Source organism: Pongo abelii, chromosome 7, assembly GCF_028885655.2.
Source record: "Pongo abelii isolate AG06213 chromosome 7, NHGRI_mPonAbe1-v2.0_pri, whole genome shotgun sequence".
Taxonomy (NCBI): domain Eukaryota; kingdom Metazoa; phylum Chordata; class Mammalia; order Primates; family Hominidae; genus Pongo; species Pongo abelii.
In genome coordinates, this window is record NC_071992.2 from 89,094,567 (window position 1) to 89,236,238 (window position 141,672).

Below are 141,672 nucleotides of genomic sequence, written 5' to 3' on the forward strand. Positions count from 1 at the left end.
TGGATCCCGCACCAGGGCTGCAGATGGAGCTGCCTGCCAGTCCCGTGCCGTGTGCTGGCACCTTGTGAAATTAGTGTTTTCACAAATATACCAGAAAGAAATATTTGAAGTCATGTTAAAGACAATTTGATTAATTACTTTTATTTCCAAGGTTAGGCTTGCAACTTTAAATTTTGTTTTGTGACGTGATGGCTATCTGAGCCAGTTACTGGCTATGTGAGAAAGCTACTCTAATTCCTTTGGTTGTGCATCTTCTTCCAACCCAGCCTGGCCACTCACCTTTATTCAGAAGGTGTGGACAAAAAATATTTTACTGACTATTGCAAAACACTGAAAGAAAAGTATCTCCCACCACTGAGGCTATTCAAAAGAACATTTATTATAAGCTCTAAAGGCAGATCCAGAAACATTTTGAGCAACAATAGCCTTATTAAATGAAGGATGATGTTCATTTACATAGAAATATTATACATATATATTTCTTAAAGTATTTATGTTATAGGCACAGCTCATGCATTAATTCCTGGCCTCAGTTTGCCATTTTAATATTCTGTATATTGTGTATTTGAATACTTTAACAAAGATGACTTTCACTTCTTGGAGTGGTTCTCTAAAATCTAAGCACCATGTTTGTTCTAATTAACCTGAACTACAATCTGGATCTAGAATCTCACTGCAAGTTAGCTTGTGACCTTAAGCTCTCATGGTTTTGTCTTGGACCCTTGTTTTTTAAAAGAAACCTCCACACTGAAAATCAAAAGGGAACATAATGGGATACAAATGGTGGCTTTAAGAAACTAAAGAAAGCTGAATTTTCACAAATTGTTGAATGAAATTATGGAAAGACAAAAATTGCTCTTGATGGTCTGAAGAAAATGCACTTTCCAATTCAAAATTATACTTCATGGAAGCACATTCTTGCCGTTTTCTACAGCAGAAATTACACTACACTGATTTAAAAGACATTTGATAAATCGACATCAAAATGCCTATAGTTAAAATCCTACTGATGTATTAAAAAAAACAAAAACAAAAACAAAAAACTAACAGTGGATCGGAGCCAGTTAGTATGTATAGGCAGGATTAACCACAAGCTTTACTTCATGTAAAAAGGAGGCTCTGATGAGATCTTAGATAATTCTGATTAAAAAGTCACCAAATTTGAATTCTTATCCTCACCTGTCATCTTATGCATGCTTTTCTAAATAACGAAGCAACTAAACATATCTCAAGTCTTAGCATATAAAATATATGTAGGTCAAATGTAACAAAGTATTTTTTATATTAAAATAACTGCAAGCATCTAATACTATAAAGAGGGTGATATGGTTTGGCTGTGTCCCCACCCAAATCTCATCTTGAATTCCCATGTGTTGCGGGAGGAACCCGGTGGGGAGGTAACTGAATCATAGGGGGCAGGTCTTTCCCATGTTGTTCTCATGAGTAAATAAGTCTCATGAGAGCTGATGATTTTAGAAAAGGGGAGTTTCTCTGCACAAGATCTCTTCTCTGGTCTGCTGGCATGTGAGATGTGCCTTTCACCTTCCACCATGATTGTGAGGCCTCCCCAGCCGCATGGTTTTTTTTTTTTTTTTTTGGTAAATTGCACAGTGTCGGGTATGTCTTTATCAGCAGCACGAAAATGGACTAATACAGTAAATTGGTACCAGGAGAGTGGGGTGCTGCTGAAAAGGTACCCGAAAATGTGGAAGTGACTTTGAACTGGGTAACAGGCAGAGGCTGGAACAGTTTGGAGGGCTCAGAAGAAGACAGAAAAATGTGGTAAAGTTTGGAACTTCCTAGAGACTTGTTGAATGGCGTTGCCCAAAATGCTGATAGCAATATGGACAATAAAGTCCAGCTGAGGTGGTCTCAGATGGAGATGAGGAACTTGTTGGGAACTAGAGTAAAGGAGACTCTTGACATGTTTTAGCAAAGAGACTGGTAGCATTTTGCCCCTGCACTAGAGATTTGTGGAACTTTGAACTTGAGAGAGATGATTTAGGGTATTTAGTGGAAGAAATTTCTAAGCAGCAAAGCATTCAAGAGGTGACTTGGGTGCTGTTAAAGGCAGTTTTTATTTATTTATTTTTTTTAAGGCATTCAGTTTTATAAGGGAGGCAGAGCATAAAAGTTTGGAAAATTTGCAGCCTGAAAATGCAATAGAAAAGAAAATTCCATTTTCTGAGGAGAAATCTAAGCCTGCGGCAGAAATTTGCAGTAACAAGTAACAAGGAGCGGATGTTAATCCCCGACAATGGGAAAAATGTCGTCTCCAGGGCATGTCAGAGGTCTTCATGGCAGCCCCTCTCATCACAGGCCTGGAGGCCTAGGAGGAAAAAGTGGTTTCAGGGTGGGCACAGTGGCTCATGCCAGTAATCTCAGCACTTTGGGAGGCCAAGGTGGGCGGATCACTTGAGGTCAGGAGTTCGAAACCAGCCTGGCCAACATAGCAAAATCCCATCTCTACAAAAAATACAAAAATTAGCTAGCTGTGTCAGCACAGCATATGCCCGTCATCCTAGCTACTCAGGAGGCTGAGGCAGGAGAATCGCTTGAATCTGGGAGGCAGAGGTTGCAGTGAGTCGAGATCGTGCCACTGCACTCCAGCCTCGGCAACAGAGTGACTCTGTCACAAAAAACTGGTTTTGGGGACTGGGCTCAGGGTCCCCATGCTGTGTGAAGCCTAGGCACTTGGTGCCATGCATCCTAGCCACTCCAGCCATGGCTGAAAGGGGCCAACATAGAGTTTGGGCCATGGCTTCAGAGGGTGCAAGCCTCAATCCTTGGCAGCTTTCACATGGTGTTGAGCCTGTGAGTGCACAGATGTCAAGAATTGAGGTTTGGGAACCTCTGCCTAGATTTCAGAAGATATATTGAAATGCCTGGATGTCCAGGCAGAAGTTTGCTGCAGGTCAGGGCTCTCATGGGGACCCTCTGATAGGGCAGTGTGGAAGAAAAATGTGAAGTCAGAGTCAGGCATGGGGGCTCCCTCCTGTAATCCCAGCACTTTGGGAGGCCGAGAAGGATCACCTGAGGTCAGGAGTTTGAGACCAGCCTGGCCAACGTGGTGAAACCCCATCTCTACTAAAAATACAAAAACATTAGCCGGGCATGGTGGCACATGCCTGTAATCCCAGCTACTTGGGAGGCTGAGGCAGAATTGCTTGAACCCGGGAGGTGGAGGCTGCAGTGAGCTGAGATTGCACCATTGCACTCCAACCTGGAGAGTGAAACTCTGTCTCAAAAAAAAAAGAAAAATGTGGGGTCAGAGCCCCCATACGGAGTCCCTACTGGGGCACTCCTAGAGTAGCTGTGAGAAGGCCATCCTCCAGACCCCAGAATGGTAGATCCACTGACAGCTTGCAGCATGTGCCTGAAAAAGTTGCAGACACTCAACACCAGCCCATGAAAGCAGCCAGAAGGGAGGCTGTACCCTGCAAAGCCACAGGTGTGGAGCTGCCCACGCGAACTCACCTCTTGCATCAACATGATGTGGATGTGAGACATGGAGTCAAAGATCATTTTGGAACTTTGGCTACCCCACTGGATTTCTGACTTGCATGGGGCCTGTAGCCCCTTTGTTTTGGCCAATTTCTCCCATTTGGAATGGTTGTATTTACCCAATGCCCATTCCCCCATTGTATCTAGGAAGTAACTAACTTGCTCTTGATTTTACAGGCTCATAGGTGGAAGGGACTTGCCTTGTCTCAGATGAGACTTTGGACTGTGGACTTCTGAATGCTGAAAAATGAGTTAAGACATAGGGGGACTGTTGGGAAGGCATGATTCTTTTTCGTTGTTTTTTTTTGAGACAGCGTCTTCTCTGTCGACCAGGCTGGAGTGCAGTGGTACAATCTCAGTTCACTGCAACCTCTGCCTCCTGGGTTCAAGCAATTCTCCTGTCTTAGCCTCCCTAGTGGCTGGGATCACAGGTGTCTGCCACCACGTCTGGCTAATTTGGTATTTTTAGTAAAAACGGGGTTTTGCCGTGTTGGCCAGGTTGGTCTCAAACTCCTGACCTCAAGTGATCCTCCCAGCTTAGCCGCCCAAAGCGCTGGGATTACAGGCGTGAGCCACCACACCTGGCCCATGAGTGGTATTGAAATGTGAGGACACGAGTTTGGGAGGGGCCAGGAGTGGAATGATATGGTTTGGCTGTGTCCCCATCCAAATCTTGAATTCCCACGTTGTGGGAGGGACTCAGCGGGAGGTAATTGAATCATAAGGGGCAGGTCTTTCCTGTGCTGTCCTTGTGATAGTGAGTAAGTCTCAGATCTGATGGTTTTAAAAATGGGGAGTTTCTCTGTACAAGCTCTCTTCTCTTTGTGCCTTTCACCTTCCACCATGATTGTGAGGCCTCCCCAGCCACGTGGAACTGTAAGTCGATTAAACCTTTCTTTTGTAAATTGCCTGGTCTCGTGTATGCCTTTATGAGCAGAAAATGGACTAATACAGAGAGGAAAAAATATAATTCTGATGTACCTGTGTCTGTCCTATACGAGAGTACCATCACACAAAAATACAAGATTTATAGAATAATTTGATGATTAAGACCATGAGATTTATCTCAAAGCAACTTTAAAATTTCCCCAGCTGGGTGCAGTTGTGTGTACCTTTAGTTCCAGCTATGGGAGGCTGAGGCAGGATGACTGCTTGAGGCCATGAGTGGAAGGCTGCAGTGTGCTATGATTGTGCCTATGAACAGCCACTGCACTTCAGCCTGGGCAACATAGTGGAGACCATGTCTGTTAAAAAAAAAAAAAAATTACCAATCAAAAAAACCTGAGGGTGAAGGAACCAAACTACAGAATAAGGAGGATGTAAACTGAATACTCCACAGGGCATTAAAAATTCATCTTCTGTTTTCAGCTAGAGATCCACAAAGGAGATAAATCATGTATGTGCCTAATTCAGGATAACTTACCACATTAGTACATGAATGCAAAATAAGTTGGAGGTTCACCTGGCATTAAATATATTGGTATGAAATCGCAGCACATAAATTTTCCTTTATATCAGCAGTTACTGACAACCAGAGCTAAAACAGGATTTTCTCTCTATATAGCAGGCAATAAAAACAACTACAAGAATTCTAAATTCATCTAGCTGACATATTTAGTAATGACTGTAATATTTCGTGCCTAATCCAGAGGCAGCAAAAAGCCCCATTTTCTCTCTAGTTCATAATTCTAATCTGACCATCTGCAATGTTATACAATTTTAGGCTTAAGCAACATCCACAAACACAATCTTGTTCATTAATTTTCTAAAAGTTGGTAAACATTACCTTACAGATAGATGTGCAACCTCCTAATTCTATAGATGTAAAATGGACGCCCAGGGGCTTGTTCAAGGTCACATGGCTATCAACACAAGATCCCCAACTTTCTCACTCTCAGGTTGGTACGCTAACATACCACAATATTTCTAGGCTAATAAATATTTGTTTAAATACACCATTGCTGGGCGTGGTGGCTGGCTCATGCCTGTAATCTTAGCACTTTGGGAGGCCAAGGCGGGCGGATCGCAAAGTCAGGAGATCGAGAAGACCATCCTGGCCAACACGGTGAAACTCCATCCTGTTAAAAATACAAAAAAATTAGCTGGGCGTGGTGGCACGTGCCTGTAGTCCCAGCTATTCGGGAGGCTGAGGCAGGAGAATCACTTGAACCTGGGAGGCGGAGGTTGCAGTGAGCCGAGATCACACCACTACACTCCAGCCTGGCGGCAGAGCAAGACTCCATCTCAAAAATAAATAAATTAATTAATACACCATTAGGTTTAATACTTAAGAGTTAAGCCTAATAGGAATATAAAACCTTACGACAAATATGACTGGTCTGGAAATAAACCAGTTTTATATATTGCAAATAAAACACAATACACAAAAGATTAATGGCATCTCTGACTACCAGACATTAAGTGTTTTATCAATATAATCTATGTAAACACTCTTCACTTTTAAACAGCAATTTAAAAAAGAATTAATTTTTTTGAGATGGAGTCTCGCTGTCTCCCAGGCTGGAGTGCAATGGCGTGATCTTGGCTAACTGCAACCTCCACCTCTTGGGTTCAAGTGATTCTCCTGCTTCAGCCTCCCGAGTAGCTGGGATTAGACATGCACCACCATGCCTGGCTAATTTTTATATTTTTAGTAGAGACAAGGTTTCACTATGTTGGCCAGGCTGGTCTTGAACTCCTGACCACAAGTGATCTGCTCACCTCAGCCTCTCAAAGAGCTGGATTACGGGCGTGAGGCACTGCGCCCGGTCAAGAATATTTTTTTCAGAGGCATGATCTTGCTGTGTCACCCTGCTGGAGTGCTGCAGTGTGATCTCAGTTAACTGCAACCTCCACCTCTGTGGCTCAAGTGATCCTCCTGCCTCAGACTCCTGAGTAGCTGGAACTACAGGCACATGCCACTGCACCCAGTTAATTTTTGTATTTTTAGTACAGATGGGGTTTCACTATGTTCCCCAGGCTGGTCTTGAACTCCTGGCCTCAAGTGACCCTCCCACCTCAGCTTCCCAAAGTGCTGGGAAAACAGGCATGAGCCACTGCGCCTGGCCATTAAACAATAATTTTATATTATTTCTTAGACTATGTGCACTATTTTCAAATAATATTGATAAGCTTAGCAAAATTATACTAAGATGACAGCTCTATGCATAGTAAGATGTCTCTAAATGTATTTCTCTGTTAGCAGGAGCTGAATTTGCCACCTAAGAGAAATTCTTTTTCACAGTATCAACAAGTATCTCCCCACTTTCTAAGCAGAGAGATTAGCTGGGCATGGTGACTCACACTTGTAATCCCAGCACTTTGGGAGGCTGAGACGGGAGGACTGCTTGAACCCAGGAGTTTGAGATAAACCTGGGCAACAAAGTGAGACTCTAACTACAAAAGATTAAAAAGAAAAAAAATTAGCCAGGCGTGGTAGTGCATGCCTGTAGTTCTAGCTACTTGGGAGGCTGGGAGGATCACTTGAGCCCAGGAGGCCAAGGCTGCAGTGAGCAGTGATCACACTGCACTCCAGTGTGGGCAACAGAGCAAGACTCTAAAAAACAAAATGAAAAAAATTAAACAAGGAAGATTATCTTGATAATAACTGCATAAAAGATAAGCAATTTAAAAAGCATAACCTAGTGTAAAAATGAAATAACTGAATACAAAGAATTTTGTGGTAATGTTTTTTATGCAGAAAAAATAATATAGAATCTGCACATAATTTGAAAAGTAAATTACCAAGTGTCAGAAAACTGTTAAGATTTCAGTGTTACGTCTTAAATTTAACCAAGTAAAAATTTCCGATATTCAAACACATGGCAGAGATGTCGTGAGGCAAAGTTTAACGAATCCTCAGAAAATTAAGGCTTAAAAAAAAAAATGGCTAAAATAAATATAGAAAAAAACAGAAAATTAAGGCAAAAGTAAATTAAGGCTAAAAAAAATCAAACACCAAGTGTTCATCACACCTTTCAGTCACCTCAGCCTTTATTAACATGCAAGTACCATGTGCTTCAAGATAAACAGGATTGCCTAGTCTTTGATTCAGTTTTAATGTCTTAAACTTAAGGTTACTTCTGATTCCAATACATAAAATGACCTATAAAAACTGGTCAAAGTTAAACTTTATTTCTATTTTTCTTTGTTTGAGACTGAGTTTTGTTCTTGTTGCCCACGCTGGAGTGCAGTGGCACGATCTTGGCTCATTGCAACCTCTGCCTCCCAGGTTCAAGCAATTCTCCTGCCTCAGCCTCCCAAGTAGCTGGGATCACAGGCGCATGCCACCACAGCCGGCTAATTTTTCTATTTTTAGTAGAGATGGGGTTTCACCATGTTGGCCAGGCTGCTCTCGAACTCCTAACCTCAAGTGATCCACCCGCCTCAGCCTCCCAAAGTGCTCGGATTATAGGCATGAGCCACCATGTCTGACCTTGACTTTTGAAATCACCATTCAGGTTTACACTTGGCATTATTTGTCACCAAGTGGCAGAATATAATTCTTGTACTTGATAAATAATCTTCTATACTAAAATATGTACCATTATAGCTTAAGAAGTTACTAAGGCGGCTCTGGGCGCGCTGCCTAGAAGTTAGCCCTGCTCTGCAAGGAGCAGCTTAAAAAAAAGTTACTAAAAATATATAATTTATATTTAACTTCTTTCAATAAGCTGGAATGTATAAGGTTTAGGTATAAGAAGAAAAATTACTTTTGTGTATGGTTTTTGCAGTTTCCAGAAAAGCTGGTCCATATTAGGCCAGTCTTTTTTTTTTTTTGGAGACAGTCTGGCTCTGTCACCCAGGCTGGAGTGCAGTGGTGCTATCTCAGCTCACTGCCACCTCCACCTCCCAGGTTCAAGTGATTCTCATGCCTCAGCCTCACAAGTAGCTGGGATTACAGGTGTGTGCCACCATGGCCTAGCTAATTTTTGCATTTTTGGTAGAGACGGGGTTTTGCCATGTTGGCCAGGCTGGTCTCAAACTCCTGGCCTCAAGTGATCTACCCGCCTCGTCCTCCGAACGTGCTGGGATTACAGGCATGAGCCACCGGGCTCAGCCATATTAAGCCAGTCTCGAATAATCTGAAGACTTAAGTTTACAGACCCTATAATGACAACTTTGTTCCACCTCTGAGATAAAGACAATACTAAACCCATCTCCAGTGCTTGTTTTCCCATGCATAAAGAATGATGCTGTCAAAATTTTTTGAAAATTTTTTTGGCTGCTTAATAGAAAAGCTGAATGAGCTTGATTTCAGTAGAAGACCCACTGATTATGGGTATATTTATTGGGACATATTTTAATAGAAGATAATTCATGTAGGATATCTTCAATGCATTGTAAAATTTTCACTATATCTCTTCACATGTTATTCCATAACATTCTAATTGGATGGAGAAAGACTGGAATAGTTCAGAAAGGTGTAGCTTTTAAGATCTGAATAAAGTTAATAGTGAGTCTTTTAAAACACATTTAAACAACTGGAAGTATAATCACAACAAGGGACTATGAAGGAAGAATAAATATTGCAAACGACGCTTTATAGTCAATGCAAATACAGTACTTTGAATTACCCAAAATGTATAATGCACAAGAACTCTAAGTCATGTAGTTTACTTGTTGACCATCTGGCTACAGTTAAGTTTCTTCTGCAAAAGCTGTACCTAGTAACCTTCCAAAATTGTTTTTAAATAAAGTTCTTAAATTGTAGCAATAAACAAAAGGACAAAGTACACTTAAAGAATACGGCAGTTTATCAAAAGACATAAGAAATTTCAACTCATACTTGGAGTTATAAAAATCAATGTTTTGGCTAAGTTATAAACATGTTTATAATGCAATTATTTGCATAACTCTAGTAATGCTAATGGCGGCTATAAGATTAGGTTTCTAAAAAACCACTAAAAACATAAAAATACTTAGCCTCATTATTTCCCTGTAGAACGTATTCATTTACGCCTAAATTTCAGTATTTACTATATCATCATTGCTGATTTTAAGTCACATTCAAAGGATAAGGCAAAACCACCTACGAATTGGCATATTTGTTTATTTCTCAGTTTGTGAAAATGTCCTTAATTTGTTGATGTAGCAAACAAATTTCAACTTTGATTGCTATGCAAAAAAACAGAAGATAATCTGCTTTGCAATGAACTTTATATAGTTCAACTGCATACAGGCAACATGCTATATATGAAAAAGTTACTAACTGAACTACAGGTATTAAATACTGAAAAGAGTTAACAGTTTATTATAATTTATTTTATTTAACAATCTAGGAAGTTCGCAGCCATCAGCAGTTCCAGTGCAATTTCAGGTGCAATTGGGAATTCAGGAATCTCGGTGGAGCTGTTAGTGTAGCGAACCTTGTACGTAAAATACATGCATACTTTCGATAGCACATGTGAAGGTATCTCTCTAAAATTGACCTCATTGGTTTCGTTCTCAGCAAACTGACCTGTAAAACAAAAGAATTATGTATGTTATTGGCTGAAATGTGTCCTCCAAATTCATATGTTGAAGTCTTAACCCCTTGTACCACAGAATGTGGCTGTATTTAGAGATAAGTTCTTTAAAGAGGTAATTAAAAGAGGTCATTAGGGTGGCAATCCAATATGATTGGTGTCTTTTTTTTGTTTGTTTGAGACGGAGTCGCGCTGTCACCCAGGCTGAAGTGCAATGGCGGGATCTCGGCTCACTGCAACCTCCACCTCCCAGGTTCAAGCGATTTTCCTGCCTCAGCCTCCTGAGTAGCTGGGATTACAGGTGTGCAGCACCACAACCAGCTAATTTTTGTATTTTTAGTAGAGACGGGGTTTCACCATGTTGGTCAGGCTGGTCTCAAACTCCTGACCTTGTGATCCACCCACCTCAGCCTCCCAAAGTGCTGGGACTACAGGCATGAGCCACCGTGCCCGGCCATGATTGGTATTCTCGTAAGAGATCCGGACAGAGATGGGCACACAGGGAAAACTGTGTGAAGACAGGAAGAAGATGGCCATGTACAAGACAAGAAGAGAGCCTCAGAAGAGACCAACTCTACTTTCAACCTCTACACTCCAGAATTGTGAGAAAATAAAGTTCTGTTGTTCAAGCCATCCAGGGGTGGCACTTTGTTATGGCAGCCCTAGAAAACTAATCATCATTAAAATAACCTCAATTAGCACCAAATGAATTATGGAATTCTGATTTTTTTAGTATTAACATAAATTTTTTTTCTTTTTTTGACATAGAGTCTTGATCTGTTGCCCAGGCTGGAGTGCAGTGGCATGGTTGCGGCTCACTGTAACCCCTGCCTCCTGGGCTCAAGTGATCCTCCTACCTCAGCCTCCTCGAGTAGCTGGGACCACAGGTGAGTGCCACCATGTCTGGATAATTCTTGTATTTTTTGTAGAGACAGAGTTTTGCCATGTTGCCCAGGCTGGTCTTGAACTACTGGACTCAAGTGATCCCCCTGCCTCAGAATCCCAAAGTGCTAAGATTACACGCTTGGCCACTTGCACCTGGCCAACATTAAAAAAACCTTTACTGAAATAGTACTTGAGGGCTGGGTGGGGTGGCTCACGCCTGTAATCCCAGCACTTTGGGAGGCCAAGGTGGGCGATCATTTGAGGTCAAGAGTTTGAGACCAGCCTGACCAACATAGTGAAACCCCGTTTCTACTGAAAATACAAAATTAACCGGGCATGGTGGCGAGTGCCAGTAATCCCAGGTACTCAGGAGGCTGAGGCAGGAGAATTTCTTGAACCCAGGAGGCAGAGGTTGCAGTGAGCCAAGATTGTGCCATTGCACTCCAGCCTGGGCGACAAGAAGAAAACTCCGTCTCAAAAAAAAAAAAAAAAAAGATAGTACTTGAGATTCATCAAGACTGAATTTTAAAATTCTAATTCTCTCCCTGTGGGTTGGAAACTTAAGTAGCTTTTCCTAAGAATCTTTGTGGTATGATTGGCGAGCAGGATGAAAAAGTAAAATCATTTTTAAAAAAGATCAATCCAGGTAATCAAGTCTTTATGGATCATCAGGATCCCTGTGTTGTACTGAACTGCAATGTAAAAATAAAGTCAGGGCAAATAACAGGTTTTCTGATTTGGCTTTTCTGAGAATTAGTGAGTATATAAAATCACTTGAATCCAGGAGGTGGAAGTTGCAGTGAGCTGAGATCATACCACTGCACTCCAGCCTGGGTGACAGAGCAAGACTCCGTCTTAAAAGATAAAACAAAACAAACAAACAAAAAACCTATTTAAACTATTTAACTGTTTACCTAAAACAATAAGAAAAATACTACTTAAAAGAAATGGGCTGAGCATGGTGGCTCGTGCCTGTAATCACAGCACTTTGGGAGACCTACTTGTAGTCTCAGCTACTGGGGAGGCTCAGGTGGGAGGACTGCTTGAGCCCGGGAGTTCAAGGGTGCAGTGCACCATGATGGCGCCACTGTACTCCAGCCTGGGCAACAGACAGAGACCCTGTCACAAACAAGCAAGCAAGCAAGCAAGAAAGCAAAAGCAACATTTCAGGAAAGGAATTCCATTGTTTCCTCCTTTAGTTTTTTTAAAAATATGATCATGTTAACGAGATCTCTTCACAAGACATTTTCCTCTGTTTAACAGCATTTCATAAAGTTTTTCAGTCATTCTTCAAAATTTCTGTAGCTACACAAAGGTTGTATAATTTAGCCTTTACACATAGGGATAAAATATTTTCTTAGCAGTCTAGTACTAGCACTGTGTGCTGAATATAAAAGGCATTTCACATCTACAAATATACTTTGAGAATACAGCATTTTAAAATACTACAATACATACAAAATGGCTTTTATATATCTGTTGGTTGGGGGTATACTGTAGCAGGGAGAAAGGAGTACTGCAGGACTCAGCAAATAATTCACAACAATGAGGTAAATTTTGGTTTGCCAATAACTAGAACTCCTTTTCTTAAATACATGCCTGAAATATTGCCTATAGGCACTTATTAAGACTTTGATACTAGACAAACATCAGTGATTTTTCTAAAAGGTGAGATTTACATAACATAAAATTAACCATTTTAAAGTGTACAATTCAGTGGCATTTAGTATATTTACAATGTTATGCAACTATCCCTTCTATTTAGTTCCAAAACATTTTCATCATCCCAAATTAAAACCCGGTAATCCATTAAGCAGTTATTCCTTATCTTCCCCATCCCCCCAGCCTCTGGCAAACACCAATCTGCCTTCTGTCTCTATGGATTTACCTATTCTGGATATTTCATATAAATGGAATCATACAAATATGACATTTTGTGTCTGAGTTCTTTTACTTAGCATGCTGTCAAGGTGCATACGCACTGTAGCATGTTATCAGTACTTCACTCCTTTTCATGCAAATAGTAGTTTGAGGCTGAATGTTTTCTGATCTTTCCAAGATAAAAATCTTGTGTTTAAATTAAAGATCAAATTTATAAAAAAGCAAAAGCTCTTTGTTTCTAGCCTGCTGTTATAAAATAAAATTAATTTTTAATTAAAATTCTGTTGGCATTTGTGATTTTTTTTCCCCTTAAAGTACTTCCTTGCATTGTCCTGTGGAAAAGCCCAAAAGCAATTCATCAGGTTCATCAGAGCCATGCTGTGTGTGTGTATGAGGAGTGGGGGGTACAATTCAACCATGGAGCAATGAGTATCTTTAGCACCCAGATTGGGGCCCCTAAATACCATTTTCTACTAAAAACAGGGACTTTTGGAGAAACAGCTGTTTTCGGGATCGGGGAACAATGTTCATGACACGCCTAAGAAATCTTATTACAGAAAGTAGTATAACTATTCAAGACTAACGGAGCCATGTCAAAAGGACACAGAAGCTAACACAATGTGGCTCTTTCTGACATAAAAATGAAGCAAATGGAACAATCTGAGCACCAGTAAGAACGACTGCAACAGACTGAAAAACATGAAATATAAGTCATGAGTTCATGATGACATGCACTCAAAAACAAAAACAAAACACTCTTTACTACTGGATGATGCTGAAGAACCAATTCATGACTCTGAAAAATTATATTTAAAAGGAAAAAAATCAAGTCTTTATCGTCTTTCCCATATAGACTATATTTCAATGTAATCAAATAATATCTTATAGGAAAATTTTAGCTAATAAATGCAAAAAATTTTATAGAATTGGAAAGTCACTGTTTTGTAATCTCAAAGTAAATCTCAACAATAATCACAATGAATGCTAAATCATAGTGGGGAATTTTTAATGGATGAATCAGCCTGACAACCTGGAACCCACTGATCAAGCTTGACACTGCTAAAAGACGTGATACAACAGGAATACAAGAGTGCTACCTACAAAGTATCCTTTGCTTAGAAAAATGTATCGGAGTCTAATCGTCTCTGGAATTTTAACTATGAGTTTACAGAATAAAACTCAAATGTAATTCAATATGAAATATGGACAGCATACAAATGACCTTGCTTCTCTGTAAAATTAATGGCCTGCCTGGAAATAAAAGAAAAGGTGCAGGGGAACTATTGCAGATTTTGCAAGTGAAATGGCACAACATCAGGCATGTGCTTGAAATACTCCAAAAAAGTAGGGATAATGACACAACTTAAGATTGGCAAAATGGGCTGGGCATGGCGGCTCATGCCTGTAATCCCAACACTTTGGGAGGCCGAGGCAGGTGGATTGCTTGAGGTCGGGAGTTCAAGAACAGCCTGACCAACACGGTGAAACCCCGTCTCTACTAAAAATACTAAAATTAGCTGGGCGTGGTGGCGGCATGCCTGTAATACCAGCTACTCAGGATGCTGAGGGAGGAGAATCATTTGAACCCGGGAGGCAGAGGTTGCTGTGAACTGGGGTTGCGCCACTGCACTCCCGCCTGGGAGATAGAGCGAAAGACTGGCAAAATGTTAATAACTATTGAAGCTGGATGATGGGCACGTGGAGGTGTATTACACAGTTCTCTTTACTTCTGAGTAGGTTTTAAAATCTCCATAGTAAAAACATAGAAAAAGAACTGTGGCCACACACAGTGGCTCACACCTGTAACCCCAGCACTTTGGGAGGCCAAGTTGGGAGGACTGCTTGAGCCCAGGAGTTCAAGACCAACCTGGGCAACATCGCTACAGAAAATACAATTTAAAAAAAGGTGCATGCCTGTGGTTCCAGCTACTCAGGAGGTTGAGGTGGGAGGATTGCTTGAGCCTAGGAAGGCTTGTGCCACTACACTCCAGCCTGGGCAACAGAGCAAGACCCTATCTCAAAAACAAACAAACAAAACACCCCACAACAACAACAACAAAACAACAGACAAAACCAGAAAGAGCTGCAAGGGATCCCAAATAGCCCAAACAATCTTGAAGCAGAAAAACAAAGTTGGAGGCCTCATACTTTCTGATTTTGAAACTTACTACAAAGCTACAGTAATCAAAACAGTGTGGTACTGGCATAAGGACAGACATATACATCAATGGAATAGAATTGAGAGCCCAGAAATACACAAATCTACAGTAAACTGACTTTCAACAAGGGTGCTATGGGGAAACGGTCTCTTCAATAAATGGTAGTGGGATAGCCACATGCAAAAGAATGAAGCTGATCTCTTACCTCACAGCATAAACAAAAATTAACTTAAGACCAAAGACCTAAATTTAAGAGCCAAACCCATAAAACGCCTATAAGAAAACACAAGGGAAAACATAGGGTTAGATTTGACAACAGATTCTTATATATGACACAAAAACCAAAGGAAAAATAAATCACACTTCAAAATTGAAACTTTAGGAGGCCAAGGTGAGTGGATCACTTGAGGCTAGGATTTCGAGATCAGCCTGGCCAACACGGTGAAACTCCGTCTCCACTAAAAACACAAAAATTAGCCAGGTGTGGTGGTGGGCACCTGTAATCCCAGCTATTCAGGAGGCTGAGACAGGAGAATTGGTTGAACCCGGGAGGTGGAGGGTGCAGTGAGACGAGATTGCACCACTGCACTCCAGCCTGGGCGACACAGCAAGACTCTGTCTCAAAATAAATAAATATGTTAATTAAAAATAAATAAATAAAAATAAAAATGTGCTTCAAATGACACCATAAAAAAAAAAAAAAAAAAGACCGGCCAGGCGCGGTGGCTCATGCTTGTAATCCCAGCACTTTGGGAGGCTAAGATGGGCGGATCATGAGGTCAGGAGATCAGGACCTTCCCAGCTAAGACAGTGAAACCCCATCTCTACTAAAAATACAAAAAAATTAGCTGGGCGTGGTGGCAGGTGCCTGTGGTCCCAGCTACTCGGGAGGCTGAGGCAGGAGAATGGCATGAAACCGGGAGGTGGAGCTTGCAGTGAGCCGAGGTTGCACCACTGCACTCCAGCCTGGGCAACAGGAGTCTCAAAAAAAAAAAAAAAAAAAAAAAAATCTATGGAATGGGAGAAAATATTAGCAAATCATGTATCTGATAAGGGTCTACTACTGAGAATTAATAAGGAACTCTCACAATTCAACAACAAAAATACAAACCACCCAATTCAAAAATGGGCAAAAGACTTGAATAGACATTTCTCCAAAGGAGATACAAAAATGTCTAGGAAGTGTATTAAATAATGTTCAACATCATTAGTCATTAAGGAAATGCAAATCAAAACCACCAGATAGGCTGGGTGTGTTGGCTCACATCTGTAATCCTAGCACTTTGTGAGGCCAAGGTGGGCTGATCACTTGAAGCCAGGAGTTCAAGACCAGCCTGGCCAACATAGTGAGATACCATTTCTACCAAATATACAAAAAATTAGCTTGGCATGGTGGTGTGCACCTATAACCCCAGGTACTCAGGAGGCTGAGGCATGAGAATCGTTTGAACCTGGGAGGTGGAGGTTGCGGTGAGTGGAGATTGTGCCACTGCATTCTAGCCTGGGTAACAGAGTGAGGCTATCTCAAAAAACCACCACCACCACCAAACAAACAAACAAAAACCCACCAGATAACCATGTCACACCCATTAAGATAGCAGTAATAAAAAAAAGACCGTGGCCAGGCACAGTGGCTCACGCCTCTAATCCCAGCACTTTGGGAGGCTGAGGCGGGCGGATCACCTGAGGCCGGGAATTCGAGAACAGCCTGACCAACATGGAGAAACCCCGTCTCTACTAAAATACAAAATTAGCTGGGCGGCGTGGGGGCGCATGCCTGTAATCCCAGCTGCAGGAGAATCGCCTGAACCTGGGAGGTGGAGGTTGCAGTGAGCCAAGATTGCACCATTGCACTCCAGCCTGGGCAACGAGAGTGAAACTCTGTCTCAAAAAAAAAAAAAAAAAATACAATAACAAATATTGGCCAAGATGTATACAAACTGGAACCCTAGGACATCGTTGGTAGAAATGTAAAACAATTCAGCCACTGTGGAACAGTTCTGTGGCTCCTCCAAAAGTTAAAGAGAATTGTCATATGATCAAGCAACTGCACTTCTAAGAAGACACCCAAAAGAACTGAAAGCAGGTATTCTAACAATTGTTTGTACACAAATGTTAACAGAACTATTCATGGTAGCCAAAATGTGTCAACAACCCAAATATTTATCAACTGATGAATAAACAAATTGTGGTGTACTCACATCTGGCTGAATGAAATATTATTCAGCCATAAAAAAGAATGAAGTGCTGTACATGCAGCACATAAATGAACCTTGAAAACATGAGAAATAACAAAAGCCAGATACAAAAGGCCATATACTGTATGATTTAATTTATACAAAATGTCCAGAATAGGTAAATTAGAAAGCAGACTGGTGGTGGTTAGACACTGAGGGTAGAGAATGGGAAGGGATAGTGACAGCTAATGACTATGGAGCTTGCTTTTGGAGTAATAAAATGTTTTGGAACTAGATAGAGGTGATGGCTGCAAAATACTGTGAATGTAGTAAACGCCACTAAATTGTACACTTTAAAACAGCTGCTTTTACACTATGTGAATTTTACTTCAAGAAAAAAATTTTAAGAATAGAGATTTGCGCTGGGTGTGGTGGCTCACGCCTATAATCCCAGCACTTTGGGAGGCTGAGGCATGTGGATCACGAGGTCAGATCGAGACCATCCTGGCTAACATGGTGAAACCCCGTCTCTACTAAAAGTACAAAAGATTAGCCTGGCGTGGTGGTGGGCGCCTGTAGTCCCAGCTAGTCGGCAGGCTGAGGCACGAGAATCACTTGAACCCGGGAGGTGAAGGTTGCAGTGAGCCAAGATCGTGCCACTGCACTCCAGCCTGGGTGGCAGACCAAGACTCTGTCTCAAAAAAAAAAAAAAAAAAAAAAAAAAAAAAAAAAGAATAGAGACTTAGAAGGTAGCAACTTGTTTTATCTAGCTAGGAACACAAATCACCAGTCTGTAGTTAAAAGGCTGACTATGGGCTGGGCACAGTGGCTCACACCTATAATCCCTGCACTTTGGGAGGCTGAGGCGGGTGCACTGCCTGAGGTCAGGAGATCAAGACCAGTCCGACCAATATGGTGAAAACCCTGTCTCTACTAAAAATACAAAAAATTAGCCAGGCATGGTGGTGGTAGGCGCCTGTAATCCCAGCTACTCGGGAGGCTGAGACAGAAGAATCTCTTGAACCTGGGAGGCGGAGGTTGCAGCGAGCCGAGATGGCACCATTGCACTCCAGCCTGGGTGACAGAGTGAGACTCCATCTCAAAAAAAAAAAAAAAAGGCTGACTATGGAACCTAATGTAGGGAAATCAATTCAGTCTTGTTGAAACTTATAGGATAAATAACTGAAAACAGAAAATGGCAGAAATCAATTTTTTTCCCAATGCAACATAATCATGCAAAAGGCCAGGCATGCAAAAGGCTCATGCCTGTAATCCCCGCACTTTGCGAGGCTGAGGCAGGCGGATCACCTGAGGTCAGGAGTTCAAGACCAGCCTGGCCAGCATGGTGAAACCCCATCTCTACTAAAAATACAAAAGTTAAAGCCGGGCGTGGTGGCTCACTTTTGTAATCTCAGCACTTTGGGAGGCTGAGGCGGGTGGATCACTTGAGGTCAGGAGTTCGAGACCAGCCTGGCCAACATGGTGAAACCCCGTCTCTACTAAAAATACAAAAATTAGCCAGGCATGGTGGCGGGTGCTTGTAATCCCAGATACTCAGGAGGCTGAGGCAGGAGAATCGCATGAACTCGGGATGTGGAGGTTGCAGTGAGCCAAGATTGTGCCATTGCACTCCAGCCTGGGCAACAGAGCAAGACTCTGTCTCCAAAAAAACAAAAAAGTTAGCCAGGGGTGGTAGTACACACCTGTAATTCCAGCTAGTCTGAGGCAGGAGAATTGCCTGAACCCAGGAGGCGGAGGTTGCAGTGAGCTGAGACCGCACCATTGCACTCCAGCCTGGGCAACAGAATGAGACTCTGTCTCTCTCAAACAAAAGAACAAAACATAATCATACAACAATGTTAGAAGACTTATTCTCTCTTTAAATGCTGAATCATTAATTCAACTTAAAAACATCCATCAAACATTAAAAGTGAATATATGAAGAAAAAGACAGAACTGTGCTTACCTGGGCCACTCAACATGGCTTTTATCGTGCCTGATGTTAATGCATGTTCTCTTTTTACAATAAATTCATGGCCATCAGATGATATCAATTTGACATACATGGCATCAGGGCCTTCACAGCCACCATAGGTTTTCTCCTCTCCATCTAAAGTAAAGTAAGTAGTGAAACAATTTTTGAATCACACAATGTACTAACTAAACAGGTTTGGCTGAGTGCAGTGGCTCACGCCTGTAATCCCAGCACTTTGGCAGGCCTATCACCTGAGGTCAGGAGTTCAAGACCAGCCTGGTCAAAAAAGCCCGTCTCTACTAAAAATACAAAAATTAGCTGCGTGTGGTGGCGCACACATGTAATCTCAGCTACTCGGGAGGCTGAGGCAGGAGAATCACTTGAACCTCGGAGGTGGAAGTTGCAGTGAGCCAAGATCACGCCACTGTAGTCCAGCCGGGGCGACAGAGCAAAGCTCCATCTCAAAAAAATAAAAAAAATAAACAGGTTTATTAACAAGGTTAATATTTGAAGAATTCACACCAGAAACATTTCCGGAAGGTATTATAATAGTCACCAAGACATTAACAGTTTTTAACTCCTTGTTTTATACTTCTCTATCAACACCTTCCAATATCAGAATAAACTGTAGATTTAAGAATGCTACTTCAGTGAAAATTCACTAGTATTTTTCAAGGAGGTATTAACAGTTGTTTTGTAACCAAAGCAGCCCATTCAAATTTGAAGACTAAGACAAAATATTTAAATAGTATGACTTTAATTCTATCACCTGAAATATTCATTTTTAGAAATGAGATGTATAGCAGATTTATAAATCAGTGTTTATATGCCATGAGAGCATGATTTCCTTTGACAAGCCCTAAGTTCTAAAAGTTAAGACTTCTTTTACTCAGCATTTCACACGTGATAGTTAAAAATAATGATCAAGTATGTATTTAGGCTGAGTGTGGTGGCTCACACCTGTAATCCCAGCACTTTAGGAGGCCAAGGCAGGTGGATCACGAGGTCAGGAGATCGAGACCATCCCAGCTAACACGGTGAAACCATGTCTCTACTAAAAGTACAAAAAAAATTAGCTGGGTGTGGTGGCGGGCGCCTGTAGTCCCAGCTACTTAGGAAGCTGAGGCAGGAGAATGGCGTGAACACAGGAGGCAGAGCTTGCAGTGAGCCGAGATTGCGCCACTGCACTCCAGCCCGGGCAACAGAGCAAGACCCTACCTCAAAAAAAAAAAAAAAAAAGTATGCATTTAAACAATACTCAGTTTAAATGCATGCATTAAAAGTAATTAATATGGACAAAATATTGGTCTTTAAAAAAAACCCAAAGCTGACATGAGGAGACAGAGTGCACAGATGTTACTCTGCTACCGCATTGCTGCTGTACCGGCTTCAGCCACAGTAGCCAGATATATATAGAGTAAAAGTTACGTATGCAAGTAAAAATCTCCTTAATTTTTACAATTTTGTACTGTAACAGAATTTTAATTTTTATAATTATTAACATGTGAAATAAAATAGCTTAAGGTTTGTTCTAAAAACTTAGGAAGCCCTAGAAACAAGGATGAAGCTGAAGTACTGTTCAGCCACAAATATCCATTTGTTAAACAATTAATTCAGAAATCTCTAAAATTAAAATTAATATCAAAATCGCTCATGTGCTCCCACTGCCAAAAATGTTTAATTTGAATCAAATCACAAGAAAACAACCAGACAAATTAAAATTGAGGAATAGTCTTTGAAGTAGAAAACTATTTAAAGGAGACTAAAGAGACAAGTTAATGCATTATGATCATTTAAAATTTTTATCCATCCATCCACCCACCCACCCACCTATTTATTTATTTATTTTTATTTTTTGAGATGGAGTCTCACTCTTGTTGTGGAGTACAGTGGCACAATCTCGGCTCACTGCAACTTCCACCTCCCAGGTTCAAGAGGTTCTCCTGCCTCAGCCTCCCGAGCAGCTGGGATTACAGGCGCCCACCACCACGCCTGGCTAATTTTTGTATTTAGTAGAGACGGGGTTTCACCATGTTGGCCAGGATGTCTCGAACTCCTGACCTCAAGTGATCCACCTGCCTTGGCCTCCCAAAGTGCTGGGATTACAGGCATGAGCCGCTGCACCCGGACTACTTACTTATTTATGGTTTTTTTTTTTTTTTTTTTTTTAGAGACAGGGCCTTGCTCTGTTACCCAGGCTGGAGTGCAGTGGCGCAATCATGGCTCACAGTAACCTGCAACTCCTGGGTTCAAGAGATCCTTTTGCCTCAGCCTCCAAAGTAGCTGGGAAATAAGTGTGCACCACCATGCCTGGCTTTGGTCTTTGTTTTTTAAAAAAGGGCTTCTGTTCCATGTAAAACTTGTAATAAATATTCATCTATGTTATGTCATCTTATGTTATGTAATAAATGTTCATCTATGTTATATCGATTTAATTCTCAGACCCAGCCAGGACCCTAAGAGGACTGAGATGGAGTTTTGCCAACTCTACAATATGAACACACACACATACACACACACGAAAGCAAATTTGGTAAAACATTAACAATCTGGTGAAAGCTATGTTAGTATCTTTTTTTGTCTAATTTTTCATAAAAAGCGGGAGGACCCATAAAGATGTAGGTAGCTTCTAAATTACAGACTATTCAAGCATATAGATTTTTAGCAGTTTTTGCCATCCTCAAAAAAGAAAAATAAAAATGGTTATTATTTCAATTTATGCTTCTAATATTTTTGGCAACAGAAACCATTTTATGTTTGTTGGGAGAGTTTCAAATTTCTTAAGGTAAAATTACTCACTAAAAATCACAAAGTGGGGTTAGCATGATATTATTACTGATCTGCCTGTCGGGAATATACAGTCATGCATTGCTTAACGATGGAGATACCTTCCAAGACAAGAAATGCATCATTAGGCAATCTTGTCATGATGCAAACATCCTAAGAGTGTACTTACTAAATCTAGAGTGTACTTACACCTAGGCTATATGGTGTAGCCTACTGCTCCTAGGCTACAAACCTGTACGGTATGTTACTGTATGAATACTATAAGCAACTGTAACATGATGGTAAGTATTTGTGTATCTAAACATAGAAAAGGTACAGTAGAAATATAGCATAAAAGAGTTAAAAAGGTATACCTGTATAGGGCACTCACCATGAATGGAGTCTGCAGGACTGGAAATTGCTCTGTGTGAGTTGCTGAGTGGTGAGTGAATGTGAAGGCCTAACGCATTACTATACTACTACAGACTTCATAAATATTGTACACTTAGGCTACAGTAAATTTACCTGTTGCCCAGGCTGGAGCGCAGTCGTGCAATCATAGCTTATTTCTGCCTCGAACTCCTGGGCTCATTCAAGCAACTCTCGGGTCTCAGCCTCCCAGGCAGCTGGACTATAAGCATAAGCCACTGCACCCAGCACTATTTTTCTTTATATCCTTATTCTATATGCTTTTTTCTATTTTAAAAAATTGTAATTTTTGTTCTTTTTAAATTTTTTTTGTTAAAAACTAAGATACAATCACACATTAGCCTAGGCCTACACAAGGACAAGGTCATCAAGATGTCACCGTAGGCCACAAGAATTTTTCAGCTCTATTATAATCTTTATGAAACCATGTCACACATGTGGTCCAACACTGACCGAAAGAAACATCATTATGCAGGGCATGACTGTGTAGTAAACATAAGCTGTTGATGTGGACAACTAATTTCAGTCTACTGAAATTTTACTTGTGTTCACTGAATTTTAAAGATCTTTGAAACAAAGTCCAGTTTCTACTAGTTAAAACACAAAATTAATTATCTTTAGCTTACCCATTTTGTTCTTATGAAATTCTACTTTGCTTCCCCAGGAACTTTAGTAGTTTCCTGAAAATATAACAATATCATATTAAGATTAATGTTGCAAGAGACAAGTTTTCACTCACTGTTATTTAACATGTCCTTGGTGTTAGAAGTTTAAAAACTCTCCCTCCTGGTTACATTACGAGCTCACCATTCCTACAACAAAAACACTGTACTTTTATAAAATCAATTGAAGAATACCAAAATGCTTTGTGAGCTTGATCAGTTGGCACTTTTGAATCGGAGAAAGATTACTTAAAATAGAAACATAACATATAATCATTATAAATTGATTGGGGGGGGTTGTTGAAGAGGTGGTAAAGTGTGACATGTTAAAAGTAACAGATGTGTAAAAATGTTCATTACATTAAAATACATACACGGAACATAATTATCAAGAAAAAACTGCCATACTGAGGTGTTTTAACGCAGATGTCCTTTATTCTTTTTCTGGATAAAGGCCTCTGTTGAAAATCCAAACAAAACTATGGGTCCTGTTGTATAATAAAGAATTTGGCTGGTTTTTGATCCTCGTTTTGAGAGGTGGCCTCTAAATCCTTGGAATTTCCCTAGTGATACAAGTCTCTGCTATTCTTCATGGGTCCTGGTAGTTTATGTTAACCAGGTAACTCATAGTGGGCCTTTGGATAGTTTAAACTAACAAAAGGACTCAGGACAAAAAGCTTTGAGGTGTCTTTTTTGATATCAACATGACCTCCAGTTGGAGGGGTGCTGAAGACTGAGCTCAGCCTTGTTGCTTATGACTCATCAATCACGTCTACAGAATGAAACCCCAAGAAAATCCCTGGACACCAAAGCTCAAGTGAGCTTTTGAGGTTAGCAATGCTCTGTACACCTTGCTATGGTACACATGCTGGAAGGATGATGCATACTGACTTAAAACAGTGAGGACACAGCAAGTTCTGGATCTTGTATTTAGTACACAGTGGTAGACAATAAGCAAATATTTGCGTGAATGAATGGCATGATATAACCAAGGACATGAAGTAACTTCCATGAGAATAAAAAAAGACAGGGCTGGGTGCAGTGGCTCACACCTATAATCCCAGCACTTTGGGTGGCCGAGGCAGGAGCACTGCCTGAACCCAGGAGATTGAGACCAGCCTGGACAACACAGTGAGATCCTATCTCTAAAATAAATAAACAAATAAGAAAAAAGAGAAGTCTTGCTCTTTACTTAGGTAAGTACACATACATATTTTTATGCTTCCATCTCTTCCATATACAGGCTAAGTTTTGAAATTTAACAATAAAGTGGTTAAAAATGTACAATTTTTTGAGAAATTATAAATTTGACAAAATAAGATGATTGCTAAAGGAAACGGTTTCACTTTCTCAGTAATTGTATTTTAGTAACATACTACAGCATTTATTCAGAGGAGCTCATTTATACTGATACTCTTTTTTATGTCATTAGCAGGAAAAAAGCATTTCCTAACTATCGTGCTCTAAGAAATTCCTGACAAATTTAGTTCTGGCCTCAAGAGAAGGGTCAAGAAAATGAACCATAACACTTCAACGCAGAAAAGGAACTTGCAGGTAACCTCTCTAATGCCTCAGGTTTGAATAATGTCATCCATGTAGAGAGGATAAATAATTTGTTTCAGGTAGTAGAGCAGGAGCAGAAATCAAATCTTAGTCTAGAACACTTGCTAAACATGCAGACAGATATTCAAAGTACCATCACTCTCTCTCTCTTTTTTTTTTTTTTTGAGAGGGAGTCTCGCTCTGTTGCCCAGGCTGGAGTGCAGAAGCACGATCTCAGCTCACAGCAACCTCTGCCTCCCAGGTTCAAATGACTTGCCTCAGCCTCCCCAGTAGCTGGGATTACAGGCATCTGTCACTGTGCCTGGCTAATTTTTGTATTTTAGTAGAGACCAGGTTTCGCCATGTTGGCCAGGCTGGTCTCGAACTCCTGACCTCAGGTGATCCACTTGCCCCAGCCTCCCAAAGTACCATTTCTAATTTGAGATAAAGCAGAGAAAACAGTCAGCAGTAACAATTAAATCTGATGAACATTTTGCAGGCCTAATAAGTGGTAAACACTGTACTAAATGCCTTACATACATTATCTTGTTTATTTATTTTTTGAGACAGAGTCTCACTCTTTGGCCCAGGCTGGAGTGCAGTGGTGTGATCCTGGCTCACTGCAACCCCTGCCTTCCAGGTTCAAACGATTCTTGTGCCTCAGCCTCTCAAGTAGCTGGGACTACAGGTGCATGGGACCATGTCCGGCTAATTTTTGTATTTTCAGTAGAGACAGGGTTTCACCATGTTGGCCAGGCTGGTCTTGAGCTCCTGACCTCAAGTGATCCACCCAACTCAGCCTCCCAAAGTGCTGGGAGTACAGGTGTGAGCCACTGTGCCTGGCCTATCTTATTTAAAAACAACTCTTCCACAAGGGAATTATTCTGATTTTAGAGATGAGAAACACTGGAAGAGCCCGCTACTTGCTGAAGGCTTCTACAGCCTAAGTGGCAGCGTTAGGATTTAAACCTAGGTAGGTCTGACTTCACAGCCCACATTCCACTCCTTCCATTATTGCCTACTACCACAGTAAAAAATTCTGGCTCCAGTTAAACTCAATTGCCACAATTCCCAACAGCTACTGATGTAAATCCTCAAATAGTTCTCTAAAATTTAAAAATAGTACTGTCATTTTATGATACTACGCAATTTAAAAATTCATGAAGCCATTATTATTTTCTTTTCATTATACTGCTTTGTAAATACTCTTTTAAAAAACAAAAAAAGAAAAAATGCTAGAAAGCTTGAAGTACAAGAATTTCAAGGGCCAACTCTTCTATCTGTAAAATCTCTAGAATAAAACATTTAGGATGTTTATTTAACTAGCAGTAGCTAAGCAACAATGCAAACTCACATCTTAGAAGCCCTTTGGGTAGCAACTGTTTCTCTATAGAGTTCATGTAGCAAATCAATTCCATCATTTTATATAACAGAGATTAAGGAGAGGAAGAAGAGACCCACCCTTTCTCCCAACATTGAAAGGGAAAATCAACATTAAGAGTTAAAATTCCTAATTCTTAGGTAGAAGTTAGAAATATTTAAAATATGATTAAGTTTGGACCGAATCCATAAGTTATCTAAAGAAATCTAAGTTTGAGGAGACAAAAATTTCAGCTTGAACATCTATTCCATGACAGAGCTGAATTCTGAAAATATGAATTGGGCAGGTAAAAGCCAGTCGTAGGGGAACCGTTGGATTGAGAATAGTTCTAGGCAGAAGAAAGAGCATGAACAATGGCCTGAGACGTCATTATGCTTTTAGGGTGTTACATATAAACATTAATCTCTTAAAGTTTTTTTGTGTATGTTTGTGTTTAATAACAAATACTTAAAAATCTAGGTGAGCCTAGGGCCTACACTGAAATTAAGTGTTGAATCTAGTATCAGTGAATATTTATAAGATATTTGAATAGCCTATCTTTGATTTGAAATATTACCTTTATCATATTCTATATTGCTACATGAATTTCTAGACTATATTCTGTACAGGAATAGTTGGGTAAGTCTCCATTTTGTTCTCACATGTTTCTTGTTAGGTCTACTTTTAGGTACTTTTAAGTTTCCATTATGAATGGTGTCTGTTTTACTATGATATTTTCTGAAAGGCTATTGCTGGTGTTGTTAAAAGCTTTAAAATGTCCTAAGCTGATTTTGCATCCCATTATTTTTTTTGCAGAACTCATATTAGTTTTAATAGTTTTTCAGTTGATTTACTTGAATTACCTAAGTAGATAACAGACACTGCTGCAAAATCTGTTCTTTACATCTTTTTGTCTTTTTACATCGGCTATTTACTTGGATAAAATAAGGTTAGAACAGATCACTCACAAAAATACACTACAGATTAAAGAGCCAAATGTAAAAAATCCATGAACTCTGGAAAAATAGCAGAAAAAAGAATACAACTAGCTTAGACAGGTATAAAAATGCTTGATGGGGCTGGGTGTGATGGCTCACGCCTGTAATCCCAGCACTTTGGGAGGCCGAAGGGGGTGGATCACCTGAGGTCAGGAGTTCGAGACCAGCTTGACCAACATGGTGAAACCCTGTCTCCACGAAAAACACAATAATTAGTCGGGTGTAGTCGTGGGTGCCTGTAATCCCAGCTACTCGGGAGGCTGAGGCAGGAGAATGGCTTGAATCCAGGAGGCAGAGGTTGCAGTGAGCCGAGATTGCGCCACTGCACTCCAGCCTGGGCGACAAGAGCGAAATTCCGTCTCCAAAAAAAAAAAAAAAAAAGAAGTATTACATATGGTAGTGTGGATTGCAACAGGTAATCACAGTATGTTAAGTGGTCCCTGGATAGTGAATGATGGTTCTCAGTTATTTATATTTTGGTGGGCTACAGTTGTTTCATGTCAACTTATAAATGGCCAAAAAAAAAAAAAAAAAAAAAGATAAGCACAGATTTCCTGAATCCTTATATGGAAAAGTGAGTCAAAGTGTATGGCGAGAAAGGACAGTCTCTTCAACAAAGGAAGCTGGAACAATATCCATATGGATAAGAAGCTCACTGTTAAACCATACACAAAAATCAATTTCAGATGGCTCACAGAATTCAACTTAAAATGCAAAATAAGGCTACTAGAAGAAAACAAATTATTTTCATACCCTCACTGTAGGCAAAGACTTCTCAGCGGCCAGGTGCAGTGGCTCACACCTGCAATCGCAGCACTTTGGGAGGGAGATCACTTGAGGTTAGGAATTTGTGACCAGCCAGGCACTCCAGCCTGGGCCACAGAGCAAGACTCTGTCTCAAAAAACAAAACAAAACAAAACAAAAATCTCAGAAAAGATGCAAAAAGCACAAATTGTAAATGAAAAACTTGATAAACTGGATTTCTCCAAAACAAAACTTCTGTTTATCAAATACCATAGCTGGGCACTGTGGCTCACACGTATAATCTCAGCACTTTGGGAGGCCAAGGCAAGCCAACTGTTTGAACCCAAGAGTCTGAGACCAGCCTGGGCAACATGGTGGTGAAACCCCGTTTCTATAAAAAATAGAAAAATTAGCGGGGCATGGTGGTGCATACCTGTAGTCCCAGGTATTTGGGAGGCTGAGATGGGAGAATCACCTGAGCCCGAGGAGGTTAAGGCTGCAGCAGGCCATGATGGTTCCACTGCATTCCAGCCTGAGCAAGAGTAAGACATTGTCTCAAAAACAAACCAAAAAAAAAAAAAAAAAAAAAAAAAAGAAAAACCCTCAAAAACCAAAAAGAAAAATGAAAAAAATGAAGTCAAGCCACGAACTGGAAAAAAATATTCACAACGCATATCTGACAATGGATTTGCATCTAGAGTAAATTTAAAAATTCCTGTGTGTCAATAAAAAAAAAAATCCAATTAAAGTTGGGCAGAAGAATTGAATGAACACATTAAAAAGTGCTCAACATTATTACTTACCAGTGAAACTCAAAACTGCAACGAAATACTACTACTATACAGCCACCAGTATAGCTAAAATTAAAAAGACTGTGAACATTAAAGGCTGGAGAGGATGTGGTGCAAATGAACTCTCATACACTGCTGATGGGGAGTCCATCATAATAGGAGAATGGATAAATAAGCTGTGGTACATTCATACAGAGCAGTACTATTCACAAAAAGGGATGATCTACTGATACAACATGGAAGAATATAAAAATACTACACTAAGTGGACAAGCCAAACAAAAAAGTATACACTGTATTATCTGATTTATATAAAATTATAGAACAGGCAAAACAAACCAATGGTGATAGCTCAGCAGGTGATTAGAGAGGAACATTCTGGAGTGATAAAAATGTCTTGCTATACGTTTGTCAAAACTAAATGGTACAATTAGCATTTCACCATATGTAGGTTATATTAAAGCTAGAATTTTTAAAAAATGATAGCATTTCTGAAGTTTATTTTACCTTAACTCCAAAGATATCAGCACTCTAGGATGGTTTTCTGCCTAATTAAGCTTTTGAAAGTGCCATCGGTAATAAAATTAACCCAAATTTTCTAGCTATGCAAATGCTAACAGAGGAGGAATAAGAGTTGGTCGTCCCAAAGAAAGGTAATATGAGACTACAAATCTGTAACAGAAGATCTGTTAAGTGAACAGTTATAAAAGGAAAGTAGCTTTTGATCTGGGTCTCAATGGGTAGAGGTATTTTTACCAGGCAAAACTGGAAAGGAGGGAGATCCAGGCAAAGTGAACAGTATGATCTGAGTCAGACAGCTTAGGGCACACAATGTAACTCAGTGTTGTTGGAAATCAGTTTACAAATTCATTCATTCAATAAATATTTACCAAGGGTTAGGATGCTAGATGCTCACCTAGGCACTGGGGACAGAGATGAACATAACAAAGATTCCAACCTAATGGGAAGAATGGTAGGGACAGAAAACCAAAACAAAATAATACATATGGCATGGTGAAGAACTAACATTAACAGAGATCTGAAGAAAGCAAGGGAATGAGTCACAGATATCTGAAAGAAGAGCTTTTTATGGAGGGAGAATGGCAAGGAGAACAGTCTGGCCAGAGGAGTGAGTCAAGAAGAGTGTAGGAAGATAGGAAAAGAGGTGAGAGTTTGGGGAGTTGGACTTTATCAAAGAGGGGAACAGTGATACATAAGGAGCACACATTGAGATACTGACCAAGCCATGGGTCTTTTTTTTTTTTTTTTGAGACAAGTTCTTGCTCTGTCACGCAGGTTGAAGTACAGTGGTGCAATCCTGGCTCAGTGCAGCCTCAACCTCCTGAGCTCAAAGGATTCTCCCACCTTCCTCCTGAGTAGCCTGCTACCAAGCCCGGCTAAAATTTTTTTTTTTTTTTTTTTTTTTTTTAGTAGAGGTCTCCCTGTGTTGCCCAAGCTGGTCTCCAACTTGAGCTCGAGTAAACCTCCTGCCTTGACCTCCCAAAGTGCTGCGATTACAGGTGTGAGCCACCACACATAGCCCAAGACATGGGTCTTGAATGCCTAATATAATAGTAAACAACACTACAGAAGAATGTATTCCTTCTTTGCTACATTACCCTGTTTCATCACTCCTATCTATCCTTTTGCTGCTTTCTATCATTTCCGAAGACTTGATTTCAGCCCTCCATATAATGTAGTGCTTAAAATCAGTCAATTCCTAGCTATGTCACTGTGGAAGAACTAACCTAATCTTTCCTTGCCTAGTTTCTTCAACGGTAAAATGAGGATAATACAGCATCTACCTCACAGAGCTGTTCTGAAGAATAAATGGCTTTACATATAAAAGCACTCAGAATACTGCCTAGCACACATTAAAACATTGGCCATTATGCTATTTTTGAACCAGAGGTTCATTTCTATATGTATCAAGGGCCTACCATGTGCCAGGCACTACTCTACATGCTTGGGAGGAATCTGTGGACAAAATAAATCCAACAACCTCTCCTCCACCCGTATCCTGGAATTTACATTTTTAGTGTGGGAGTTCACACATTAAAGGGCCAGAAAGTAAGTATTTTTTGCTTAGCAGGCCGTAAGGTCTCTGTTACAACTACTCCAACTCTGCCACTGGAGTGCAAAAGCAGCCACAGACAAGATGTAAATGATTGAGTGTGGCTATGATCCAACAAAACTTTATTTATGGGCAAAAAAGAGTACATTTTATAAAATTTGCTTTTTTTTTTTTTTTTTTTTTTTTGAGACAGAGTTTCGCTCTTGTTGCCCAGGCTGGAGTGCAGTGGTGCAACCCTGGCTCACTGCAACCTCCACTTTCTGGGTTCAAGTGATTCTCCTGCCTCAGCCTCCCGAGTAGCTGGGATTACAGGCATGCATCATCATACCTAGCCAATTTTTTGTATTTTTAGTGGAGACAGGGTTTCACCATTTGGTCAGGCTGGTCTGAAACTCCTGACCTCAGGTAATCCGCCCACCTTGGCCTCCCAAAGTGCTGGGATTACAGGCGTGAGCCACTGCATCTGGCCTATAATTTTCATGTTATAAAATATACATTTACTTTGAATTTTTGTCCAACTATTAAAAAATTTAAAGACCATTCTTAGCTTGCGGGTAGTATAAAAGCAGGTAGTGGGCCAGATGTGGCCTGTGGTTCTAACTTGTTGACTCTGTTCTAGCAGGTTCTTAATCTGCAGTCCCCCACTCCTCGAGGTTCACAGATAAGCAGTAGAATCCCAAACCCTTGAATCTGTAAGCACAATTTTGTGCCTATGTGCAGTTCAGAGTAAGAGGCATGAGAAGGTCCACAGCTTTTATCTCTTATCATAAATTAAGAACTAGCCCGGTTGAATGAAAATCAATGGCTACCTTATATAAACCCGAGCCCATCTCCACATCTGAATTTCTACTGTTAGACATTTCTATCTTGAGACTCGGATAAATTAAGTGATAGGACTTCTGTTTCTTCATCTTCCAAATGAGAGAATTGGACTCAATTATGTCCAAAAGTCCATTCTGGATCTACTATTTCATGACTAAATCCATCTGAAATTCCTCCTTCCCAGACAACCACCTATAACTCAGCTTCCCATGTTTATTACCCAGAGTCGCCCTCCCACAACACAGAACTTAAGGGCTCCAGAGCGCTGCATGTTGAGTCTGTCTGCCTCACCCCTGCAAATGACCTAATTATTCTCTCAAATAATATCTCCAAACTCCCTTGTTTCAGTTTTAAAATTATGAGCAGATATTCCCAACATACAATGTGTATTAATCATAGATTCTACATATTATAATTAACAGAACCTTTCGAAAGATAGGCTAAAAATAAACTGAAACCAATCACTTCAGCTGCCTTGTCTCTCCATCTTCAGCATTACTGTATTTATATATTTTGCCCACCCTGCTATTACAAATATTGAATAAAAACTGTCCTTCCTACTAAAGGTCAACCTTTCCACTTAAGCAATGATTGATATTCCCTCACTTAACTAAAGACTCTGCTATGGCCATTATCCCATCCACACACCAATCTACCATCTACTTCTTAGCCTATTCTGATCAGCCCTTTGGCCCACCAGTCCATTTCAGGGGTTCTTATCAAATTTCAACTACTTCACTTGGTCACACTGTCAATTTTTAATCCTCATTTAGCAGTGTTTTATACAATTGCCTACTCCCTCCATCTTGAAACATTTCTTCCTTAGTACTCCAGATGTCACACACTCCTGGCTTTTCTGCTTCCATTACTGTATGCTCCTCTTCTGACTGCAGTGGGCTCCCAGTCATCTGCCTTCTTCTCCATTTAACATTCTCTATTTGATGTCCTCCAGACCACAGGTTATCATCTATAAAATATAACTCCCAGATCATCTCCCTAGTTTTTCTCCCGAGTGCCAGTCGTGAATGTCCAACTTTTCTACTGCACATATTCTCAGGTGTCTACTAGTTATCGAACTCAGTAAGTCCCATATAGAACTTCTGATTTATCAATCTCAGAAGCTGATGCTCCCTTCCTAGTCTTCCCCATTTCAGTACATGCACTGCTGTTTACCCAGATTCTTGGAAAAGTGATTGGTTATTCAAAAAACATTTTTTTTGTTCGTTTTGTTCCTGGGAAGAAAGCAAAACCCATTTGGCTCCAGCTTCAAATTACATTCCAAATCAGACTACTACTCACTTTCAACTCTACACTTCTAGTTCAAGCTACCATGTCTCAACTGGACATTTGATTTACTTCCCTACTTACCACTCTGATCTTGTCTCCCACCACTCTTCCTTCACTATGCTCCAGTTACACTCTGGCCTTTTTGGTATTCCTCGAAATCGGTCAAGTTCACTCTTCCCTCAAGGTCTTTGCATTTGTAATTGCTGTTGTCCGAAAAGCTTTTAAATCCTCATCATTTAGGTCTCCAGGTAAAACATCAACTCCTCAGAGAGGTCTTCCTTCCCTGATGATCCTACCAAAATTAGACACCCCCCATCCCAGTCACTCTAACCCTTAACCTTGCTGTATTTTTTTTCACATTTATCACTTCCTGAAACTACGCTTGCTTACTTACACATATCCTTTCTTTCCTCAAGTTCCTTGACAGCAGGCCTACAATAGTGCCTGGCACTTAGTAGATGCTCAATAAATATTTCTTGAGTGAATGTACTATTATTTTCCTAATCGCTGAGGCTTGAAATTCAGGCATTACTGGATGGGCTTTTTCTGCTCTTACTTAATAACAGAATAATAAAGAATTTAGGATAGCAGTTTAGCTGAAATGCATTAACACATAAATATGACCATAGCTGGCCAGATTTGGTGGCTCATGCCTGTAATTCCAGCACTTTGGGAGGCCAAGGCAGGAAGACTACTTGGGCCCCCAAAACAAAAAATTAGCTAGGTGTCGTGGTGGGCACCTATAGTCCCAACTACTAGGGAGGCTGAGGCAGGTGGATGGTTTGAGCCCAGGAGGTTGAGGCTAGAGTGAGCTGTGATAGTGCTACTGCACTCCAGCCTGGGAGTGCAGAACAGAGTGAGACTGTGACTCAAAAATAAATATGAGCATAATAGCAAAGATTTCCCTGATTATTCTCCAGTACTAAAAAATCTACCAAAAAAACCAAGATAAACATTTTAGAATATTTAAAGAATTAAATATGACTTTAGAACTTGATGTATAGGACTGACTGTAACTTCTGGCTGTAAACTAGTGCCTATTATATTACAGAATTACCATCTGGCAATGCATACACGTGTATTTTTTGAATGGTAGTTATCAAATTTCATATTTAAGAAAAAGAGAAACGGTCACTTAATATTAAACAGGGACCCCAAATCATCATTGGCAAGAAACAATAAATATCCATTATAGTACGTACCACAGCTGTTTCCTTGCCATTGTATCTCCAGAATGAATAAATCCACATGTAAACTGCTACGTTTCAACAACATGATTATAATGTAAATGAGATCAGACATATGTCATTTTAGGTCACTGAATAGAAAAGGAAACAACTTTCGGGGATCAAAAAGCAAATACGGAGCCGAGCGCGGTGGCTCACGCCTGTAATCCTAGCTCTTTGGGAGGCGGAGGCGGGCGGATCACCTGAGGTCAGGAGTCCAGCCTGAGCAACATGGTGAAACCCCGTCTCTACTAAAAAAAAAAACAAAACAACAACAAAAAAAACAACAAAAACCAAAATTAGCCGGGAGTGGTGGTGCGAACCTGTAATCCCAGCTGCTCCAGAGGCTGAGGCAGGAGAATGGCTTGAACCCCGGATGCGGAGGTTGCAGTGAGCCGAGATCAAGTCACTGCACTCCAGCCTCAGGACAGAGCGAGACTCCGTCTCAAAAAAAAAAAAAAAGAAAGAAAGAAAAAGAAAAAAAAGCAAATATGGCAGTTAAAAAGTGAGAAAGTGAGGTTTTCAGACACTAAAGAATTTCAAGGCCAGGCGCAGTGGCTCACGCCTGTAATCCCAGCACTTTGGGAGGCCGACAGGCGGCGGATCACTTGAGGTCAGGAGTTCCAGACCAGCCTGGCCAACATGTCGAAACCCCGTCTCTACTAATAATAGATTAGTCAGGCGTGGTGGCATGCGCCTTGGTCCCAGCTACTTGGGAGGCTGAGGCAGGAGAATCACTTGAACCTGGGAGGCAGAGGTTGCAGCAAGCTGAAAACGAACCACTGCACTCTAGCCTGGACAACAAGAGCAGGTCTGTCTCCCCCGGTCCCCTAAAAAACAATTTCGGTTTTCTACACTAAAAGCAACGTGGAGTAGAAATGCTCACTCTAAATGGCACAAACTCCACAGTTTTATGTTACTAAACAGATCTCAGTTCCTTAAGAGAAACTCAATGGGCACAGTATTTCACACTAGATACCTCCTTTCAGACAAGACTGGACGGGCAGTAGATGCACGAAACCCCCAACTCATGAAGTCGAGCACAGATCACCCAACGAGTTACCCAGAAGGTAAACTTCTCGGGTACTGCATCTAGAAGAAGCGAGAGACCTCTCCTTGGGCTAGGGACTGACTTCAAGAAAATAACTAATCTGAGCGGACACGAGGAACAAGCAGAAAGGAAAAGCGACAGGGCTACCATGCTCCTAACTCCACCCTCCCGCGCTCAGCCCGGAGAAGGCCCAGTCTCGCTGGCTGCTGCCCCTCCTTCCACCTCTTTCCAAACCCACCGAGCGGCGCCAGGAAAGGTCCCGCCGCCCTCTTCTCCCCTCCCCCAAACTAGGGGCTGGGGAGGCCCAGGGAGGTTAACAGCTTCCGTTCCTTCCCCGCCCAGAAGGGAAGGGGTGGGAAGTGGGATTGCGAGCTCGTCCCGTCTCGGCCTCCCTCGCCCTCCACCCTTACCCGGAGCTCCGTTTCCGCCCCAGCCCGAGACTCACTCGTCGGTCCCGCAGCCACCGCAGCCGGGTCCCCGCGTACTGCCACAGCCCCTATCCCAGGGCCGCCCCCCCGCCCCCAGCTGCCTGCTCCCGTGGGTTCCGGGGCGGTCGAAAGAATTACTTCCGCTGGGTCAGAGCCGCTTTCTGCGACGCGCGGGAGATCCAGACCTGGTGAGGCGAGGACGCAGAGTGTGTCGCTCACTTCCGTCTGGAGGTAGTGCGTAGCGCCCTACTCTTTTCCCCTATAGTAGACCAGCCTATGAACGCAACCGGCAAATTTCGACCAATCCGAGTCTAGCTCTTCTGGATTCCCAGCATGCAGCGCAGACCCTGATCCAATTGCTGTAAAGACGCATCCTTAGAGGCTCTCGGGAGTCCGAGAGAGCACTGCATTCTGGGATTTGTAGTTTCTCTGGTGGATACTGTCGGCGTTGGGACCGAGGCAGCCCTGCATCCTGGGACTTGTAGTTTCTCGCACTGCGTGTTAAGATTTTGGTGGTTTTAGAGATTGTCCGTGCCTCTCATTTAGGGGTACGCCTGGAGGTGGGAGACTGCTGAGGAAAGATTGAAACGTGGGAGGGCGGTTTCTTTGCTAACGAGATCGTGCTCTTTATGAAGCAGCATCTGTCCCTGGTGAAAAGTTGCTGTGCATGCTGAAGAGCCAGCACAGCAACGACTAGCGCAATAGGCTGGCCTCATTTCCTCTCTTCCCGGTAGAATTCAATGTTAACTGAAAACTAACCACGCCCCCCACTCCACCCCCGAGGGTCCTGCCTCTGCCTCTGGGTTAGCTCAGCTATCCTGGATCCCGAGCTCACGCACAGAAAATCCAGGCGCCTGCCAACACCGTTACTCAGTTTTTGGGACCTTCTTTCTCATTCCACGCCCCGCTTCCCACCCCCCGCGTTTCCTATGGTAAGATATACAGGCACCTTTCCAGGAAGGCTGAAACAGCTAAATAAAGTTCACCTTCTACTGTTTTCCAGGAGTGTGGCATGAAGAGAATGTATGTACGACCAAGACAACATTACAAGTTGCTCAACGAGGCACTTTGTGTGCTCAAAAAATAGATAACAGGCTATCTAGAGTTTGTTGAACTAACTGAGGACTTACCAGAAAGGCTTTTTTTTTTTTTTTTAATTTAGTTGATTTGGTAGATAAAAGACATTGGTTTTTTATAATTAATTGCAATAATCAAGGAGATTGTCTTGGATAAATTTTTCAAAGCCTTTACAGAAATCAGAACAAAGATTTTTTGGCTGTAATGGTAGCTCGAAGTAGAGTTTGGTGGGGAGGACAGGCATGGAGGTGCAGATGAGGAGGCTGTAGGCCCCTTTTCTTTTATCTTCTCTTTTCTTTCCTTCTTTTTTATTGAGAGGGTGTCTCGCTCTGTCTCCCAGGCTGGAGTGCAGTGGCGCAATCTCGGCTCACTGCAGCCTCCACCTCCCAGGCCCAAGCAATTCTCGTGCCTCAGCCCCCTGAGTAGCTGGGATTACGGGTGTGCTCCACCACGCCGGGCGATTTTTTTCTGTGTTTTTAGTGAAGACGGGGTTTCACCATGTTGGCCAGGCTGGTCTCAAACTCCTGACCACAAGTGATCCGCCCACCTTGGCCTCCCAAAGTGCTGGGATTACAGCCGTGAGCCACTGCGAGCGGCCTAAAAACATCCTTAAAATCATTCTAAAATCCCATTAGTTTATATTTAACAAATGTCTCCAACTTACTGGAACTGGAAAATCCATGTAACATAAATAACAATTCTATGTAAACCTGTGGTACAGAGTTTTCAGAATATAATCGCATTTTATCTATTTAGAAATTTTGAGAAATAGATCAAACAAATGTTTTTATTTTCATTTACTTACAGTATTTGTAGGGGGAACAGCTTTACAGAAGATAAAAAATTTGAGTTCTCTCAATATAGTTAAGAAAAACATTTTTATATGAAGATTTTAAATATATCAGCAAAATAGTAGAGTGAATATTGATTGTGAGTGAATTACCCTAAACAGAAGAGTTTTTAAAATGTAAATAGGCCAGGTGTGGTAGCTCAGGTTCATCTGACACTTTGGGAGGCCCCGATGGGAGGATCCCTTGATTCCAGGAGCTCAAGACCAGCCTGAGCAACAAAAGGAGACCCTGTATCCACTAAAAATACAAAAATTAGCTGGGCGTGGTGATGTGGCCTGTAGTCCCAGTTACCTGGGAGGCTGAAGTGAGAGGAACACTTGAGCCTGGGAGGTCAAGGCTGCAGTGAGCTATGATGGTGCCACTCACTCCAGCCTGGGCGACAGAGCAAGACCCTGTCTCAAAAACAAAATAAAAGATGGGCACAGTGGCTCACCCTTGTAATTCCAGCACTTTGGGAGGCTGAGGTGGGCGGATAGCTTGAGCCTCAGGAGTTTGAGACCAACCTGGGCTATATGGTGAAACTCCATCTCTACTATTAAAACAAATATTAAAATAAAAAAACAAAATGTAAGTAGAAGCTAACTTTTTATAAAATAAAGTTATCTTTATATAGGTATTATCATTATCTCCTTCTGAATACTCCCCCCAATAGACAGTATTTGGAGTTGCCAACATGATCATATTGTTCTATTGATTTATTTTTATTTTTATTTTTATTTTTGAGACAGGGTCTAGCTGTGTCACCCAGTGCAGTGGTGCAATCAGGGCTCACTGCAGCCTCAACCTCTTGGGCTCAAGTGATCCTTCCACCTCAGCCTCCCAAGTAGCTGGGACTACAGGCAGGTGCCACCATGCCCAGCTAATTTAAAAATTTTTTGTAGAGACAGGGTCTCACTTTGTTGCCCAGGCTGGTCTCAAACTCCTGGAATCAAGGGATCCTCTCACCTGGGCCTCCATGTAGTATTGGAATTGCAGGCATGAGCTCCCGCCCCTGGCCACACATTATTTTAGACTATGAATTTGTTCCTCTCCGGTGCAAATAACATGTCAAATCAAAAACATGTATAGTTCTGCAGTGGTAAACAAAAATGTGTCTCTATTACTAAGATGCTCATCCTTCAAGACTGAGCTAAATGTGAAGCCAGTCTGAAGACATTCTGAGGCAAAATTAATCATGTTCTTGTTTGTACTTCTGTGGCATTTGTTTGTTCTTTTTTTTGAGACATGCTGTCACTTTGTGGTCCAGGCTGGAGTGCAGTAGTGTGGTCTTGGCTCACTGAAGCCTCGACTTTGGGTTCAAGCAGTCCTACCATATCCGCCTCCTGGGTAGGTGGGACCACAGACACACACTTACCATGTGTGGCTTATTTTTGTTTTAGGTTGGTTTTTTTTTTTTTTTGTAGAGATGGGGTCTCCCTGTATTGCTCAGGCTGGTCTCAAACTCCTGGCCTCAAGAGATCTTCCTGCCTAAACCTCCCAAAGCGCTGGGATTTCAGGTGCAAGCCACCACGGCTGGCCACATTTTGTATATTGCGGTGTCTCAATTATATTACATTGTATTCTAGCCAATTTTCAGGTGATTTCCTCCACTGTTTAAGCACTGTGGATTCCCAGTTTAATCTAGTATTTTGTATCCTCTGCTCCTAGCTCAGTCCTGGCAATAGACTCAGTACCTCTTTAACAAGTAATGAATCAATGTGTATATGGATGTGAATGATTTCCGAAGACAAATCTGATAACACCTATCAATATTACATGAACAAATTCCATTTATTTTCCTCCAACCCGATGATTCAATTAAGTTATCATTCATTTTTGTTCAAATCGTATATTCTTCCTTCTGTGCCAACAGGCTAGAATCATTTTCCGCAAAGGAAACAGTTTTTAGTGATGTCGTCCACGAGAAAAAAAAAGATTTAACCCTGGCTTCTGGGCTTTGTCATTCTCGTACAGCCCTCTGCCCCTCCACACTGTTATAAAGAAGGTAAAATTCTAGGAAGGAGGAGCCGCTCAGCCAAGGACAGAGCGGCGGCCTCTCAGCTCAGCTGGCTGATAACGCGCGCGGCCGGGAAGGCGGCAGGCGGGCGGCAGATTCTGCGCACGCGCGGGCAGCCGAGCTGCCCGTCAGGCGTCCCGAGCTGGGCATGCGCCACTTGTGCCGTAGTCGGGTGGGAAGCCGTGTCTCGCAGTCGTGAGCTCCTGCAGCTGGGGCGCCCGCAGCCGCTCGTCACCCGCGGGATGCTGTTTCTGGCGTTGGGCCGCCCGTGGGCGGTCGAACCTTCCCTCTGCGGAAGGAGGACTGCATTGTGTGCGGCCGCCGCGCTCCGAGGTCCCCGGGCCTCTGTCTCCCGAGCGTCCTCCTGCAGCGGGCCTTCGGGGCCGGTAGCCGCGTGGAGTACGGGGCCCTGGGGAGCCGCGCGCATTCTCCGGCGTCCGGGTCGAGCGCAGGTAGGGTGTCCGAGGTCTGGTGTCCCGAGTGAGGCGGGGAGGGCGGGCGTCGCCTCGGGCCTGGGGAGCCCCAGCAGCTCTTCGCGACCTCTCCCAGGTGTCCGTGGCTGGAGCGCGGGAGGAGCCCCCTCTGCGGGGCTTGCAAAAGTAGCAGGCCGAGGGCCCCGGGGTCCTCAGCCTCCGCGAGTCCAGGAGAACGGCTGGAAACTGCTTACTTTTATGGTGGTTCCAAATCCAGAGGGTTTGTGGTGACAACTATATGCAGTTCCTTTTCTGCCCTTGAGTAGAAGCTTAGAAGTGTTAATTTGCAAAAAATTGGATGCAGCACCTGGAAATAGAACCGAAAGAGCCAGGTTAACCTGACTTTGAGCTTGTTCTACTTTTATGAGGTGGCTGTACTTTTAAGAATTACTTTGGTTCCTAGGAAAAGGGGGATGCAGTTGTTAATTCTTTTATTTTGATCTGAATAAATTGTCTTCTAATTCTGCTCTGTAAAATATCAGGATTGGCAAACCTGGTTAAAATTTGGAAGAAATGCTTAAAATGGAAATTGGAATCTAATTACATTTCAGCATTGAGGAATTAGGCGTGCCTTTTACATTTTGAAGTGTATACACTGTGAAACTCATTTTCAGATGTTTGGGGAACTCTTCTGTTCCCTTGAAATTTGATGTAGGATTTCAAGTAAATTTTATTTCTTCTTTTTTGGAGGTGAAGTCTCGCTCAGTCACCCTGGCTGGAGTGCAGTGACATGATCTTGGCTCACTGCAACCTCCGCCTTCCGGGTTCAAGTGATTCACCTGCCTCAGCCTCCCCAGTAGTTGGGATTACAGGCGCGCTCCACCACACCCTGGCTGATTTTTTTGTATTTTTAGTAGAGACGGGGTTTCACCGTGTTGGCCAGGCTGGTCTTAAACCCCTGACCTCAAATGATCCTCCTGCCTCGGCCTGTCAAAGGGTTGGGATTACAGGCGTGAGCCGCTGTGCCCAGCCAAATTTTATTTCTTGTCAAGAAATAAGAGGACCAGGGGATACACGGTATTTACAAGGTCTTTAGAGAAAGAATTGATCTCTTTAATACTATCATATAAATATTTTAGAAGTATTTGTAAAAGGCCTGGACTTTAAATATAATCTGAGTTTGCGGAGTATTTTACTTAAATTATTTTAGTAAAATTAAATTTTATTTCTTAGAGATGGGGTCTTGCCATGTTGCCCAGGCTGGCCTTAAACTCCTGGGCTCAAGTGATCCACCTCAGCCTCCCCAGTAGCTGGGGCTATAGACATGTTCCATTACACCAGCTAAATGTGTTTATTTTTTGAAAAGGTGTTGCATTTAAATAGAATGGAAATGATGTCCTCATTAACAGTGGAGTAGAAGAAACTGTTACTATTTTTACTTGTTCAAGGTCACACTAGACCTAGAAACCTGAGAGCTGGGATGCAAAGCTAACAAACTCCAACTCTGCAGTTTTCTACTTGTGACTAGAATTAAGGCAAGCCATTCTATCAGCCAATTGATTTCTTTAACTCTGTACATTATTTGGGAGAATTCCTTATGTCACCTCATGTGACAAGTTCTCTTCATTACAATTTTATTTTATTTTTTTGAGATGGAGTCGCGCTCTGTTGCTCAGGTTGGAGTACAGTGGTGTGATCTCGGACCACTGCAACCTCCGCCTCCCAGGTTCAAGCGATTCTCCTGCCTCAGCCTCCAGAGTAGCTGGATTACAGGCGCCAGACACCATGCCTGGCTAATTGTTTGCATTTTTAGTAGAGACGGGGTTTCACCATGTTGGCCAGACTGGTTTTGAACTCCTGACCTCAAGTGATCCGCCCACCTTGGCCTCCCAAAGTGCTGGGATTACAGGCATGAGCCACTGCACCTGCATTACAGTTTTAAAAATAAACTTAAGCTGGGCATGGTGGCTCATGCCTGTAATCCCAGCACTTTGGGAGGCCAAGGTGGCAGATCACTTGAGGTCAGGAGTTCAAGACCAGTATGGCTAACATGGTGAAACCCTGTCTCTACTAAAAATACAGAAATTAGCCGGGTGTGGTGGTGGGCGCCTGTAATCCCAGCTACTCAGGAGACTGAGGCAGGAGAATTGCTTGAACCCGGGAAGCAGAGGTTGCAGTGGTGAGCTGAGATCGCACCACTGCCCTCCAGTCTGGGAGACAAAGCAAGACTCTGTCTCAAAAAAAAAAACTTAAAAAAATTTAAGAAGGTTGGTCGACCATAATGATCCCTGTTTCAATAGATCCCTGTTTATTGGGAAGGATATGTTCGATGCTTACATACGCCATCTGGCAAATCAGAAGATGGAAGGCTAATTTATACTGGCAATATGGCCCGAGCAGTGTTTGGTAAGTAATTGGAGGTGGGGGTACTTACTTTGTTTTTTTCTCTTTTAATTGTAAAAATATCCTTACCATATCTTACTTGTTGTTATGGCATCCCTTAATTACAAGACATGAGGAAAATTAGATTTTCATTTTTTTTCTTGAGGTGTGTTGATAAGATGTAGAGACCTTTGCATTTTTAGATTTTTATTTGAGACAGAGTCTCACTCTGTTGTCCAGGCTGGAGTGCAGTGGCATGATCTTGGTTCACCATACTCTTCGCCTCCCATGTTCAAGCGATTCTCCTGGCTCAGCCTCCTGAGTAGCTGGGATTACAGGTATGCACCACCACACTTGGCGAATTTTTGTATTTTTAGTAGAGACAGGGTTTCACCGTGTTGGTCAGGCTGGTCTTGAACTCCTCACTTCAAGTAACCCACCCACCTCGGCCTCCCAAAGTATTGGGATTACAGGCGTGAGCCACCACGCCCGGCCTCTATTACGTTTTAATATTTGGAAGGGGTAACTTCCTCTCATTGCTTTATTTATTTTTTTATTTTTTGCTGCTTTTGTTTTTTCAAATAAACTTTATAATCAACTTGTTTAGGATCTCATCTTTATTTTCCAAACAGATGGTATTTTTTATTAGGATCATATTAAAATTATAAATTAAAGGTAAGGTAAATTTATATTTTAAGTCATTTTTTATTGTGGTTAGATAAACATAAAATTTTTCACTTTAATCATTTTGAAGTATACAGTTTAGAAGCCATTTTTCAAAAATAATTTTTATTTTTTAGAGACAGGGTCTCTGTCATCTAGGCTGGAGTGCAGTGGTGTGGTCATATTTCACTGCAGCCTCAAACTTGTGGGCTCGAGTGATCCTCCCACCTCAGCCTCCCAAATAGCTAGGACTACAGACATGTGCCACTACACCTGGCTGATTTTTTTTTTTTAAGCTAGTCAAATTTAGCAGTGGGGACATTGTATACCAACTTTAGTGATGCCAGTGTTAAGTTCTGATAACTCATTACCATCAGACCAACCTTGGCTAATTTAAAAAAATTTTTTTGTAGAGACAGGTCTTCCTATGGTGCCTAGGCTGGTCTCAAACTGGTCTCAAGCAGTCCTTCTGCCTACACCTTCCAAAGTACTGAGATTACAGGCATGAGCCACTGCACTCCACTAGAAGTCATTTATTTTTAATCTTTCTAAGGTAATAGGTAAAAGTGGTATCTTAGTGTTTTTTTTGTATTTTTTATTATTTATTTATTGAGATGGAGTTTCGCTCTTGTTGCCCAGGCTGGAGTGCAGTGACACAATCTGGGCTCACTGCAACCTCCACCTCCCAGGTTCAAGCAATTCTCCTGCCTCAGCACCCCCAGTAGCTGGGATTATAGGTGCATGCCACCAAGCCTGGCTAATTTTTGTATTTTTAGTAGAGACAGGATTTCGCCATGTTGGCCAGGCTGCTTATCTCATTGTTTTAACTTGAATGTCTTTCCTTACTAAAGAAGTTGAATACCTTTTCCATATGTTTCTCTTTTTGAGATGGAGTCTCACTTTGTCTCCCCAGCTGGAGTGCAGTGTGCAGTCTTGGCTCACTGCAGCCTCTACTTCCTGGGTTCAAGGATTCTCCTGCCTCAGCCTCCTGAATAGCTGGAACTACAGGCACGTGCCACCATGCCCAGCTGATTTTTGTATTGTTAGTAGAGATGGAGTTTCACTATGTTCGCCAGGCTGGTCTCGAACTCCTAACCTCAAATGACCCACCCGCCTCAGCCTCCCAAAGTGCTGGGATTACAGGCATGAGCCAATGCGCCTGGCCGTCCTATATGTTTTTTAACCACTGGTTTTATTTCTCTGGTGATTTGCTGTTTTAATCCTGGGCACTTAGCCTGATAGAATTTCCCATGTTTGAATATTTTATGTTAGATATACTGGAGTGCTTGTTAATAGAGAGTTTTGTTTGATAATCTGCTATCTGAATCAACTTTTATAGTACAGTATTAGTAAGGATCTTTAAGTAATATTAACTACTTTATTGTGGAACTGAGGTAGGGCCACTTAAACCCTAAAGCAGATTCCCTGCCTGGAGAGGGAGTGCATTCTAATGGTCAGTGGCAGGGACATTGAGATCAAAATATGTAAAGTCCTTAAAACAGAGCTTGGAATATAATAAGCACTGTATTTATGGTTTGATTTTGTTGTCTTGAGCTGATACAGTAAGAAGAAAAATGGAAGAATTAGTGGGATAGATTGATTCTTTTATAAAATTTAAAAGTATTGATCCTCTCTCTTTTTTTCCCATTTAGGTGTGAAATGTTTCTCTTATTCTACGAGTCTGATTGGCCTTACATTTCTGCCATACTTTTTTACACAAAATAATGCTATTTTTGAAAGTATGCCTCTGCCTGTTCAAATCATATTTTATGGCATCATGGGAAGCTTTACGGTGATCACCCCAGTGCTGCTTCACTTCATTACAAAAGGCTATGTCATTCGATTGTACCATGAGGCCACAACAGACACTTATAAAGCCATTACCTACAATGCTATGCTTGCAGAAACGAGTACAGTGTTTCACCAGAATGATGTGAAGATTCCAGATGCTAAACATGTGTTTACCACATTTTATGCTAAAACAAAATCACTGTTAGTTAATCCAGTGCTCTTTCCAAACCGCGAAGACTATATCCATCTAATGGGTTATGACAAAGAAGAATTTATTTTGTATATGGAAGAAGCCAGTGAAGAGAAACGGCATAAAGATGAGAAATGAGCCTATTTTTTAGTGTTCGTGCTTAAATGTGATTTACGTTTTAATGTATAATAATAAAATTGCCTTTTGCATTCTGTTAGTGACTGATTGTTAAAAATAATTTGAAATTATCAAAGCTTTTAATTTCCAGAGAATGATGTTTGTTTATGATAAAACAAGCTATGTTTGAAAACCAAAATGTAGTATCTGCCATTTGTGTTTTAGAAAAAGGTATGTGAATAAATATGTTCATGCTAGTATAAGAGTTCTGTGTTACTGTGGTTGACTCTGAACTGGGGATCTGATGTGAGTAGCAAATGGGAGAGTTGCTTTATTCTTTGTGTATGGATTTTTCTAAGTGTATAAATATTTTCTGCCATTAAAAGACATTTTCTCTTTGAGGAAGACACAGTCATAGGTGGTGCGGAGCTGTGGTCCACCTGCTCCTGCTCCTGACTCACTGCTGTTTGCTCTTGCCTAAGGAACAAGTCTGTCAGGAAGCTGGCTGGGAAGGCTTGCAGCAGCCATGGCTTTTAAAGATACCAGAAAAACACCCGTGGAGTCAGAGGTGGCAATTCACCGAATTCATATCACTCTAACGAGCTGCAACGTAAAATCCCTGGATAAGGTGTGTGCTGACTTGATCTGAGGAGCAAAGGAAAGAATCAGTGAAAGGACCAGTTTGAATGCCTACCAAGACTTTGAGAATCACTACAAGAAAAACTTATGGTGAAGGTTCTAAGACATGGGATCGTTTCCAGATGAGAATCCACAAGCGACTCATTGACTTGCACAGTCCTCAGATAGTTAAGCAGATTACTTCCATCAGTATTGAGCCAGGAGTTGAGATGGAAGTTGCCATTGCAAATGCTTAAGTCGACTGTTTTCATAAATTGATTACCAGTTGTTAAAAAATTTTTTAAAAACCCCAAAATTTCAAGAAATTCACAAATTATGGGAGCAGTTTTAAGTCTTCTTTGGTTCAGAACACAGGTTTTTGCCTAACCCCTGGCATGATTGCCCGTAAGAACATTCATGTACAGTTGAACTGGTGGTTAGCTATAAGGGAAATGGTAAGTAGTGTTGTCTTCAGTAGTCTTAATTTGTTTCTCCAACTGTGCACTCCTCCCTTGGTGGCACCCTATGGGTGTAGGAAAACCACTGTTATTAAACAGGTGAAAAATACCTTGTGTAAAATTGCTGTCTCTATGCTAGCTTTGTCAAGAATATCCATTGTAAGATTTTTACCTCTATTGTAAAATGGAGATTGACTCTTGCCAAGGATTTTTAGCCAGGAACAAGATGCCTCAAACCACACTATTTAGATCAGTCGATATTTACTAAGTGCCCAGTACTGTGCTAGTTACTAAGATCACAGTTAAGAACGAAACACCCCGTCTGTCTTTATGGAGCTACCTAACATTGTCTATGGCCACCATGATAGTAAATTTAAACTTTATGGTGTACATGTGTATGAGGGAGGTTGATGGGGAAGCAGCAGGAATATCTGTTCAAAGAGATCATTCAACTCCCAGGCTGCTCAAAACTTATTCATAGGAGATAAGACAGAAAAGCTGTTTCTGAGACCTAGAGCCTGCCCTCTGCTTGGATTGTCCAGCTCACCAGACTGAGAATTCCCACCACCATTCCTCTGTGCCATCTTCTGCTCGAGGTGGGTTTTTGCCTGCTTGCTCCTCTGTCCTTTGTCCCCTAGATGTATCCTAGCAGTGAATGAGAGATGTCTTTCTTTTTTTTTTCATAGCAACCTAGTAGATAAGGGAAGCTTGTGCAGCCTGCAGCCCAGGACAGCTTTGAATGTGGCCCAACACAAATTCGTAAACTTACATTTTATTTTTGAGATTTTTTTTTTTTTTAAGCTCATCACTATCATTAGTATATTTTATGTGTGGCCCAAGACAGTTCTTCCAACGTGGCCCAGGGAAGCCAAAAGATTGGACACCCCTAAGATAAGAGATATCTTTCTGTAAAAAGTTACTCCATGATCAAATGTTTATTATGGATACATTAGAAAGTAGAAGGAAGAAAGAGGCTGGGTGTGGTGGCTCTTGCCTGTAATCCCAGCTACTTGGGGGGCTGAGGTGGGAGACTTGCTTGAACCTGGGAGATCAAGACTGCAGTGAGCTGGGATCACACCACTGCACTCCATCCAGGGTGACAGAGCAAAACTCCATCTCAAAAACAAAAAAGGAGAAAATCACTCCTAGTTTCCCCTAGAAAAAATAGCATTGTTTACATTTTAAAGATCTCTTCCAATATTACCTGTCTTCATAACTTGTTTTAAGTGCAATATATTTCTTTATGTTATAAATAAAGTTTCAGTGCTGCAAAAGAAATAGCACTCAAATATAAAATTTTATTTTTTTCTTCTCAGCAAGGCAGTTTACTTCTACAGAAGAGTGCACCCTCACAGATGGAGCAATGGTGAGTGCACACTTGGACAAGGGAGGAAAAGGGGGTCTTATTCCTGATGCACGTGGCCCCTGCTGCTCTGTTGTTCTCCCATTGGCTAGGGTTAGACCGCACAGGCTAAACTAATTCCGACTGGCTAATTTAAAGAGAGTGATAGGGTGAGTGGTTTGGCGGGAAAAATGGTTGTGGAGAATGAGCAGGTAATTGGAATGAGTCAGGGTGGAGCAGGTAATCAGAAAAGGTTGCTTTACGAGGAAGTTAAGTTTAAAAGTAGAAGGCAAAGAATTGAACATACATACTGATTCTTTGAAGAGAAATTTAGAACTCATATCTAACATTTACATGTTCTATATCCATGTGATCATTTTATCACTGTGCTCTCGGTCCTGCAGCTGTGAAGAGGATGCCCTGCAGACTCACTGCCCACTGGCGCCCTCCCCTGCATCCCTGTGACCCCCGAGGCAAAGATGGCCTCAGGAGTGCAAGTAGCTGATGAAGTATGTCGCATTTTTTATGACATGAAAGTTCGTAATTGCTCTACACCAGAAGAAATCAAGAAAAGAAAGAAGGCTGTCATTTTTTGTCTCAGTGCAGACAAAAAGTGCATCGTTGTAGAAGAAGGCAAAGAGATCTTGGTTGGAGATGTTGGTGTAACCATAACTGGTCCTTCCAAGCATTTTGTGGGAATGCTTCCTGAAAAAGATTATCGCTATGCTTTGTACGATGCAAGCTTTGAAACAAAAGAATCCAGAACAGAAGAGTTGGGTTTTTTTTTTGTAGGCATGAGAACTAGCACCTCTGAAAAGTAAAATGATCTGTGCAACATCCAAGGATGCAATTAAAAAGAAATTTCAAGGCATTTTATCACTGTGTAGTGGAGTGAAAAACTTGTTTTTATTGGTTGATATCAGAATAATTCTTCAGAAGACAACTTGGTAGTCTAGGGGAAAAATATGCTTACACTAAGTGGGAAAGGTGACATCTCAAGGGCATGATCTGGAGTGAGAAACTAGGACAGAGAAAGGATCAGCATGCATAGGATAATAGGATGATTCATCACTGAAATAATCAGCGGAACCAACTCAGGCCAAGGTTAGGAGGAGAAACATAGGCACCTCCCTCATGCCACTTTGCTACTCTACCCCAGGCAGAGTAATCTCAGGAAGACTGGGAAGGTAATGAATCTCTCACTGTCTAGCGAAGGTGAATCACTTATTTGCATCACAAAAGTCACCAATTTGCGTGTGAAAAGGCAGGGTGATCCTAGCTGACATCTGGGTTACATCAGGTAATAACCCCGTTAACAATAAAATATTGCAATCCTTTTCTCTAATGTAGATTTCACTGTACTGAAAGGCTTTTGGAAGCAAAAGTAACAAGATGGCCATTAGATATGAATGACAGTCTTAGCTTGAATGTATTTGTAAAAATTTTATTCTGATTCTTTTAGAACACCTTGAACTTGCTTTTATTTTTATTGAGAATTTCAAACACAAAAGAGTACAGTGAACCTGCCTGACTCTATCATCCAGATTCAACAATGACCAATTTATAGTCACTATTGTTTCATCTAGACCCTAATCATTTGCCCTCTACTTTTTGGGGAAAGCAAATTCCAGTCATAATAATATTTCTTTCTTAAATATTTACTTTTGTAACTCTACAAGATGAGGACTTCTTTAAAAAATGTAGCCACAATACAATGATCAGATCTACAAAAACAAAACAACCCCACAGCCCTAATGTCATCAATCTATCAGTCTGTTTAAATTTCCAATTGCTTCATAATTTTTCCCACATTTGGTTTGATTTAGGATTCAAATAATCAGAACAGAATGAAGAGTTGGTTAAAAAAAATATATATATATACATGTATATATATATCTCCAAATAAGTTTCATACCTTACACACACCAATTGTTTAAATGGTTTTCAAGGCTATTCTAAAAGACATTTAGAAGACATTTAGATGTTGAGTCCACCCCCTAGACTCAAGCAATCCTCCCACCTCAAGCCTCGAGGGTATTTGGGACTACAGGCGTGTGCCACCATACCTGGCTAATCTTTGTATTTTTTTGTAGAGACAGGGTTTTACCATGTTGCCCAGGCTGATCTTGAACTCCTGGTTTCAAGTGATCCACTCGTCTCGGCCTCCTAAAGTATTGGGATTACAGATGTGAGCCACTGCATCTGGCCAGGCCTTTCCATTTTCATTTTTTTTTTCCCTTGCAAATTATCTGTTGAAGAAATAGTTGTTTGTCACTTAGATCTTCTCATGGTCTAGATTTTCTACTTGTATCCCTGAGCTGTATTTTAACATGTTTCTCTGTCTTCTATACTTCCTATAAATAGGTAAGTAGATCTTAAAACTTCATCAGAGTGAGGTTTGATTATTTTGGACAAAACTACTTTTATAGATGATCACATTTGTTATCTTGCTGCATAATGAATTACCCCTGAAACTTATAGGCTTAAAGCCACAATAAACATCTCTAACACTGCACAGTGTCTGTAGGTCTGGAAATGAGGAGTGGCCTAGCTGAGTGGTTTTGGCTTTAGCTCTCTCAGGAGGTAGCTGGTGCTGCTGTCATCTGAAGGCTGGACTGGGGCATGAGGAACCCCCACTTCCAAGATGGCTCACTTACATGACTGACAGTGTGGTACTAGCTCTTTGGCAGGAGGCCTCTGCTTCTCACCACATGGATCTCTCTTTAGCACTGTTTGTTTCTCCCAGAGTAAGTGATCCAAGAGAGTAAGGTTATACAATGTGTTGTGTGACCTACGTGAAATTTGCACACTGTCATTGCACAATACTTTATTGGTTACACAGTCAGCCTTATTTGATGTTGGAGGGGATTCAGAAGGACATGTACACCAGGAGGCAAGGCTCATTGGGAGCTATTTGGAGGCCAGTCACCATAGTGTTCTCCCATTAAAACGTACGTAATATTGTTTTGTCTCTTTGTGATGGTAGCAACCATTGATGCTCAATGCCTAAGTCCACCAATTCATTAGATGTTGAAAAATGGTTATATTCTATTATTCCCTTTTCACTTATTAACTGAAATACTTCTAAAAATAGAGCTAAAAGCACAAGAAGACAAGAGAAATTTGCCCCTCTCTGCTATTTGGTAACCGAGCAGTTCAGTTTGTATAGAAAAGTCAGTATAAATGCTTGATTCTGTCCTTTTATTTGCCAGTTTTAAAAATAGATTTGGTTTCCTAGCATCATCTATTGATAAGTAGACTTAAAAAATATGTTATGAGGCGGGGCACGGTGGTTCACGCCTGTAATCCCACCACTTTGGGAGGCTGAGGGGAGGATTGCTTAAGGCCACAAGTTCGCGACTGGCCCTGGCAACACAGTGAAACCCTGTCTCTAAGAAAAAATTTAAAAAATTAGCTGGGTATAGGGATATATGCCTGTAGTCCCAGCTACTTGGAGGCTCAGGAGGGAGGATCGCTTGAGCTTAGGAGTTTAAGGTTGCAGTGAGCTGTGATCATGCCACTGCCCTCCAGCCTGGGTGAAAGAGGTAGATCCTGTCTCACAAAAACGATAAATAAATATAATGTTATGAGCTTATGGATTTAAATATATTAAAGTATTTCAACTTATTGCAGTTACTATCTTATTAATGTTAATATAGTTATATAGATAGGCTAAATAATGGCACAAAATGTTCATCTTCTAATCACTGGAAGCTGTGAATATTACCTTACATGGCAAAAGGAATTTTGCAGATGTGATTAAATTGAGGATTTTAATTTGGATTGTGCTGAATTACCCAGCTGGGTCCATTATAATCACTGGGGTCCCTATAAGAAGGAGGCATGAAATCAGAGCAGAAGGTGAGGAAATGGGCTGGGTGCAGTGGCTAAGGCCTGTAATCCCAGCACTTTGGGAGGAGGAGGCAGGTGGATCACAAGGTCAGGAGTTCAAGACCAGCCTGACCAATATGGTGAAACCCCGTCTCTACTAAAAATACAAAAAGTAGCTGGGCGTGGTGGTGCGTACCTGTAGTCCCAGCTACTCAGGAGGCTGAGGCAGGAGAATCACTTGAACCCGGGAGGCAGAGGTTGCAGTGAGCTGAGATTGCATCACTGCACTCCAGGCTTGGTGACAGAGGGAGACTCCATCTCAAAAAAAAAAAAAAAAAAGGAAGAGATGATGGGATGATGGAAGCAGAGATTGCAGAGATTGAAGCAATGCATTTTGAAGATGGAGAAATACAAGGATTGTAGCTCCAAAAGCTGAAAAAAGCAAGAAAACAGATTCTTCCCCTTAGTCTCCAGAAGGAACCACCTCTATTGACACCTTGACTGTAGTACAGTGAAACTGATTTCAGACTTCAGACCTCCAGAACTGTAAGAGAATACATTTACGGTTTTTTGTTTGTTTTTTGAGATGGAGTCTTGTGTCGTCCAGACTGGAGTGTGGTGGTGCAATCTCGGTTCACTACAACCTCCGCCTCCTGGGTTCAAGCAATTCTCCTGCCTCAGCCTCCAGAGTAGCTGGGATTATAGATGCCAACCACCATGCTTGGCTCATTTCTTGTATTTTTAGTAGAGACGGGGTTTCACCATGTTGGCCAGGTTGGTCTCGAACTCCTGACCTCAGGTGATCCGCCCGCTTTGGCCTCCCAAAGTGCTGGGATTACAGGCATGAGCCACTGTGCCCAGCCTATGTTGTTTTAAGCCACAAAATCTTTTGGCAATTTGTTACAGCCATTATAGGAAACTAGAAACACCTATCTTTGATCAGTGGAACCATCTTCAAATTGGTTATCTAATATAACAAAGTGTTTTAGGCTCATTTTGTACATTTTCTACCCCAGACTCCAAGGAGTCCTGGTTGCTTATAGTGGGAAATGGTATTTTGAGACCACTAAGGGTATTCATGGGTTTTTGTCTTGTTTTTCCATCTTTTAAATTTATTTTAAAATTGTGTTTTTTAAAGAATTTACCATCTTACCCAGTTTTAAGCATAGAGTTCAGTGGTGTTAACTATATTCACCTTGTTGTGCAACAGATCTCTAGAACTCTTTCATCTTCTCAGCCTGAGACTCTATGCCCATTGAACAACTCCCCATTTCCCCCTCCTCCCTTGGACTTTTGCCTTTTTGAAAATGGCAGGGCCAAGAGCCATGGCTCAAACCTGTGGTCCCAGCTGAGCCCAGGAATTTGAGGCTGCAGTGTGTTATAATCACACCTAAGAATAGCCACTGCACCCCAGCATGGGCAACACAGTGAGACTTTGTCTCTAAAAAAATGGAAAGAAGCACACTTCTGTTGTAAAATATTTTTATCAACATATGATTATTTTCTTCTTAAGTGTGCAGATTTTTAGGCCAAAACTCCATGCCATTTTTGGCTACTAACCCTAAACTATATCCTATAAGGGATTTCAAGTAGCAAAATATCTAAAGGAATAGCTGTCTTTCTAAAATGGAGTGAGAGTTTTGAAATGAAATACATGCCATAACAAAATGATGACATTTCATTATTAGGACTCAAAATGTTCTCTTTAGCTCTAGCTTGTTGTAGGTGAATGCATTATTAAGACTGGTGGAGTCCCTGCCCACAGCACAGAATTACAGCTAGTGTCCCCTGTTTGAGGTCTTATCTGGCCCTGTTCTGTCCTGTAACTAAACCTGCTGCTGAAAAGAAATAGTTTCAATGAGACTGTTCACTTCAGATCTATAGGTGCAGCTCTCTGGGCCATGATAATTTGATTTGTTGTTGTTATTGTTGTTTTTTGAGATGGAGTCTCGCTCTGTCTCCCAGCCTGGAGTGCAGTGACATGATCTTGGCTCACTGCAACCTCCACCTCCTGGGTTCAAGCAATTCTCTTGCCTCAGCCTCCTGAGTAGCTGGGACTACAGGTACTTGCCACCATGCCTAGCTAATTTTTGTATTTTTAGTAGAGACAGGGTTTCACTACGTCGGCCAAGCTGGTTTCAAACTCCTGACCTCAGGTAATCCGCCCACCTTGGCCTCCCAAAGTGCTGGGATTTACAGAGGTGAGCCACTGCGCCTGGCCTGTTTGTTTGTTTTTGAGACCGAGTCTCACTCTGTCGCCCAGGCTGGAGTGTAGTGGCCCAATCTTGGCTCACTGCAACCTCTGCTTCCTGGGTTCAAGCGATTCTCCTGCCTCAGCATCCCGAGTAGCTGGGATTACAGGTGTGCACCACCATGCCTGGCTAATTTTTTTTTTTTTTTTTGAGACAGAGTCTCGCTGTCCCCCAGGCTGGAGTTCAGTGGCATAATCTTGGCTCACTGCAAGCTCCGCCTCCCGGGTTCTCACCATTCTCCTGCCTCAGCCTCCCCAGTAGCTGGGACTACAGGTGCCCGCCACCACGCCCGGCTAATTTTTTGTATTTTTAGTGGAGACGGGGTTTCACCATGTTAGCCAGGATGGTCTCGATCTCCTGATCTCATGATCCGCCCACCTCTGCCTCCCAAAGTGCTGGGATTACAGGCGTGAGCCACCGCGCCCGGCCTAATTTTTATATTTTTAGTAGAGATGGAATTTCACCATGTTGGCCAGGCTGGTCTTGAACTCCTGACCTCAAGTGATCCACCCGCCTTGGTATCCCAAAATGCTGGGATGACAGGCATGAGCCACCATGCCCAGCTGAGAATTTGTTTTATAAAGCAGGAGGCCCCATCCTCTGGGGGCCATGGACCAGTACCAGTCCATGGCCTATTAGGAATCTGGCTGTGGCTTGTTAGGAACTAGGCTGCACAGCTGGAGGTTAACAGCAGGTGAGCGAGCATTACCACCTGAGCTCCAGCTCCTGTCAGACCAGCAGCAGCATTAGATTCCCATGGGAGCAGGAACCTTGTTATGAAGTAAACAAGCGAGGGATCTAGGTTGTGTGCTCCTTACAAGAATCTAATGCCTGATGTTCTGAGGTGGAACAGTTTCACCTTGAAACCATCCCTCCCCATCCCCTCAGTCCGTGGAAAAATTGTCTTCCATGAAACTGGTCCCTGAGGCCAAAAATGTTGGGGACTGCTGGTATACAGAGCTGTGGGAAAGAAGAACAATGCAGAGGGAAAAGGAGTGCCTGTCTGTTGAGACTTTCAGGGGGACCTAGGGACTGGTTTTGTTACAGTTGACTGGGAATTGTCTTGTTTATTTTATTTTATTTTATTTTTCATTAAAAAAATTTTTTTGAAATGGAGTCTTGCTCTGTTGCCCAGGCTGGAGTGCAGTGGTGCCATCTTGGCTCACTGCAACCTCTGCCTCCCAGATACAAGTGATTCTCCTGCCTTAGCCTCCTGAATAGCTGGGATTACATGCATGCACCACCACACCTGGCTAATTTTTGTATTTTTAGTAGAGATGTGTTTCACCATGTCAGCCAGGCTGGTCTTGAACTCCTGACCTCAAGTGATCCACCTGCCTCGGCCTCCCAAAATACTGAGATTACAGGCATAAGCCACCGTGCCTGGCCAAAGTGTCTTGTTTTGTTTTTAAGCCTTTGATCACTCTCATTTACAGTAAGTGTTTGAAGAGTACATTCTAAATCATTTTTCTCTCTTCCTTTACAGGAAGTGCTCAAATGTTAAGCACACACACACAAAAAAAGAGGAAACAGTTGGATAGGAACTCAGAAATCATGTGACTGATGACTAAGTTAAATCTTTTCTGCTTACTGAAAAGGAAGAGTCTGATGATTAGTTACTGATCCTCTTTGCATTTGTAAAGCTTTGGAGATATTGAATCATGTTACCATTTCTGTTTTTTTCCACCCTGTTTTCTTCCATATTTACTGAAGCTCAGAAGCAGTATTGGGTCTGCAACTCATCCGATGCAAGTATTTCATACACCTACTGTGGTAAGTAAAACCGCAAAACAAATAATTGTAGCATCAACTATTTTGAGGGTAAGTTTTCACAAGAACCTTACACTGTTGTGGCTGGAACACAGGAAACATTAGTGTGTTCCAGCTGCTGTGGCGGACGCCACCAGCAGGAAAAGCAATAGCTGGCAGCTGCCCTGTGAGAATGTTCTTGACTACTCACAGAGCTTGTGAGTCTCTAAACTGTGTTGTGCTTGACCTCCAAGTGCTTCTGTTCCCTGCGTCATCTTTCTCTACCCTGAGCCCAGTTTTGTGTTCTGCCAATTTTTAATAAAACCATCTGCTTCTGAGCTTTCACCTCAGCCTCGACACTTACTAGTTCTTCTTCTTGAGATGGTAGAGCAGTCCCAGCTGCTTCCTGGAGTTGATTTCTCCTCTAAGCTGTGACTCTTGAGTGCTCTTGGAATCATCTCCCTAACTGGATGAAAGCCTGGTTCTGTCACTAGCTGTGTGACCTTAAGCAAAGTACTCCAGCCTTTTTAGCACTGAAGTGAAAGTGATTTTATAGTCTACTTGATAAGAGTGTTGTGAGGTGAAGTTTTTTAGCATAGGGTCACATAGAGACAATACTCTAAATTTTTTTTTGGAGTCAGCCATACTATTCACTGGCTAATACTATTCACTGGCTGTATCACTGTCCCCTGCCCCAGCTGCTCATTAGCAAGTGTCCTCGGGTCTGAAGGCACAGTGTCAGGCCTGACAGCTGTTTTGGTTCGGTACTTTCCACCGTGCTGCTTACCATGGGTTGGCTGCCCTTTTCCACCCACTAGCAATATCTGGGAGGTTTAAAGTGGTGCTTCCCAAAATACCAGTTCTTTGAGATTCTTTTGGGAAAATAGGATCTATGACCTAATCATCTGGGAGAGATTTACAGATGTACTTTGGGTTCTGAGAAGTTCTGCAATAAAGGCACCTGTTTAATCCCATTTTCAATTTCATTTGTTATTTGTTTGTGTTTTAGTCTGGAGTGTATGTTAACTCTCTTGAGAAACATGCTCTGCCAAATGCTAATATAAAGTGACTTTCGGGAAATTGGGATAATTGCCACATGTGAGGAGGAGACTTAGGAGTGTGGCCAGTCACACACCGTGGCCCTTCTTCTCCTGGTGGGTTGCACTGAATTCCGTCCAAACGTATCTCTAAAATCTCTCCATGCTACAAGATCCTTTTGCATTCCCCTCTTCCAGCAAGCCTCCTACTCTACTTGGCCCCCACTTCCCTCTCCTCCTTTGGCTCTTTTGTACCATGTGCGAATTATGCCACTCTTTGTGTGTGTGTGTGTGTGTGACAGCATTTCGCTCTGTTGCCAGGCTGGAGTGCAGTGGCGTGATTTCGGCTCACTGCAACTTCTGCCTCCCAGGTTCAAATGATTCCCATGCCTCAGCCTCCTGAGTAGCTGGGACTACAGGTGCACACCACCACACCCAGCTAATTTTTTTTTTGTATTTTAGTAGAGACAGGGTTTCACCTTGTTGACCAGGATGGTCTCAATCTTCTGATCTTGTGATCCGCCCGCCCCGGCCTCCCAAAGTTCTAGGATTACAGGCGTGTGCCACCTCACCCGGCTTATACCACTCTTTATATGGTCTTTATGGATATAACATTTTGCATTATTATTTAGCTTTCAATCTTTTCTTAACAATAACTCAATTTATCTTTTTAAAACATTTCACATTTTATCTTATTTTATCATTTATTTTTGAGACAGGGTTTTGCTCTGTTGTGCAGGCTGGAGTAAATGGCATGATCTCCACTCATTGCAACCTCCACCTCCCTGGCTCAAGCCATCCTCCCAGCTCAGCCTTCCAAGTAGCTGGGACTACAGGCACGTGCCACCACAGTTGTCTAATTATTAATTAAATAATTTTTTTTTTTGAGTTTCGCTCTTATTGCCCAGGCTGGAGTGCAATGGCATGATCTTGGCTCACTGCAACAACCGCCTCCTGGGTTCAAGCAATTCTCCTGCTGCAGCCTCCCGAGTAGCTGGGATTATAGGTGCCCACCACCACACCCGGCTAATTTTTGTATTTTTAGTAGAGACAGGGTTTTGCAATGTCGACCAGGCTGGCCTCCAACCCCTGACCTCAGGTGATCCGCCCACCTTGGCCTCCCAAAGTGTTGGGATTACAGGCGTGAGCCACAGCAGCTGGCCTAATTATTAATTTTTTTGTAGAGATGAAGTCTTGCTATATTGCCCAGGCTGGTCTGGAACTCCTGGGCTCAAGTGATTCTCCCACCTTGGCCTCCCAAAGTGCTGGGATTACAGATATGAGCCACTGCACCTGGCCTAAAATTTCACATTTTAATCATTTTTGAGTATTTGGCTCAATTGTGTTAAGTATATGCACATTGCTGTGAAACCGTCACTGTTGGTGTATCTTTTGATTTGACTTTCTAGTTTTCTTTTTTCTTTGAGACAGAGTCTCATTCTGTCGTCTAGGCTGGAGTGCAGTGGTACAACCTCAGCTCACTGCAACCTCTGCCTCCTGGGTTCAAGCGATTCTCATGCCTCAGCCTCCTAAATAGCTGAGATTACAGGTGTGCACCACCATGCCTGGCTAATTTGATTTGACTTTATGAAGGAGGATCTTCCTTGTTTCTCTCTGAGAAACCTGTGGTCCTTTCCTGCTGCCCCACTGACAAAGGGACTGTGGGCAAGCCACTGGAATACACATCTACAGCAAGATGCTGCTTGCTGCCATCCCCACTGCCATATGACTGCCTTCCCGGCCTGAGAGAATCCATCCTGCCCGGCCAAAAATGCATCACCTGTGGGAAGCACTGATTCCTCTAGGTACTATTGTGAGGGTGTTGGTGACAACAACCTCTGATTCACTGTGATGATGATTTCCATGAAAAAGAAGAGATAGATTTCCATTTGGTCAAGCTGCTGGGCATCTAAGTGTATGTTTTTTTAAACACAGAGTCTTGCTCTGTCAGCCAGGCTGGAGTGCAATGGTGGAATCATGGCTCACTGCAGCCTCAAACTCTGAGGATCCAGTGATTTTCCTGCTTCAGCCTCCCAAGTAGCTGGGACTACAGGTGTGCACCACCATGTCTGGCTAATTTTTAAGTTTTTTGTAGTGATGGGGTTTTGCCATGTTGTCCATGCTGGTTTTGAACTCCTGGACTCAAGCAGTCTTACTGCCTCAGCTTCCCAAAGTGCTGGGATTACAGGCCTGAGCCATTGATTCTGGGCTACAGTGTCTTAATTAGTTCAGGTGCCGTAACAAAATACCACAGACTGGATGGCTTAAACAACAAAAATTTATTTTTTCACAGTTCTGGAGGCTGGAAGTCCAAGATCAAGGTGTCTGCATAATTGGGTTCTCCTGAGGCCTCTCTCCTTGGCTTGCTGCTGTGTTTTGAATTTTGTGCCCTTGCAAACTCATATTGAAATTTAATTGCCATTGTGATCATATTAAGAGGTGGGACTTTTAAGAGGTGATTAAGCCATGAAGGCTCTTCTCTCGTGAATAAATTAATGTCATTATTGAGGGAGTGAGTTTCTTATAAAAGGACAAGTTTAGCCCCCTTATGTCTCCTGCTTTTGCCCCCTCTTGCCCTTCTGCTCTTCCACCATGGGATGAAACAGCAAGAATGCCCTTGTCAGATACCAGCACCTTGACATGGAACTTACCAGCCTCTGGAACTGTGAGAAATAAATTTCTGTTCTTTATGAAGTACTCAGACACCAATAATCTGTTATAGCAGCACAAAGTGGACTAAGACACTTGCAGCTGGCTGCTTTCTCACTGTGTCCTCACATGGCCTTTCCTCTGTGTGTGCACATCCCTGGCATTTCTTTGTGTGTCCAAATTTCCTCTTCTTATAAGGACACCAACAAGATTGGATTAGGGCCCATCCTAACAGCCTCATTTTAACTTAATTACCTCTTTAAAGGCACTGTCTCCAAATGCAGTCACATTCTGAGGTACTGGAGCCTCAACATGTGAATGGGGATGAGGGGAATGAGGACACATTTCTGTCAGTCCATAACATACAAAAATGGCAAAAATTAGCTGATTTATTCTCCCAATTTTGGAAAAGGCAAAAAATTGGGTGGGTGAGTTGGTTCCCAGGGTCTTAGGCATATGCTCTCCTATGATCCTGAGTCATTGGTCTCAGTTCTAATCTTTATTTATTTATTTTTTGCTACAGATGGTTAGAAAATCCAAGGAATTAATAGATTATTTAATGAAACCAATATTCTCTGAGCATTTAGCATGCACCTACTCTAGGAACTGAGGAGATAAGTGAATTAACAACAAAGACAAAAGTCCCTGCCCTTATGGATTCAGTAAAATATTCAGCATGTCAGATGGTGGTAATTGCTGTGAAAGAAAAATAAGGCTGGGGGGTGCGGGGTAGAGGGTGCAAAGATGCAAAGATGGAGAAGATAGGGGGTTGCATTTTAAATCAGGATGGCCAGCCAGATGTGATGGCACTCACCAGTAGTATAGCCCAGCTACTCAGGAGGCCGAGACAGGAGGATAGCTTGAGCCCAGGAGGTCAAGGCTGCAGTGAGCCATGTTTGTGCCACTGTACTCCAGTCTGGGCAACAGAGCAAGACCGAACCTGGCTAATTTTTAAATTTTTTGTAGAGACAGTGTCTTGCTGTGCTGCCCAGGCCAGTCCCAACCCCTGGGCTCAAGTGATTCTCCTGCCTTGGCCTTCCAAAGTGCTGGAATTACATGCATGTTCCACCACACTAGGCCTAAAACCTGTTCCTTCCTTCCTTCCTTCCTTCCTTCCTTCCTTCCTTCCTTCCTTCCTTCCTTCCTTCCTTCCTTCCTTCCTTCCTTCCTTCCTTCCTTCCTTCCTTCCTTCCTTCCTTCCTTCCTTCCTTCCTTCCTTCCTTCCTTCCTTCCTTCCTTCCTTCCTTCCTTCCTTCCTTTTTTCTGAGACAGAGTCTTGCTGTGTCACCCAGGCTGGAGTGCAGTGGCGCGATCTCAGCTCATTGCAACTTCCCAGGTTCAAGCAATTTTCGTGCCTCAGCCTCCCAAGTAGCTGGGACTACAGGCATGCATCACCATGCCTGGCTATTTTTTTCGTTTTTAGTAGAGATGGGGTTTCACCATGTTGGTCAGGCTGGTCTTGAACTCCTGACCTCAAATGATCCACCCACCTTGGCCTCCTAAAGTGCTGGAATTACAGGTGTGAGCCACTGTGCCTGGTCCTGGCTAATTTTTGTATTTTTTTTGGGATGGGATTTATTTTTTTGAGATGGGGTCTTGCTCTGTCACCCAGGCTGGAGTGCAGTGGCGCGATCTTGGCTCACAGCAGTCTCTGCCTCCTGGGTTGGCATGAAGCGATTCTCCTGCCTCAGCCTTCTGAGTAGCAGGGATTACAGGCGTGCACCGCCATGCCCGGCTAATTTTTGTGTTTTTAGTAGAGACGGGGTTTCATCATGTTGGTCAGGCTGGTCTCGAACTTCTGACCTCAGGCAATCCACCCGCCTGGGCCTCCCAAAGTGCTGGGATTACAGGCATGAGCCACCATGCCCGGTCTGTACTTTTTAGTAGAGACCAGGCTGATCTTGAACTCCTGATTTTAGGTGATCAGCCTGCCTTGGCCTCCCAACGTGTTGGGATTACAGGCATGAGACACCATGCCTGGCCTTAAACCTGTTTCTGTCTAAGTCTTCTCCATCTCATCATCCACCTAATTCGTTAGGCCCCAAACCAGAAGTATCCTTAAGTATCTCTTTCCCTCACCTATTACATTATTGTATTAGTCATTCCTGTTTTCATGATCTCCAGATTCTATTCTATATCCAAGTGCTTCTCACTGCTCTCTAACACTCATGCCACATTTGTTTCTCCTTGGCCTCTACAAAAACCTCTTAAATTGCCCTCCCTCTGCTTCAGTTCTTGCCACCATACAATCTATTCTTGACACAGAGGCCAGAGAGATCTTTGCAAAATGAAAATAAGTTAGATAATGTGACCCCTCCTGCTGAAAATCCTCCAGTAGCTTTTCACTACAATTAGAGTGAAATCTCAACTTTATACCAAGACCTCCAAGGCTCCTCAGGATCTTGAAGCAATACTAACACTACCTAGAGTTACAGTCAGATCCCAACCATCAGGGGGTCCTTCCCACAAGTTTTCTTCCCACATCAGATGCCATGTGCAAGCCCTAGGTTGACACCTGTGGTTCTCACTGGCTATAAATTGGAGGTTCCCCTTTCTTGGGTTTGATCATTGTTAGACTAGCTCTCAGAACATAAGGAAACACTCATTTATGTTTACTGGTTTATTATAAAGGATATTATTAATACAAAGGATACAGACGAATAGCCAGATGAAAGAGATACATAAGGTAAGGTGCAGGATAAGGGGACCAGAGTGTCCATGTCCTCTCTGGTCGCACCATCCTCCTAGCATCTCCATGTGTTCATCAACCCAGAAGCTCTCCTAACCCTGTCGTTCAGAAATTTTTATGGCGGGGTTCATCATGTAGGCATAACCGAATGTTAACTCTGTCTGTAGCCCCTCTCCCCTTCCTGCAGGATGGGAGGTGGGGCTAAAAGTTCCAAGCCTCTCATCATGGCTTGGTCTTTCTTGTAACTGGCCCTTATCCAGGAACCCACCAAGAGTTACCATTAGAAAAAAAGATGCTGCTATTGCCCAGGACAGTCCAAGGGACTAGAAGCTCTGGGCAAGAAATTGGGATCAAAAACCAAATGTTATGACAAAAAATTCTCTTACCACTCCCATTGTTCTGTAAACTACAAGGGTTTTAGGATCTCTGTGCCAGAAACTGGGGCAGAGACAAAATATATATTTCTTATTATATCACAATATCACAAATTCTGTATACATGTTATAGTTATTTTTTTCTAGTTCTGTAAAAAATGTCATTGGTGCCAGGCATGGTGTCTCATGCCTATAATCCTAGTGCTTTGAGAGGCTGAAGTGAGAGGATCACTTGAGGCCAGGAGTTCAAGACCAGCCTAAGCAATATAGTGAGGCCCCATCTCTACAAAAAAATGAAAAAAAAAAAAATTCACTGGATGTGGTGGCATGCACCTGTAGTACTAGCTACTCAGGAGACTGAGGTGGGAGGATCACTTGAGCCCAGGAGTTTGAGGTTGCCCTGAGCTATGATTGTGCCACTACACTTTATCCGGGGTGACAGAGTGAAATCCTGTCTCTCTCTCTCTCAAAAAAAAAAAAAAAATGCCATTAGGATTTTGATAGAGATTGCTTCAAATCTGGATCTGTAGGACACTTTGAATGGTATGAACATTTTAGCAACATTGTCTTCCAATCTATGAGCAAGGGATATCTTTCTGTTTCTTTTTGTCCTGTTAATTTCTTTGATCAATTTATTTTATTGTTTTTACTATACAAGTCTTTAACTTTCTTAGTGAAGTTTATTGTATTCCTCCAGTACTATTGTAAATTTGATTGTTTTTCTAATTTCTTTTCCAGATAGCTTGTTATAATTTTTTTTTTTGAGGCAGAGTCTTGCTCTGTTGCCCAGGCTGGAATGCAGTGGCGTGATCTCAGTTCATTGTAGCCTCCACCTCTTGGGCTCAAGCAATTCTCATGCTTCAGCCTCCCGAGTAGTTGGGACAACAGGCACCCACCACCACACCTGGCTAATTTTTTATTTTTAGTAGAGATGGGATTTTACCATGTTGGCCAGGCTGGTCTCACACTCCTGACCTCAGGTGATCCACCCTCCTCGGCCTCCCAAAATGTTGGGATTACAGGTGTGAGCCACCACACCTGGCAATTTTAATTTTTTTGAAACAAAGTCTCAATCTGTTGCCCAGGATGGAGAGCAGTGGCACAATCTTGGCTCACTGCTGTCTTGACCTTCTGGGCTCAAGTGATCCTCCCACCTCAGCCTCCTGCGTAGCTACAGGTATGCACCATCACATCCAGCTAATTTTTGTATTTTTTGTACGGACGGGGTTTTGCCATGTTGTCCAGGCTGGTCTTGAATTCCTGGACTCAAGCGATTCTGCTCTCTTGGCCTCCCAAAGTCCTGGGGTTACAGGTGTGAGCCACTGCACCAGGCCTGATAGCTTGTTGACAGTATATAGTAACATTACTGATTTTTGTAGGTTCATTTTATTCCCTGCAATTTTGCAGAATTCATTTATTAGTTCTAACAACCTTTTTACATTTTTATTTTCTTTAAAATTTTTTAAAGTTTGTAATAGAGACAGGGTCTTTTTATGTTGCCCAGGCTAGTCTTGAACTCCTGGCCTTATGTGATCCTTCCACCTCTGCCTCCCAAGGTGCTGAGATTATAGGCATGAGCCACCATGTCCAGCCAGCTGTAACAATTTTTAATGAAGTCTTTAGGGATTTCTATATATAAGACTATGTCATCTGCAAAAAGATAATTTTACTTCTTCCCTTCCAATTTGGATGCCTTTTTTTTTTCTTGACTAATTGCTGTGGCTAGGACTTCTAGTACTATGTTGACCAAGAGTGGTGAGAATGGACATCACTGCCTTGTTCCTGATCTTAAAGGAAAACCTTTCAGTTTTTCACCATTGAGTATGATGTTGACTGTGGGTTTTTCACATATGACCTTGTCCTCAAAGTCCTAGCCTATCTTAATGATCTATGAAATGCCTTTCAGGTCATTCTCCCATTGTCTTGATGTAGAAGAACACTTGGCTCCCTTCTATCCATACTAATTTTGTCATTGAATTTTACTATAAGTGGCCAAAAGAAGCCATGCAGCACCTTGAGCACTTTCCTGCTTATCTATTTCTTCTACCAGATAGTGTAGATCCTTGCTCTTAAGTTCCACTTTTCACACAGTTTTAGGGAACAGACACAAGTCCATCAAGTTCTTTGCAACTGTGTAGCAAGGATGGCCTTTACTGCAGTTTCCAATACCTATTTTTCATTTGTGTCTGAGGCCTCATCAGAATTGCCTTTACCCTCCACATTTCTACCAACATTCTGATTATGACCACTTAAGTAATTGCTAGGAATTTCCACACTTTCCCTATATTTCTTCCCTTCTTCTGAGCCCGCATCAGAATTGCCCTTAATGCTCTGTTCATGGCAATATGGACTTTTTTCTAGCCTGTTCCTCCAAACTCTTCCAGCCTCTGCCTATTATCCAGTTTCAAAGCTGCTTCCATATTTTTAGGTACCTGTTATAGCAACACCTCACCTCTCTGGCACCAATTTTCTATCTTCATCTGTTTTTTGCTGCTATAACAGAATACATAAGACTGGGTAATTTATAATAAACAGAAATTTATTTGGCTTATGGTTCTGGTTGTTGAGAAATCCAACATTGAGGCATTGCATCTAGCAATGGTCTTCTTGCTGCATCTCATGGCAGAAGGGCAGAAGGCCAAAAGGGCACTTGTCAGGGGTGGGGAAGGAGGCTATACTCATCCTTTCATCAGGAATCCACACCCACAATAACTAATCCACTCCTGCAACAACAGCATTAATTCATTCACAAGGGCAGAGCCCTCATGAACTGACCACCTCTTGGAGGTTCCACCCCTCAACACTCTTGCATTGGGGATTAAATTTCCAATGCATGAACTTCAGGGAATGCATTCAAACCACAGCAACACCTTATAGTTATGACAGTCTGTTTTAAGCTAATAACAACTTAAATTGAATCACATATAACAACTCTACACTTTAGGAGTTGGAGACCAGCCTGGGCAACAAAGAAAGCCTCTATCTCTAAAAAAAAAAAAAAATTTTTTTTTTTTTTTTTTTTTGAGACAGTCTTGCTCTGTCATACAGGCTGGAGTGCAGAGGTGTGATCTCAGTTCACTGCAACCTCCACATCCTGGGTTTGAGTGATTCTTGTGCCTCAGCCTCCCGAATAGCTGGGATGACAGGCACATGCTGTGCTGACATGCTCAGATAATTTTTGTATTTTTTGTGGAAATGGGGTTTTGCTATGTTGGCCAGGCTGGTCTTGAACTCCTGACCTCAAACCATCGGTCCACCTTGGCCTCCCAAAGTGCTGGGCTTACAGGCATGAGCCAGCACACTTGGCCTCTACAAATTTTTTTTAATTAAAAACAAAACAAAAAACAGGCCACATGTGGTGACTTATGCCTGTAATGCCAACATTTTGGGATGCTGAGGCAGGAAGATCACTTGAGTCCAGGAGTTCAAGACCAGCCTGGGCAACATAGTGAGACCTCACCTCTACAAAAAAAAAAAAAGAAATTAGCTGAGTGTGGTAGTATGCACCTGTAGTCTCAGCTATCGGCAAGAGGATCACTTGAGCCCAGGAGTTAGAAGCTGCAATGAGCTATGATTGCATCACTGTACTCCAGCTTGTGTGACAGAGCAGACCGCCATATTTAAAAACAAACCAACAAACAAAACTATTTCATTGGGCTTCTTGGATTTGTATTTCCATTTTCTTCCCTAGATTTGGGAAGTTTTCAACCCTTCCTTCCTTCCTTCCTTCCTTCCTTCCTTCCTTCCTTCCTTCCTTCCTTCCTTCCTTCCTTCCTTCCTTCCTTCCTTCCTTCCTTCCCTCCCTCCCTCCCTCCCTCCCTCCCTCCCTCCCTCCCTCCCTCCCTCCCTCCCTCCTTTCTTTCTCTCTCTCTCTCTTTCTTTCTTTTTCTTTCTTTTTGAGACAGAGTCTTGCTCTTTCATCCAGGCTGGAGTGCAGTGGCATGATCTCGGCTCACTGCAACCTCTGCCTCCCAGGCTCAACTGATTCTCATGCCTCAGCCTCCTGAGTAGCTGGGATTATAACCATTATTTCTTTGAATAAACTTTCTGTAGTCTGTTCTTTTTTTCTTCCACTTCTGGAACTCTCATAACGCATATATGGTTCTGGTTGGTGGTGTCTCACCATTACCTTAAGTTTTCTTCACTCTTTTAAATTATTTTTTCCTTTTGTTCCTCTGATTGAATTCTTTTCCAGTGACCTCTCTCTGAGTTCACTGATCCTTTCATCTACTTGGTCTAGTCTGCTGCTGAACCCCTCCAGTGAACTTTTTAGTTAAGTTATTGTGTTCCTCAGCTCCCTGATTTCTTTTTTTTTTTTTTTTTTGAGACAGAGTCTTGTTCTGTTGCCCAGGCTGGAGTGTAGTGGCACAATCTCGGCTCACTGCAACCTCCGCCTCCTGGGTTCAAGTGATTCTCCAGCCTCAGCCTCCCAAGTAGCTAGGATTACAGGCACATGCCACCACGCCCAGCTAATTTTTGTATTTTTTTTCATAGAGATGGGGTTTCACCATGTTGGCCAGGCTGGTCTAGAACTCCTGACCTCAGGTGATCCGCCCACCTCGGCCTCCCAGAGTGCTGGGATTACAGGCATGAGTCACCGTGCCCAGCCTCCAGCTCCATGATTTCTGTGTGGTCCTTTAAATGTTTTCTTTCTTCTTGTTGAAATTCTCACTGCATTCATGTATTGTTCTCTTGACCTCAGTGAGCATCTTTATGAGAGGTATTTTAAATTGTCTGTCAGGTAAATCATATAACTTCATTTCCTTAGTGTAAGTGAGGAAGATTTGTCTTCCTCCTTTGTTTGAAACATCTTTGCCTGATCTTTCATTTTCCTTGTCTCTCTGTTTGGCATTTACACATTACAAAGCAGACATCTTTTTCAGTCTTCACAAATTGGTCTCACACAGGAACATACCCACACCTATTGTTGTGGGAATCAGGAGGACGAGAGAGACCTTGGGGAAAGCAAGAGGATCTTTATTGAATGCACTCAGACCCAGTGGACTTAAAATCCAAAAACTGGGCCCTGAACAAGGACAGCACTTGACTTTTATACACACTTCTAAAAGGGGGTGGGCTAGCTTGAAGCAGGCTTACAGTGGCATGAAAGCAAGGATACAGAGGTGGAACAATTAATCCAATTGTGACAGGTTCATAACTCAGGACTATACATGAACATTGCTGTGCAACCCAGATGTCTGTTATCTAGGTTTTGCTCAAAAGAGCCTTGCACTGGTTTATCTCATAACCTTCACCATGGTGCCCAGACGGCTGTAGTTCAGGCCTGCTCAGGCTTCTCACGACCTTCGCTGTACTTCTTAGGTAAAACAGAATACTTGAAGTTTCTAGTTAGAGAGAACAAGAATCTATAAACTCATATCATAAAAGAAAGGAAAATTTGTTTTTCCTCTCCCTATGTTGAGGGAGTGCTGGGAGAGTCTCCAGAGCACATTCCTTTGTGTCCTATCTTCTCAGATAGTGTTTATCAAGACTTTTCCTGGGTCTGGGCCTTGCCTGCTACTGCCTTTGAGATGAGTCAGCCTAATACAGAAAAGCTTATTTCTTTCTCTTTTTAATTTTCTTTTTCTTTCTTTCTTTAATTTCCCACTTCACTATTAGCCTGGTTAGAGATTCCAGGGTCCTCTACCAACTCTTTCTCACTTCAGGGAGATGCAGGCAGCTGTGTTTTTTTGTCCACCTATTCTGTGCTGAGCCAGAGATGGGGTGGTGGAGGGAACTGTGGCATCTACCAGCCCAAGCTGCTTTTTCCATTCCCCTGCCAGGCAGCTAGAGACTATGCCAGACCTGTCAGAACTCTAGGACTGATGAGAAAGATGTAAGTTCTTTGGGAATCCCCAGAGAAATTGGGATGCTGGATGCATGGATTAACTCTTTCCCTCCCCAGGAGAAAGCTGAGAGCTAAGATTTTTCATCTGCTCACTCTGTGCTGAGCAGAGGGGAGGATTAGTGATGCCTATCTGTGCAAGCCACTGCCTTTATTCTCCCCTGGGTGGTAGACTGTGCCAGACTCATCAGAGCTTCAAGACTGGCAAGACAGGAGCCAGTCCTCTGGGGAGCCCTTGTGAAAAAGTTGGGGTCCTGGACATGTGAAACAACTTCTATCCTCCCATGGGTGGAGCTAGGAGCTGGTCGGGGGGGTCTCTTCCTGATTGTATGACACCACACCAGGGTAATAACCTCTGGTTAGAGAATGTCCCAAGTCTCCCTACTGGCTTTGTTGAATCTGGTTTTGTGTTCTCCTTGGGTGCAGGAGTCTTTCAATTAGTTTGATTTCTCATAAACGGAATTTTTCTGTAAATTGTTGTGTTAGTGGAGGCAAGAAGAGTTCAGGGCTTCTGATTCTGCCACGTTGCTGATGTCATTCTTCTGGGGAGATATTTTCAATCATCATCAATTTTTCTTATTTTATAATTTTAATGCAAGATTCATCTTAAAAGGCTGATATTCAGAATACTATACTTATTGGAGATGATTTGTAGTAATTTATTGACATTATCTTTATTGCTTTTAGATAAAATGCAATACCCAATTTCAATTAATATTAACCCGTGTATAGAATTGAAAGGATCCAAAGGATTGTTGCACATTTTCTACATTCCAAGTAAGTTCAAATTTTTGCTTTTATAGACCAATCAAAGGAGTTAAGAAATATCAGTGATAAATGATTGTTTTTCAAATATACTTGTATTCGTTATCTATTGCTACGTAACAAATTACCACGATCTTTGTGGCTTAACACAGCACACCTTTATTATCTCATCATCTTTGTTGATCAGTATTCTGGGCATGGCTTACCTGTGTCTGTTTCAAGGTCTCCCATAAGGCTACAATCAAGGTGTTTGCCAGGCTGGAGTCCCTTCTGAGGCTCAACTAGGAAATATATACTTCTAAGCTCACGTAGCTGTTGTCAGTATTCAGTTGTTAGTATTCAGTCCCTTGCTGGCTGTTGGCCACCCGTCAGTTCCCTACCACATGGGCATTTGCAATATGGCTGCTTGCTTTTTCAAAGCCAGCAAGGGGGACAGTCAGCTAACTAGGCAAGTCACAATCTTACATAGCATAATCATGGAAGTAGCACTCCATCATCTTTGCTGTGTTCTATTGGTTAGAAGCAAGTCACTAGGCTAGCCCATACTATTGGGAGAGGATTACACAAGAACATGTGGGTAGAAATGGAAATAACTTCAGCTGTCCAACAATCTTACAGGTATATCTTTCGTCAATCATTAGCTATAAGTAATATTGGGTTTCCATTAGTCAAAGATCTGTGTGTGAGCAAGCCAGGACTTTAATATTTTTTAAAGATGGTCTTTCTAGAGAAAAATACAGTAATAATGGGATGACAGAAGGCCATGTGTTTTGTTTTGCTTTGTGTTGTGTCTTGGTTTTCCTCTCTATGACTTTGCTTGTTATCAGCTTAGAAAAAACTAACGCAGGTGGGGTGATAGCATGGGGCTGTATCTCAGCCTCTGTGCAGACACAAAACTTTTTCCTCTCCTACCAGTTACCCAACATTGTTTATTGCCTGTAAGCTCTAGAATCCCAGAAAACTTTAGTTTTAATCTTTATCATCATCATTATCACCATAATTTACAACCTAGTTTAGATTTGGAGCTTGTTTTAGATTAATACTTTACAGAGTAGTTTTACATAAATAAGCTTAAACATTTTCCCCCTGATTTTAGTTCTCTGGCTTACCAGAAAAATGAAAAACAGCAACAACAAAATCCCCAAAACTGAGAACCCAGGAATGGTAGACAACAAACTTGTGTTCTAATTTTCATGATTCCAGTTGTTCAACCTGTTTTTTTGACACTCTGTATCTGCATTCATTTATTCACTAAAAAAATGCTTAGTAAATTGTAAGTATCATGCTAGGCACTGTGAATTCATTGATAAGAATTCTCTCTCTCTCTCTCTCTTTTTTTCTTTTGAGATGGAGTCTCTGTCTGTTGCCCAGGCTGGAGTACAGTGGCATGATCTTGGCTCACTGCAGCCTCTGCCTCCCGGGTTCAATCCATTCTCCTGCCTCAGCCTCCCGGATAGCTGGGATTACAGGTGCCCACAACTACGCCTGGCTAATTTTTGTATTTTTAGTAGAGAAGGGATTTCACCATGTTGACCAGGCTGGTCTTGAACTCCTGACCTCAAGTGATCCACCCGCCTAGGCCTCCCAAAGTGCTGGGATTACAGGCGCGAGCCACTGTGCCCAGCCAATAAGACATTCTCTTGATCTTCAGGAATCCATCAGTGCAATAGGAGATAATATGGTATACTGCAGATAGTATGGTATAAGTGAAGTGATAGCAACAGGGCTTAGTGACAGCACAGAGCAAACGATGATTAACTCTATTTCCTCCACTTTCCTGGCCAAAGATAAAATAAATAATCTAAAGTTTTGCTTGGCTAAGGCTCTACAGTTTCTTCTTTTTTCCTAGGTTCTGTTTTCTGGTCTGTTGGCAGGTTTTACCCCTACACAATTGGCATAAAGGATGATTTACACAATGAATAATCTCACTTTCAAGTGAATCCCTTGCCTTTACACACAGGAAACAGGTTGTATCTTTCCAGGCCAAGATAATAAGACAGTATGAAATCATTTAGAGTTCTCTGAAAAGCAGACACTAAGAAGGAATTAGGCTAGAGATTTCTGGGAGGAAACGCTTGTGAACAATAAAGGGGAGAGGAAGCCAGAGTAGGCTAGGAGAAAATTCAGATTGGGGTGCAGGTCTGATACCTTTGAAAAGAGAGTAGGGAGGAAGGAGAATTAAGTAGGATAATCCTCAGACCAGAATGCATCCCTGAGACACTCTTGGCCTGGGCAAAATAGGAAGCCCCAGGGCAGAATGACTGTCGTAGTCCCATGACAGGCAGGAGTAGCCTGGCTCTAGGGTCCTTGCAGTGCTGGATCATTATAAGAGCAGCCTACGAGAGGGTGGCCTCTGGCTGAGTGCTGAGATAGATGTGAAGGTACGGCAGCTGCAGGCTGTCTGCCAGCTACTCTCCTCACAGCAGCTGCTTTTGAAGGGAAATTTGAGGGACATACCTCAATGGCCATCACAAATGTTTTATAATTTCTCACTAAATATGACATTTATATAACAAATTATATTAATTCAGTAACAAAATAATTATTCAGTCATATTTTTATAGCGCAATTATGTTTCCATAGAGTATACTATAATGTTGGTATAAAGTATGAGACCACATTCATGGAAATCAATCTTATTTTTATGGCCTCATTTCTGCTTGAATTCAGGAAGAGATACAAGTGCAAACTTGAACCAAAAATAGGTTGAGAATGGAAATGATATCTTTTGAGATGTCATAGCCTTGCTAGTAAATTATTTGTATATTATTAACTGATTGACAAATAAAACTGGAGCATAAGCTTCCTTCAAGGTTATTTCTGGAAGTTCCTGGAATTGTCTTTGGTAAGCTAAAAAATAGTCCTCTTTTATACCACGTGACAGCCACCGTGTTTCTTTTCTTTTTTTGAGACAGAGTCTCACTCTGTCACCCAGGCTGGAGTGCAGTGGCGTGATCTCGCCTCACTGCAGCCTTCGCCTCCTGGGTTCCAACGATTCTCCTGCCTCAGCACCCCAGTAGCTGGGATTACAGGCGCCTGCCACTGCACCCAGCTAATTTTTGTATTTTTAGCAGAGATGGGGTTTCGCCATGTTGGCCAGGACGGTCTCGAACTCCTGACCTCAGGTGATCTGCCCGCCTCAGCCTCTCAAAGTGCTAGGATTACAGGCGTGAGCCACCGCGCCCAGCCCGTGTTTCTTGTCTCTCACTCCAACACCCATATTGACATCCCCGGCCTGCTGAGCCACAGAAGTGGTGTCTCATTGTTGCCATTGTTCGTGTTCTTAACATGACCACAGTGGTGTCCAAGGCCAAGGAGTTTCTCACAAAGTAAACTATTGAGTTGTCAAAGCAGGACTTCCCTTCCTGGAGTTATTGAAGACTGGAATCATGCTGTGTTTCACGAAGAAATGGAAGAAGGTCCTTTGCCCTGCATTGTCACTGGACACCACAGTGGTGCTGTCTTGTGCTTCTGTGTCTCCAGGAATTCCTTGTGAAAATGGTCTTTCAACTTCTACACACAGCACTGCTTTTGGAGAAGTTCAAGCCCAAGTCCATGGAGTAGGCCATGGGATCACTGTTTGAAACAGACCCCATGATATTCTTCTCCACACCCTACCCTGAAAGTTGAGAAGTGAAGACAAATTAGGAAAGTTGGTGGTGCTTCAGGTTCAGAGCAATGAGGGCCTGCATGAAGGCAGCGCGGTAATGGGGATGAAAAGGAGGTTAGAAAGATTTACTGGGACTGGGAATTCTAGTGCCAACTTGGTGATGAAGAGGAGGAAATCACTTTTAGACCCGTTGGGTGAGGTAACTGGGCAACATTTGAGTAGAGATATTGAATAAATACATGGGATCAATGCTCAGGAGAAAGGCTGAGACTAAAGTTGACTTGAGAATTGTCACCTTATGTGGTACTTGGCCTGAGAGAGTGTGCAGAGTGAAAACTGAGGAGAACTGAGGATAGATCCTGGAGAAATCCAGGAGTCGATGAAATAGACTGAGGAAGAGGAGTCAGAGAGATTGGAGGACACCTGGAAGAGAGTGGTTGCACCAACACCAAAGAAGGTTTAGGGAAGGGAGCAGGCAGTTCTGTTAAGCATAGCCAAGTTCAAATTAAAGTTAGAAAAGTTGTCTTTTGATTATGGTTACAATGAGTCATGGTGATCTTACTAGGAAAATATTTTCAGTGAGGTCGTGGTTGCAAAATTGTTTTCATTATGAAAAGGATTGTGCATCTTTTTTGGCCAGGCATGGTGGCTCATGCCTGTAATCCCAGCACTTTGGGAGGCTGAGGTGGGTGGATCACGAGGTCAGGAGTTCAAGACCAGCCTGGCCAAGATGGTGAAACCCCATCTCTACTAAAAATACAAAAATTAGCTGGGCACGGTGGCAGGCGCCTGTAATCCCAGCTACTCGGGAGGCTGAGGCAGGAGAATTGCTTGAACCTGGGCAGCGGAGGTTGCAGTGAGCCAAGATTACGCCACTGCACTCCAGTCTGTCTCAAAAAAAAAGAAGAAAAGAAAAGAAAAGAAAGAAAAGGATTGTGCATCTTTTTCATTTGGGCCAACTGAATAAGTTGGAAGAGTTGAGAAAAATGCATTGATTACTGGAATTTTTCTTTTTTTTTTTTTTTTTTTTTTCTTTTATTATTATTATTATTATTATTATTATACTTTAGGTTTTATGGTACATGTGCACAATGTGCAGGTAAGTTACATATGTATACATGTGCCATGCTGGTGCGCTGCACCCACCAACTCGTCATCTAGCATTAGGTATATCTCCCAATGCTATCCCTCCCCCCTCCCCCCACCCCACAACAGTCCCCAGAGTGTGATGTTCCCCTTCCTGTGTCCATGTGTTCTCATTGTTCAATTCCCACCTATGAGTGAGAATATGCGGTGTTTGGTTTTTTGTTCTTGCGATAGTTTACTGAGAATGATGATTTCCAATTTCATCCATGTCCCTACAAAGGACGTGAACTCATCATTTTTTATGGCTGCATAGTATTCCATGGTGTATATGTGCCACATTTTCTTAATCCAGTCTATCATTGTTGGACATTTGGGATGGTTCCAAGTCTTTGCTATTGTGAATAATGCCGCAATAAACATACGTGTGCATGTGTCTGTATAGCAGCATGATTTATAGTCCTTTGGGTATATACCCGATTACTGGAATTTTTCATGGTAGTTGGAAATAGGGAGATCATGAGGAAATTAAAAAATAGGCATACATTTAATTTTTCATGAAAAGATTCTATTTTATTCTCAAGAAAGATTTCATCAGAACTCCTAGAAAGTTGATTGTCTCACTGTCCTTCCTTTCCTTTTCTTTTCTTTTGAATTTTCTAGGAGAACCATAGAACCAGACATTTTATGTCTTTATTTGATAGTTTTCTCAATGAAGTTATGAAGGCTCTTCTGTTTTTAGGCAGAGCATGCATAGTTTTACCGTGGAACATTGTATTTGATTATGATTTACTAGTTGTCCTCTCAGAACTTCAGTTTTCTCATCTGCAGAAGAAAAGTAATAATACACATCTTGTAGATAGTTGTGATGATTAAATGAAATAATGTAAGAAAAGCACAGGGCCCCTTTTAACTATACAATAAATGTTAATTACTATGTATAAAAGAATCTACTATTTGAGGGCCTAATGGGATTTTTTCTTTTAAAGGGAGAGATTTAAAGCAATTATATTTCAATCTGTATATAACTGTCAATACCATGAACCTTCCAAAGCGCAAAGAAGTTATCTGCCGAGGATCTGATGACGATTACTCTTTTTGCAGAGCTCTGAAGGGAGGTAAGTATTCAGTTCATATTACTTTTAGAATAGGAAATAATTCTTTATGAAAATGTTATGAAAATTAAATACATTGAAAATGGGAAGTTCCTTTTCTGCTAATAATTCTTTTTCGATCCAAAGTTTTTACTTTTAGCAGCTTAAATAACATTTTATAACTATATACTTGAACTGTTAGGATGACACTTATATGATTTGTATTATTAATATTTTTCATAGTAACACACCAGATTTTCTATACAGTCATCGGTTTCTTCAGTGACTTCTGCCTTTATATTTCTCCTTGGAATTATTTACAGAATAATAACATTCAGAAATTAGGACCCTTACAGAGATCTTGCACCAAGAGATAAAAAAATAAAAAATAAAAATGAATTAAAAAAAGGAATTACCACTTTAGAGCTATATTCCACCTTTTCCATTTACCAGCAATGTGACTTTTGGGATGTTATTAATATTTAACCTTTCTTGGCCTCATTTTCCTCAGCTATAAAATGGGAAAGTAAAACACATCATACATAGTTTTAAGAATTAAATTAGAGAATGTTTGTTAAAAAGAAAAGCCTACTACAGTGTTCATAATAAGAATCCTTCTTTTGTTACGAATTTTCCAGTTCTGTCATCTTTATAATGAGGGAACTGATGTTTGCAGTGGCTCAGTAATGTGTCCATGGTCATTTGGAGAACTAGTAACAGAGCAGCCTCCTAACTCTAAGACATGACTCTCCTACTGTGTCACGCTTTCTCTTTGGAAAAAAAAAATCCGTTAGCAGATTACTGTTTTTTTTAAACTGTGCATTTCTTTTACACAATCTCTGTGGAATTACATTGATATTTTACCTGAATCTTCAAAGTTTCTCTTTCTTGAGACCTCAGAGGTGTCAGACTCAAATCAGCTTGTCTACTTCTTCTCTCTCTCCTCCCACTTTCTTCCATAAACATCTATTGAAACTAATTTGAGCAAGTCATGATTTACGTTCTGGTTATCTGAAGTTGAATGGTAGGATCTCCTTCCTCAGAAAGTCACTCTGGGGAAAACTGGATTGCCATTTGCAGAAGAATGAAACTGGACCCCTAGCTCTCAACCACATACAAAAATCAACTCAGGATGGATGAACAACTTAAGCATAAGATCTGCAATTATAAACATACTAGAAGAAACCTAGGAAAGATTCTTCTGGACATTGGTCTAGGCAAAGAATTTATGACAAAGATCTCAAAAGCACAGGCAATAAAGACAAAAGTAGACAAATGGGATTTAATTACATCAAAAAGCTTCTGCATAGCAAAAGAAATAATCAACGGAGTGAACAGACAACCTGTAGTATATGAGAAAAAATTTGCAAACTATTCATCCAACAGGGGACTAATATTCAGAATGTACAAGGAACTCAAACAACTCAACAACAACAACAGAAACAAATAACCCCATTAAAAAGTGGGAAGAGTGGCTGGGCGCAGTGGCTCACGCCTGTAATCCCAGCACTTTGGAATACCAAGGCAGGTGGATCACGAGGTCAGGAGTTCGAGACCAGCCTGGCCAACATAGTGAAACCCCATCTCTACTAAAGCTACAAAAATTAGCCAGGTGTGGTGGCATGTGCCTGTAGTCCCAGCTACTTGAGAGGCTGAGGCAGGAGAATCACTTGAACCAGGGAGGTGGGGGTTGCAGTGAGGCAAGACCATGCCATTGCATGCCAGCCCAGGTGACAGAGTGAGACTCCATCTCAAAAAAAAAAAAAAAAAGTGGGAAAAGGACATGAATAGACATTTATAAATACTTTTCAAAAGAACAGATAGAAATTGCCAATAGATATATTAAAACATGCTCAACATCACTAATCATCAGGGAAATGCAAATTAAAGTTGCAATGAGGTTCTTATTTCCAGGAGCCAAGATGGCCGAATAGGAACAGCTCTGGTCTACAGCTCCCAGCGCGAGCGACGCAGAAGACGGGTGATTTCTGCATTTCCATCTGAGGTACCGTGTTCATCTCACTAGGGAGTGCCAGACAGTGGGCGCAGGTCAGTGGGTGAGCACACCGTGCGCCAGCCGAAGCAGGGGCGAGGCATTACCTCACTCAGGAAGTGCAAGGGGTCAGGGAGTTCCTCTTCCAGGGGTGACAGACGGCACCTGGAAAATCGGGCCACTCCCACCCGAATACTGTGCTTTTCCGACAGGCTTAGGAAACGGTGCCCCAGGAGAGTATAGCCCGCACCTGGCTCAGAGGGTCCTACGCCCACGGAGTCTCACTGATTGCTAGCACAGCAGTCTGAGATCAAACAGCAAGTCGGCAGCGAGGCTGGGGGAGGGGCGCCCGCCATTGCCCAGGCTCGCTTAGGTAAACAAAGCAGCCTGGAAGCTTGAACTGGGTGGAGCCCACCACAGCTCAAGGAGGCCTGCCTGCCTCTGTAGGCTCCACCTCTGGGGGCAGGGCACAGACAAACAAAAAGACAGCAGTAACCTCTGCAGACTTAAATGTCCCTGTCTGACAGCTGTGAGGAGAGCACGCAGCTGGAGATCTGAGAACGGGCTGACTGCCTCCTCAAGTGGGTCCCTGACCCCTGACCCCTGAGCAGCCTAACTGGGAGGCAACCCCCAGCAGGGGCAGACTGACACCTCACACGGCCGGCCAGGTACTCCAACAGACCTGCAGCTGAGGGTTCTGTCTGTTAGAAGGAAAACTAACAGAAAGGACATCCACACCAAAAACCCATCTGTACATCACCATCATCAAAGACCAAAAGTAGATAAAACCACAAAGACAGGGAAAAAACAGAGCAGAAAAACTGGAAACTCTAAAAACCAGAGTACCTCTCCTCCTCCAAAGGAACGCAGTTCGTCACCAGCAATGGAACAAAGCTGGACGGAGAATGACTTTGACGAGCTGAGAGAAGAAGGCTTCAGATGATCAAATTACTCCGAGCTACGGGAGGATATTCAAACCAAAGGCAAAGAAGTTGAAAACTTTGAAAAAAATTTAGAAGAATGTATAACTAGAATAACCAATACAGAGAAGTGCTTAAAGGAGCTGATGGAGCTGAAAACCAAGGCTTGAGAACTACGTGAAGAATGCAGAAGCCTCAGGAGCCGATGCAATCAAATGGAAGAAAGGGTATCAGCCCTAGAAGATGAAATGAATGAAATGAAGCGAGAAGGGAAGTTTAGAGAAAAAAGAATAAAAAGAAACGAGCAAAGCCTCCAAGAAATCTGGGACTATGTGAAAAGACCAAATCTACGTCTGATTGGTGTACCTGAAAGTGACGGGGAGAATGGAAACAAGTTGGAAAACACTCTGCAGGATATTATCCAGGAGAACTTCCCCAATCTAGCAAGGCAGGCCAACATTCAGATTCAGGAAATACAGAGAACGCCACAAAGATACTCCTCAAGAAGAGCAACTCCAAGACACATAATTGTCAGATTCACCAAAGTTGAAATGAAGGAAAAAATGTTAAGGGCAGCCAGAGAGAAAGGTTGGGTTACCATCAAAGGGAAGCCCATCAGACTAACAGCGGATCTCTCGGCAGAAACCCTACAAGCCAGAAGAGAGTGGGGGCCAATATTCAACATTCTTAAAGAAAAGAATTTTCAACCCAGAATTTCATATCCTGCCAAACTAAGCTTCATAAGTGAAGGAGAAATAAAATACTTTACAGACAAGCAAATGCTGAGAGATTTTGTCACCACCAGGCCTGCCCTAAAAGAGCTCCTGAAGGAAGCGCTAAACATGGAAAGGCACAACCGGTACCAGCCACTGCAAAATCATACCGAAATGTAAAGACCATCGAGACTAGGAAGAGACTGCATCAACTAACGAGCAAAATATCCAGCTAACATCATAATGACAGGATCAAATGCACACATAACAATATTAACTTTAAATGTAAATGGACTAAATGCTCCAATTAAAAGACACAGACTGGCAAATTGGATAAAGACTCAAGACCCATCAGTGTGCTGTATTCAGGAAACCCATCTCACGTGCAGAGACACACATAGGCTCAAAATAAAAGGATGGAGGAAGATCTACCAAGCAAATGGAAAACAAAAAAAGGCAGGGGTTGCAATCCTAGTCTCTGATAAAACAGACTTTAAACAAACAAAGATCAAAAGAGACAAAGAAGGCCATTACATAATGGTAAAGGGATTAATTCAACAAGAAGAGCTAACTATCCTAAATATATATGCACCCAATACAGGAGCACCCAGATTCATAAAGCAAGTCCTGAGTGACCTACAAAGAGACTTAGACTCCCACACATTAATAATGGGAGACTTTAACACCCCACTGTCAACATTAGACAGATCAACGAGACAGAAAGTCAACAAGGACACCCAGGAATTGAACTCAGCTCTGCACCAAGCAGAACTGATAGACATCTACAGAACTCTCCACCCCAAATCAACAGAATATACATTTTTTTCAGCACCACACCACACCTATTCCAAAATTGACCATATACTTGGAAGTAAAGCTCTCCTCAATAAATGTAAAAGAACAGAAATTGTAACAAACTGTCTCTCAGATCACAGTGCAATCAAGCTAGAACTCAGGATTAAGAATCTCACTCAAAACCGCTCAACTATGTGGAAACTGAACAACCTGCTCCTGAATGACTACTGGGTACATAACGAAATGAAGGCAGAAATAAAGATGTTCTTTGAAACCAACGAGAACCAAGACACAACATACCAGAATCTCTGGGATGCATTCAAAGCAGTGTGTAGAGGGAAATTTATAGCACTAAATGCCCACAAGAGAAAGCAGGAAAGATCCAAAAGTGACACCCTAACATCACAATTAAAAGAACTAGAAAAGCAAGAGCAAACACATTCAAAAGCTAGCAGAAGGCAAGAAATAACTAAAATCAGAGCAGAACTGAAGGAAATAGGACACAAAAAACCCTTCAAAAAATAAATGAATCCAGGAGCTGGTTTTTTGAAAGGATCAACAAAATTGATAGACCACTAGCAAGATTAATAAAGAAAAAAAGAGAGAAGAATCAAATAGATGCAATAAAAAATGATAAAGGGGATATCACCACCGATCCCACAGAAATACAAACTACCATCAGAGAATATTACAAACACCTCTATGCAAATAAACTAGAAAATCTAGAAGAAATGGATAAATTCCTCAACACATACACCCTCCCAAGACTAAACCAGGAAGAAGTTGAATCTCTGAATAGACCAATAACAGGAGCTGAAATTGTGCCAATAATCAATAGCTTACCAACCAAAAAAAGTCCAGGACCAGATGGGTTCACAGCCGAATTCTACCAGAGGTACAAGGAGGAGCTGGTACCATTCCTTCTGAAACTATTCCAATCAATAGAAAAAGAGGGAATCCTCCCTAACTCATTTTATGAGGCCAGCATCATCCTGATACCAAAGCCTGGCAGAGACACAACAAAAAAAGAGAATTTTAGACCAATATCCTTAATGAACATTGATGCAAAAATCCTCAATAAAATACTGGCAAACAGAATCCAGCAGCACATCAAAAAGCTTATCCACCATGATCAAGTGGGCTTCATCCCTGGGATGCAAGGCTGGTTCAATATACGCAAATCAAAAAATGTAATCCAGCATATAAACAGAACCAAAGACAAAAACCGCATGATTATCTCAATAGATGCAGAAAAGGCCTTTTACAAAATTCAACAACCCTTCATGCTAAAAACGCTCAATAAATTAGGAATTGATGGGACGTATCTCAAAATAATAAGAGCTATTTATGACAAACCCACAGCCAATATCATACTGAATGGGCAAAAAGTGGAAGCATTCCCTTTGAAAGCTGGCACAAGACAGGGATGCCCTCTCTCACCACTTCTATTCAACATAGTGTTGGAAGTTCTGGCCAGGGCAATTAGGCAGGAGAAGAAAATCAAGGGTATTCAATTAGGAAAAGAGGAAGTCAAATTGTCCCTGTTTGCAGATGACATGATAGTATATCTAGAAAACCCCATTGTCTCAGCCCAAAATCTCCTTAAGCTGATAAGAAACTTCAGCAAAGTCTCAGGATACAAAATCAATGTGCAAAAATCACAAGCATTCTTATACATCAATAACAGACAAACAGAGAGCCAAATCATGAGTGAACTCCCATTCACAATTGCTTCAAAGAGAATAAAATACCTAGGAATCCAACTTACAAGGGATGTGAAAGACCTCTTCAAGGAGAACTACAAACCACTGCTCAAGGAAATAAAAGAGGATACAAACGAATGGAAGAACATTCCATGCTCATGGGTAGGAAGAATCAATATCATGAAAATGGCCATCCTTCCCAAGGTAATTTACAGATTCAATGCCATCCCCATTAAGCTACCAATGACTTTCTTCACAGAATTGGAAAAAACTACTTTAAAGTTCATATGGAACCAAAAAAGAGCCCGCATCGCCAAGTCAATCCTAAGCCAAAAGAACAAAGCTGGAGGCATCACACTACCTGACTTCAAACTATACTACAAGGCTACAGTAACCAAAACAGCATGGTACTGGTACCAAAACAGAGATATAGATCAATGGAACAGAACAGAGCCATCAGAAATAATGCCACATATCTACAAGTATCTGATCTTTGACAAACCTGACAAAAACAAGAAATGGGGAAAGGATTCCCTATTTAATAAATGGTGCTGGGAAAACTGGCTAGCCATATGTAGAAAGCTGAAACTGGATCCCTTCCTTACACCTTATACAAAAATCAATTCAAGATGGATTAAAGACTTAAACGTTAGACCTAAAACCATAAAAACCCTAGAAGAAAACCTAGGCATTACCATTCAGGACATAGGCATGGGCAAGGACTTCATGTCTAAAACACCAAAAGCAATGGCAACAAAAGCCACAATTGACAAATGGGATCTAATTAAACTCAAGAGCTTCTGCACAGCAAAAGAAACTACCATCAGAGTGAACAGGCAACCTACAAAATGGGAGAAAATTTTCGCAACCTACTCATCTGACAAAGGGCTAATATCCAGAATCTACAATGAACTCCAACAAATTTACAAGAAAAAAAAAACAACCCCATCAAAAAGTGGGCGAAGGACATGAACAGACACTTCTCAAAAGAAGACATTTATGCAGCCAAAAAACACATGAAAAAATGCTCACCATCACTGGCCATCAGAGAAATGCAAATCAAAACCACAATGAGATACCATCTCACACCAGTTAGAATGGCAATCATTAAAAAGTCAGGAAACAACAGGTGCTGGAGAGGATGTGGAGAAATAGGAACACTTTTACACTGTTGGTGGGACTGTAAACTAGTTCAACCCTTGTGGAAGTCAGTGTGGCGATTCCTCAGGGATCTAGAACTAGAAATTCCATTCGACCCGGCCATCCCATCACTGGGTATATACCCAAAGGACTATAAATCATGCTGCTATAAAGACACATGCACACGTATGTTTATTGCGGCATTATTCACAATAGCAAAGATTTGGAACCAACCCAAATGTCCAACAATGATAGACTGGATTAAGAAAATGTGGCACATATACACCATGGAATACTATGCAGCCATAAAAAATGATGAGTTCATGTCCTTTGTAGGGACATGGATGAAATTGGAAATCATCATTCTCAGTAAACTATCGCAAGAACAAAAAACCAAACACTGCATATTCTCACTCATAGGTGGGAACTGAACAATGAGAACACATGGACACAGGAAGGGGAACATCACACTTCGGGGACTGTTGTGGGGTGGGGGGAGGGGGGAGGGATAGCATTGGGAGATATACCTAATGCTAGATGATGAGTTGGTGGGTGCAGCGCACCAGCATGGCACATGTATACATATGTAACTTACCTGCACATTGCGCACATGTACCATAAAACCTAAAGTATAATAATAATAATAATAATAATAATAATAAAAGAAAAAAAATAAATTAATTAATTAATTAAAAAAAAAAAATAAAGTTGCAATGAGATGTCATCTTACCCCAGCCAGAATGGCTATTACTAAAAAGACAAAAAGTAACAGATAGTTAGCAAGAATATGGAGAAAAGAGAACTCATCCACTTTTGGTGGGAATGTAAATTATTATAGTCTCTATGGAAAGCAATATGGAGATTTATCAAAGAACTAAAAATAGAACCACCATTCCATCTAGCAATTTCACTACTAGGTATCTACTCAAGGGAAAAGAAATCAATATATCAAAAAGATACCTGCACTCATATGTTTATTGCACTAGTCACAATAGCAAAGATATGGAATTTACCTAAGTGTCCATCAACAGACGAATGGGTAAATAAAATGTGGTATATTTACACAATGGAATACTATTAAGCCATTAAAAAAATGAAATCATGTATTTTTCAGCAACATGGATGGAACTGGAGGCCATTATCTTAACTGAAACAAACCAGGCACAGAAAGTCAAATATTGCATGTTCCCACTCGTAAGTGGGTGCTAAAAAATGTGTACACATGTACTACAGAGTGGAATGATAGTGAAGAGTTGGAAGGGTGAGGGGGTGGATGATGTAAAATTAGTTAATGGGTATATGTTACTTGGGTGATGGGCACCCTAAAAGCCCTGACTTGACCACTACACAACCTATGCAGGTAATGAGATTGCACATGTACCTGGTAAATCAGTATAAATAAATAAAAAAAAAAGTCACTCCGTTCTGGGAAAGACAGTTATAAGAACAAAATTTATAATAAAATTACATGTAATTTTATTGTCAATTGATTACAGGTATGAGCCATTGCTATACATTTACATTTGGCATTGTACATACATTACATTTTACATTGTACATACATTACATTTGGCATTGTACATACATTACATTTTACATTGTAAATTTATTGTAAAAAGGTATATGTAAATAACATATAGTTTTATTAGCAATAGAACTATATGTTATTGGTTTAAACTATATAGTTACTAAATAACTGTGGCAGAAAAACTGGGATAAGGTTTTTTTTTTGAGACAAGATCTTGCTCTGTCACCCAGATTGGAGTGCAGTGGTGCAGTCATAGCTCACTGCAGCCTCAAACTCCTGGGCTGAAGTCATCGTCTAGTCACAGCCTCCTGAGTAGCAAGGACTACAGGCACAGATCACCATGCCCAGCTAATTTTTTTTTTTTTTTGAGTCAGAATCTCACTCTGTTGCCCAGGCTGGAGTGCAATGGCACAATCTCAGCTCACTGCAACCTCCACCTCCTGGGTTCAAGTGATTCTGCCTCAGCCTCCTGAGTAGCTGGGACTACAGGTGTGTGCCACCATGCCCAGCTAATTTTTGTATTTTTAGTAGAGACAGGTTTTCATCATGTTAGCCAGGCTGGTCTCAAACTCCTGACCTCAGGCCATCTGCCTGCCTCGGCCTCCCAAAGTGCCTCCCAAAGTGCTGAGATTACAGGTGCGAGCCACCGCACCTGGCCCTAATTTTAAATTTAATTTTATTTTAATTAAAAAATAGAGATAAGGTCTCACCATCTTGCCCAGGCTGGTCTTGAACTCCTGGGCTCAAGCAATCCTCCTGCCTCAGCTTCCCAGAGTGCTCGGATTACAGGTGTGAGCCATTGCTCCTGGCCATTTTAAAATTTTTTTTGTAGAGACAGGGTCTCACTATGTTGCCCAGGCTGGTCAGACAAGCCTTCAGTAGAATATTTTATTAGAGTCTTGAATCTGAGAACATCAGAGGGTGAGGGGAAAAACATTCCCTGGAGAGGAAACAGCATATACAAACACATCTAGTCATGAAAGAGTATGGTTTATTTGGAGAGTAGTTTTTTTGTAGTTGGAGCAGAATGTGCTTGTGGGGAATTGCTGGAGATGAGCCTGGAAAAGGGGGCAGTGTGAGCATGTAAGTCATGCGCAAAATATTGGCCTGTATCCTATAGTCAGTGGGCAGGGATGACCCACTGAGATTTCCATTTTTACAGATAACTAGCATCCATATGGCAGGAGGTGGGGGTAGGCTGAGGCAGGAAACTTGGGTGGAAGGAAGAGCATCCAGGAGGCTCTGTGAGAGACCATGAGGGCTGAACGAGACGGTGGCCAGGGAGTAGCAGGGAGGAGATGAAAGAGAGATTTTTGGGAGACAGAATAGGCAGGATACACTGATTTAATGTGGCAGGCAAGGATTAGGTAAAATCAAGACCCTCTTGGGCTGGGTGCCTGTAATCCCAGCACTTTGGGAGGCTGAGGCTAGGAGTTTGGGGCCAGCCTGGGCAAGGAGGTGAAACCCCATCTCTGAAAAAAAAAAAAAATTAGCTGGGTGTGGTGGTACCAGCCTTTAGTCCAGCTACTTGGGACTGAGGTGGGAGGATCACTTGCGCCCAGGAGGTCTTGGCTAGCTGTGATCCACCGCTGCACTCCCTGACTTAAAGAAAAAAAAGAAAAAAAAAGCACCACACTTGAGGGTCAGTGACTGGATGTATGGAAGTGCCATTATCTGAGATGATGTGTACAAAAGAACAGGCAGGTTTTTTTATTTAAAGGGAAACATAATGAGTTCTGGCTTGGGCATGTTAAGCTCAAGGTAATTTTGGAACATTCAAATAAACATGGCCATCTGGCAGCTGAGTATGTGGGCCCAGAACTTAGGACTTTCTGATTTAAGAAGCATTGACGTATCAAGAGACCCTTGAAATTTGGGAGTCAAATTTGCAAGTACCATACATATCTATGTTTAAAATAATTTTCCTTTTGGTTGTTATAAAAGTTATACATCTTTATGATATGATATTTAGAAAATATGGACAAGCAATTATAAAGTAAAAGTTACCCATAATCTCACCAGTTTTTACACACACACACACACACACACACACATATATATATCTGTTTCTCTCAAAAACACATTTATGAATCAATGGATGGATATTTCAAAGCATCTTAAATTTAATAAGCCTGGGCTGGGCACGGTAGCTCATGCCTGCAATCCCAGCACTTTGTGAGGCCAAGGCAGGTGGGTTGCTTGACATCAGGAGTTTGAGAACAGCCTGGGAAACATGGTAAAATGCCGTCTCTACCAAAAATACAAAAATTAGCTGGGTCTGGTGGTGCATGCCTGTGGTCCCAGATACTTGAGAGGCTGAGGTGGGAGGATCACTGGAGCTTGGGCAGTGGAGGCTGCAGTGAGCTGTGATTGCACCACTGCACTCCAGCCTGGGCAACAGAGCAAGATCCTGTTTAAAAAAAAATTCATAAGCCTGTAAGTTCTGTTACTGGGATTTTGCTGGGGCTGCTGTTACTAAGTACCATAAACTGAATACCTTAGAAAAACATAAATTTATCATGTAACAGCTCTGAAGTCCAGAAGTCTGAAACCAAGATAATGAGGCCATGCTCCCTCTGCAGGAGCTAGGCATGGATCTGTTCCAGGCCTCTCTCCTAGTTTCTGGTGGCCTAAGGCATGTCTTGCCTTGTAGATGGTCATCTTCTTCCTGGGTCCTTTCACTGTGGTCTTCCCTCCTATGTTTGTCTATCTCAGTGTCCAAATTTCCCCTTCTTAATAAGGACACTTGCATATTGGACTAGGGCCCACCCTAATGACCTCATTTTAACTTGATTATCTGCAAAGATCCTGTTTCTAAATAAGGTCATGTTCACAGGCACTGGAGGTTAGGGCTTCAACATATCTTTTCGGGGGACACAATTCAATGTACAATACCATCTGAGGCTCAGATCCTGCCCCCTGCGTAGCAGCCAGGAAAACTAGACTGGACCATGAGTGAGCTGCATGGATACCTTTTGGGAAGAGGAGAGGAGAGCCTAAGAAGGGATTCTGTTCTCCCTCGCCCTGCCTCAGTTCCCTCTTGCCTTCTTCAATGTGGGCAAAGCTTCAAGCTAACTTCCTAAGAAAAGAATGGAAGTGTCCGTTCCAAGATGGCTGAATAGGAACAGCTCCGGTCTGCAGCTCCCAGCGTGACTGACACAGAAGACGGGTGTTTTCTGCACTTCCAACTGAGGTACCTGGTTTGTCTCACTGGGACTAGTTGGACAGTGGGTGCAGCCCACGGAGGGCAAGCTGAAGCAGGGTGGGGCATTGCCTCACCCAGGAAGTGCAAGGGGTCAGGGGATTTCCCTTTCCTAGCCAAAGGAAGCTTTGACAGACTGTACCAGGAAAATCGGGACACTCCTACCTTAACACTGTGCTTTTCCAATGCTCTTAGCAAACAGCACACCAGGAGATTGTATCCCGTGCCTGGCTCAGTGGGTCCCATGCCCACAGAGCCTTGCTCACTGCTAGCACAGCAGTCCAAGATTGAAATGCAAGGCAGCAGCCTGGCTTGGGAAGGGGCGTCTGCCATTGCTGAGGCTTGAGTAGGTAAACAAAGAGGCCGGGAAGATCGAACTGGGTGGAGCCCACTACAGCTCAACGAGGCCTGCCTGCCTCTGTAGACTCCACCTCTGGGGGCAGGGTATAGCTGAACAAAAGGCAGCAGAAACTTCTGCAGACTTAAAGGTCCCTGTCTGACAGCTCTGAAGAGAGCAGTGGTTCTCCCAGCATGGTGTTTGAGCTCTGAGATCGGACAGACTGTCTCCTCAAGTAGGTCCCTGACCCCTGTGTAGCCTAACTCAGAGACACCTCCCAGTAGGGGCTGACTGACACCTCATACAGCCGGTGCCCCTCTGAGATGAAGCTTCCAGAGGAAGGATCAGGCAGCAATATTTGCTGATCTGCAATATTTACTGTTCTGCAATATTTACTGTTCTGCAGCCTCCACTGGTGATACCCAGGCAAACAGGGCCTGGAGTGGACCTCCAGCGAACTCCAACAGACCTGCAACTGAGGGTCCTGACTCTTAGAAGGAAAGCTAACAAACAGAAAGGAATAGCATCAACATCAACAAAAAGGGCATCCACACCAAAACCCCATTTGGTGTGGTCACCATCATCAAAGACCAAAGGTAGATAAAACCACAAAGATGGGGAGAAACCAGAGCAGAAAAGCTGAAAATTCTAAAAACCAGAGTGTCTCTTCTCCAAAGGATCACAGCTCCTCGCCAGCAATGGAACAAAGCTGGATGGAGAATTACTTTGATGAGTTGACAGAAGAAGGCTTTAGAAGGTCAGTAATAACAAACTTCTCTGAGCTAAAGGAGGATGTTCGAACCCATCACAAGGAAGCTAAAAACCTTGAAAAAAGATTAGATGAATGGCTAACTAGAATAAACAGTGAAGAGAAGACCTTAAATGACCTGATGGAGATGCAAACCGTGGCACGAGAACTACGTGACACATGCAGAAGCTTCAGTAGCCAATTTGATCAAGTGGAAGAAAGGGTATCAGTGATTGAAGATCAGATTAGTGAAATGAAGTGAGAAGAGAAGTTTTAGAGAAAAAAGAGTAATAAGAAATGAACAAAGCCTCCAAGAAACATGATACTATGTGAAAAGACCAAATCTACATTTGATTGGTGTACCTGAAAGTGATGGGGAGAATGGAACCAAGCTGGAAAACACTCTTCAGGATATTATCCAGGAGAACTTCCCCAATCTAGCAAGGCAGGCCAACATTCAAATTCAGGAAATACAGAGAACACCACAAGGTACTCCTCGAGAAGAGCAACTCCAAGACAGATAATTGTCAGATTCACCAAGGTTGAAATGGGGGAAAAAATGTTAAGGGCAGCCAGACAGAAAGGTCAGGTTACCCACAAAGGGAAACCCATCAGACTAACAGCGGATCTCTCGGCAGAAACTCTACAAGCCAGAAGAGAGTGGGGGCCAATATTCACCATTCTTAAAGAAAAGAATTTTCAACCCAGAATTTCATATCCTGCCAAACTAAGCTTCATAAGTGAAGGAGAAATAAAATCCTTTACAGACAAGCAAATGCTGAGAGATTTTGTCACCACCAGGCCTGCCTTACAAGAGCTCCTGAAGGAAGCACTAAACATGGAAAGGAACAACCGGTACCAGCCACTGCAAAAATATGCCAAATTGTAAAGACTACTGATGCTAGGAAGAAACTGCATAAATTAATGAGCAAAATAACCAGCTAACATCATAATGACAGGATCAAATTCACACATAACAATATTAACCTTAAATCTAAATGGGCTAAATACCCCAATTAAAAGACACAGACTGGCAAGTTGGATAAAGAGTCAAGACCTATCAGTGTGCTGTATTCAGGAGACCCATCTCACATGCAGAGACACACATAGGCTCAAAATAAAGGGATGGAGGAAGATCTACCAAGCAAGTGGAAAGCAAAAAAAAAAAAAAAAAGCAGGGGTTGCAATCCTAGTCTCTGATAAAACAGACTTTAAACCAACAAAGATCAAAAGAAACAAAGAAGACAATTACATAAAGGTAAAGGGATCAATTCAACAAGAAGAGCTAACTATCCTAAATATATATGCACCCAATACAGGAACACCCAGATTCATAAAGCAAGTCCTTAGAAACCTACAAAGAGACTTAGACTCCCACACAATAATAATGGGATACTTTAACACTCCACTGTCAATATTAGATCAATGAGACAGAAGGTTAACAAGGATATCCAGGACTTGAACTCAGTTCTGCATGAAGCAGACCTAATAGACATCTACAGAACTCTCCACCCCAAATCAACAGAATGTACATTCTCCTCAGCACCACACTGCACTTATTCCAAAATTGACCACATAGTTGGAAGTAAAGCACTCCTCAGCAAATGTAAAAGAACAGAAATCACAACAAACTGTCTTTCAGACCACAGTGCAATCAAATTAGAACTCAGGATTAAGAAACTCACTAAAAACTACACAACTACATGGAAACTGAACAACCTGCTCCTGAGTGACTACTGGGTACATAACGAAATGAAGGCAGAAATAAAGATATTCTTTGAAACCAATGAGAACAAAGACATAACGTACCAGAATCTCTGGGACACATTTAAAGCAGTGTGTAGAGGGAAATTTATAGCACTAAATGCCCACAAGAGAAAGCAGGAAAGATCTAAAATCGACACCCTAACATCACAATTAAAAGAACTAGAGAAGCAAGAGCAAACACATTCAAAAGCTAGCAGAAGGAAAGAAATAACTAAGATCAGAGCAGAATTGAACGAGATAGAGACAAAAAAACCCTTCAAAAAATCAATGAATCCAGGAGCTGATTTTTTGAAAAGATTAACAAAATAGATAGACTGCTAGCAAGACTAATAAAGAAGAAAAGAGAGAAGAATCAAATAGACACCATAAAAAATGATAAAGGGGATATCACCACTGATCCCACAGAAATACAAACTACCATCAGAGAATACTATAAACACCTCTACGCAAATAAACTAGAAAATTTAGAAGAAATGGATAAATTCCTGGACACATACACCCTCCCAAGACTAAACCAGGAAGAATTTGAATCCCTGAATAGACCAATAACAAGTTCTGAAATTGAGGCAATAATTAATAGCCTACCAACCAAAAAAAGTCCAGGACCAGACAGATTCACAGCCAAATTCTACCAGAGGTACAAAGAGAAGCTGGTACCATTCCTTCTGAAACTATTCCAATCAATAGAAAAGGAGGGAATCCTCCCTAACTCATTTTATGAGGCCAGCATCATCCTGATACCAAAGCCTGGCAGAGACACAACAAAAAAAGAGAATTTTAGACCAATATTCCTAATGAACATCGATGAGAAAATCCTCAATAAAATACTGGGAAACCGAATCCAGCAACACATCAAAAAGCTTATGCACCAAGATCAAGTTGGCTTCATCCTTGGGATGCAAGGCTGGTTCAACATACACAAATCAATATACGTAATCCATCACATAAACAAAATCAAAGACAAAAATCACACAATTGTGTCACTAGATGCAGAAAAGGCCTTCGACAAAATTCAACAGCCTTTCATGCTACAAACTCTCAATAAACTAGGTATTGATGGAACGTATCTCAAAATAATAAGAGCTATTTATGACAAACCAACAGCCAATATCATACTGAATGGGCAAAAACTGGAAGCATTCCCTTTGAAAACTGGCACAAGACAGGGATGCTCTCTCTCACCACTCCTACTCAACAGAGTGTTGGAAGTTCTGGCCAGGACAATCAGGCAAGAGAAAGAAATAAAGGGTATTCAATTAGGAAAAGAGGAAGTCAAATTATCCCTGTTTGCAGATGACATGATTGTATATTTGGAAAACCCCATCGTCTCAGCCCAAAATCTCCTTAAGCTGATAAGCAACTTCAGCAAAGCCTCAGGATATAAAATAATGTGCAAAAATCACAAGCATTCCTATACACCAATAACAGACAAACAGAGAGCCAAATCATGAATGAACTCCCATTCACAATTGCTACAAAGAGAATAAAACACCTAGGAATCCAGCTTACAAGGGTTGTGAAGGACCTCTTCAAGGAGAATTACAAACCACTGCTCAACAAAATAAAAGAGGACACAAACAAATGGAAGAACATTCCATGCTCATGGATGGGAGGAATCAATATTGTGAAAATGGCCATACTTCCCAAGGTAATTTATAGATTCAATGCCATCCTCATCAAGCTACCAATGACTTTCTTCACAGAATTGGAAAAAACTACTTTAAAGTTCGTATGGAACCAAAAAAGACCCCACATTGCCAAGACAATCCTAAACCAAAAGAGCAAAGCTGGAGGCATCATGCTACCTGACTTCAAACTATACTACAAGGCTACAGTAACCAAAACAGCATGGTACTGCTACCAAAACAGAGATATAGACCAATGGAATAGAACAGAGACCTCAGAAATAACACCGCACATCTACAATCATTTGATCTTTGACAAACCTGAGAAAAACAAGCAATGGGGAAAGGATTCCCTATTTAATAAATGGTGCTGGGAAAACTGGCTAGCCATATGTAGAAAGCTGAAACTGGATCCCTTCCTTAAATCTTATACAAAAATTAATTCAAGATGGATTAAAGACTTAAATGTTAGACCTAAAACCATAAAATCCCTATAAGAAAACCTAGGCAATGTGATTCAGGACATAGGCATGGGTGAGGACTTTATGACTAAAACACCAAAAACAATGTCAACAAAAGCCAGAATAGACAAATGGGATCTGATTAAACTCAAGAGCTTCTGCATAACAAAAGAAACTGTCATCAGATTGAACAGGCAACCTATAGAATGGGAGAAAATTTTTGTAATCTACCCATCTGACAAAGGGCTGATATCCAGAATCTACAAAGAACTTAAACAAATTTACAAGAAAAAATCAAACAACCCCATCAAAAAGTGGGCAAAAGATATGAACAGACACTTCTCAAAAGAAGACATTTATGCAGCCAAGAGACACATGAAAAAATGCTCATTATCACTGGTCATCAGAGAAATGAAAATCAAAACCACAATGAGATACCATCTCACACCGGTTAGAAAGGCGATCATTAAAAAGTCAAGAAACAATAGGTGCTGCAGAGGATGTGGATAAATAGGAATGCTTTTACACTGTTGGTGGGAGTATAAACCAGTTCAACCATTGTGGAAGACAGTGTGGCAATTCCTCAAGGATCTAGAACTAGAAATACCATTTGACCCAGCCATCCCATTACTGGGTATGTACCCAAAGGGTTATAAATCATGCTACTATGAAGACACATGCACACGTATGTTTATTGTGGCACTATTCACAACAGCAAAGACTTGGAACCAACCCAAATGTCCATTAATGATAGACTGGATTAAGAAAATGTGGCACATATACACCATGGAATACTATGCAGCCATAAAAAAGGATGAGTTCATGTCCTTTGTAGGGACATGGATGAAGCTGGAAACCATCATTCTGAGCAAACTATTGTAAGGACAGAAAACCAAACACCGCAGATTCTCACTCATAGATGGGAATTGAACAATGAGAACACTTGGACACAGGGTGGAGAACATCACACACCAGGGCCTGTCATGGGGTGGGGGGCTGGAGGAGGGATAGCATTAGGAGAAATACCTAATGTAAATGACTAATTAATTGGTGCAGCAAACCAACATGGCACATGTATACATATGTAACAAATCTGCACACTGTGCACATGGACCCTAGAACTTAAAGTATAATTTAAAAAAAAAAGAAAAGAATGGAAGGTATGAGCAAGATATGAGCTTTCTTGGCAGGCACGGTGGCTCACACCTGTAATCCCAGCACTTTGGGAGGCGGAGGCAGGCAGATCACTTGAGGTCAGGAGTTCCAGACCAGCCTGGCCTACATGGTGAAACCCAGTCTGTACTAAAAATACAAAAGTAGACAGGTGTGGTAGCACAAGTTTGTACTCCCAGCTACCACCCGGGAGGCTGAGGCAGGAGAATCACTTGAATGAAGGCAGAGGTTGCAGTGAGCCAAGATCCCACCACTGCACTCCAGCCTGGGCTACACAGTGAGACTCCAGTCTCAAAAAAAGAAAAACCAAAAAAAAAAAAGATAGCTTTCTAAGACAGACAAAACAATTGAAAAACAAAAAAAAAGGGGTCTATCCAACAGAAGAGGTTAGAACTCTTTCCACCTACCTGAACTGCTAAGTGTTAGGACAGTCTCCCTTAATAGAAATCTAGGGTTTTTTCTTTTTTTCTTTTTTCTTTTTTCTTTTTTTTTTGAGATGGGGTCTCGCCCTGTCGCCCAGGCTGAAGTGCAATGGCGCAATCTCAGCTCACCGCAACCTCTGCCTCCCAGGTTCAAGAGATTCTCCTGCCCCAGCCTCTCCAGTAGCTGGGATTACCGGTGCACGCCACCATGCCCAACAAATTTTTTTGTATGTTTAATAGAGATGGAGTTTCACCATGTTGGCCAGGCTGGTCTCGAACTCCTCACCTCATGATCAGCCCACCTTGGCCTCCCAAAGTGCTGGGATTACAGGCGTGAGCCACTGCGCCTGGTTTAGTGGTTCTTCTTAATTTCTTTCTCAAATCCTCAAGTCTCATCCATCTTCCTCTCCTGCCCCTTACACAAAGTTGACAGAGTTGGCTTTATGACCAGAGTCCAGGGCCCCATATACAGAAGGGCCCCGTGCTTGGGGTTTAATGCCCTGTGATCATAGTCTTGAAATTCTTAATAATTTTATCTTTGAGTGTGTGTTTTGTGTAAGTGAAATCTAATGAGATGATGGAGTATGAACCCACCTTCCCTGGACTGGTTCTTGGTTCCCGCTGCCCACTTCCCTGCTGGCACCCTGGGATCCCCTCCCCTCTTCTGTCCAGTGCAACCTGCTACTCTCTGCTCCTGGTTAAATCCTGGCTACAGGGAGGGTCAGGATCCAGTGTGGGTGCTCTGCAGTATCTTGGGTGGGCATGACAGTGGCTGCCCTACCTGGGCTGGCAGCACCACAGCCCTGTTCAGCAGCTGACTAGTTGGGCACACCATCCCCTGCCCCACCCCAAAACAGGTAGTGTGTGGAGGTATTGCATGGAGGTTGCAGTGCGTTGAGAGTCACTGTTGACTCTCAACAGTGGGAAGACCTGTGGGAAAGAAAGGTACTCGCTTGGACTTCCTGCCTCTCACTGGGGCATGGGGCATCTGGCAACGTGGAAGGAGGACCTTGACAGGCAACTCTCAGGCCCAAGCTTGCACAGGAGCCCCCAGTCGTGGAGGAGCCCCTGGGTGTTTCTGCACTCACCTATGCTGCTTGCTGAGGGGGCATTCCCTCAGGCTGTTCCATGTCTTGGGGACCTTCTCTTTTTCCGTTCAAACTTCCTGCCTCTGGCTTGTGTTGGTTTCCTCTGGCCAGCTCGAGGCACCCTCTGGGGATGAGCAGGGAAAGACAAATTATGTAATCTCCGTGATTCTACCTTGAAGTTAAATGCTTTAATATTTGCATTTAAAATTGGCATTGTATTATAAAAAGATGAATAGTGAAATTCATACAAATAGTTTAAAATGTTCTCTTTATTACAAATGATATTAAAGTGCAATAAAAACATTATGGTAAGTCTAGAGAGAGAAACACACAGAAGAAAGGAAAAAGTTTTATGTTCTAGTAACTTTAACAGGTTTCCCCCATCTTCTGAATAAGCAGCCTCATATCGTCATTTTGTGCTGGGCCTTGCAAATTATGTATTTAATTATGTAATGATGTATTGCATTACTTTTCATGGCAAAAACTGCAATTACTTTTACACCAACCTAATAGTTGGTCCTGAAGCTGGGTACTGAGAATTAGGTGCTAGGAGCCAGATTCAAAAATATCCAAAGCAAAACCCCTGTCCTCATGGAGATTATAGACTAGTGGAGAAAACAAGATCCTAATGAAGTAATAAAATAAAAAAAAGCAGAAAAATGAAATATGATTCAATTTGTGACAAATACTCTCAAAGAAACAAGCAAGTTAATGAGATAGAGCCTATTATTATTATATTATTATATAATATATACATATATGACTAATATATTAATGCATTAATATTCACAAGGTATGAATATGTTATTATTCACAAGATGCCATTGGAAGGAGGGTCTAGAAGGGAGAAGGAATAATATTAAATGTTATAAGTAACATTTAATGGTAATAATATTTAATAAGTGCTATGTCCTTATTAAATATTAATAAAAATTTTTTATTATATAATATAATAAAAATTATTATATAATATTTTTAATATATATATAAAAATATATATATATAAAATTTATTATTATATAATAAAAAAATAAAAATAAGGCATTGTTCTTAGCACTTAACATGTATTAACTGGTATAGCCCTTGTAATAATCCTATGAGATACGTGTTATCACCCACCAGCATTTTACTGAGGCATAGAAAAATTAAGTGACTGGCCCAAAGTTACACACCAAGTAGAGGAGCTGGGATTCAAACCCAAGCCGTCTGGCCCCAGAGCCATCACTCTTACAAAGATGTTATCTTTATCCTTACTGCATCTTTCCCAATGCATGTTGTATTTGCAATGGTTTCTTCTTATCATTCTGGGGGTCTTTTTTTGGTTTTTAAAAATTTTAATTTTAATTTAATTTAATTAATTTATTTATTTTGAGACAAGGTCTCCCTGTCACCCAGGCTGGAGTGAAGTGGCACGAACACAGCTCACTGTAGTATCTACCTACTGGGATCAAGTGATCCTCCCACCCCAGCCTCTCGAGTAACTGGGATTATAGGCACAAGCACCACACCCATCTTTCTTTTTTATATTTTGTACAGATAAGGCTCCACCATGTTGCCCAGGCTGGTCTTGAACTTCTGAGCTCAAGGGATCTACCCTCTTTGGCTTCCCAAAATGTTGTGATTACAGGCGTGAGCCACCGCTCACAGCTGGAATGGTTTCTTAAATATCTATATCTCCAATAGACTTTAGCTCTTCAAGAGAAGGGACAGAGTTGTACTACCATTGTCTTCCCAGGCCCTGGTGGGTAGTAGGCTTTCAATAAGTAGCTGTTGAACTGTTAAATTTTGAATTGGATTGGCCTTGAATGAAAGATCATAAGATTATGAAGACATGATCACTTTACTGAGCTCAAGAAACACCTCAGGTATCAACTCCTTTAGTAAGGATACACCCGGCTAGGTGTGGTGGCTCATGTCTGTAATCCCAGCACTTTGGAAGGCCGAGGCAGGCAGATCACCTGAGGTTAGGAGTTCAATACCAGCTTGGCCAACATAGAGAAACTCTATCTCTACTAAAAATACAAAAATTCGCCAGGCATAGTGGTGGGTGTCTGTAATCCCAGCTACTGGGAGGCTGAGGCAGGAGAATGGCGTGAACCCAGGAGGCGGAGCTTGCAGTGAGCCGAGATTGCGCCACTGCACTCCAGCTTGGGCGACAGAGCGAGACTCTGCCTCAAAAAAAAAAAAAAAAAAAAAGATACACCCTTTATCTGCTTTAAAGAAAGAGCAAAAAGAAAAGAAAAAACAGCCGGGCGCAGGGGCTCATGCCTATAATCCCAGCACTTTGAAAGGCCAAGGCGGGCGGATCGCCTGAAGTCGGGAGTTCGAGACCAGCCTAGTCAACATGATGAAACCCCATCTCTACTAAAAATACAAAAATTAATCGGGCGTGGTGGCAGGCGCCTGTAATCTCAGCTACTCAGGAAGCCGAGGCAGGAGAATCTCTTGAACCCGTGAGGCAGAGGTTGCAGTGAGCCGAGATCACGCCATTGTACTCCAGCCTGGGCAACAGAGTGAGACTCCATCTCAAAACAAACAAACAAACAAAAGCAGAAAAAGGATACACCCAGAAGTAAATAAATGAATGCTTATTTGTGAGACTAGAAGTATACATGCAGACATTATTTACTTACTTCTGAGAATAATATTATGGTTTTTGATTTAACTATTTATATTAAAAATATTTTTGGCCACTGTTTCTTTTGTTTGAGATTCAAAACATACATTTCTATCTTTACCCCACCACATTCACTACTTTGTTCTGACTGGAACAGTAGGATGTGGATTTTCCTGCACTTTTGACTCTGTGCTCCACAGCTTGTGTGGGGCCAGGCCCATGGCTATGCACTTAAACAGAAGCTAACTTGAGCTTCTCCGTGGTGTAATTGGGAGGAGCTTCAGTATTCTGGCTGCCTCCAAAATATCTCATCTGTCTTTGGCAAGATTGTTCTCTATTATACCCAGCTTAATGTGCATCAATATCTCTGAAAACTAGTTTACAATGCACATATGTAACTTGATCTGAAGCATATTAGCACTAGCTTGTTCATCGTTTATTAATTATTGAGACCAGCAGGTCTTAATAGTTTGTGTCCCCTAAGGGATAAGGTAGGGGCAGGTGTACAGAGAGGCTCTAGGGGCAGAGAAAGGAAGCCACAGGAGAACAGCAGCCAGGGTATAAAAGGTTCATTACTTTTCTACAGTTTTGCTTGGGACTGCCTCTGTCAGTAGTTAAGTGTATGCCATAAAGTTATACTCCATGCTACCAAGAAAAAAATCACCTAACCGTGACCAATAACGTTTTGTATTTTATATTTTGTTTGCAGAGACTGTGAATACAACAGTATCATTCTCCTTCAAGGGAATAAAATTTTCTAAGGTATTGTTCAATATTTATTTTGTACTGTCTAACCTTTAGCAGTAATAGACATGTTAAGCATTTGAAACAAGCAATTCACAACTTCTTCTTCTTTTTTTTTTTTTTTTTTAAATGGGATCTCAGTCTGTCACCCAGGCTGGAGTGCAGTGGCACGATCTCTGCTCACTGCAACCTCCACCCGCCAACCCCACCCCAAGCAATCCTCCTGCCTTACTTAGCCTCCTGACTAGCTGGGACTACATGTACACGCCACAATGCCAGCTAATGTTTTGTACTTTTGGAAGAGACGCGGTTTCACCATGTTGCCCAGGTTGGTCTTGAACTCCTGAGCTCAAGTGATCCACTCAGCTTAGCCTCCCAAAGTGCTGGGATTACAAGTATGGGCAGTTGTGCCCAGCTGACAATTTCATGAATAGCAATTCAAGATTAAGATGTTCAGGGTTTTTTCTTTTACTTTTATTTAGAATTAGCTTTTTTTTTTTTTAACTGAGTCTTGCTCTGTTGCCCAGGCTGGAGTGAAGTGTGTTCTGGGCTCACTGCAACTTCCGCCTCCCAGGTTCAGGTGATTCTGTGCCTCAGGCACCCGAGCAGCTGGGATTACAGGCACATGCCACCATGCCCAGCTAATTTTTTTATTTTTAGTAGAGATGGGGTTTCACCATGTTGCCCAGGCTGGTCTCAAACTCCTGGCCTCATGTGATCCACCTACCTTTTTTCCTGGACCAAACTGAGGGTCGGGCTGCCATTTCTTGCAGCCCAATAACAAGATGCAGATGAACCGGGGAGGAAGAGAGCTTTTATTTCTGTAACTGGTTACAGGGAGAAGGTCTGGAAATTATCGCCAGACCAACTCAAAATTACAAAGTTTTCAGAGCTTATATACATTCTAAGGTATATGTCTATGTGTAAATGTGCATTCATCTGAAGACACAAGTGATTAACTTCTTTTAATCTATAACTAAGATTTGAGTTCTGAAGACCTTCCTCTGGAGCCTCAGTAACTACTTAATCTAAATGGGTCTGGGTGCTGGGGTGATTACCTTTATCTTGTCTCCTGTTAAATCATGGAGGTTTGAGGGGTTCCTTCAGACCCCCAGTAAACTTGGTTGTGGAAGCCTGGGGAGTTTCTTCGGACCCACAGTAAAACTTGATTGATCCTAAATGGGTCCTATTAAGAATTTCTTAGTTATTTTGTTATGCTTTAAGAAAGTCTTAAAGGAAAGGGCTGGGCAAAACTCCTGATGGGCTTTTGTTACATCCCATCCTTTGCATAAGGGCGCTGGCTTTAAATATTTAACTTAACCACTCAGTCAGTACTGAAACAGTTGTTAGTGAGACCTGGCCTTGGCCTCCCAAACTGCTGGGATTATAGGTGTGAGCCACCGCACCCAGTCTTAGTATTAGGTCTTTTGGTATTTTTTCTTTCTGTAGACTATGGAAAAATTGCACAAAAGATAGCATTTTTTTCCACTTCATTTTTTTCCCTCTAACATACATGGGCAAAAGTAATTTGAATGCAAGTGCTCATTACTAATCTGCTGAACAGTCTTCAGATGAAAGCACTGGATGACCACTGTGTATAAGCCAGTAAATCTCTATAACTATTCATGTAAATATAATGTGAACATTGTTTAGGAGAATAAAAATCACATAAATTACAGACTTATTTTGTTCAAGATTTTTTTGGCAACTTAGTCTGGTCATCCATGCCTTTGTAAAAATAATTGCTGCCTCAATGAATAATACCATTGTGATTTTAGATATTTGCGTGACATATCTAGTAATGAAATTTTATGCGTTTTACTTTTGGTGACCATTTTAAAATAAAATTTAATAATGCATATTCTTTCATTATTTTGTTATAAACTAATATCTAATATTTCAAAACCTCTTAGGTTAGTTTTTAAAAATAACATAATCTTATAATTGGGAAATAAATGGGCTTTATGCTCATTTAATTCAAAGACATGGAAAATTTCGTCTCATTGGAAAACTAATAAAATCAATCCAATTTAAATGGCTTTCTGCGAGTAAGAGAAAGTTCTTACAAAGCCTCTGAAATAGTAGCATCTAACATTTTGTATTACTTGTATTTCTTATACTTCATTTTAGGGAAAATACAAATGTGTTGTTGAAGCTATTTCTGGGAGCCCAGAAGAAATGCTCTTTTGCTTGGAGTTTGTCATCCTACACCAACCTAATTCAAATTAGAATAAATTGAGTATTTAAAAAAAATTTTAAAGGTATTGTTCCTGTTTTAAGGGTACCCAGGATTTGTTTTAATCAGATATGGTAGGATAGGAAGACACAGAAATGACTGTCATGAAGAAAGAAGCTTATCCTCACAGATCTCTAGGAAACGGAGGCATGGTGCACCATGCAGAGCCACCTGGGGAAGCACCAGTGTCTGTGAGAACGTGGAGGGAGGGGAAAAATGTGGGCAAGAGTGTTTATTATGTTTTCCATAGGAAGCAATGGGCAAGGTAGGGTAAGTAATTGATATGGTTTGGCTGTGTCCCCATTGAAATCTCATCTTGAATTGTAGTTCCCATAATCCCCACATGTCGTGGGGGACCCAGTGGGAGGTATTTGAATCATGGGGGCAGTTACCTCCATGCTGTTCTCCTGATAGTGAATGAGTTCTCATGAGATCTGATGGTTTTATAAGGAACCTTCCCCACCCACCCTTTTGCTCTGCACTTCACCTTCCTGCTACCATACGAAGAAGGATGCGTTTGCTTCCCCTTCTGCCACGATTGTTTCCTGAGGCCTCCTCAGCCCTGCAGAGCCGTGAGTCAGTTAAACCTCTTTCCTTTATTTTATTTATTGTTTTGAGATGGAGTCTCATTCTGTCACCCAGGCTGGAGTGCAGTGGCGCCATCTCAACTCACTGCAACCTCTGCCTTCCAGGTTCAAGTGATTCTTCTGCCTCAGCCTCCCAAGTAGCTGGGATTACAGGCGCCTGCCATCACACCTGGCTAATTTTTGTATTTTTAGTAGCGATGGGGTTTCACCATATTGGTCAGGCTGGTCTTGAACTCCTGACCTCAGGTGATCAGCCTCCCAAAGTGCTGGGATTACAGGCATGAGCCACCGCGCCCAGCCTAAACCTCTTTCCTTTATAGATTACCCAGTCTTGGGTATTTCTTCATAGTAGCGTGAGAATGGACTAATACAGCAGTGTTGACCTAAAAGGAAGAAGCTGAGACAGAATTAGTGTAAGTAGAGAGTTTATTTGGGCCAAGCTTGAGGACTGCATCCTGGGAGCATGGCAACTTGAGTTGCCCTGAATATATACTCCATAAATTAGCAGCAGTTACAAGAGAGTTTTTAAAGGGAAAGAAGAGGGAGTTTCTGCGTTGTTTACCAAGAATTTACATTAAAAAGGCTGGGTGCAGTGGCTCACACCTGTAATCCCATCACTTTGGGAGGCTGAGGCAGGCGGATCACCTGAGGTCAGGAGTTTGAGACCAGCCTGGCCAACATGGCGAAATCCTGTCTCTTCTAAAAATACAGAAATTAGCTGGGCCTGGTGGCATGCGCCTGTAATCCCAGCTACTCGGAAGGCTGAGGCAGGAGAATCACTTGAACCCGGGAGGCAGAGGTTGTAGTGAGCCAAGATTGTGCCACTGCACTCCAGCCTGGTGACAGAGGTGTTTTTGGTGAAGTTTATAAAAACAAAAGGATGGGGTCTTTTCTGTTGGAGACCCCTCTGTCTATACAGAGAAAGCTGTTTCTCTTTCTCTTCTCTTCTGCCTACTAAACCTCCACTCCTAAACTCCTCGTGTGTGTTTGTGTCCTAAGTTTTCCTGGTGCAAGATGATAAACCCTGGGTTTATACTCCAGACAACGTAGCAGCTTCATATTGGAGGTTCATCTGGGATACCAAAGTACAACATTCATTGAAACGGTGAGCAGAGGAGCAGACTCCAACTCTGTCCTTTCATTTCAAGGCTGTCAGCCTCCATTTAAGAACCAAATCAAACCAACTACTGGGCCACCTTCAGCCATTTAAAAATGATTAGCATGGCTGCCAGCCTTATAAGACTTGGAGGACAGGCTTTCTGGAGAGAACATGGAGAATCCCTGAGTACCCATGGGTTGCTGGGCATATTGGCCCTGTTTGAACCGGCTTACTTTCAGAGAGGACTTAGCTGTTGCATGGGGCTGGAAGAGGTTTTGGAGCAACTGAGGATTTCTGGCTGGGGCTACCCCCGGTGTTATCCAAAGGCTTCTGGACTGACCCCAGCTTCTGACCACCTGATAGGGTGTCAGTAATAGGATCTCCACCTTTCCTATTGTAATTTCCTCCTTTCCTGTCCACGACCACCATATCTCTCATCCTCTCTGTGTAAAATCCGGAGTATATGCCGCCTGCTGGTCTTTTCCGCTTGGAGACTATTTCTCTTTCTTTTCTCTTCTGCCTGTTAAACCTCTGCTCCAAAAAAACAAAAAACAAAAAGACACAAGGTTGTGTTTTTTGCTAAAGAACATGTAGTTTTGCTGGGTGTGGTGGCTCACACCTGTAATCCCAGCACTTTGGGAATCCAAAGCGGGTGGATCACAAGGTTAGGAGTTCGAGAGCAGCCTGGCCAGTATGGTGAAACCCCGTCTCTACTGAAAATACAAAAATTAGCCGGGTGTGGTGGCAGGCACCTGTAGTCCCAGCTACTCAGGAGGCTGAGGCTGAGGCAAGAGAATTGTTTGAACCCAGGAGGCGGAGGTTGCGGTGAGCTGAGATCATGCCACTACTGCACTCCAGCCTGGGCGACAGAGTGAGAAACAAAAAAAAAAAAGTAATTTTTTTCAGTTAAGTGACTATTTAAGAATTGCTTTAGAGTAAAGGAAAAATTACACAGATAAGACTAAATGGATAAAGAGAAAAACTGAGCCCGGGCAACAAAGTTACCTCTGAGACCTGTGGTTACCAAGAAGACAGTCAATGTGGAGGAAGGGCAAAATGAAGCAACCATTAAAACCAGAGGGTAGCCAGGCATGGTGGCTTCTGCCTGTAATCGCACCACTTTGGGAGGCCGAGGTGGGTGGGTCACCTGAGGTCAGGAGTTCCAGACTAGCCTGGCCAACATAGTGAAACCCTCATCTCTACTAAAAATACAAAAATTATCTGGTAGTGGTGGCGCACGCTTATAATCCCAGCTACTTTGGATGCTGAGGTGTGAGAATCTCTTGCACCTGGGAGACGGAGGTTGCAGTGAGCCGAAATTGTGCCACTGCACTCCAGCGTGGGTGGCAGAGCAAGATCCTGTCTCAAAAAACAAAACAAAACAAAACAAAAAAACAACCAACCAGCCAAACAAAAAACCCGAAAAGCCACAGAGTATCGTGTAAAGGAATTGTTCCATTTTGTAGATTGGTATCATCATCTCCCTGAGAAACCTTTACTACAATTAAGGGAGGAGACCACCCCTCATATTGTCTTATGCCCAATTTCTGCCTCCAAAGGAAGAAGAAGTAAAAACTAAAAGGCAGAAATGAAATCCACAGGCAGACAGCCCAGCGTGCCACGCACTGGGCCTGGTAGTTAAAGATCAACCCTTGACCGATTCCAGACATTGTATGGAAAAGCGTTGTGAAAATCCCTGTCCTGTTCTGTTGCGTTCTGATTACCTGTGCATGCAGCCCCCTGTCATGTACCCCCTGCCTGCTCAATCAATCATGACCCTCTTACGTGGACCCCCTTAGAGTTGTAAGCCCTTAAAAGGGACAGGAATTGCTCACTTGGAGAGCTCGGTTTTTGGAGACGTGAGTCTGCCTCGTGCTCCCAGCTGAATAAAGCCCTTTCCTTCCACAACTTGGTGTCTGAGGGTTTCTTGTCTGCAGCTCATCCTGCTACACAATACGTTGTAAAAATAACTACTATAAGGATAGAATCCTTAATGTTAAATGCTACAGAATGAAAGAGCTTGATTGGGTTGATGCAGGACCCACAGCTCAATATTAAACAATTCCTGGTGAATATATGTGATCCAAATACACAGGAGGTGATTCCTGAGAGAACAACCAGCCTAGTGTTTATCCTGAGAAGGAGACTGCCCGACTCTCCCTATAAAATGCCAAGTGGAACACCCCAGATGAAGCGGTTGATATGCTTCATATGCAAGCCATGGGGGACTGGCTTTATGATGACCCAAATATTCTCCAAAAAAAATTTCTATTACCCACATCATGGTAAATTTTGGGGTTTAGGGGGCCCTTTTTACATGGGCACCCTGGGTGACATTACTCCGGCAGAATCATATGACTATTTGAGAAGCCTTATGAAGTTTGCTGTCTCTTGTGGGTCTTACAGATGCTTAATAAAATATCAGGGGTAATTAAAAAAAAAAAGATGGGCAAGGAGAAAGGGATTAAAAGAGCTTACCCCAGAAGTGTGATAGAATTTTTTGGATGGTTATTAAGAAATGAAATAAATAAAATGAAAATTGAGGGAGTTAAAACAAAGGACTTTAAAACACTATTTGCCCCAGATTGGAAAATTTAAGAAAAATCCAAAGACAATGGTTATAATGAGAATGCTACGTTGCCTGGGGCAATACTGGGGCAATTTAAGATAAAGATTGACAAAAGGGACTGAGTCCCTTGGCCCAACCCCCTGCTGGGGGCCCATATCCTTTTGATATAGGGTCTTGCTACCTGACGAATGCAAGGAGGAGAATACTTATGAGCAGGGGGCCTCTTTTTCCCCTAGGACTGATTCTAACTATATAGGAGCTGCTAGATTCTGCAGTGCCTGATAGACAGCTCCCATCTAACCAGAGCTGTTTCAGTTGTGAAGTTGGAAGGTGAACAAAGGACATCTTGTTTGGAAGGCTGCTGCTGTGGTTAAATAGGAGTCAAGCAAATCTTTTTCTTTTGAATTATTTATAGTTTAGCGCAATTAAGTGAAGAATGTTTTTGTGAGCAAGTTTACTTTTCTCTCTGAGCTCTCTAGAATTCAGAAACTGTTCATGGGTATTCTGATTTTATGACAATATAGTTATTTGCATAAGTGTAGTAAGATTCATTTCTTTCAAAACAGGACAATTGGAGACACCTTTTTTTTTTCCAAACCAGGGCTTTGACTAGAATAACATATTTTTAGGTAAATTTCCAGCAAAGCCAACTTAAAAGGAGCCTATGTGGCCAATTAATTCTTGCTGCACTTTATGTGAATAATCAGGCCAAGTATAATAAGCCTAAAACTTATTTTGCACTTAAATTGGTCTTACTATAATTCCTCTTTAGGCTGGGTGCAGTGGCTCACACCTGTAATCCCAGCACTTTCGTAGGCCAAAGTGGGTGGATCACTTGAGGCCAGAAGTTTGATCAGCCTGGCCAACATGGAGAAACCTCGTCTCTACTAGAAAATACAAAAATTAGCCAGGTGTGGTGGTGCATGCCTGTAATCCCAGCTACTCGGGAGGCTGAGGCATGAGAATTGTTTGAGCCTGGGAGATGGAGGTTGCAGTGAGCCAAGATCCTGTCACTGCACTCCAGCCTGGGTGATAAAGCAAGACTCTGTGCCTTAAAAAAAAAAATTCTTTAATAGAAAAGGAGAACTAGAGAGAGAGGTTGTTTCAAAGGAGAAGTGTAACACTTTTTATTAGATTTCAGCCCCAACTTTTGTTTTTGAGTGCAGATTGAATCATGAATTATATAATCCTCTAAAGAGTGCCAGGTTATAATTTTTCTTCATATTTTTAGTTGGTGCCTTAATGGAATAGGTTCCTTTTTCTATTCTGACACACAAATACTCTTTTGATTTTCAAAAATATTGTTTATTTTTCCTTGTTTTACCTCCAAGGAAACCAGAATCGTGGTATTCTGAAGAGTAGAGATGCGAATCTCCCTCATTTGGCATCACACTGGGTCCAATTTGTTTTTCACTGAAAATGCCCTGCTGTTAAGACTATACAAACACCCTCCTTCTAGGCCCGGGGACTGTCACAGAAGGGGTGAGCATGTGAGATTGTAAGGGCCAGTTTTGAGGGATAGAATTAAGTCAAGGTCAGATCCTCCAAATCAAGGATGGATACAAAGATGCCTAAACAGCCAGTAAAACAAGGGACTTTGCCTTCTGAGCTGTTATGTGACACATTTTCTAATTCCTGTAGAATTAAAGGAAGATAATTACTGACAGGATAAAGATACCTTGTGACAAAGCCTCCTGGGTACAAAACTCCCAGTTATGAGTTGCGAAGATAGATATATATTTAAAAACTTTCTGTTTCAGAACAATGTTTATATTTTGTATAGCTAATTGCTAAAAGTCTGTAACTAAACCCAAGATTACTGTACTCAAGGCATAGAAGTTAAAGGTAAGTCAGTTTTGTAACCTTCCCTTTGGCTTTTTGTTTATTGGCTTTTTATGTAAAAACTTTTTTTTTAAGGGATAATGAATGCCTGTCCACATCCATTCCCATCTGGCCCTTCAATTGGCTATAAGTCTTTTGACTCTAAGTCCCTTGGCTTAGAGTCCCTTTGACTAAGTCCCTTGGCCATACCAAGGGACAGGATGGACCCAGAGCAGGCAGCCACGCCACCCTGGCAATGTTATGGGGCAAAATAAAGATTTGGTGGCCATCGATGTTGCCTCTGGCAAATCTTGGTCATAAGAGGGAGAATGTAAGCCAAAAATAAAATTCTAAAGCCCACCTCCAACCACCTGAATGAACTCCCTCCTCTCAGCCAGGGTACTCCAAAGATAACCTGAAAAACTGGTTCAGGCAATGACAGGAAGAGGGGATCAGACATGCCTCAGTATGCCCTCCTCCCTTTTGGAATTCAGGAAATGCCAACCAACATTTAACAGCAACATAGACCTTAAGTCTGATAAAAAACATTTACAATCTACTATTGTCTTTGAAGCCTGCTACCTGGAGGCTTCATCTGTGTGATAAAAACTTTGGTTTCCACAACCTGTTGTCATAACCCAGACATTCCCTTCTATTGATAATAATTCTTTCTTTCTTTTTTTTTTTTTAGATACCATTTATTTTATTTTTTTATTTATTTATTTTTTTAATTTATGAAGTATTTATTGATCATTCTTGGGTGTTTCTCGGAGAGGGGGATATGGGAGGGTCATAGGATAATAGTGGAGAGAAGGTCAGGAGATAAACACATGAACAAAGGTCTCTGGTTTTCCTAGGCAGAGGTCCCTGCGGCCTTCTGCAGTGTTTGTGTCCCTGGGTACTTGAGATTAGGGAGTGGTGATGACTCTTAAAGAGCATGCTGCCTTCAAGCATCTGTTTAACAAAGCACATCTCGCACCGCTCTTAATCCATTTAACCCTGAGTTGACACAGCACATGTTTCAGAGAGCACGGGGCTGGGGGAAAGGCCATAGATCAACAGCATCCCAAGGCAGAAGAATTTCTCCTAGTCAGAACAAAATGGAGTCTCCTATGTCCACCTCTTTCTACACAGACACAGCAACAATCTGATCTCCCCTTCCTTTCCCCACACTTCCCCCCCTTCTTTTCAACAAAACCGCCATCGTCCTCATGGCCCGCTCCCGATGGTCGCTGTCTCTTCGGAGCTGTTGGGTACACCTCCCAGACAGGGCGGCCGGGCAGAGGCGCTCCTCACCTCCCAGACAGGGCGGCCGGGCAGAGGCGCTCCTCACTTCCCAGACGGGGCGGCCGGGCAGAGACGCTCCTCACCTCCCAGACGGGGCGGCTGGGCAGAGGCGCTCCTCACTTCCTCCCAGACGGGGTGGCGGCCAGGCAGAGGCGCTCCTCACCTCCCAGACGGGGCGGCCGGGCAGAGGCGCTCCTCACCTCCCAGACGGGGCGGCCGGGCAGAGGCGCTCCTCACTTCCCCAACCGGGCGGCCCGGCAGAGGCGCTCCTCACTTCCCAGATGGGGCGGCTGGGCAGAGGCGCTCCTCACTTCCCAGACGGGGTGGCGGGGCAGAGGCACTCCTCACCTCCCAGACCGGGTGGCCAGGCAGAGGCGCTCCTCACTTCCCAGACGGTGTGGCGGCCGGGCAGAGGCGCTCCTCACTTCCCAGATGGGGCAGCCAGGCAGAGGCGCTCCTCACTTCCCAGATGGGGCGGCCAGGCAGAGGCACTCCTCACTTCCCAGACGGGGTGGCCGGGCAGAGGCGCTCCTCACTTCCCAGACGGGGTGGCCGGGCAGAGGTGCTCCTCACTTCCCAGATGGGGCAGCCAGGCAGAGGCGCTCCTCACTTCCTCCCAGATGGGGTGGCGGCCGGGCAGAGGCGCTCCTCACCTCCCAGACGGGGTGGCCAGGCAGAGGTGCTCCTCACTTCCCAGATGGGGCAGCCAGGCAGAGGCGCTCCTCACTTCCTCCCAGACGGGGTGGCAGCCAGGCAGAGGCACTCCTCACTTCCCAGACGGGGCGGCCGGGCAGAGGTGCTCCTCACTTCCTCCCAGATGGGGTGGCGGCCGGGCAGAGGTGCTCCTCACCTCCCAGACGGGGTGGCCAGGTAGAGGCGCTCCTCACTTCCCATACGGGGTGGCGGCCAGGCAGAGGCGCTCCTCACTTCCCAGATGGGGCAGCCAAGCAGAGGCGCTCCTCACTTCCTCCCAGATGGGGTGGCGGCCAGGCAGAGGCACTCCTCACCTCCCAGACGTGGCGGCCGGGCAGAGGCGCTCCTCACCTCCCAGACGGGGTGGCCGGGCAGAGGCGCTCCTCACTTCCCAGATGGGGCAGCCGGGCAGAGGCGCTCCTCACTTCCTCCCAGACGGGCTGGCTGCCAGGCAGAGGCGCTCCTCACCTCCCAGACGGGGCGGCTGGGCAGAGGTGCTCCTCACCTCCCAGACGGGGCGGCTGGGCAGAGGCGCTCCTCATCTCCCAGACGGGGCGGCTGGGCAGAGGCGCTCCTCACTTCCTCCCAGACGGGGTGGCGGCCGGGCAGAGGCACTCCTCACCTCCCAGACGGGGTGGCCAGGCAGAGGCGCTCCTCACTTCCCATATGGGGTGGCGGCTGGGAAGAGGTGCTCCTCACTTCCTCCCAGACGGGGTGGCAGCCGGGCAGAGGCTGTAATCTTAGCACTTTAAGAGGCCAAGGCAGGAGGCTGGTAGGTGGAGGTTGTAGCGAGCCGAGATCATGCCACTGCACTCCAGCCTCAGCACCATTGAGCATTGAGTGAGCGAGACTCCGTCTGCAATCCCAGCACCTCGGGAGGCCGAGGCAGGCAGATCACTCGAGGCCAGGAGCTGGAGACCAGCCCGGTCAACACGGCGAAACCCAGTCTCCACCAAAAATACAAAAACCACTCAGGCTTGGCGGTGCTCGCCTGCATTCCCAGGCACTCGGCAGGCCGAGGCAGGAGAGTCACAAGAGCCCGAGGCAGGGAGGTTGCAGCGAGCCGAGATCACGGCAGTACAGTCCAGCTTCGGCAACAGAGGGAGACCGAAAAAAGAAGGAGAGGGAGACCAAAGAAAGGAGGGAGAGGGAGAGGGAGAGACAATAATTCTTTCAACCAATTGCCAATCAGAAAAATTTAAAATCTACCTATGACCTGGAAGCCCCTCAACCTCTTTGGGTTGTTCTGCCCTTCTAGATCAAATCAGTGTACATCTTACGTGTACTGATAGATGTATTATGTCTCCCTACAATGTATAAAAGCAAGCTGTATCCTGATTACCTAGGGCGCATGTCATCAGGACCTCCTGAGGCTGTGTCATGTGTGCATCCTTAACCTTGGCAAAATAAACTTTCGAAATTGAGACTTGTCTCAGGGATACTTTTGGGTTCACACCTCCAAGCTGTCCTTGTTTATTCCTGGGTGTAAGCCAAGTTAACTTTGGGAGGAATTTAGGTTATAGTTTAACTTTGAAGTAAGGATGATAATAGTCCTTCCCCAAAACAAATCACCTCCCTGGTTCAGGAGCTGAAGCCACCTTTGTAAAATTAATGAAAGTCCACAAGATTAGAATTATGGGAGGTGCCTGAATTCTGCTAAGAGATAGATGTAGTTTCTGTAATCCCTTACTACTCAGGAGTAGCGGGGTCAGAGGTCACAGGATAGGTGTAGTTCTGTAATCCTGTACTGCTAAGGAGTTACATGGCCAGAGATCACAAGGTTTGTGTCTTCCCCGGTTGATCCTATAGGTAATATCACTATTATAGAACCTAAGATGTTTTTTTTGAGATATCTTTCAGACTGACCCCACCCAGACTCATGACTCATTACTCAACTGGTCCTGTGTCCCCACCCAGATGTAGACTCAGCTCATGAGAATTATTTTTTACACTTCTATACTTTCATCTTCAACCAATCAGCAGCACCCATTCCTTAGCCCCAAGCCCACCAAATTGTCCATAAAAACTCTAGCGTCTGTGCCTTTGGGGTGACTGATTTGAATGGTAACTCCAGTTCTCCTTCATATTAATTAAACTTTCCTTACTGCAGTGCCATGGTCTCAGTGAATTGCAGTGGGCAAGAAGAACCCATCAGGCAATTGATTACACATTAAGCTCTCTGAGTAGCTCTGTGGAGTACCCCTTCACTTAGCTTTGAGATAGAGCTGGTTTTTACCCAACCCTGTTTCATTCCTTATGGGGAGGGGTTTGGAAACAGGACTCACAGCATAGCTTTCTCTCAAAATATCCTCTGCAAATCCTCTCTCTTAGATTTTCTCTTGGATTAAAAGATTCTTTGATCTTCTTATATACTTGATGTTAGGACAGGGTTCAGAGCTGTGAAATGTGTTATCAGACATGTCCTGTTTCCTGCTCTTGTTCTGATGTACAACACATTTCTACTCTAGGGTGGATCTTGATTTGCTAGGTCAGCCATGTGAAGTATTCCCAGGGTATGGTTATTGGTCTGATTTGCCACATGACTGAGGTTGGCTCAATCAGAAGGGATGGATTCAAATTCCTTGGTTGTCTGACTAGATGTAAACAGAGTGTTGCCTGCATTTCTGTGGACAATCATCTGATGACCATAAAAGGGGATTAGCCTCTGGATGAAGATGATACTGTGAACAGAAGAATGGTGAGTCTAAAAAAATAAGAGCCTGGCATGGTGGGTCATGCCTGTAAACCCAGCACTTTGGGAGGCTGAGGTGGGAGAATTGCTTGAGCCCAAGAATTCAAGACCAGCCTGGGCAACACTGTGAGACCCTGTCTGTACAAAAAATAAAATAAAAATTAGCCAAGCATGGCAGCACCTTCCTGTAGTCCCAGCTACTCAGGAGGCTGAGGTGAGATGATAGCTTGAGCCCAGAAGTTTGAAGCTTCAGTGAGCTGAGATTGTGCCACTGCACTCCAGCTGGGGCAACAGAGTGAGACTCTGTTTCAAAAATAAAATTTAAAATAATTTTAAAAAATTAAAAAAATAATAACTCAAATTGCAGATACTGTGGAGTCATTGAATCACCCAAGCCTGGGTCTTGCCATACTTCTGGACTTTCTGGTTATTGCTTTAGTGAGTTGGAGTCAGAATTTTGTTACTTGCACCTGAGAGCATTTTTGTTGATTCACAGCTAAATTGTCTGCTTCATCTCATAACTTAGGCTAATTTCAGATTCTAGCCCTCCCACCATTCCCTTCTGAGTTTTCCCATTGCTTTCAGCCCTTCTCTTGCTAATGGTTGCAGGGCTAACTTATCCATTAGGTAGAGTAAGCACCGTGCCTAGGGTCCTCAAAAATGTTTTGTTTAAAAAAAATTTTAATTTTTAATTCTTGTGGGTACATAGTGGGTATATATATTTATGGTTTACATGAGAAATTTTTTTTAAATCAAAATAGACTTCCAAGAAAGGTATTTTGATACAGATATGCAATGTGTAATAATCACATCAGGGTAAATGGGGTATCCATCACCTCAATCATTTATCCTTTTTGTTACAAACAATCGAATTATACTTTTTGTCATTTTAAAGTATACAATTAAATTATTTTTTATTGTAGTCACTCTGCTGTGCTACCAAATATTAGGTATTGTTCATCTTTTAAACTATTTTTTTTGTACCCATTAACCAACCCCACTCCTCTGTGCCACCCCCCGTTCCTAGCCTCTGGTAACCATCCTTCTACTCTCTATCTCCATGAGTTCAGTTGTTTTAATTTTAGCTCCTATAAATAAGTGAGAACATGTGAAGTTTGTCTTTCTGTGCCTGGATTATTTCAATTAGCATAATGACCTCCAGTTCCATTCGTGTTGTTTCAAATAATAGGATCTTATTCTTGCTCTTGTTTTTTAATTTTTAATTTAATTTTATTTTTACATAGAGATGGGGTCTTACTATATTGACCAGGCTGGTCTTGAACTCTTGGCCTCAAGGGAGGCCTACTGTCTTGGCTTCCCAAAGTGCTGGGATTATAGGCATGAGACAGTGCACCCAGACTCTCATTCTTTTTTGTGGCTAAATAGTATTCTATTGTGTAAATGTACCATATTTTCTTTATCCATTCATCTGTTGATGGACATTTATGTTGCTTTCAAATCTTGGCTTTTGTAAATAGTGCTGTAATAAACATGGGCGTGCAGATATCTTTTTGATATACTGATTTCCTTTCTTTTGAGTAATCCAGTGGCATTGCTGGATTGTACTGTAGCTCTATTTTTAGTTTTTGGAGGAACTCAAAACTGTTCTCCATAGTGGTTATACTAAACTTACATTCACACCAACTAATTTACATTCACGCCAACAGTATATGAAGGTTCCCTTTTCTCTACATCCTTGCCAGCATTTGTTATTGCCTGACATTTAGATAAAAGCCATTTAACTGGGGTGAGATGATATCTCATTGTAGTTTTGATTTGCATTTCTCTGATGATCAATGATGTTGAATACCTTTTCATATGGCCTGTTTAACATCTGTATGTCTTCTTTTGAGAAATGTCTATTAAAGTCTTTTGTTCATTTAAAAATTAAATTATTAAATTTTTTTCCTTTAGAGTTATTTGAGCTCCTTATATATTCTGGTTAGATGGGTAGTTTGCAAATATTTTCTTTCATTCTGTGGGTTGTCACTTCATTTTGTTGATTGTTTCCTTTGCTGTGCAGATCTTTTTAACTTGATGTGATCCTACGTAGGGTTCAGCCCTAGGGGCGTTAATGGGTGTTCTCCTTGTGTGCGGCGATGAGAGATTGTAATAAATAAAGACACAATACAAAGAGATAAAGAGAAAACAGCTGGGCCCAGGGGACCACTACCATCAAGACGCGGAGACCGGTAGTGGCTCTGAATGGCTGGGCGCGCTGATATTTATTGCATACAAGACAAGGCGGGCAGGATAAGGAGGGTGGATCTTCTAAGTGATTGATAAGGTAAAGCAAGTCACGTGATCATAGGACAGGGGGCCCTTCCCTTTTAGGTAGCTGAAGCAGAGATAGAAGGCAGCATACATCAGCGTTTTCTTCTATGCACTTATAAGAAAGATCAAACTTTTAAGACTTTCACTATTTCTTCTACCGCTATCTACTGTGAACTTCAAAGAGGAACCAGGAGTATGGGAGGAACATGAAAGTGGACAAGGAGCATGAGTATTGAAGCACAGCACCACAGGGAGGGGTTTAGGCCTCTGGATGACCGCAGGCAAGCCTGGATAATATCCAGCCTCCCACAAGAAGCTGGTGGAGCAGAGTGTTCCCTGACTCCTCCAAGGAAAGGAGACTCCCTTTTGCAGTCTGCTAAGTAATGGGTGTCTTCCCAGGCACTGGCATTACCGCTTGACCAAGGAGCCCTCAATCGGCCATTATGCGGGCATGACAGAAGACTCACCCCTTGCCTTCTAGGTCACTTCTTCTCACAATGTCCCTTCAGTACCTGACCCTATACCCACTGGTTATTCCTAGGTTATATTAGTAATGCAACAAAGAGTAATATTAAAAGCTAATGATTAATAATGATTATACTAATGATTGATAATGTCCATGATCATCTCTATATCTAATTTGTATTATAACTATTCTTATTCTAACTATTTTCTTTATTATACTGAAAGAGTTTGTGCCTTTAGTCTCTTGCCTTGGCACCTAGGTAATCTTTCACCCGCAATCCTATTTGTCCATTTTTGGTTTGGTTGCCTGGGCTTGTGGGGTATTACTCAAGAAATCTTTGCCTAGACCAGTGTCTTAGAGAGTTTCTTCAATGTTTTCTTGTAGTAGTTTCATAGTTTGAGGTCTTAGATTTGTCTTTAATCTATTTTGATTTGATTTGTGTACATAATGAGAGATAGAGGTCTAGCTTCATTTTTCTGCTTATGGATATCCAGTTTTCCCAGCACCATTTATTGAAGAGACTGTTCTATCCCCATGTATGCTCTTGGTAGCCTTGTCAAAAATCAGTTCACTGTAGATGTATGAATTTATTTCTGGGTTCTCTATTCTATTCCATTACTCTATGTGTCTGTTTTTTTTTTTGAGATGAAATCTTGCTCTTTCGCCCAGGCTGGAGTGCAGTGGCGTGATCTCAGCTCACTGCAACCTCTACCTCCCGGGTTCAAGTGACTCTCCTGCCTCAGCCTCCTGCGTAGCTGGGACTACAGGCACATGTCATCACACCTGGCTAATTTTTTGTATTTTTAGTAGAGATGGGGTTTCACCAAGTTAGCCAGGATGGTCTCAATCTCCTGATCTCATGATCCACCTACCTTCTTGCAACTTTTCTATAAATTTGAAACTATTATGAATCTGAAATTATTTAAATATTTATTTAAAATTAGTGTTGCGGGAAGTGAGGGACCCCAAACGGAGGGACCGGCTGGAGCCACGGCAAAGGAACATAAATTGTGAAGATTTCATTTTAATATGGACATATATCAGTTCCCAAATTATACTTTTATAATTTCTTATGCCTGTCTTTACTTCAATCTCTGAACATAAATTGTGAAGATTTCATTTTAATATGGGCATTTATCAGTTCCCAAAATTAATACTTTTATAATTTCTTATGCCTGTCTTTAATCTCTTAATCCTGTTATCATCATAAGCTGAGAATGTACGTCACCTCAGGACCACTATTATGTTAACTGTACAAATTGATTGTAAAACGTGTGTTTGAACAATATGAAATCAGTGCACCTTGAAAAAGAACAGAATAACAGCAATTTTCAGAGAACAAGGGAAGACAACCATAAGGTCTGACTGCCTTTGGGGTTGGGCAGAATAGAGCCATATTTTTCTTCCTGCAGAGAGCCTATAAATGGATGTGCAAGTAGGGAAGATATCACTAAATTCTTTTCCTAGCAAGGAATATTAATAATTAAGACCTTGGGAAAGGAATGCATTCCTAGGGGGAGGTCTATAAACGGCCACTCTGGGAGTGTCTGTCTTATGCGGTTGAGATGAGGACTGAAATACGCGCTGGTCTCCTGCAGTATTGTCGGGCTTATTAGGTTGGGGAAAAAAACCCCCACTAGTAAATTTGAGGTCAGACTGGTTCCGTGTTCTCGAACCCTGTTTTCTGTTGTTTAAGATGTTTATCAAGACAATACATGCACAGCTGAACATAGACCCTTATCAGTAGTTTTGTTTTGCCTTTTGTCCTGTTTCCTCAGAAGCATGTGATCTTTGTTCTTCTTTTTGCCCTTTGAAGCATGTGATCTTGTGACCTACTCCCTGTTCTTGCACCCCCTCCCCTTTTGAAATCCTTAATAAAACTTGCTGGTTTTGCGGCTCAGGTGGCCATCACGGTCCTACCGATATGTGATGTCACCCCTGGAGTCCCAGCTGTAAAATTCCTCTCTTTATACTCTTTCTCTTTATTTCTCAGCTGGCCGACACTTATGGAAAATAGAAAGAACCTACACTGAAATATTGGGGGCAGGTTCCCCCAATAAATTAGCTAAAAATAAACATTTTTAAGTTAATTAAAAATAACAGAGGCATGCATGCATTACTGTGTAACTTTCCAGTCAAACTAACAGAATTTGAGACTGGGGCTGGGCACAGAGGCTCACGCCTGTAATCCCAGCACTTTGGGAGGCTAAGGCGGGTGGATCTCCTGAGGTCAAGAGTTCGAGACTGGCCTGGCCAACATGGTGAAACCCCGTCTCTACTAAAAATACAAAAAATTAGTCAGACGTGGTGGCGGGTGCCTGTAGTCTCAGCTACTTAGGAGGCTGAGGCAGAAGAATTGCTTGAACCCGGGAGGTGGAGGTTGCAGTGAGCCGAGATCGTTCACTCCAGCCTGGGTGACAAGAGCGAAACTCCATCTCAAAAAAAAAAAAAATTTGGGATTGGACTCACTCAAAATTCTGCTTTTTTACACAAGAGCACCAACTCTTCCAACACAAGCATAGCACTGAGGTAAGAGGTTATGTTAGGAATGAATGAGTGCTGGAATCTCGTAGAGGCAGTTTCTTAATTTTAGACAAACCAAACAAAACCTGTTTGTACAGAGGTCTAGGTTCTAGTCTTTAGTAGTCCTTAAGAGTTTGTTAAGATTTAGCCTTTAGGATCTGGAGAACTTTTGGTTTGTTATCTCTGTTTTTTTCGAGATGGAGTCTTGCTCTCTTGCCAGGCTGGAGTGCAGTGGTGTGATCTCGGCTCACTGCAACCTCCACCTCCCAGGTTCAAGAGATTCTCCTGCCTCAGCCTCCCGAGTAGCTGGGACTACAGGCGTGTGCCACCATGCCCTGCTAATTTTTTGTATTTTTAGTAGAGACAGGGTTCACCATGTTGGCCAGGATGGTCTCAATCTCTTGACCTCATGATTCACCCGCTTCAGCCTCCCAAAGTGCTGGGATTACAGGCGTAAGCCACTGCACCTGGCCGGTTTGTTACCTTTTAAAGAAGAAAAGGCCCACAGGAGGGTTGATACAGCAACCACATCCTGTCATTCACCAATGCTTAACGTCTGGCACATAGCAGGTGCCAGTAAATATTGTATGATTAGGATCAGTAACTCAAAATAAGTCTACAGGGCAATACAGGAACAGGGGTAGGGAGGTGTGGGCCAGTGAGATAAGTTAGCTGAAGTGATTCTCAGTGAATGAAGAGGTTGTCAATTGGAACTAATTCTGAAGTCCTGTGTGCCACAGATGTGTGAAGATTGTGTTCTGGCTGTCAGAATTCTGTAGGGCTTTATTCAGGGCTTTTGAGAGGTAAGATGCAAGCTTAGACCCAAAAGCAGTGAACTGGAATACTCAGCCAGGGACTGCAGCTGGGATAGACCACACAGCAGCAGTGGGGACACTGCCATTGCCAGTGGTCTTTTTCCAGGTTGAGGTTGACTGGAATTTGCTCGTATTAGTTGCCAAGGAGGTTGACACATGTATATTTGTCATTTTTTAATTGGCCTTATCTGCTTCAGTTGGCATATCTACTTATTGTTGGATACTTGGATTACATACACTGGTTGAAAATATAAATAATACTATGAAGATCTTAATATAAATTAACTTAAAAAATTAATGATGTAAATTAACTCTTTCATCATTTAATTGAGATGATAAAAGTTGATGAATGCCTAATTAATTAAAGGAGGATACTTAGGCATGTAAAATTAAAAATGAAAGTTTTAGCATTCTAATATTGTTTTATTTTTATCTTTGAGACATGGTCTGGCTGTTACCCAGGCTGAAAAGAGATGGTGCCATCATGGCTCACTGCAGCCTCGACCTCACAGGCTCAAGCGATCTTCCCATCTCAGCCCTCCAAGTAGTTGGGAGGTTGCCCAGGCTGATCTCAAACTCACGGGCTAAAGGGATCCTCCTGCCTCCACCTTAAAGTGCTGGGATTACAAGCATAAGCCACCAAGCCAGACCAGCATTGTAAAGTTTAAAACAATGGTCAGTGCCAGAGCAAACAGGAGAAAGGTAAACAACACTTAGTAAGCAAGGTGGAAACATGTATGTTATTTTTTTTTGCACATTAAAAAAAATTTTATTTCTTTTTCTTTTTTTTTTTTTAGGGTCTCACTGTCGCCCAGGCTGGAGTGCAGTGGCACAATTATATCTCAATGTAACCTCCAACTCCTAGGCTCAGGCGATTCTTCTGCCTCAGCCTCCTCAGTAGCTGAGACTACAGGCATGTACCACCATGCACAGCTAATTAAAAAAAAATTATTTTGTAGAAATGGGGTCTTGATAAGTTGCCCAGGCTGGTCTCGAATTCCTGAGCTCAGGCAATCCTTCTGCCTTGGCTTCTTAAAGCTGGGATTATAGCTGTGAGCCACTGTACCCATCCCAATGTATGTAATATGTTCTTACAGCTTAGCCAGAGAGGCTGTATAATGTGAGTCAAAAATTAGATAAAATCAAGATGCTGGCAGTGTAAAAAAAAAAATTAGAGCTGATCAGAGCATGGGAAGAGGGCAAAGCAAATGGAGACGGTGGTGAGGGACCTTCGGAAGCTGAGGGGCTCACAGACTCACATTACCTTTTCATTCTTTTCTCCTTCAAAAATTCAAAGATGAACAATTTTTTTTTCTCTGAGCAAATTATCCCATTTAAACATTCATGAATTAACCACATTAACCTACTTTCAATACAAAGAAGAAAAATGGTTTCTGTCTCATACATTTCAGCTGTCTTGTCAGTGGGTTGTCAAGTTGAAGGATTTCTTTTACATTCCTATGAATCCCTTATTCTCTATGAAAGAAACTTTACTTCGAAGTGGAAAGTAGGTTTGGGTTCATCTCTGATTTTTGATTCACATTATACAACCTCTGTGGTTAAGCTGTGAGAATGTATAAAATTCCTGTCAGCCATTGCTGGCGCTTCAGAGCATAACTGGGTAGTGCCCAGGTGGGCAGAGCACTGTCTGATAATCTTTGCTCCCTAATAACTGAAATCCAGAATAGATGATATTCTCCATTCATTCAAAATGTCTGTCCTGTGCTTCATGCAGAGGATACAAACAGAAGAACACTTGATCCTTGTCTTCTGGGCATTCACAGGCTTGTCAGTCCGGGCATTAGAGAGGATAAAAAATGAACCAACAATAATCAATGGGAAAAAGCTGTTTCATGCCTTAACATGACATAAATATAAAAACCATACAGGGAACAACAGATGAAAATAAAAACACGAAGGCTACAATAAATGCCAGTGACAAAAACAAAGGCACTGTTCGGTTCTACTTAACAGCAGACAGATTAGGAATCAAACCCTGACACATTTTAAGGTTCTAGGTCTACTGTTTAAAAAATCCAAAAAATGTTATCCAAGTCTGAATACATTAATGAGACACTGTAAAAGCTTTTAGCTGTAAGGTATTATTACTGTGTCAGTCAGAGACCTTGAAGAAAACAGAAGACACATTTAAACTGGGATTACTTAAGGAGAGTTTAATAAAGGGAATGTTTACAGAGGTGTGGACCAGGTGTAGGAAACCATGAATAGTGCAGTCCCCCAGGGCTAGTAGCAGTGGGGCCCCATTATTGCTCTAAGTCTAAAGGGTCAAGGGTGGGGGGGGGGAACCAGGAGACAGGGGCCTGTCTGATGGAAGCGAAAAGCAAAGACCGCCCCCTCTCACCTCCTTTATGTAACTAGACCAGCTGGAAGTAACCCTACAGGGAGGGATCACACTGCTAAACCCTCAGATCTCCTGCTGGTCTCCCCATTGCTGGACCCGCAGTAACCAGAAGACAAGGAAGCCAGCTGACCTAGTCTATAGTGGTCAGCTTCCCAGAGCACAGAGGACAGTGGAGAAGGGTAGAGAGCATCTTGAGGGGTGAATGGAAGATGTCCAGAACTAGGCTGGGCACAGTGGCTCGTGCCTGAAATCCCAGCACTTTCAGAGGTCAATGCGGGTGGATCACCTGAGGTCAGGAGTTCGAGACAAGGCTGGACAACACAGTGAAACCCTGTCTCTACTAAAAATACAAAAATTAGCTGGGTATGGTGGCATGCACCTGTAGTCCCAGCTACTTGGGAGGCTGAGGCACAAGAATCACTTAAACCCGGGAGGCAGAGGTTGCAGTGAACTGAGATTGTGCCACTGTACTCAGGCCTGGGTGACAGAGTGAGACTCCTTCTCAAAAAAAGAAGATGCCTAGAACAACTAAGTGACCAAAAATCTGATAGTCAAGTGTTCGCAAAGACCTTTGCAACACCTTTCCAGTCAATATTTGACAACTCTTAGAACTGGTAATTTAATGGTTACCGAATGTGGATAGCAAAACCTTAACAGCACACCCACCAAAAATCTTGCTATTATTAGGAACACATTTTTCAAGTTAGTAAGGCAGTGTAAGTGGAAGAAGAAAATTCTGCATACCAAAAAGTACTCTTCTGTGTTTTTTCAAAACAGAATATAAATATGCACAGCCCCCACACAGAAAAACCCCAGACAGGATACATGAACATTTTCTGCTATTAACAATAAACAGAAAGCCATCCTGAACTTGTTTTTTGGTGGCATATGATCAATAACAAAGACCAAGAAGGCTATACTAATAAACAAAGGCTATTCTTAAATAATGCACCCTCTGCTAATTGTGAAGGGTAAACTATGAATTTATCTTCATAATCCTTCACCTTCTCTTCCAGCAATCCCCCTTCTCTTTCCTACATGAATGTTTTTCTAAATTAGAACTTATCTCTTATGGCTTTTTGGGGGAGGTGAACATTTTTCCTGACCCACCCATTCTCATTCTCATTCTTTTTTTTTTTTTTTTGAGACTGAGTCTTGCTCTGTCGCCCAGGCTGGAGTGCAGATGCACGATCTTGGCTCATTGCAACCTCCATTTCCTGGGTTCAAGCCATTATCCTGCCTCAGCCTCCTGAGTAGCTGGGATTACAGGTGCACGCCACCACACCCAGGTAATTTTTGTACTTTTAGTTGAGACAGGGTTTCACCATGTTGGCCAGGCTGGTCTCAAGTGATCTGCCCACCTCGGCCTCCCGAAGTGTTGGGATTACAGGCGTGAGCCACAGCGCCCGGTCCTGACCCATTCATTCTACATGGATTTTCTATATAAAAAGATTTGGTCCTGAATTCGTGGAAGAGCCCGTTTTCTGCACTAGAGGGACTATTTCTTCCTTAATATGCTTTCTGGCACAATAGCACAGACTCGAACATCATCTGACTTCTTTGCACAGCCAAGAAGGTGTGGTGGAGTCTGTTTCTCACACTGTGCTTCTGTCCCCACAACTTATGGGTAGACGTGGAGGCAGAGGGTTCAGGAGCATTTCTCCACCAGAATCAGGGTACAGGAGGAAGAACATCTTAGCAGATTAAGTTGGCTGTCTACTTTGAAAGTTGGGTAAAGCATCGTGCCCAGTAATATAATTCTTGTGCACAAGATACAAGAGAAAAGCTATTCTGCTACCCTAGTGCAATGCCAGGGGACTGGTAAATAAATTATGGCAATGCTGGTAGAACACTCTCTGACCTGGCTTTGCGTCCTGGCTCAGCCACTAATTGTGTGCCTAGAGCCAGAGTTTTCACATCTCTAAAATACAGTTAATAATAATACCACCACGGGTGGTTGTGAATTTTTTTTCTAGACTGCGGCAGTATTATCCAAACCACAATCCTAACCCTAATCCCAACTAGAGCAATGTATCTGAAACACAAATCTGGTAATATCATTATCCTGCTTAAAATATTTTAACCATTTCCCACTGTTTTATTTTATTTTTTAATGAGACAGGGTCTCATTCTGTCTCCCGGGCTGGAGGGCAGTGGCATAATCACAGCTTACAGCTCACTGCAGCTTTGACTTCCTTGGCTCAAAAAATCCTCCCACCTCAGCCTCCTGAGTGTTTGGCACCACAGGTACACACCACCACACAGCTAACTTTTCTTTTGGGTGAGGGTCTGCCTATGTTGCTCAGGCTGGTCTTGAACTCCTTGGGCTCAAGCCCCTCTGGTCTTAGAATGAAGACTCACATCTCTGATATAGCCTTCAAGTCCTTGAAGCCTGGCATCACCTCCCACCATTATTTTAATACATTGTTACTCTAGGTTCTAAGCCACAGTGGGCTTCTTTTAGTTCTTTTTTTTTTGTTGTTGTTGTTGAGACAGAGTTTCGCTCTTGTCACCTAGGCTGGAGTACAGTGGTGCAATCTTGGCTCACTGCAACCTCCACCTCCTAGGTTCAAGCAATTTTCCTGCCTCAGCCTTCTGAGTAGCTGGGATTACAGGCATCTGCCACCATGCCCAGGTAATTTTTGTGCCCAGGTAATTTTTTTAAATCCAGGTGGGCCTAAGCAGCCCAGGACTTGTCTGGAGGCTCCAGTGTTGGGAACCCAGGACCCTTCTGCCTTGTTGGGCTCCCTAGCATGCTTTGGGAGAATGCTCTGCCACATCCACATTCCAGACAGTGGAAGGAAGAAAGAGAAAAGGGAGGAAAGAGTTGCTCCTTATAAGAGCATGACCCAGGAATTGCACTCATTACTTTTACTCACCAGAACTTGGTCACGTGCTTGCTTCTGTGGCACATATACTAAAATTGGAACCATACAGAGAAGATTAGCTACAGCCCCAGCGCAAGGGTGACATGCAAATTCGTGAAGTGGTCCATATGAAGGAAGGAAGGAAGGAGAAAAAGAAAGAAAGAAAGAAAAAAAGAGAGAGAGAAAGAAAGAAAGAAGAAAAGGAGAAAGAAAGAAAGAAAAGGAGAAAGAAAGCAGGAAAGAAAAAGAATGAACGAATGAATGAACTTGGTCACGTGGCTACACTCAGCTGTAAGGGAGGCTCAGAAAATTAGCCTTTATTTTAGCTGCCTTGTGCGTAGCTGTGTACCTGGAGCTCTGTTATTGTAGATAGAGTGAGTGGATATGAGGACACCTAGTGGTCCCTGGAGCAGAACGCCCAGCTTAGATTAATTAGTGTGATTATTGATTAATAGCTATCTACCCCACTAGACTGTATCTCCACAAGAGCAGGAACCGTATGTGTTTTTGCTCACCATTGTATCCTTACCATCTATTCCAGTGCCTGGTACACAGTGGGATCTTAATAAATATTTGTTGAATACATGAGTGAATGGATCAGGTTCCTCCCTCTTGCTATCCCTGTCATGCTTGACACTCCAGCCAGACCACACCACTTGTGATTGCCTAGTAATGTATTCATTATCAATTAAAAAGAAATCACTGCTAATCCAGTAAACAAACATAGTCATCTCACTGTTGCTTACATTTCTTTGGTGAGTTTTCAGGTGATACACATTTTCACGTCTTTATTTATACTTCTCATTTTGAGATTTGACATGATAGCATGTCAATTCTGATAACATCAACCGAGGTACATGAAGAGGTTGATGCGGCTGATTTCAATCAAAAAATAAGGGCAAAAGGAAAAAAAGTGCAAAAAGAAAAAAGCAAACAAACAAAAAGGACCAAGTTAGGCAGCACACCCAGGGACTTGCTTGCTGAGGAGTGAAATAGATACTTGAATTAGGGCATTCATGCAATTCTACATGAGTGCTGTTTCTCAAACCTCAGCCTTCCATGAGAGTTAGGAAGTAAAGAGTTAAATGTTATAATCGCTGTTTAGAATCTAGAAGGATGGTATTTTAAGTTGCTAATTAATGGACTATCCATGACTTGCAGCTGTCAATAGAGATTAATATTGTATTGATCAATTAATAAGTTTAATTTAGACTTGGTGGAGCCCGGCATCGTGGTGTGCATCTGTAGTCCCAGCTACTCTGCTGGCTGAGGCAGGAGGGTGGCTTGAGCCCAGGAATTTGAGACTGCAGTGAGCTATGATTGCACCACTGAACTCCAGCCCGGGCAACAGAGCAAGACTCCATCTTTTAAATAAATAAATAAATGCAATTAAATAAATTAAGTATGACCAGGCATGGTGGTTCATGCCTGTAATGCCAGCACTTTGGGAGGCTGAGGCAGATGGATCACCTGAGGTCAGGAGCTAGAGACCAGCCTGGCCAACATGGTGAAACCCCATCTCTACTAAAAATACAAAAATTAGGTGGGCATGGTGATGGGCACCTGTAATCCCAGCAACTCAGGAGGCTGAGACACGAGAATTGCTTGAACAGGTGAGGCAGAGGTTGCAGTGAGCTGAGATAGCATCACTGTACTTCAGCCTGGGTAACAGAGTGAGACTCTATCTCAATTAAAAAAAAAAGTTAAAATAAATTAAGTATGAATTAAAATATTTAAAAAAAAGACTTGGTGTGAATGATGGCCACCTCACCCATAACACATACCCACCCATCCACTCCACCATCCGTCACCAGGTACAGATGTTTTGCTTATCATTATCATATTGTAATAATAAGAATATAAAATATTGTATTTAATATGGACACTCTTAATGAAGCCATATGAAAAATGGAAACAGTATGTGAAAGTGGTGGGCTTTCAATTTTACTATTGTTATTTTAACATTTCTTCTTTAACGTTGTTTTCATATTGTTGCTAATTAAATGAAATTATAGCACTATTACCATCACCAAAACATAATTACCACCACCAATCCTGTTAGCAATGCTCTTTTAAACGTTATCTAAGACTCGGCTGGGCACAGGGGCTCATGCCTGTAATCCCAGTACTTTGGGAGGCCGAGGCGGGTGGATCACGAGGTCAGGAGTTTGAGGCCAGCCTGACCAACATGGTGAAGCCCTGTCTCTACTAAAAATACAAAAATTAGCCAGACGTAGTGGCACGCACCTGTAATCCCAGCTACTCAGGAGGCTGAGGCAGGAGAATCGCTTGAACCTAGGAGGTGGAGGTTGCAGTGAGCTGAGATCATGCCACTGCACTCCAGCCTGAGCGACAGAGTGAGACTCTGTCTCAAAAAAAAAAAAAAAAAAAATTACCTAAGACCCATAAGATACTATTAGTAGTAGAGGAAAGAAGATGGGGTTGTTCTAAACATAAGCACGAATGTGGCCAATGGACAGAAGACACATTCTCCTGTATAAGATTCATTTATAATTCTCAGAGCCAAGAGAGGAAGCGGTAATTCAAAGCAAGGGAAGAGCTTCTGTTTCCTTAATGTTCATGAGTCGGCCTGATCTGGATATAACTGCTAATGAGAACAACATGTTTTCAGGCAAAAAGTACACACCAGGCTTTGGTGTGCAGATAACCAAGGATTAGTGCTTGAGAATTCAGTTGTTTTGCTCTTGGTGTAACTTGGGCATGAGATAAAAGACTGAGAGTAGCTTCTTAAATTGTCCAGTGACTGCTCAGAAATGCATTTGACTGTAGTTAGGTTCTCCAATCCATATATACTTCTTAGTAATTATCTTAGTAATTCCTGCTTCTCTCTCATGATGCTGAAATTTTTAGCAGGTACCATGGACTGAATGTACCCCCAAATTCATTTGTGTGGCTTCCCCAAAATTCCTGTGTTGCAATCCTAATCCCCACTGTATGGTATTAGGTGGCAGGGTCTTGGGGAGGTAATGAAGTCGTGAGGGTGGAGCCTTTATGAATGGGATTAGTGCCTTATAAAAGAGACCTCAGAGAGTGCTCTTCCCTTTCCAACACATGAGGGTATAGTGAAAAGTTGGCTGTCTGTGAATGAGGTAGTCGGCCTTCAACAGACACCGAATTTGCTGGTGGCTTGATCTTGGATTTCCTAGCTCCAGAATTGGGAGAAATAAATGTTTGTTGCTTGAGCCGCCCAGTCTATGGTATCCTATTATAGCAGTTCTTACATACTAAGACAGTGGGGTTCAATTTCACTCCTTAATTCAAATTATTGAATTTTCAAGTTCAACTCCTGTATGAGTAAAATTTATTCCTATACATGTTTAGTGCAGCTGTATAAGTAAAATTTATTCCTACAGATGTTTAGTGCAGCTGAAGGTGTAAAACAAGAAAAAAGAAAGGAAAAATAAAAGAAAAAGAAAAATACTTGGCAATATTGTTGGGGAGAGAAGAGGTTATTTTGGAGAAGAGAAGGAGGTTTTGGTGGATGGAAGGTTTTTGCCAGTAGAAGGGAACTGTGTATGTCAGCACGTGCCATGAGTGTGCATGTGGGAGGCCCACAGGGGCTGGTGGGAGTGCTAGACAACAGGGGCTAAGAAAAGAAGGTAGAAGTGTGACATAACTGCCTCCGTCACAGTTTCAGTTAGGGTGCCAGGCAACCCTGTGTGCACACAGATACTTGGAAGAAAGGCTGTAACCTTTAGTTTCCCCCAGTTTAGCCTGTTGGCCTTGTCTAGGCTGGTCTGTTTCTGACTCTTCCTTTCCTCATCTAATATAGACCTACTTTTCTTTTATTGGAAGTAGGAAGAGGAAAAATAGACAAAGGAAGAGAAAAATACTAGATTAAGGCTCAGATATTATAGGCATGAGACCTGGAAACTGGAGACTCCTTTTGGGACAGAGTTGTAGCAGCAAGCCCAACTATAGAAGAAGGGAACTGTGGCCTGTTGGTGGCATGGTGACCAGAGATTTTGGTGTTGGTAAGCTGGTGGCAGGAGCTCCATATGCTTCTAGAAATGCACCTAGGAAGTAAGGTATATGTGAGTGATGGGAACTTGATTCAGGGGATGATGCTTAATTCCAGCACATCAATTGCATACATTAGAAGGACTGCAAATTCAGATCTAAGGGGACCAGATACAGTAGGATGGATAATAGCTGGATAGTAAGGACGGGTACGATTGTGGTGAATAGAAGAACACACGCAGAGTTTACATTTACCATGTGGGAATATTGAACCAATGCTGTCAGATCTTCTGATTTTTGAAAAGAAGGGGTAAATTAGATTTTTATGTGAAAATTTAATCATAAAATGTTGGCAATTGATTTTAAAAGTTTAACAGCACCATGTGGGACATTATTGTACCTGCCAAGCAACCCTTGCACATCCCACGGCCCCTGAAACTCCACATGTCAAAAATGGAACTCCATCTGTAGTCCCTATTTCAGCAAGTGGTGCCACAGACTGCCAGGAACCCAAGCTAGGAAGGTGGGCATGAGCCCTGACTCCTCCTCTACTCCACTCCTTACTTTTGATACATGACTTCGCCATGTGGATTTAGCCTCCTGAAATCTCTGTCTCTTATATTTGTCCCCTTTTTTTATTCCTACTCTCAATGTCTTTTAGATTTTCACAATTTCTTTGCTGATCTAACCCATATCTCAGTCACTTCTCACCCATTTCTAATCCTTTAGTGACCTGTCTAAAATAAAAATTGAAGCAAGTCATTGCATTGAAGCCCTGCCTTCTAAATTCCCATCTTCCCCCACTCCCTATAGAATAAAATCAGTGTGATTTAGCATGTTTAGCTCCATATACTGACTTCTGCCTGCAACTTCAGCCTCATTCCTTGCAGTGCCTTCCTCCTTGTCTATGCTTCAGATACTGAATCATCCACAGCTCCTCTAGGGGTCATACTATTTCATTACTCTCTATCTTTACTCTCATTGCTCTTCTTACCTAGAATGAATACGCTTTCCTTTCTGTATTAGGATGTGTTCAGTTGTAAATAACACAAACCCCAACTCAAATGGACTTAACTAATGCTATGATTTGAATGTGTCTGCCAAATTTCATGTGTTGGAAACTTAATCTCAGAATTCATAGGTTGATTGGAGGTAAGCCTTTTGGGAGGAGTGTAGAATTAAATAAGGATGTCAGGGTAAGACCCCCATGATGAGACTGGTGGCTTTATAAGAAGAAGAGAGATCTGATTTGATTTGCATGGACTTTCCCTCTTGCCATGTGATGTCTTCCACCATTTTATGATGCAGCAAGAAGGCCCTCACCAGACGCTGGTGCTGTGCTTTTGGACTTCAGAATTGTGACTGTGGACTCTCCAGAATTGTGAGCTAAACAAACTTCTTATTTATTTATTTAGACAGGGTCTTGTTCTGTCATCCAGGCTAGAGTGCAGTGCTGTGAACAGGGCTCTCTGCAGCCTCAACATTCTGGGCTCAAGTGATTCTCCCATCTCAGGCTCCTGAGTAGCTGGGACCACTGATGTGTGCCACCATGCCCAACTATTTACAAGATTTTTTGTAGAAATGGGGTCTCACCACATTGGTCAAGCTAGTCTCAAACTCCTGGGCTCAAGCAGTCTTCCTACCCCAAGCCTTCCAAAGTACTGAGATTACAGGCATGAGCAATCGTGCTTGGCTAACTTCTTTTTAAATAAATTACCCAGTCAGTAGTACTCAGTTATAGTAGCAGAAAATGGACTAAGGAGGCTTATTATCTTATGCAAAAGTGGTAGGGCAGGCTTCAGGGTTGGTCTGATTCAGTGACTCAGTGATGTCACCTGGAACCGAGGTTCCTCCTTTTCTTTTGTTTTCTTTTCTTTTCTTTCTTTTCTTTCTTTTCTTTCCTTCCTTTCTTCCTTCCTTCCTTCCTTCTTTTCCTCCCTCCCTCCCTCCTTTCCTTCTTTCTTTCTTTCTTTCTTTCTCTCTCTCTCTTTCTTTCTTCTTTCCTTTTCCTTCTTTCTTTCTTTCTTTTTATTTGAGATGGGGTTTCACTCTGTCACCTAGGCTGGAGTGCAATGACGCGATCATGGCTCACCACAGCCTCAACCTCCTGGGCTCAAGTAATCCTCTTACCTCAGCCTCCTGAGTAGCTAGGACCACAGGCATGTGCCACCATGCCCAGCTAATTTTTTAAAAAATTGTTTTCTATGTTGCCCAGGCTGGTCTCTAAACTTGGGAGTATAAAAAAATCATGCACCACTCTATTTATAAAAAATTTTTGATGCAGGGTCTCATTCTGTTGCCTAGGCTGGAGTGCAGTGGCCTGATCATGACCTACTGCACCCTTGACCTCCTCAGGCTCAGGTGATCCTCCCACCTCAGCCTCCTGAGTAGCTGGCACTACAGGCCAGCACCACCATGCCTGGCTAATTTTTCTACTTTGTCTAGAGATAGAGTTCTGCCATGTTTCCCAGGTTGGTCTCAAACTCCTGGGCTCAAGCAATCTGCTCGCCTTAGCCTCCCAACGTGCTGGGATTACAAGTGTGAGCCACCATACCCGGCCATCATGTATCATTCTTAAGGGCACAGATACTATGGCTGGCTGAATTTTTATGTCCTGTTTATACATAGATGGTAAAGCCTGTATGCTAATTATTTATTTATTTATTTATTTATTGAGACAGGGTCTCCCTCTGTCTCTCTGCATTTGAAGCTCACTAGTGCTAGTTAAAAATTGCATGACCTTGGGCAAGTTATTTAAGCTTTTTACCTTGGTCCCTATCTGTAAGATTGTTATGATATTCAAAGTGCCAGTCATAAGGTTTTTGTGAAGTTTAAATCAATTGCTGTCTGTAGAGCACCCAGGACATTATGTGGCACAAACACGAGACACACTATGCATAGTAGACAGAATGGTCCCTCAAAGATACCCACATCCTAAGCCTAGAGTCTGTGAATATGTTATGTTACACAGCAAAAGGGACTTTGCAGTTATAATCAATGTCATAGGTCTTAAGACAGGGAAGATTACCCTAGGTCATCCAGGTGGCACAATCTAATCACATGATCCCTTAAGAGCAGAAGACTTTTGCTGGCTGGCAGCAAAAGTGATGGAGCAGAAAGAGAAGTCAGATTCCAAGCATGAGAAGCATTTGCGTCAGCACTGCCGGCCCTAAGATGTAGGAGGCCATGTGGCCATCTGCAAGGACTGGCCCCTTTTGGCTCTCTAAGCAGCATGATGGTGGTTGGCAAGAATAAGTGCTTTACAAAAAGCAGCAAAAAGGAAGCCAAGAAGAAAGTGGTTGATAACATTTTCTAAGAAGACTGGTACAATGTGAAAGCACCAGCTATGTTCAATGTAAGAAATATTGGTAGAACACTAGTCCCAGGGATACAAGGAACAAAAACTGCATCTGTTGGCCTCAAGGGTTGGAATATTGAGGTAAGTCTTGCTGAGTTGGAGAATGATGAAGCTGCATTTAGAAAATTCAAACTAATTACTGAGAATGTTCAGGGCAAAAACCACCTGCCCAGCTTTCATGGTATGAATCTTATCCGTGACAAAATGTGTTCCATGGTAGTTCATGACTGAAGCTCATGTTGATGTTCAGGCTACCTGTGGTTATTTGCTTCATTTGTTCTGTGTTGAGCCAGCAATCAGTTTGCATTTTGCTTATGCTCAGCACCAACAGGTCTGACAAATCCAGAAGAAGATGATGGAAATCATGATCCCAGAGGTGCAGACAGATGTCTTAAAAAAGACAATCAATAAATTGATTTTAGACAGCACTAGAAAGACATAGAAAGCCTTGCCAGTCTAGTTACCCTGTCCATGAGGTCTTCATTAGAAAAGTAAACATGCTAAAAAAGCTCAAGTTTGAGTTGAGAAAACTCAGGGAGCTTCACGGTGAAGGGAGCAGTTCTGGAAAAGCTACTGGGGATGAGACAGGTGGGAAAGCTGAATGAGCAGATAGATATGAGCCACCAGTTCAAGAACCTGTTTAATATTCAGACTTTTAATGGTGACAAAAGTCTTGCTTGTTGTGTGTGAGGAGGAGAACTGGAGAGAGTCCCCTAGGAGCTAAAGGCAACACTGGCTGGCAGTCAGTGAGGAAACAGGGGCCTGAATAAGTTTTGAAGTGGATTTTCCCCCTAAGCCTTCCAGAGAAGAGTCCAGGCAGGTGGACAACTTGATTTTGCCCTTGTAAGACTCTGAGTGTGGAACTAGTTGAGCTCACTGGATTTCTGACCCCACAAAACTGCAAGGTAATAAGTCTGTGTTGTTTTAAGCTGCTAGTTTTGTGGTAACTTGTTATGGCAGCGATAGACAACTAAGTTATTATGTAAGCATTAGCTTTCTATGGTAGCATCATCATCACTTCCATTTGCCCCAAGCACAGACTCCTAGCTAACAAACATGGCAGGGATCAAAAGGAGAGAGCTTGTATGCAGAAAAGCTATCTTGGAAAACACATGATGTAGTTTCAGCTGCTTGAAGATTAAATCACACTCTCCATACAGACAGTGATTTCACGTAGCGCACCTTTCCCCTTGCAACACTAAAGAATTGAACATGCGTATCTCCTCATCAGTTCCCATTTTCTAAGGCTATGTTGGGAAGTGCTTCTACCTTTGATGGCCTCAAAAGAAGCCTGCAGGCTTTTAAAACTTTTGGGATTTTACTGTTGATTACTCTGGTGATTATGATACCTTAACACAAATGGCAAACATAGAGATTACAAAGTTTAGAAAATATCATAATGTTCTTATAAATGTTACCTTAACTTGTATTGGATCATCCTCAGAAGGTAACTGGAAGGTCATTTAAATTTGATTCTTTTCTCACTTTTAGGAAAAGAATATGCTGACTCCCTTATTCTAAGACAGCTCTCAGAGGCTCTTCAAACAGAGCCATGTCTCATGTAGGTGACTCACATTTCTGAGGAACTCTGGAATAGGCCCAATTTCACTGTCCCCTGCCACACAGAAATCATGATTGTTGGGGCATGTCTTCACACTCCCACTTAGGTTTCTCTCATCCTGCTAAGGCTTCCTTTAGGTCATTGATACGGATCAGTTTTAATTTGAGTGGTCTGAACTCACTAAAATGGAGACTTGGTGGCCAGGCTCACACCTGCAATTTTACTCTAACAGCTTAATTTCCTTACCTTACGTTTTATTCTCTGTTAAAGTAATCCAGGGGATGAGGTGTTAGCATAAGTTATGCTTCAGTATAAAAATGTGGAATGGAAGGGATAGAAAAGGGCAGTGAACATCTGTGGAGTAGAAAAGGGCTCCAGCTAGAGGTGAAAGCATGCATTCACTTTCTGGTATCCAGCCTGTGGTGATTACCTTCTTAGGCTTCTTCTCAACACTTCGTGAGCCTAAGGGCAGCTAGTAGTCCTGTTTGAAGAGGATACTTCTCCAGGTCTAGGCTTGAACAAATATGCCTGGGAAACTCCTATGACTCTAGCATATTAGATAGATGCTCCAAGAAACACTAGGACAGACTTTCTTTTGATTTCTTGTAAGGGTGAAAAAAAAAAACTAAAATATTACAACACAGATTATGCTGAACACATTCCCATTATCTTCCAGAGTGGTCCATTAAAATGAATTTCCATTTTATTTTCTTCATGATAGTTTTAATTATATTAAGCTGATTCAGAGGAAACTTCTGGATTATAACTTTAATTTCTACCTTAAACCTAAACTTTCTGCTACTCATGAACTTTAGCTTTTGAAAATATCATCCATTGCAAAACCTTTATGGAGAAAAATTTAAATTTTTCTTTATGGAGAAAAATTTACTAGAGAATGTATTAGTCAGGGTTCTCCAGAGAAACAGAAGCAAAAGGATACTTATATATCTACACCTATCTATCTATCTAGAAAGATTTTTTTTTTTTGGATGGAGTCTTGGTTTGTTGCCCAAGCTGGAAGGCAGTGGCGCGATCTTGGCTCACTGCAACCTCCACCTCCTGGTTTCTAGCGATCCTCCTGCCTCAGCTTCCAGAGTAGCTGGGATTAAAGGCATGTGCCATGACGCTCGGCTAATTCTTGTATTTTAAGTAGAGATGGGGTTTCATCATGTTGGCCAGGCTGGTCTTGAACTCCTGACCTCAGGAGATCCACCCGCCTCAGCTTCCCAAAATGCTGGGATTACAGGCGTGAGCTACTGTGCCCGGCTGAAAGAGATTTATTATAAGATATTGGCTCATGCAATTATACAGAATGAGAAGTCCCACAGTTTGCTGTCTGCAAGCTGGAGACCTAGGAAAAGCCAGTGACATAGTTCAAGGCCTGAGAACCAGGAGTGCCAAGGGCAGGAATTGATGTTTCAGCTCAAGCAGTCAAGCAGAGAGAGGATAATCCAAACTTTCTCCACCTTCTTGTTCTATTTAGGCCTTCCACGGATTGAATGATGTCCACCCACATTGGGGAAGGCCATCATCTTTACTCAGTCCACCATTTCAAGTACTAACTAACCTCTTCTGGAAACACCTTCATAGACACACCCAGCAGTAGTGTTTAATCAGATATCTGGGCATCCTGTGGCCCAGGCAAATTGGTACATAAAATTAACTATCACAAAGGATATGAAAGAACAGCTGAAGAAATGAAGAAATCTAACATATTTATGGAAGCAAATGCTTGATAGAAAGATGTGAATTCTCCATAAATTAAATTACGAATTTAATGCAGTTCTAATCAAAATCCCAGCATTATTGTGTGGAACTTAACAAACAGATTCTAAGAATTTCTAGCCAAGACATTCTAAAAAAGAAGCAGGAGGTGGGGATTTCTCTATCAGATATAAAGACATTTTTAAAAAGTTATATAAACAAAATTGTACTATCGACACAGAATAGATAATTAGATCTGGGAACAGATTATATTTCTAGGAACTTTCCATATACCAGTTGGAAAAGGGTAAATTCAATAAATGGCATTGCCAAAATTCACCTTCCTTATGGAAAAAAATAAAATGAAATGTCTAATTCACATTTTTTAGTAGTTAAATTTCCAAAAAAGTTAAATTTCAAATGGATTAAAGATCTAAATGTGAAAAGCAAAACTTCAAAACTATTATAAGAAAATCTACTTAAAACTATTAGGAGAACAGCTTTATGATCTCAGGGAAAAATATTAGGCAAACAAGACACAAACAACAAAAGTATGAAATAAAAAAAGAGATAAATTTGGTTACATCAAAAACTTCAAACTTTGCTTGGGTGCAGTGGCTCAGGCCTGTAATCCCAGCACTTTGGGAGGCTGAGGCAGGTGGATCACTTGAGCTCAGGAGTTTGAGATCAGCCTGGGCAATGTGGTGAAACCTCATCTCTACTAAAAATAAAAAAATTAACTGTGCATGGTGGTGTGCACGAGTGGTCCCAGCTACTCAGGGGGCTGAGGTGAGCCCAGGAGGCAGAGGTTGCAGTGAGCCAGGATCATGCCACTGCACTCCACCCTGGGGGAGAGAACCAGACCTTGTCTCAAACAACAACAACAACAACAACGAAAAACTTCCAACTTTTATTGTCAAAAGAAAAAAATACCATGAACAAAGGTAAAAGTTAAGTGTCTGTCTGAGAAGTGTTTTCAGTTATAACAAACAATTGATATCCAGAAAATATTTTCTTAAAATTTTATAAATCAATTAGCAAAGTTAAAAAAATCTAATGGGGTAGGCAATAGGCCATTCTTAGCCTTCAGGTCTTGGCTTAAAATTCACTACCTATCAGAACCCTGACTTTCAGTCGGGATAATTATATCACAACACTTTTCACTCTTAAATCATTTTTCCTTGTTGAACATCTAGACAGTAAGCTCCTAGAGAGGAGGAAACAAATCTGAGGTGTTCTTTTTCTCTCCACTTTTGAGTCTCAGTTTCTTGCACATAATGGGTGTTCGATAAATATATGTCGTAAGACTGATGGAGTAAATGAATAAACCTGAGTCCCTCCTTGACCCTTGTGTACTGCACAGGCATAGCCCCGTCTTTGCTGTGCAAATCTAGGGGGTGGGTGTTGGAGTTCACAACCAAATTCATTTCAGGTAGTAAGCTGAGGGGTAGTCTGGTCACTCCTTGCCCTCAGGTTTTCTCCTGTAGCCTAGGAGATTATGTTTCCTCAGGAGAAGTAAACTGATCTATTTATTTAACACTTGGGGTAATTCCAGGCCCACGTGGTCCTTCCAAACCTCTTTCTGGTAATCCTAATCCAGTTTTCCAGTTGCCGTGGCAGGTTCTGAGCTTTGTTATTTACTATCAAAAATACCATCCCTACTCAACAATGACAAAATGTTGAGCATTTCTATACCTTTGTGTCCTGGAGAATGGAACCTCTGTTTGTATTCAGAGATATAGTGCTATGTATTTTTTCTACTGCTTATAGGATGAAGGCCAAATTCCTTGGCATGCCAAATCAAGCCCTTCAAGGATCTGGCCTGCTCCCTTCTCTAGGCTCCTGTGCCACCTGATCGCTGTTATAGACTGAATGTTTGTGTCCCTTCCCATTTTAAAATGTTGAAACCATAACCTCCAATGTGATGGTTTTAGGAGGTGGGGCCTTTGGGAGGTAATTAGGTCTTGAAGGCAGAGCTCTCATATGAATGGGATTAAAGCCGTTATAAGAAGAGGCTTGTAGAGCTTGTTTCCTCTCTCTCTGCTCCCCAGCACACTGGAACAAAACAAGATGACTGCTTTGCAGAAAGAGGGCTGTCACCAGACACCAGATGTTCACTTTGATCTTTGACTTCTCAGTCTCTAGAACTGAGAGAAATATGTTTCTTAACAGAAATGAATGTTTGGGGGATGGAGGAAGAAATAAGGAGATGGTTAAAGGGTACAAAGTTTCAGTTAGACAGCAGGAATAAGTGTGTGAGATCTGTTGCACAGCAGGGTGACTATGGTTAATTATAATGTATATTTCAAAGTTGCCAAGGGAGTAAATTTTTAATGTCTCACCACAAAAAATGCTAAGTGGAATTTTTTTTAAAAAAAGAGAATATAGAATAATGGGCAGCGCAAGTCTATGTTTTGTTATTCAGGTACTTAGGTAAAACCTTAGTTGTGCATTTTCAACTTTTCTTAAATTGTCAAATTGCTCTCCAAAATGGTTGCCCCAATTTATACTAACACCAGCAAACCACAAAAGCTCTCATGTTCTACATCTTTGCTAACATTTAATATTCACGGAGCAATTCCTAGGGGAAGGGTAGAGGGAGGGAGAGGATTTTTCTGTATGCATTTTGTTATTTATTGTTTAAACTTTTGGATTGAAGTACAGTGCACACACAAGAAAGCGCTCCAATCAGACATGTACTTTTTGCTAAATTATTGCAAAACGAGCATACCCATGTAACCACTACTCAAGCTAAGAACTGATGCTTTTTGCCAATTTTGTGGGTAACAAATGGTATCTCATTTTGCTTTTAATTTGTTTCCCTGATTTATAGCAAGGCTGAGCATCCTATTTGACATTCAGATTTACTCTTTTGTAAATTAGTAACAGCAGGTAACATCTCTCAGATGTACTGGTGGCCAGGTACTCTTTTAGTATCTTTTTTTCCTGTTAATTTTTATTTTTAGTTCTGGGGTACCTGTGCAGGATGTGCAGGTTTATTACATAGATAAATGTGTGCCATGGTGGTTTGCTGCACCTATGAACCCATTCACCTATGTATTAAGCCCAGCATGCATTAGTTATTTTTCCTAATGCTCTCCCTCTCCCCACCCCAACCCCGGACAGGCCCCAGTGTGTGTTGTTCCCCGCCCTGTGTCCATGTGTTCTCAATGCTCAGCTCCCACTTATAAGTGAGAACATGTGGTCTTTGGTTTTTTGTTCCTGCATTAGTTTGCTGAGGATAATGGCTTCCAGCTTCATCTATGTCCCTGCAAAGGACATGATCTCATTCCTTTTTATGGCTGCATAGTATTCCGTGGTGTATATGTACCACATTTTCTTTATCCAGTCTGTTGTTGATGGGCAGTTGGGTTGATTTCATGTCTTTTAGTATCTTTAGTTGTATCAACTCAATCCATATCAATTCAATCCTCACAGTGGTCCTATGTGGTATGTTGCTAATATCCTTGGTTTACAGATGAGTAAAATGAGTTAGTCACATGACTAGTCACTGGCCATAGTCATATGGTTAGTCAGTGTTGAAGCCAGAATTTGAATTTGGACAGTCTGGCTCAGATCTTGTGCTCTTAGTCACTATGTTATTAATGTACAACTTCCTGCATTAGTTATCTATAACAGCATAACACATTACCACCAAGCTTAGCAGCTCAATGCACCAAAAATTTAACTCATAACTTCTGAGTATCAGAAACCTTGGAGTGTCTCAGCTATGTCATTCTGTATCAAGATCTCTCATAAAATTAAAGTCAAGATGTCAGCTGGGTCATCCGAAGTCTCGACCGGGGCGTAAAATCTGTTTCCAAGATGGCTGACTCATATGGCTATTGGCTGAAGGTCTCAGTTCCTTGTCACATGGACCAACCCATAGGGCTGCTTGAGTGTCCTCATGATATAGTGGTTAGCTTACTCCAGTGTAAGTAATTCAAGAGTGAGCAAGGAGGAAGCCATGATCCCTTATATGACTTATTAGAAGTCACACATATTATCTTATTTCCATCTTATTCTACTTGTTCAAATTGTTACTAAATCCAGATCATACTCAAGGAGAGGAGAATTAGCTCTGCTTTTTGAAGGGAATATAGACAGAATTTGTTGACATTTTAAAAACCACCACCTATATATTGATGATCCCCTTGTGTTTTAAAAAAAATTGTCCTGTGGTATTTTTTATATATTCTGGACTATCATTTTTGTTGGATATTTGAATTACAAATATTTTCTCCCAGTCTGTGGCAGTCCTGCTGAGATTGTGATTGGAATTGCAATAAATTTACATCTGTTCACCTAGAAGGAAACTAATAGCCTTACAATATTAAGTTTTTCTATACATGATTAAAATATATCTATTTATTTAGATCTATGATGCCCTTTATAAATTTTTATGATTTTCTTCGTAAAGATCCTGTACGTCTTTTGTAAAATTTGTTCCTAATTATTCTTAAAATTTATATTTTCCCCTTTTTTGCTATAGTGTAAGAATGTAACAAATACTTGAACATTAAGTTTATGACCAGCCACTTTTGCTGTGCTCTTATTAAATTTTTGTCTTGTCAAATTTTGGGTTGTTTATACAGTCAATTAGATTGACTGTAAATATTGGCAGTTTAGTTTCATCCTCTACAATCCTTGTGACTTTTTTTTCCCTGTCATACTCTGTTGGTTGGTACTGCTAATGTAATAATCCATATATTGCAGCTTAGGGAAAATAAGTATTTACTAAGAGAGATTCTTGCACAGGTGCATAAGAAGCCATTAAAATAATTTATAGTAGCCTTCGTTTCTAGCCAAGAAAAGGCAAAGAAACAAACAAAAACCAAACAACCAAAAAACCAATATAAAACAAAAACCAAAACAAGAAACAAAAAGCTGATAATGACGACAATGTCCATTAAGCAGAGAATGAATGACTAAATTATGATATAGTCATTCAATGAAAAATTATACAGCAGTGAAAATGAATAAATAAACCTATATATGTAATATAGATTGGATACTTGTCCCCTCCAAATGTCATGTTAAAATGTGATCCCCAGTGTTGGAGGTAGAGCCTAGTGGGAGGTGTTTGAGTCATGGGAGGCGGATTCCTCATAAATGGCTTGGTGTCATCCTCATCCCTAAGAAAGTACTCACTCTATTAGATCACAAGAGAGCTGATTGTTTATTTTAAAAAATTGTTTATTTATTTTTTCACCAGCCGACTTTAAGATTCAGAGAGCTGGTATTTTAAAAGTGCATGGCACCCCCTCCCCACTTTTGCTCCCTCTCTGGCCATGTCACACGTGAGCTCCCCTTCTCTTCTACCAGCATTGGAAGCTCCCTGAAGCCTTCACCAGAAGCAGATGGTGGTGCCAGGCTTCCTATACAGCCTGCAGAACTGGGAGCCCAATAAACCTCTTTTCTCTATAAATTACTCAGCCTCTGATATTCCTTTATAGCAATACAAAACGGACTGATATAATGCATCAACATGGCTAAGTCTCAAAAATGCAAAAAGTGAGAAAAATGTAAATCACAGAATACACACATCGTACTAACACTAATAATATGTTTAAAATATGAAGTAATATTGTACATTGTACACTATACATAAGCTGTACATTAGTGTGAAGGATAAGAACTCATTAGGGGTAGAGGTTTGGTGAAGAAAATGTTACTGGGGGTGTAAACCAAAAACAAAATTCTAAGCCCCCAACTGACTGAATGGACCCCCTGTAGTCCAAGTGAAACCTGAAAAACTGAATTTCCTACTGTGATGCCCAGCCATGACTTCAACTCTTTAGATAAAGCTTAAATCTTAACCAGTTGCTCATCAGAAAATCTTTGAATCCACCCAGGACCTGTAAGATCCCACTTCTAGATGTCTCACCTTTCTGGGCCAAACCAATGTATACCTTACATGTAATGATTTATATCTTTGCCTGTAAATTCTGTCTCCTGAAAATGTATAAAACCAAGCTATAACCTGATTACTGCAGGCAGACATTCTCAGGACCTTTTGAGACTGTTTCCCAAGTCGCGGTCACTCATATTGACTCAGAATAAACCTCTTTAAATATTTTATAGAGTTTGGTTCTTTTCGTCAACAGGCTTCAGCTATATTTGCATTGTATTTCTTGTAGGTGTGTACATGAATTTTGGTTGTATTATTCTTATACCTTATTCTAAGACATCACATGAGGAAAAGAAATAAAAGAGTTTCACAAGTTGTAAAGTATTATGCAAACATGAGTAGTTGTTGAAGTACAAAGACTTATCCTGTGGGCTTTGTAGTGAGGTTATTTGAGTTCAAATTCTGGTGCTCCCCCACTTATGATATAAACTTTGACCTGGCTCTGTAACTTCTCCATGCCTTGGTTTCCTCATCTGTAAATGAAAATTACTAACATTACTTATCCATTAGGACAACTGAGATGATAAAGACAGAGTGTATATAAATCACTTCACCCAGTTAGCATAGAATTACAGTAGCTATTAAGACAATCTTCACAACTGAGACAGAAACACATTTCTGAGGCATTTAAATTAAGAGGGAACATTCTGCCGTACTCTGGGAATGGAGGAATGCTCTTGGAGTTGAATGCAAGCCCCTGAATTATATTGGTGAGTACAAAGGTGAAATTGTTAACATGTTATACATGGCGTACTTTGGACATGCAGGACAATTCAAACCTATCTGGACATTCTATGTCTTTATTTGCTAAATCTGGCAACCTTGTATGTGAGGGAAGGGTACCATCTTAGTCTGGGTTGCTATAACAAAATACCTCAGACTGGATAATTTATAAATAATAGACATTTATTTCTCATAGTTCTGGAGGCTGGGAAGTCCAATACCAATGCACCAGCAGATTCAGTTTCTGGTAAGGGCTCACTCTCGGCTTCATAGATGGCACCTCTTGCTGTGTCCTCATATGGCAGAAGGGGTAGTGGTAGAAGAGACCAGTAGAATCCCTCCAGTCTTTTTATAAGTACACTAATCCCATTCATAAGGATGGAGTCCTCATGACCTACTCACCTCCTGAAGGCCCCACATCTTAATAGTTTTGCACTGAAGATTAAGTTTCAACATAAATTTTGGAAGGACACAAACACTCAAATCATAGCTGGCACCCCAAGCAGAGGACTCACATGTGCAAAGATGTGGAGACATGATGGAGAAAGATGTCTTTGGGGATTATCAAGGAATTCAGTACGGTGGTAGGATAACGTGGGTGTGAGGGAAGCAGGTATGCATATGTATTTTGTGGGGGATGGGTGTGGAGAAAAGAAGTATAAAATAAAGCTGAAAAAATAGGTAGAGTCCAGGCTTTTAAAGACTTATATTGAGGATTTGTGCTTTAACCTGTCAGCTTTGATGAGACATTGACAGACTGCAGCAGGGAAGAAATAGGAGCAGATTTGTGTTTTTAAAGATTTCCCTGGGGGCAGGATGGACCCAAGGCAAGAGACTGGAGGCAGGTGGACCAACAGCTACAATCTAGTTAAGTGAGGATGAAGGTGTCAATCTAAACAGAGGGAGATTCTCCAAAGATATATCCAAATAATTAGCCAAAGATTTATTTGGGAGTGCGCAGAGGATTTACAAATGCAGAATATGTGGGCTTTGGGGACCACATATCTGTCTAAAGAGGTTCAGGCAGGGGTAAGCTTTTAAGGAAAAAGAGAGAAGTACAGGTAATTTGTTTTGAAACAAAGAGAACAATGGCTACAGGATCTCATCATAGGAGTTGACACTAGTTCATTAGTGGAGACAGTGTGTCAGGCAAGTGTTCTTGTGCATCTGGCTAGCCATCCTTGTGACTCATGTAGCAAGCTGCAGTTTGGAAAGTCCTTGGCAAAAGTTTTGGTTACAGGCATATATGCATAAAGCCCTTCAGAGAGTCTTTGTAATAGGTCTTATCACAGGTATGTGTGCATGACAGCCCTCCCTTCTTAACCTCCCGGCTTTATTTACTGTATGTGTATATGTATGTATGTATGTATTTATTTTTTGAGACAGAGTCTTCCTCTGTCACTCAGACTGGAGTGCAGTGGTGCAATTACATCTCACTGTAGCCTCAACCTCCTGGGCTCAAGTGATCCTTCCATCACAGCCTCCCAAGTAGCTGGGACTGCAGGCGTGCACCACCATGTGTAATTTTTTATTTTTTGTAAAGATGGGGTCTCACTATGTTGCCCACACTGGTCTCGAGGCTTCAAGTGATCATCTTGTATTGGAAAGTGCTGGGATTACAGACGTGAGCCACTCTGCCTTCCATGTGTTTTTTTTGTTGTTGTTAGAGTTTGACACAGTGACTCCATTTTGATCCTGACAACTTTCACAAAAGCAGAAGTGGGACTAGAGAGGACCACCCAAATTTAACTGATGCTCAGTAGCAGAATTGTCAGAAGTTGACAACCACTTGGATATGGCAATGGTGAGGGAGATGGAGGCGTTGAGGTGTATTCTGAGGTTAATACTGAGTTTTGAAAAAAAAAAATCTTTGCAACCAACATCACAATCAAGATATAAAACATTTCCAGACTGGGCGCAGTGACTTCTGCCTGTAATCCAGCACTTTGGGAAGCTGAGGCAGGCTGATCACCTGAGGTCAGGAGTTTGAGAACAGCCTGGTCAATGTGGTAAAACCACGACTCTACTAAAAATACAAAAATTAGCCAGGCATGGTGGCACATGCCTGTAATCCCAGCTACTAGGGAGGCTGAGGCAGGAGAGAATTGCTTGAACCCGGGAGGTGGAGGTTGCAGTGAGCCGAGATCGTGCCATTGCACTCCAGCCTGGGTGACAAGAGGGAAACTCTGTCTCAAAAAACAAACAAACAAACAAACAAACAAAAGTATATATATATATATAACATTTCCTTCATTTCCCAAAGATTTTCTTGTTCTCTTTTCAGTGAGCATCTGCCAATCTGGGTCCAAGAATCCAGCAGTCTGTCTTCTGTCTGTGTATATTAGATTTATTTTCCTTTTCTAGATTTCATATAAATGGAGTCATATAGAATGCACTCTTTCACTCAGCCTAATCCTTTGAGATTCATTCATGTTGTATGTATTGGGAGTTTGTTTCTTTTTATTGCTGAGTATTGTTATCTGTTATAAAGATACACTATTCATTTACCTTTTGACAGACATTTGGGTAGTCTTTGGTTTTAGCTCTTATGAATAAAGCTGCTATGATTACTTATGTACATATCTTTGTGTGAACAAATAATTTCTGAGTAAATACCTAGGAGTAGAGCTACTGGGTCATATGGTTAATATATATTTAACTCTGGTAAATTTTCAAAATGATTTCCAAATTAGTTGTACTTTACATTCTCACCAGCAGTGTATGGTTACTCTACATTCTCTCTAATAGTTGATATTGTCAGGGTTTGGTTTTGGTCATTAGTAGGTATGCAGTGGATGGCTTTGTGGTTTCAATTTGCAATGATGTTGAGAATTTTTTCATATCCTTATTGGTCATTCATATGCAATATCTTCTCTTATGAAGGATCTGTTAGAATCTTTTGCCTTTAAAAAATTGTTTTTTTTTTCTTATTACTGAGTTTTAATAATTCTTTTTGAGACAGTCTCACTCTGTTACCCCGGCTGGAGTGCAGTGGCACAGTCTCAGCTCGTGCATCCTCCGCCTCCCGGGTTCCAGCAATTCTTGTGCCTCAGCCTCCCAAGT

At 42.0% G+C, this 141,672-nt stretch overlaps 3 protein-coding genes, 1 non-coding gene and 1 pseudogene across 14 annotated transcripts; 4 read left to right on the plus strand and 1 right to left on the minus strand.

Annotated features, from left to right (window-relative positions):
• Positions 1-9,536: 9,536 nt before the first annotated feature.
• ELOC (elongin C) lies at positions 9,537-35,542 on the minus strand. Of its 10 annotated transcripts, none has more exons than XM_009243869.4 (5): positions 35,039-35,149; positions 33,726-33,781; positions 22,870-22,923; positions 19,040-19,183; positions 9,537-9,964 (listed from the first exon to the last, which is right to left on the minus strand). In XM_009243869.4, exons 3-5 carry the CDS (start codon positions 22,871-22,873, stop codon positions 9,774-9,776), a joined length of 339 nt encoding a protein of 112 aa, XP_009242144.1. In that variant the 5' UTR covers positions 22,874-22,923; positions 33,726-33,781; positions 35,039-35,149; the 3' UTR covers positions 9,537-9,773. The 10 variants fall into 10 exon arrangements, 9 of the variants coding, with proteins under 9 accessions (XP_009242144.1, XP_063582763.1, XP_009242147.1 ...); XM_063726693.1 differs by lacking the exon at positions 33,726-33,781 and adding an exon at positions 29,257-29,298 and having other exon boundaries at positions 35,039-35,127; XM_009243872.4 differs by having other exon boundaries at positions 33,726-33,778; positions 35,039-35,122.
• Positions 35,543-39,212: 3,670 nt separating this feature from the next.
• Positions 39,213-44,971, plus strand: TMEM70 (transmembrane protein 70). The gene is made up of 3 exons (XM_002819182.6): positions 39,213-39,604; positions 41,866-41,971; positions 44,263-44,971. The coding sequence occupies exons 1-3, from the start codon at positions 39,395-39,397 to the stop codon at positions 44,727-44,729; spliced, it is 783 nt and encodes a 260-aa protein (XP_002819228.2). The 5' UTR covers positions 39,213-39,394; the 3' UTR covers positions 44,730-44,971.
• A 130-nt stretch (positions 44,972-45,101) lies between these two features.
• On the plus strand, positions 45,102-48,002 carry LOC112134611 (small ribosomal subunit protein uS10-like; annotated as a pseudogene).
• A 6,759-nt stretch (positions 48,003-54,761) lies between these two features.
• Positions 54,762-102,910, plus strand: LY96 (lymphocyte antigen 96). Of its 2 annotated transcripts, none has more exons than XM_063726695.1 (5): positions 54,762-54,982; positions 68,240-68,329; positions 74,000-74,128; positions 97,046-97,098; positions 102,562-102,910. In XM_063726695.1, the coding sequence occupies exons 1-5, from the start codon at positions 54,871-54,873 to the stop codon at positions 102,592-102,594; spliced, it is 417 nt and encodes a 138-aa protein (XP_063582765.1). In that variant the 5' UTR covers positions 54,762-54,870; the 3' UTR covers positions 102,595-102,910. The 2 variants fall into 2 exon arrangements, with proteins under 2 accessions (XP_063582765.1, XP_002819229.1); XM_002819183.5 differs by lacking the exon at positions 102,562-102,910 and adding an exon at positions 99,211-99,333.
• An 18,487-nt stretch (positions 102,911-121,397) lies between these two features.
• Positions 121,398-121,505, plus strand: LOC112134747 (U6 spliceosomal RNA). The gene has a single exon (XR_002916109.3). It is a non-coding gene; the product is annotated as a U6 spliceosomal RNA (small nuclear RNA).
• The last annotated feature ends 20,167 nt before the right edge of the window (positions 121,506-141,672 follow it).

Bases quoted from the DNA above. Each gene is read 5' to 3' on its own strand.
- ELOC (XM_009243871.4), bottom strand. The intron at 9,965-19,039 runs GTAAGCACAGTT...TTTGTTTTACAG, and splicing joins AGCCATGTTGAGTGGCCCAG to GTCAGTTTGCTGAGAACGAA.
- TMEM70 (XM_002819182.6), top strand. From the start codon at position 39,395: ATGCTGTTTCTGGCGTTGGGCCGCCCGTGGGCGGTCGAACCTTCCCTC. The intron at 39,605-41,865 runs GTAGGGTGTCCG...CTGTTTCAATAG, and splicing joins GGCGTCCGGGTCGAGCGCAG to ATCCCTGTTTATTGGGAAGG. The intron at 41,972-44,262 runs GTAAGTAATTGG...TTTCCCATTTAG, and splicing joins TATGGCCCGAGCAGTGTTTG to GTGTGAAATGTTTCTCTTAT.
- LY96 (XM_002819183.5), top strand. From the start codon at position 54,871: ATGTTACCATTTCTGTTTTTTTCCACCCTGTTTTCTTCCATATTTACT. The intron at 68,330-73,999 runs GTAAGTTCAAAT...TTTCTTTTAAAG, and splicing joins GCACATTTTCTACATTCCAA to GGAGAGATTTAAAGCAATTA. The intron at 74,129-97,045 runs GTAAGTATTCAG...TTTTGTTTGCAG, and splicing joins TTGCAGAGCTCTGAAGGGAG to AGACTGTGAATACAACAGTA.